General features: G+C 44.2%; 1 protein-coding gene across 1 annotated transcript; it reads right to left on the bottom strand.

The window, feature by feature from the left end:
* Nucleotides 1–42,503: 42,503 nt before the first annotated feature.
* Nucleotides 42,504–125,404, bottom strand: ADTRP (androgen dependent TFPI regulating protein). Its single transcript, XM_088471764.1, has 6 exons — nucleotides 125,252–125,404; nucleotides 124,346–124,480; nucleotides 121,096–121,197; nucleotides 111,750–111,865; nucleotides 74,085–74,236; nucleotides 42,504–42,548 (listed from the first exon to the last, which is right to left on the bottom strand). The coding sequence occupies exons 1-6, from the start codon at nucleotides 125,402–125,404 to the stop codon at nucleotides 42,520–42,522; spliced, it is 687 nt and encodes a 228-aa protein (XP_088327890.1). The 3' UTR covers nucleotides 42,504–42,519.
* Nucleotides 125,405–132,362: the final 6,958 nt, after the last annotated feature.

Genomic DNA, 132,362 nt, shown 5'->3' with positions numbered 1-132,362 from the left:
TTTCTACTAATTCAGCAATATTTAAGGTCAAGAACAACTCACTACATGACCAGCACATATTAAACAACAAAATCTACGAACAAGATATTCTGTTCTACAAACAAGAACATTCTGAAAGCTTATACAGCATATGAATATGGGACAAGAGTCCTATCAGATGGCCTCAGATAAGTCCAAGTTGTCTGTCATGGAGGTTAGACTCCAACTAAATAATCTAAATTTGTGGGTCTCCTGGAGAGGATGGAGGGCTCTAGTCCACAGAAATTCCTCGAGGACTGGCTCATTCAAGCCTTTGCCAAAGATGCAAATACCCCCAATTTGTCGGCTCATCGCCTTCCCTCCCAGTTGCCTCTTCCAGGGGCACCATCTTGCCTTCTATATTTCATGGATTGGGATGCTATCCTGTGATTTGCTCCTCTCAAGTATGACAACTGTATGACAACTAAAGTATGACAACTGTTTACCTTGACTTTGCACTTGACATTCAGAAAAGTTCACAATTTTGCAAGTTAAGAAGAAGCTCCAGGATGTGCAAATACAGTATTCAATGCTTTTCCCAGCTTGTCTATAGCTGGTCTATGATGGAACTACTCACTTCTACAATATTCCACAGAACGCAGAAGAGTGTACATCGTTGAGCATGCTTTTTTGGATTCTTTGCACCTCTTCAATTGCCTCTAACTATTCTGTTTTGTACAGTTTGCAATTATTCAGTATTCTACTTGCTCTGCTAAGTATAGTTATAGTTTTTAGAGTTCTCTTTTATAGTGCCTAGTTTGTTTTCTTAGATCTTAGTTATTCTACTCTCTCTGGGTGCTGTTATAGACCCTGCAACTTGTTCTGTCAGCCTCAAACTGCCCGGTTAGTGTTATCTGTTGTATTTTTATTGCTCATTTAGGGCAGTGTTGGCTAACCTTGACACTCCAGCTGTTATGGAACTACATAACCCAGCATGCACTGCTACAGTTTTGCTATTAGGGCATGCTAAAACTGTGGCAGGGCATGCTGGGATATATAGTTCCACAACAGCTGGAGTGTCAAGGTTAGCCAACACTGATTTAGGGCTTTAGGTATACCATAGTGCTAGATGGTTATAATGGGTGGGATGGGGTTGGAACAGTTTGTTTTCCTTTCATATACAGCTTTGTCATCTTCTAGCTTCTGTCATATGTGTTTCTCTCGGCCATATTTGCATATTCTTTGTGTCTTTTTGTTCCCATAACTCATGTGTATTGTTGCTGTGTGGGGCCAACTGCATGGTGTATCTCCCAGATTATCTCCTTCTCCTACTTTCCTTTATTGTTTCTGTTAGATAGGGTTGAATTCTGATGGTGTGGGACTTCGTCTGCTGAGTTTTAACATGGCCTCAACATTAGAATTAAGAGCTCCCTCGTTCTGTCCCAGGAGGTATGGCAATGATATCCTGTGTATCTTGGAGACCCATCTGGTTAGAGAGAGGTAAGATGCTGGCTCTGAACTATTTTTTGGAAACGCAATCCTTATTGGCTTAATTTGAAAGGAGAAAAAGGAGGGGGGTTTAACCCCCTATTGTTCCTCAGCACACTGAATAGTACCTGCAACAATATATGAAAACTATATGGTCTTAGAAATCAGAGATATTAGTTGCATGCATTTGCAAATACATGGGAAGCTGCTGGGCCATGTCACGGCTTCTCTGTCACTAGCAGTCCGTAACACTAAGGGGTTCACATCCGGGGCGCAGTGCACCCCGAAAAACGTCCAGCCCAGGACCCCCCCAGGGCATCACACGAAAAATGGAAAAAGAGTGACAGTGCAGTGTAAAGTATAGGTGTGTAAGACTAATTAATGAGTGTTGGAAAAAGGGGTTAAAATATATGTGAATTATTACATGAAAAAAATACAAACATAATATGTGATGTAAAAAGCAACTATGTGTATTAAGTGGTGATGCCATGAGGGGGCCCAGCCAGACCAGCCCCGGGGGCCCTACGCCCCCTCCTTTTTCTACTTAGTATGACCCCTCCCTTTCATGCACCTGATTAGTGCTGCTAGATTGATTGAGCAGCTGCCATTTTTTGTTTGTTTGGTATGAGTGGCATGAAGGAGCCAGCATTAGTAGGGCATGCTGGTTCTAGTAGTGCTAGTTGGAGTTCCCAGGGGTGACTCCCAGGTAAGCTGGCTCTCAATGTGGATGCATTTATGTATGTGCCTTTATCAGGAGGCCTTACATTTGACAAAATTTATATGTGCCTTTATCATGAGGCCTTATAATTGGTATATTTTACATTTGGGGTGAGCGTTCGGGGGTAGGGCCCCCGGGGCTGGTCTGGCTGGGCCCCCTCATGGCATCACCACTTAATACACATAGTTGCTTTTTACATCACATATTATGTTTGTATTTTTTTCATGTAATAATTCACATATATTTTAACCCCTTTTTCCAACACTCATTAATTAGTCTTACACAGCTATACTTTACACTGCACTGTCACTCTTTTTCCGTTTTTCATGTGATGCTCTGGGGGGTCCTAGGCTGGATGTTTTTCGGGGTGCACTGCGCCCCGGATGTGAACCCCTTAGTGTTAGGGACTATTAGTGACAGAGAAGCCGTGACGTGGCCCAGCAGCTTCCCATGTATTTGCAAATGCATGCAACTAATATCTCTGATTTCTATGACCATATAGTTTTCATATAATGTTGCAGGTACTATTCAGTGTGCTGAGGAACAATAGGGTTTAAACTCCCCTCCTTTTTCTACTTAGTATGACCCCTCCCTTTCATGCACCTGATTAGTGCTGCTGGATTGATTGAGCAGCTGCCATTTTTTGTTTGTTTAATTTGAAAGGAGCTGGCTCTGAGCTAATGCTGCTTGGGAGGCTTTTCTCCTAGATAACACATCCTGTCAGGATACTTGTATTCTGTGTGACAATTTCAAATCTCATCATTAAAAGATAAGATTGAACAAATGCTACTCGAGCAGCTATGTTATCAGTTGGAGTCCCAGTACTTGCTTTCCTGTGCTGTCTCTGATTGGACACAATGTCTTAGGGCAGAGTGGGAGTGGTCCGATTATCTCTATGGCAAATCTGTGGCAAATCTAAATGTAGACTGTTGTTCTCTAAACATTTACAGTACTCACAGGCAGAAGTAGGAGGCAGCTATTTGGCCTTCTTAGCTAAGATGACTCTACTTTTTGACCCCCACCTTCTGAAGACTTTTAATGCTTTTTATGAGGCAGCAGGGCCGGATTAAGGGGGGGAAACAGGGGCGGTCGTCCCTGGGCCCCCACACATGGAGGGGCACCCACTAGCAGTGGTGTGCTGTCTGCACCTGCTGCTAATGTCCCCTTTGCTAGTATAGTGTAGACCGCGCAGTGAGCACGGCCACACTACACAGTGACATACACACAGCTGCCGGCAGAAGCTGTGAGTATGTTACAGCAGCCGATGAGAGTCACACAGACTCTCATTGGCTGCTGCACAATGGAGGGAGCAGGCTGGAGCTCATTCATGAGCTCTGCCTTCCAGCTCCCCTCGCAGCGTGTGATGGGAGAGACGTCATGATGCTGACGTCTCTCCCATACTGAAGGAGAAGAGCCAGGACCCGGAGCTGACTGTGGCGGTCGCGTCAGGAGCGGCGATTCAGGTAAGTTGTGATTTAATTTTTTTTTGTGTGTGTGTTAGGGGACCGCTACAGAGGGCACTGCATTGGGGTGGGCCGCTACAGAGGGCACTGCATAGGGGGGTGGCCGCTACAGAGGGCACTGCATAGGGGGGACACTACAGAGGGCACTGCATGGGGAGGGGGGCACGCTTCATGGGGGCACTGGGGGGGTGCTACTAGGGTCAGTGCATAGGGGGACATACTACTGGGGGCACTACTACTGGGGACAATGCATGGGGGGGACTACTACTTGGGGCACTATATAAGGAGCACTGCATTGGGGGGGACCACTACTGTGTCTGGGGGCACTATATAAGGGACACTACTGGGGGATTGTATAGGGGACCACTACTGGGGGCATTACATAAGGGGCACTGCATAGGGGGGAGCACTATTGGGTCTGGGGCACTATATAAGGACCACTACTGGGGAACTCTATAGGGGGACCACTACTGGGGCATTATATAAGGGGCACTGCATTGGGAACCACTACAGTGTCTGGGGGCACTATATAAGGGACACTACTGGGGGCTCTATAGGGGGACCACTACTGGGGCATTATATAAGGGGAACGGCATAGGGGGGACCACTACTGGCTGCACCGCATAAGGGGCATTACTACAGGTGGCACTGCATAGGGGGGACTACTACAGTGGGAACTGCATATGGGGAACTATTACTGGGGGAACTGCATAAGGGGCACTGTTACTGGGGACATTGCATAAGGGGCACTACTGCAGTGGGAATTGCAAGAGGGACACTACTACTGAGGTGAATAAAAAGAAAAAAATGTTCCTAGGGTGACGAGAGACTGTTGTATATAGGGGCCCCCACAAGTTTGTTGCCCAGGGGCCCCCACAGACCTTAATCAGGCCCTGTGAGGCAGGGACCCTCTCTCCGTCTATGTCTGAGGTCCTTATTGTTGTAATTGCTATGCCGAGTAAGGATCACATACTGGCGGAATCCTATATGCCTATCTCCTTGTTGTCAGCCGATATAAAGGTCCTTGCCAAAATGCTTGCTATTAGGTTAAGCTCTGTGATCACCAATAAAGTGCACCCTGATCAGACTGGTTCAATACCTAAGAAGTCTACTACACAGAATCTTTGTCGCCTGTTCTACCACCTCCAGATGGCCACATATCCAGAGTCTCTCTTGATGGTAATCTCTCTTGATGTCACCAAGGTCTTCGACTCTGTTGAATGTGGCATAGGACCTCAGTTTCTCTGTTGGATTCAGTTGTTGCATTCTTCCCGACAACCCTTTTATTAGTTAACGGTTGCACTACTGCTCCTTTTAATCTGGCCAGGGGTACTTGCCAAGGCTGCCCTCTCTCTCCTACTCTCTTCACATTGGCTATTGAACAGTTGGCATGCCTGTTTTGATCCGCTCCTGACATTTTGGCTTACGGGCTGGAGCTGTGGTGGACATTGCACTATACGCTGATGACATGCTTTTGTTCAAGGCTGAAGTGAATGATTCTTTACATATTTACATACTGTAATCTTTTGTGGGTTGTTGACTCTTTTGGAAGTTTTTCTAGACTTCTCATTAACTGAGATAAATCTAGTATTTTTCTGGTACTATCTCACCATCTCTTCCCTCTGATTGACACTTGCAGTGAACTCTACAATTTTGTTACTTGGTGGTATGAATAACTCCCCATCTTAAAGACTTTGTTCTCCATAATATTGTCCCTGTGACTTCCCAATTCAAACTTCAGGAAATGTTTGGAAGAAACTTTCCCTTATTGTTTCAGAAAGAATAAATCTTTTCAAGATGATCATCCAGCTTTGTATGGTGGTACAGGTGTATATCCCAATGCACCCCTGTGGTTTAATGTGTCATACTCAGAGTTGTGCATGCTAAATTCTGAAACTATTTGGATTTTATATGGCAGATTTATTCTGAAGGCATTTTTAAATGAATTGCTATATTGCATGAGGATTTTGGCCTCCCTCACACAGCCTTTTAAAAATACTTGCAACTCTGCCTTGCTATCTACGCGCAACTTTGTGTCACCTCCCTGCATGTGCCTCACTCCCTGATAAAGTCTCTGTATCCATAGACTTGGTTCTCGGGAATAGATCTCCTTCTTGTACACTGATCTCAGTGCCCGCGCTCTACCTGACATTTTTACTCCTCTACAGTTAAAGTGGGAGGTTGACTTTGGTCTTCTTTTCAATGATCAGTGGGAGCAGATGCTTTCCTCTACTAGGAACACCACTCCATGCGTACGGTACCAACCAGTCCATTATTATGTATTGCATAGAGTGCATCTCTCCTTATTTAAAATAGGTGCTTGTGCTCATTGCTCTAAATGTAGTTCTGCTGCTACTGGATTCTGTGGGGTGCTCTGGGGTTTGCGTTTTGGAGCCATATCTGAGTGATATTTGTCTGATTGTCCCTCCCCCCTTAGATCCTAGGATTTGTTTGTTTGCCCTTGATCTCCAGAAGACACACAATTAGGTTCTTTACAAATACATCTTATGTCTTACCACCCTTGCCAAGGTTATAGTGCTAGAGTTTGTTTTTTCCAGGATTTCCCTGATATTTTTAAAATGGAGAGCCGTTGTTAATGAGAATTCCAACCATGAACGTTACTTGTATACGAGCAGAAATGGTCTTTCTATATATCACAAACTAGGGATAGTGGCAATTTGGTGTCCACGTGGAGTCTTTCTCTGTTCAGTAGTGCTTTTGATAATGTACTGTGCCGTGCCCCACACACTCTGTTACTTGTATGCAACATGGCATGCCCCTGCTTCCCTACTGGTTCTTTGTTACCTCCCCCATGTTTCATCTGCAATTAAGCTCATTGCCTCTCCTTTATATGTTACACTGTTTTTTGTATACGATTTTGTTGTTTATAATGACAACTTTGTTTCTTTTATTGTTAGTTTCTCTATTTGTTTTCAATTGCTTTTGGTACTTTTGTATAATTACAAACTTTCAATAAAAATAACTAGATTTAAAAATGATGATGATGATGATGATGAATGTACACTGTACAAATAAAAGCTAAGTTTCCCAACACACTAGCCTGGTAGAACACATTTCTAATAAAAATAGAACAGAATAGTGATCCAATGACATTAAAGTTTACAGTACTTGAACAAAAATTTATACCTACAGTGGAAAAGTTGAGATTATTATTGAAAAGAGAAGTTTATTGGATTCTTATAAGCCATCAAAATACCAGATGGTTTCTCATGATGAAATAATAAATAAATAAATAACAAACATTATAATCCTAAAAAAAAACATTTATTTATAGTTATTTAACTCCTTGGCTAGTAATGTAAACTTATTCAAGAAATGTCTTGTGTATATTTTTGTTCACCCATGTGAGTCACTTTACTGAGTCACAGTCTCAAAATATTTTCCTAAAATACATTTTCTATGAGTTACATTCTCGGTTTCATGAATCGTTACTTATATACTGTATTTGTACATATATGGAAATGTTTTTTTACTCTAAACTCTCATCTTCTTGTGTTCCTACTGAAATACAGGTTGAGTTTCCCATATCCAAATATTCTGAAATATGGAATATTCTGAAATACGGACTGAGGGTTTGATTCAGCAGTGCACGCATTCAGCAGTGCATGATTATCGGGAATCTGCGCGTTCGCAGGACCCATTCTGCGAGAGTGCAGAATAGATCTTGCTTTATCGCACACAAGCTGTTGAATGCCTCTGCCTGATTGAGTGAGGGGCGGGGTCGGCCTGCATTCCATGAAATGGGGCTTGTCCGCCCCATTTTCCTGGACTGGCCAGCCCAGGGACTGCGTGGACGTACTCAGTGTGGACGTACTCAGTCTTTGGGCTCGGACGCTGGCCAGCCTAAGTAAGCTGAGGCTTACTCAGCTGTCCGGCCACCCGGCGCCATCCACCATCGCGACCATCGACCACCGATGGTCGCGATGGTGATCTCCGTCGCAGTGCTGATATCGCAAATGCAGCAGGGGGTGTCATACATCTCCTGCTGCATTTGCATTATTGCAAGGATCACATTGCAAAGCTGCCTGCATGCAACTTTGCAATTGCGATCCTTGCTGAATCACCCCCTAAGATAGTGAAAACTTTGCTTTCTGATGGTATAATGTACATAAACTTTGTTTAATGCATAAAATTATTAGAAATATTGTATAAAATTATCTTCAGGCTATGTGTATAAGGTGTATATGAAACATAAATTAATTTTGGGTATGTACACAAACTTTGATGAACAAAATAATTAAAAAATATTGTATAAAATTACCTTCAGTCTGTATGTATAAGGTGTATATGAAACATAACTCCATTCTGTGTCTAGACTTGGATCCCATCCCCAATATATCTCATTATGGTATGCAAATATTCCAAAATACGGAAAAGTCTTATATCCAAATTACTTCTGGTCTCAAGCATTTTGGATATGGGAGACTCAACCTGTATTCTGATGGTTTGACTCCTTTAGAGGTTTATTATGAAACATTTCCCTTTAAAATGGGATATATACATTTGCCGATAAATACTGTACATATGAAAATATACGTATAGAGCTTTTAAAATGAAAGTATCCCATCGTAGAGTACTCTAGAATTCTTATGCTCATGTAGAAGAGAAATATGGACAACAGGTACTTCAGAATTATTAATTATAAATTTGTCACTAGGTGGTTATGGTGCCATACAAATTACTTGAAGAGCGGTCACCAGGGTGGCCAAGATATCTAATAATAGAGGCTGGCCTGTTCTTCAGTAAGGTGCTGCCGTAGCAATTGCAGAGCTCTCCATGTGATATATATATATATATATATATATATATAGTCTTTGGTCAGATCTGCACTCCCACATATTTATATTCCAATTGCTAGGGTGCTCCACAGCGATCACCCCAACAAGGGGTGCTACCAGTGGTGTAAATCCCAGAGACAATGAGGTCATTTGCCGCCGGGCACCAGCCCTAAAGGGGGCACCCCCTGCACCCTCCATTTGCCGGGCGCACGCTGAGTGTGTTACCAGTGGGCACCCGGCTCCTTCTCTCACTCCGGCAGTAGCTGGAGGACGGAGTTCACTCCTGAGCTCCGGCTTCCGGGTCCCGCAGTGCACTATGGGAGTGATGTCATGACTCCCATAGTCCCGAGGAGCGGGCACCGGGGACGGACAGCTGCAGGCACTGAAGCAGGGTTTAAGGTAAGGTGTTTTTTTTTTAATGTGTGTGCGGGGGGGGCCTTATTACTGGGGCATCATATGGGGGCACTACAGCAGCATTACTACTAGGGGCATCATATGGGGGCACTACAGGGGCCTTACTATTGGGGGCACTACAGGGGCCTTACTATTGGGGGCACTACAGGGGCCTCACTACTGGGGGCACAGCATAGAGGGACCACTACTGGAGGAACTGCATATGGGGACCACTACTGGAGGTACTGCATAGGGGGACCACTACTGGAGGCACTGCATAGGGGGAGCATTACTGGGGGGCACTACATAGGCAGGCACTGCATAGGTGGACCTCTACTGAGGGAACTGCATAGGAGGACTACTACTGGGAGCATTGTATAAAAGGAACAGAACAGGGGGGCGGCGGCAGCTGGGGCTGGCATAGGTGCTGGGGGGTGGTACATTTTAATTGGGGGGTGGGGGTGGGCACCAACATTTATCTTGCCTCCTGGCACCTGGGATGAAGTTACGCCACTGGGTGCCACAAATACAAACTTTTGAAAAAAGGAGAGCACTCACCAGAGCTTGTAAAAAGAAAAGGAGGGATTTATTCCAATAGTTACATCATATGAAGATAGAAAGATGCAATGTTTCGGTCTAGATAAGACCTTCTTCAGGCTAAAACAACCAGTCCACTGACTGAATAACCACCACGGTGACAATCCATTGCTATATATACCCTAACCACTTGCCAGGAGTACCCACAACTGATTGCATAGGAAGTGACATCATCACAAGCCTGTCAATTTCAAGGGAAGGGGAGCTGGATATACGTCACACTGGCAAAAAATTAAATATGAATAATTATAACCACTATTCCTTAGACAAATAATTACATGTATAATTTCAATAAGATATTGGGTAGTGGAGGTGCTCACTAGAGTTAATAATATGTTTACAATTAGAAAAGGGGAAAAAAGAACTCTATTTTGTGAGCACTCTAAACACTCTGTTTAGAGTGCTCACAAAATAGAGTTCTTTTTTTTCCCCTTTTCTAATTGTAATCATCACAAGCCTGTCTCAATGTTCCACTGATCAAACATCTCCATAGTGTCACTTCCTGTTACATGCACTCGTGGCTGGCAATGTAGGAAACCTGAGTCTGTCACCAAGGTAACAAAGCTAACAAGTAATCAGGGCCAGCTGGCCTTGTGGGAATCATGGTGACCAGGTGAGCAGCACTGTGACTCAGAAGTGCACATACCACTTCCTGACCATAGTTTATCAGCATCACATCATCATGGCAATAAATAGGTACCATGGTTTACAAAAAATATGGCAACATGTTTGCAAAAATAACAGCATAAATAGGGAAAAAAGGATAGCTGCAAAAATCTTCGAGTGGAGGTTCCATCCTAATACTAGTCCAGATACAATTAATCAAAATACTGACATAACAAGATCAAATTAAATTAATAAAAGATTACTAAGAGCAACCTATGATGAATTGACACTGGCAAGTGGCAGCAGTATATAGCTATATTGTGCACCCTTCACCAATAGGAGTATACACATAGAAGGAAAAATTACACATCTAAACAGTAATACTAAAAAAGAGGGAAAAATGTATACATTTAAATACATTTAAATAAAAATCTATGCCTAATGCAAAAACACAATGTTAGTATGTAGGGTAGGTGTAACCACATGGTGCATTCAGATATTATATGGTACTCGTACAAAAAACATCAAAGCACTCACAAAAGAAACATACACAAAACAATAATGGTCAAACACATACGAAAAAGATAAAATCACCTATTCGACATAGGTTGAACAGACTTTTAAATGAAAATTGATCAATCCACCGCACTGCTATTAATTCCTCAATGCACAAAGATACTCATGGAGTTGTATTCATTAAGCCCCTTTGGAGATACAGGTCCTGATTCAGAGCCGGACGCTCTTTTAGAGCGCTCGCTCTGAATCAGGGCAGCATTTTTTTTTATATGAGCCGGCCTCCTGGCTGCTCACTAAGCTGTGGGTGACCACCCACAGCTTTTGCGAGCGGCCAGGTGATGGTCGCGACAGTCGTGACCATCGCGACCATCGGGCGTGTGACGAGACCCTTGTGGTAGGGTCTTGTCCATCGCAAGCCCCAGTGAGCTTCCGGCTCGTATAGAGCCGGAAGCTCACTACTGAGGCCACCCCCAAACGACAGGCGTTCCTTCAGCCACCCCCCCTGCCACCTCCAAAATGGGGCAAGCTGTTAATCAAAATCAACAGCCGCCCCCTTTTGGTGCAAGACCCGTAGCGACAGAGCACCCATCGCTGGCCGGGTCTCGCGCATGCGCACGCCGGAGCTGGCTCCAGCATGCGCATGTGCAGTGAGGGGCCATCGACCCACTTGCGAGCGCTGTGCACTCGCGAGCGGGTCTGAGTCAGGCCCAGAGTATCTAACTTAAGAATCCACCATGCCTCTTTCTTGAGGAGCATGGCACCACGGTCACCCCCTCTTCGTGGCGGTGGAATCCAATCAATGACCATACATGGCATAGTGGAGATCTGGTGGCCCTCAAGAAAATGAGTTGGCACAGGTTTATAGGAAGTCCCCGAATTGAATGCCAACCGAATCGAAGATTGGTGCTGATTCATGCGATCTCTAAAGGCCCTAATGGTCTTACCAATATACATAAGCCCACATGAGCAAGTCAAATAGTATATCACATGGTCCAATAAGCAAGACAAGTGTTGTCGAAGATAAATCTTCTTGCCACTGTGTGGATGACAAAAGAAACTCCCATGGACAAGTGACCTGCAGGTAGTACACCCCAAGAATTTGAAGCACCTGGCCTTCTTTTGACGACAACTATCCGCGGAGCTGCCACTTGGTTGAATGTTTGGTCTAAATAAGAGATCCTTCAGTTTTGGATCATGTCTGATGCTAAGAAGCGGGGGTTTCTTGCCAAGCTTCTTGAAGGCAGGTTCCATATTGACCAAATGCCAATTCCTCCTGATGGATTTCTGTACAGTATGGAAGTTTGTGTCACAACAAGTCCCAAGGATAATCCTATCCTGTTTTTCTTGGGTTTTCAGAGCATTATCTTCATTAAAGATCTTTTTAGCTCTGGTGAGGCATTTATTGATCACCGACTGCTGGTAACCCCGTGCTACATAATGTTCTCCACAGTCCTGTAGCTGTGACTCCACCAATGCATTGGTGGAATTGTTACGGAGAACCCAGAGGAATTGAGACACTAACAAATTAGATTTAAGAGCCTCTGGATGGTGACTGGTAGACCATAGAAGAGTGTTGCAGTCTGTATCCTTGTGATATAAGGTGTAACCAAGTCCAGAACCCTCCTTAAAGACAGTAGCATCCAAAAAGTTGATATGGACATTATCGGCCAAGGCTGTAATTCTAATTGGATTGTCAAGAGCATTAAGCTGTTCAACCATGTGAAAAAATTACTCTGCTTCTCCCCTCCAAATAAAAAAAAATTCATAAATAAACCGCTTGTAATGGATAATGCAATCAGAGTAGGCCCTAAAGATATTCTCTTGCTCGTAAGCATGCATATATATATATATATTGGTGTAAGCCGGGGCTAAATTGGATCCCATAGCCGTGCCCACAATTTGCATATAGAGTTCTAATACCTTTTGAAAGAGTTCAAGTATGAACTCAATGGGCGGACCATTGTATGGACCTTGTAATAATGCACTCCTCACTGCTTCTAGGGTTGTTAAAACACAATCCTCAGATAGATCCTCAATACGTGTTAAGCCTATGAGGAAGTCACCCGTGTCCTTAATGTAGCTATCCATTTTTTGTACAAAGGGTTGAAGCCAGAAGTCATGGTACAGTGCTATTGGCTGTAACACTGACCCTCTGGCAGATAATATTGGCCTGCCAGGGGGATCATCCAGGGTTTTGTGGACCTTGGGGAGGGTGTATAGTATGGGGCAGATGGGGTGGTCTACCGTGAAAAACTTAATCAACACTTCATTTAGCCACAAGTTAGAAAAAGCCAAGGAAATAGAGTCATCAATTTTTTTTTTAATCCGAGGTATTGGATTGAATTCAAGTAGTTGGTATGTGTTGGTATCTCCTAACTGCCTCCCGATTTCCTTGTCATGATCCCCAAAGTCTTGGATGAATACAGCACCTCCCTTATCTGCTGACCTAATAACAAGATCATCATTACTCATTAATAATTTCAGGGCCACTCTCTCCTGTGGTGACAAATTGTCAAAGCCACTGGTGTTATCACATGCACCAGCCCTGACTTCACCATTGATTACTCTTAGAAATGTCTTAAGGCTGGGGTTAACCGTGGTAGGGTCAAATGTCCCTGGTTTTTTGAAAATTTCTTTGTGACCCCAGGCATAGCCTGTGATTTATTGTTAAAGAACTCTCTGAGCCTTAATTTGTGGCCCATTTTGTAATGGTCTATAGACAAATGAAAAGAATCAAATCTGCAGGTAGGGATAAATGTGAGGCCTTTACTGAGCAAGGGATGTTCTGCCGTAGTAAGATGGCATTGGGAAAGGTTAAAGATCAAATCCTCCCTCTCCATTTTCACCCTCCTGGGCATCTCCTTGAAACCACCCCTCCTCAGGTGTGGCCTCTTGCTTCTAGGCCTGGGGTGTCCCCCTGTGTGGCCGTGGCCACCCCTAAAAAATTACCAGATGGCGGTAATCTCTCAGAATGTTCAGAATCTGATGAGGTCTGGGAGGAAAAGGTATCAAAGGTATTACCACATGGCTGGCGCATAATCCTGTGTCCCTGCTGTGGTCTTATGCATGTACTGTCCCCAGAGAGCCACCTATAGACAGTGTGTTGCTGATAGTCATGTTCCACTATTTCTAGCTTTTTTCTTTTAAAAGATACAAGATGAGTTCTATATTTGTCAACCTGTATTCTGATCTTTTCAAGCCAGGGCTCAGTTTTATCTAGTGTAAATTGTGGTGTAAAATCATTATTGAAAATTTCAATCTCACTTCTCACTTTCTTAAATTCAGTGCCCACTTCCTCAATAACTAAAAGGATGAGGTCTAGTGAGCACTTATTCAGTACACCACACCACTTACTCCAGAACACTGGGTTCCTCTTCCCCAACATAGGTATATTATTCACCCTAAATCCTTTCGGTATGCGTTTGTTCCTATAATATTCTAATAAGAACTGCCCATGCAGGGTTAGGTCGATCTCCCTTCTACGTAATCTATGGAGATTGTGAAATAAATCAAGTGGGGTCTGTGATGGTAATTTTTTGAACTCAGTTAAGTTAAATAATACGCGTTCAGCGTCGTCAGTCAGACTCATCTGAACCATTTCAGCATCGCTCAGCAGTGCATTATCCAAGAACCTCTGTCCCTGAGACATATTAAATACAGGGAAACTCTGATCATAAATCCCAATAGTTACATCATATGAAGATACGAAGATGCAACGTTTTGGTCAATATAAGACCTTCTTCAAGCAATAACAACCAGTCCACTGACTGTATAACCACCACAGTGACAATACACTGCTATATAATACCCTAACCAATTGCCAGAAGTACCCACAGCTGATTGTACAGGAAGTGACATCATCTCAAGTCTGTCTCAATGTTCCACTGATTAAACATCTCCATAGCGTCACTTCCTGTATCCCCAAAGGGGCTTAATGAATACAACTCCATGATTATCTTTTTGCATTGAGGAATTAATAGCAGTGTGGTGGCTTGATCAATTCTCGTTTAAAAGTCTGTTCAACCTATGTCGAATAGGTGATTTTTTTTCTTTTTCGCATGTTTTTGACCATTATTGTTTCATGTATGTTTCTTTTGTGAGTGTTTTGATGTTCTTTGTACGAGTACCATATAATACCCTACATACTAATATTGTGTTTTTGCATTAGGCATAGTTTTTTATTTAAATGTATTTAAATTTATAAATTTTTCCATTTTTTTCATTATTAATGTTTAGATGTGTAATTTTTTCTTCTATGTGTATACTCCTATTGGTGAAGGGTGCACAATATAGCTATATACTGCTGCCACTTGCCAGTGTCAATTCATCATGGGTTGCTCTTAGTAATCTTTTACTAATTTAATTTGATCTTGTTATGTCAGTATTTTGATTAATTGTATCTTGACTAGTATTAAGATGGAACCTCCACTCGAAGATTTTTGCAGCTATCCTTTTTCCCTATTTATGCTGTTATTTTTGCAAACATGTTGCCATATTTTTTGTAAACCATGGCACCTATTTATTGCCATGATGATGTGATGCTGATAAACTATGGTCAGGAAGTGGTATGTGCACTTCTGAGTCACAGTGCTGCTCACCTGGTCACCATGATTCCCACAAGGCCAGCTGGCCCTGATTGCTTGTTAGCTTTGTTGCATTGGTGACAGACTCAGGTTTCCTACATCGCCAGCCACGAGTGCATGTAAACAGGAAGTGACAGTATGGAAATGTTTATTCAGTGGAACACTGAGACAGGCTTGTGATGATGTCACTTCCTATGCAATCAGTTGTGGGTACTCCTGGCAAGTGGTTAGGGTATATTAGCAGTGGATTGTCACTGTGGTGGTTATTCAGTCAGTGGACTGGTTGTTTTTGCCTGAAGAAGGTCTTATCTAGACCGAAACGTTACATCTTTGTATCACATTATCTGTCCAGAGGAAGGAGATTTGATCCCCGAAACATAGACTACTTAATAAAGCCCCCCATTATGGGGTATGTTATTCACCTTTGAACAGTCTCCGAGTGCCGACCATCAGTTGGATTGTGGGGGTGCTGTCCCCGAGCCCATACATTCCAACAAAGTAACTGATGGGCGGTACTCGGAGATTGTTCAAAGGTGAATAACATACCCCATAATGGGGGGCTTTATTAAAGGGCACCGGAGCAGGATACTCTGTGGAGCACTGGAGTGCCGGGGTCCATGTATATATATATATATATATAATGTACAGGTACAGAACTTCCCATATCCGAAATGCTCGGGACCAGCAGCATTTCGGATATGGGATTTTTTCAGTATTTAGAATATCTGTGGATCCGATGGCATAGGTGGTGGTCTAGCATGGGTGCGTGGCGTCCGGCGTCAGCGGGGGGTCCGGCTTGTGTTTCTGGGGTCCAGCAGCATCCGGGCAAGTAGGTTGGTGGCAGGTTGCATTGGGGTCTGGCAGGGGTGCAGGAGGGTCCAGTGGCATCTCCAGGGGGCTCCGACACTGTGGAGGAGAAGTAGCCAGTGAGAGAATGGCTGCAAAGCCACTCCCACGTCGACAGTCACTGGATACAGTATATATATAGTATGCTATATACAGAATACTAGGAATGGCCACCGACCATCGATGGTTTGCCCCCCAACTAATGTTAAGCAAACATCAGTGGCTGTGGTATCAAAATATTGATGGTTTCTATTGATAGTTGACCCATCGGCTATCGATGCTACAGCTGTCAACGGCCATCATTACAGTATACCATAAAAATTGCTATTTTTATGGTATACGCCTACAGTGTTTAAAAAAAAAAATTCTATAAAATCGTGTTGGAAAAGTTTTAAAAAGATGTTCTTAACATAATTCAGTCATAAAAAATAATGATAATTTTGGAGCGTTTTTTGGAAAAAATATTAGCCAATTAAGTGGAGAAAACATAATAGTAATAAAAATGTTTTATATATTTGGTAGGGATATGGATTGTTATGTAGTATACTGTAGGTGTTATAGACAGTAAAAGTTATTCATTTTGCCAATCTATTTCTTTTAAATAACACACCATTAGTAGGAAAGTGATTGAAAGCACTCTTTTAGCTTTGCTCATATTTTCACATCATACAGTGACCAATTTCATGCATGATAATCTGCATGTTCCGACTTTCTAACTGTCCCATGTGACTGTTATCCTTGCTCTGAACCCAGGACGGACAGTCTCTAGGCGTATTTTCTGGAAGTTAAGATACAGAAATTTAATTCTGTTAAGATGAAGAAACTTAATTCCAAATATGGCAATCAGAAGCTGTGCCACATTTTGTCATATGAAATCAAGAAGTGCTTTTGTTTCCAGGATAACAGAAATGTGCTTTGTATTACTGTTATGTTTTTCTTATGTTCTCCAGGCCTGGGTGGTGACATGGAGTAACTAGAACTACAAATAACCCTGTAGTATGGAAGTTCTGTAAACTGGTCTCTATGTGGCTACTACTGTGATCTGTAGACCATTCCAAAATTTTAATGTGTCACAATGAATAAAGAGCTACACAGGCTTATCTGTGGTCTATTGTGTCTGGTTTGGCTAATGATGATAGCAATAATTAAATCCTGATACCTATTACATCACCAACGGAACTTTTATAGACTTTCTTGTAAGATTGTGCAAACACTCTTTATGGTCGGAGAATCTATAAACATTGATCGCTCTAGACACAATTAACTTGAACAAATTATTGTTGCTAAACTTCTTTATACAAAAGACAAAAATAAAAAACTAATTAAAACTGTTTAATACTTTTGATGTTCAATTAAAATTGTAGGACAAAACAGTGAGTGTCAATGGAAATTATGACCCGAAACACCATTAGAGAAACAGACTTTTCCACAATTTTATTACTCTTCTGCTAACGAACCCTCTATACAGTATATGTCAAAATAAAACTTATTCCATCCAATCTCAACAATTGTTCTCTTGTCCCTTATGAAGCCTCTTTCATAAATGCCTGCATATAGATCTCAAGATAATTAATCTTCTCAGTAGAAGCCGGGTTGCTTATAATTTACAGCAATTCCCCTATGCCTTCCAATTTGGAGCTCTCATTCCTATCATAATTTATTTTGACAGCTAAGTATAATACACCAGTCAATTAAACTGGTATTAAGTAAAATGTACAATAATTTCGTTAAGTGATGACCAGTTCTCTACCTAAATTACTAAAATACCTAGGCCTTGTACACATTGGCGTCCTGCTAAGGTTTTATATAGAAATGTTTTCAACAAACAGAAAAGTAGGGTTCTTTAATTCCTTTGATGAAAAATCTCTCTGTGCACACAGGCACTTGCTGTGAGAGTGGGTGTTTTACTTAACATGAAATTATTACTTCACCGAAGATGTATTACTCAAGCAAGATCTGTGTAACAAACTTTTAGGGGAAGAAATCTAGGCATAAAATTAACCATTCAGTACACTAACAGTGCATAATATTCCAGGAGATCACAACGATATTTTGCAATCTTCAATTGATTGATTGTATTACAGTTATGCTGTAAAATCAGAGGGATTTATCCATACACGGTACAGTGTAGAGACAAATCACTTCAATCACCTTACATATGCTGTGCCTTTGCTAGCAATCTGCAATATGGCACCATTTGTGTTTGTTTTGCTGAAACTTACTCTATTGTTTACATTTCTGACTCCATCCATGTGATTTTCTAAAAGCATTGGTTTGCAAGTATATTAATGTTTAATACTAATATACGTACAATGACAAGCACTTGTGTTTCATGCATTGAGTTTTACCTGTGGTTTGCTGCTTGGAGGAATTTATTATTAATGTGCCTTAGTGAATGTGTGCTGAACATATGCAGCAGTGATGTACAGTAGATTGCAGTCATAAGAAAACCCTCATATGGCTATAGAATAAGGGCCTGATTTAGCAAGGATAGCGATTGCAATAGCAATTACGCACGCAGTCTCACTGACATGATATGCTAATCCTCTGCGATTGCTATGATGTCACAGCACAACATAAGGAAGCCTACCTTACCTTACACACATCTGTAATACTTAGCAAGACTGAGAAACCATCGATAACATCGAGTACCATCGCAGCCTCACACACTTGCACAAGGTCAGACCTTGCTCAGAAATTGCTAACCTTCCGGTACACAGTGAGAGCTCAGGCTGCGTATAGCATTGCAGTGGATAATTTATACACGCCCCTGCAACGGCGTTCAAACGCACTGGCACAACTGCGTTTCCCGACCACCCCCCGTCACCACCCCAAATGGTACTTCCTGTCAATCATTCTGCGATGGTTCTGTGTAGCCACTGCGATCGCAGTGGAGTGTTTGCGCACGCACACTGCGATGCATACGCATGTGCAGTACGCAACAATCATCCGATTGCGTGCGTAATCGCAGTTGCGATCCTTGCTGAATCAGGCCCTAAGTTGGAAAAACCTGAATGCTACAGCCATGTAAAGTAATGCAAGAACATTTCTTTCCCCAACGAGTCATTTTGTGCTGAGAATTTCTGCATCTTTATTGATTTTATGCTAAAACTCTCACCAAAAGCATGATGGACCACGATAACATGAGATTGCTGGCAAGATGTCTATGAATAGAAGAATAAAACATGTATGTTGCGCCTCTTTTGCTGCACATTACTCATTATTGTATCAAATACTGACATCCTGTATTTTCTATGCTCATTTTGAAACATTTCACATATCAATGCTTATGTACTGTAATAACACTCTCCCCTAGAGCAATAATCTGGGTTATTCCATAGCAACCTATGAAGTATCACTTTGCTGTGTTATGTAGTCATACTAAATAAAGCTAATTTCTCATTGGTTGCTTCGAATTGCAACATGTTTTTTTTTAAATTTAGAGGCAACACAGTACATGGCCAATGTACCAGTGCTAAAATATATTTGCCCCTCTTACTAAAATGTTAATATTGTACTGTGGGGCTGATTTAGACCCGCTCGCAAGCGCTATGCGCTCGAAAGCGGGTCGATGTTTGCCCCCTGCGCATGTGCCACCTCGGGCGTGCGCATTCGCGAGACCCGGCCAGCGACGGGCGCTACGTCGCTATGGGTCTCGTGATTGACAGCTCGCCCCGTTTCGGAGGCAGGCAGGGGGGTGGCTACACAAACGGAGGCGTTCCCGAAGGAACGCCTGCCATTTGTGGGAGGCACCACTGACATCACCAGTGATGTCAGTGGTGAGCTTCCTGCTCTATTTATAGCAGGAAGCTCACTGGGGCTTGCAGGAATGAGACCCTACTACAAGGGTCTCGTCGCAAGCCCCGATGGTCGCGACCATCGCGACCATCACCTGGCTGCTCGCAAAAGCTGTGGGTGGTCACCCACAGCTTAGCGAGCGGCCAAGAGGCCGGCTCCATTAAAAAAAAAAAACACCCTGATTCAGAGCGAGTGCTCTGAAAGAGCGTCCGGCTCTGAATCAGGGCCTGTGTCTTTGAACAGGCTTCAGCAATGCAGGTAAAAGTAAGAAAGAAAAGTGGCCCATTAACCATGCGGAAACGCTAGTTAAATTACCGGACCATTCATCATCAGGGGTCCAAATAGATCCACCTGATATTCAGCAAACTCCAAAATTGAAAGTTTTTGGAGTTTGCCTGTGAGGACAAGCGCCATCTTCAGATTAATGATTCTACCAAATTTATATAATGATCTCTGAAGGTCTGTCTTGTCTCCAACATGCATGCGTAGTAGGAACCGAGACACGCGGCACCCTTTAAACAACTCCTACAGCTGCAAGTGATAGGACAGATCTCGACAGGGAAGGGGTAGGTATGTACAGCTGGAAGGGGACAGGAAAGATTGGGGGGTGGGATGGTCCAGAGCAGTGCGCATAGTGCCCGCCACTGGGACAAGGTGGAGCAGCAGCCAGAGTGGGGTGCACAGATGGACAGAGCAGAGGGTGGGACAACAGGTGTACTGGGATGGTGCGGCATATTCAGGGTTCCCATAATAGTAAAAAATTTTTACAAATAGTCAGTGTTCTCCTCCCTCCATTACAAATTCCCTATATCCAGTTAGGTAGTCAGCGAGGTCTAATTATTATTATAATGTGTAAACCAGCAGTTTGGGGTACCCAGCTATAATGACAGCAAACTGTCCAGTGCAGTTTAGGATATTTCTAGCAAGTGTTGTGTGTGGAGGGGGGATATGACTAAAATTCCTTCTAAAGGTAACACTGGGGAGCAGTCACTCTGTTGCCAGGGTTTTAAGAGTCGATTTCGATTAATTTTGTGCTCCTGGAGCGGGATGCAGTAATACTTACCGCCGGACATCGCCATTGTACAGATCGCATATGCACTAACATATGCGATCAGTACAGCAAAGGACAGCTCTTCCGATAAGAGCTCTCCTTTGCGATCTCTCCTGCACAGTGGACTTCTGGGTTTATGACCCGGGAGACCATCTGCGCATGCGCAGTGACGGGACGGCCGCGGGGCATCCTGGGAGGGATCCGATCGGGTCCCTCATACCACTGCGATGCGGTAGAAGCCCATAGGCTTCTATAGGGTAACGCCAGCAATAGCTGGCGTTACCCTCCACATCGCAGCCCGGCTAGCTGATTGCTGCATACGGAAAATGCGGTAAACAGGGGTTTTACCGCATTTTCCGTTTGGTGCATCCCGCCCATGATCATGAATATGCCATGCGTATTTTTCAAGTGGCTCTAGTTTTTGAGATATGCATATGCCTTTAAAATTTATGACAAATGAAATTAAACAATGTTAAAAATAGTTAAAAAGATGTTATTTAATTTGTAAAATGTTATAAAAAGACACAGGATAATTACATACATAAGTGTTAGGAAGCTTTGAGAACCGTTTTTTGTAGGATTTTCTTTTGTATTCTTGTTGCCCAAGAAGAAAGTTTACCATTTTTAAATCGACACAAACAGACCACTGAAGCTGAGAATACGCAATTTCTTTTATGACTAACTTGATATTTTTATACTGTTCTTTAAGTTTTGTTGAATGACCGATAGCAATCTACGCAAATTTATTCCCATTGTGCAGTAATACGCATTTTAAGCTCCTTTTAGAACTATCCAAAAAGAGCCGCCAGTCTTCTGTTCAATTTTCTGGTAAACCCATCATCTGGAGAAGTTCCGGAATATTGTTGCAATACACAAGATTGCTATTTTGGCTAAAGAACGGCAGTATGGTTTGCTCTCTATTTTGATATGACATTATAGAAACATCCAGCTCAAGACAGTGCTTTTCTTGAAGACTGGATGATACAAGCTCAGCTCCTTTTTTCGATAAATTCAAGTCAGAAATTAAATCGTTTAGTTCCTTTTGAGAAAATTTTTTGGAGTAGAGGAACTTTCTTCAAACTCACTTTCATCTGTGTTGTCACTTGCACTGGATGAAATTAACATTTTCACATCATCACATTCAACTTCGCACAAAGAACTGAATGATGGTACAGGTAAATCTTCGCTATGTGGTATCGGTTATTTTGCAGAATTCATATTTGGGTATTCCCATTTGCCTTACTAAAATTGATTCATTCCCTTCACATTTACAGCACAAAAATAGCAATCACTCAAGTGATCTTTTGGTGTGCCAAAATTAAGTCCTTTTCGATCACCTTTAGTCCAATTGCGGACTGATTCCACGCAGGTTTTACAAACTTTGTGAGGTATCCAAATCTTGTCTTGCTGGCTTATGTGATGTCCAAAATAAGCCTGATATGCTTGTTTTACGAATAGTTGTATTTTTTCTTTCTTTTGCGACACTATATTTGCCACAAATATAACAAAAAACATCAGGGTAGTTAGTACACCGTCTCCGAGAAGAATTAATTTTTACGGTGAAAACATTTTGTGTCAGACATTCAGTGCTAACTCCCAACAAAAACTGAACAAAACAAGCCGAAACGGTGGGAAATTGGTTGTGGTGGGACAGTGAGAGGGCCGAACAAAGGAACAGGAGGTGTGCTAACTGCGTCACTCAGTCCTCTCCATTGCTCCTCTCTGTATGCTGGGAAGAGGCGTGGCTGTGGTCTGAGGATGTCCCAGCAGGCTCAGCAGTGCACTGCCACGCCTCCTCCCAGCGTTAGTGAGGAGATATGAATGTGTTATGTGTCTCAAACGTGATTACAAGCTACATTATCACAAATAAAACAAATTCTTGTTATTGTTGAAAGAGGGTAGTTGTTAAAAAAACAAAACTAAGTTGATTCTGTTAAGTAAAGCAGCCTAGTCTAGTAAGGTACTTCAAATGGAGAAAATAATACAATTTTTCATTAGTTTGAAAACTGGAGCCAATTCAGCTATAGCGAAGATCTAATGCAAAAATAGGACCTGCAAGTACTCTCAAACCGATCTTAAATCCTTGGCAAGAAAATAAAAATATTTTTTTGCTGCCCAGTGTAATTAGCCCTATGAAAATCTGTATAATTAGTATCCTTACTTTCCATTATACCTAAAATAGTGCCCATTGCCAATGTAATATTATACCCAGACCGACCAACGGGATGCTGGTGCTCGGGCAGGGCCGGCTCCAGAGGTCTGAGCACCCTGTCCCAGCCCGGTACATAGCGCACTGTAATCACGCGCTTCGTGACTGAAATTAGGGGCGTGGCCTCATTTCCATATACGACGCCCCTGCGTAACATTATTTGGAGGCGTGCCCGCATGGCACGCCACCAAATAAACATCAGGCTGGGGGTAAAGCCCAGCCCTCTGTCACTGGCTGGACTTCCCCCAGCCCTCTGCCATCAGTGAATAGATGCCATGCGGCATCCATTCACACTCCGGGGGTCCCCAACCTCCCAATTTGACCACCCGCGGGCCACTTCAGCCCACGGGTGGAACAGCAGGACAGTACTGTCCCGCTGAAATCGGGATGTTGGGGAGAGGTGCGCCCTCTATGGGTGGCACCCCTGTGCGACCGCACTGGTCGAACACCCCTAGAGCCGGCCCTGCGCTCGGGATTCCGACCAGTTTTCAATCCCGACACCTAGAAGTAAGCCTAACCTAACCCCTGTCCCTACCACTAAGCCTCCCTACCCGCAGCCAAAATCTAACCTCTCCCCTGGTGCCTAAACCTTACCCTCCCTCCCCACAGCCTAACCCTAACCCTCCCCCTAGTGCAGGGGCATTTTAAGAGAGGAGGGGGCCCGTGTGCACCCCTCGTGCGGGGCCCCCTCTTCTCTCCATGGTGGCTGGCAGCCAACTGATGCAGCTGGCCAGCCACCGGAGCATTAGTAGACTTCGGACACTAGAGTGTGCCCAGAGTCTACTGCGCATGCGCAGAATGCCGGAAAAAATGGCCATGGCGGACATTTTCCGGTGTTCTGTGCATGCGCAGTAGACTCCAGGCACACTTTAGTGCCCGGAGTCTACTGCACATGCGCAGAACACCGGAAAATGGCCGCGGCTGCCTTTTCTCCGGTGTGCTGAGCAGCAGTAACACCCGACGCCAGACCTCGGACAGGTAAGTTTAAAAAAAATATGGGTGCAGTGTGTGCGGTGCGGGGTCCCCCTGGATCCGAGGGCCCGTGTGCCCCGCACACACTGCACCCATTATAGATACGCCACTGCCCTAGTGCCTAACCCTAACCCTCCCCCTAACCCCAGTACTTACCTTCGGGATCCCGGTGGTCGGGATGCCAGCATCGGTATTCTGATAAGTGTTGGAATTCCTGCATCGGCATTCTGAACGCCGCAATCCCAGTCATCTGGATTCTGACCACATCCCCCTCCAACATCCCCTTCCACAATGTACAAAATGCTCTGCTCCTGGACTTCCAATCTAATTTATGATTGCAGTCACCTGTGTTAAAGTAGTTAATTTATGAAGAAGGTGTTTCAACACAGGTGGTTACTATAATAAATTAAGAGGGAATCCAGGAGCCAAGCATTTTGTATATGGTGGAAGGGGTCATGTCGGAGGGACTGTGATACCCTGCTATGCTAGCTATTGTGCTTGATGCTACACATCGCCAGGGGCTGGCTGGCAACTTTCAGCCTGGGGGGCAAATAAGAGCAAGTGGCCCAGTTTTTCCACAAGCAAATGAAATTTTAAAGTGGGCGTGACAATGTTGGGGGTGTGGTTTGCGTAATGTGGGTGTGATTTAAATAGCAAATTAAATATGAAAAATTGTTACGACAAAGAGCTATGAACAAATATATCACATACCAGCCCCATATGACTAATGCTGGGTGCACACTGACAGATATATTGCCTGTTCCATTGAACGGGCAATATATTTGTAGAGCATGATCGGTGAGTGTGTACAAATGATATGTCTATTAACTACATAATTTACAGACATATCGCATCTGCCCTGCAGCACAGCTGATGGCGATATATCTTACAGATATATCGGCACGTCTGGCTGTGTACAGGTGACCCGCCGAACGTCCTTAAGGTGCCTACACACATGGCAATATTTTACCCGATCTGGCCGATTCCAACGCATTGGAACGTCAGATCGTGTAAAATATGCCCCACTCATGATCACGATGCAATGCGGGTCCCCCCAGGTCGCACATCGCATCTTCAGATCTGCCGTGCTATAGGGCAGATCTGACAATCTCAAGTCACGATGCACTGGATAGTTTAGGAGGCACGATAGATCGTGTGTCAAATTGGCAGCTTTTTCAGACCAAATCGTGCTCGCGACTGCCAGGGAGCTCCCGGGGAGAGTTCAGGGGGAAATCGTACACATCGTGGGATTGTGAGTACAGCGCTATGTGTGTAGGCACCTTTACACTTGCTGCAGGGGTCCGCCAGTGACTGACATCTCAACTGGGTGGGCAAATTTAAATACCCACCCAGTTGTGATGCCAGCGCAGACACATCGGCCTGAACAATTGGTAAGGTTGTATGCACTTACCAATCATTAGATATATATGGGATGTAGTTAAAAAACCTACGATCGGGATGCCAACTGCTGAAATCCCGGCACCAGAATACTGAACTGGGGACAGAAGACCGGTGCCGGAATCCCGACATGAGTGGAGAAACCGATGCCAGGATCTCGACAGCTGACATTCATATTGTATGTACAACGGGCACCCTTAGCTGTAAGTTGCGGGGGAGGGGTAGGTTTAGGCACCGCGGGGGAGAGGTCAGGGTTAGGCACTAAGGGGGGAGGGTTAGGTTTGGAGTGCGGGGAAGGGAGGGTTAGGGTGCGGGGTAGAGAGGGTTAGGGTGCGGGGTAGTGTGGGTTATGATCAAGTAGAGAAAAGGAGGGTTATGTTTATGGGGTGAAGGGGGCAGGTATAGCATACTTATCCCATCGGGATCCTCAGCATCGGTATGCTGCTGTCGGTCTTTTGACAGCCGGCATTCCTGACTGCCGGGATTACATACCCAACGATATATATATATATATATCTATATATATATATTGTAGAATCCTTTCCAAAAGCTCCATCAGGGGTCCAGGTGCAGACAAGAACAGCACTCTCTTATGTTAGAATCAAAAAATGTCTTTATCTCCAGTGTATTTTCTTCCACATAATGGAACAAAATGTAGCATCCAGCAGCATACAAATAATCTTCAGCATATCATACATTACATGAGTAACCTGAGTGATTCTCCCTGGGGTTTCACCATCTTACCCAGTTACTGATCCCAACAGCTGTTTCCGTTGTTAAACAGTCTTCGGGGAATATCAACCATAGAATGCTAGTATAGTCTATATATGCCATCCTAATTGTCCCAACAACACTTACCTGTCTGGTCATCAGGGGACCGATCGCGCCCACCGGAACAAGCCGACACTTGCAGCTGAACCCAGGCACTCGGCAGCACACTGAAGTCATCCGCCGGAAGTGACGCCAGCGGTACAGCAGCAGTGTCTGCGTTGCCCGGCAACCAGGACACGCGGCACCGCTGGAGACATCCGCCGAATGTAACCCCGGCGGCCCATCAACAGCGTCCACGTTACCCTGGCAACTGCATCAGCATACCACAAGCCCGGAGGTAACGCGATCTATCACCCTGGCAACCAGCATATACATCAATGCAAAGATGTAAACAACCACAGTATAAAGGAATAAATATTATTAATTAGATATCGGAGCAACGATTAATAATAGACCAAGCATTCTAGTGCATAGAGATGTATGGGTGTGCACTAGTTTCTAAAGGGCTAATCCTACAAATATGGAAAAACCTTAATTAATACACTTTATATAGAGTAAAGGGCATAAAGATAAAGCCACAAAATATCTAAAGCTCCGATATTAGAAAATATACATATCAAAATATTACATATAACATATACACATGGAACTAGACATCAGGGAAAAACATCCATTAGCCCACATAGAAATCAGTCAGCATAAAACATAGTCAAATTATATTATGGCGGTATAGTGTCAACCCACTACAAAAAACAAGAAAATCAGAGCTCTTCATTTAATCCATCAGGCACCATTGATGGATTAGATCGCGTTACCTCCGGGCTTGTGGTATGCGGTTGCCAGGGTAACATGGACGCTGTTGATGGGCCACCGGGGTTACATCCGGCGGACATCTTCAGCGGTGCCGCGTGTCCTGGTTGCTGGGTAACTCTGACGCTGCTGTTGTACCGCCAGCGTCACTTCCGGCGGATGACTTCAGTGCCTGGGTTCAGCTGCACATGTCCACTTGTTCCGGTGGGTCCGATCGGTCCCGATGACCAGACAGGTGAGTGTTGTTGGGACAATTAGGATGGTATATATAGACTATACCAGCATTCTATGATTGATATTCCCCTGAAGACTGTTTAACAAAGGAAACAGCTGTTGGGATCAGTAACTGGGTAGGATGGTGAAACCCCAGGGAGAATCACTCAGGTTACTCATTTTGTTCCATTATGTGAAAAAATACAAGGAGATAAAGAAATTTTCTGATTCCAACATACGAGAGTGCTGGTCTTGTCTGCACCAGGGCCCCTGATGGAGCTTTTGGAAAGGATTCTACAATATTGATTAACTGGACCCTGCACCACCCAATTTTTTTTTTTGCCAAATATATATGTATATATATATATATATATATATATATATATACATATACACACACACATGCACACACATAATACAGACACATGTAATGAGCACACACATATTTTAAATAACAAAAAAACATCCCCCTGCAAAGTTTATGCAACTGTGCCCCACTCTAACCTCCAGTTACCTGGCATGGCTGGAGAAGACAGGAAGCAGGATCTCCTCCTTTCTGAGTCACTCCTCATCTCTGCCCTCTCTGAGTCCTCCATAGGTGCGGTGCCATAAACTTAATTTTTTCAGCTCCTCTACACACTCTCCCCGATAAGCCATGCCCCCTTTTCTCATTCTTCAGCCTCTTGGGCTTCTGGGTAGGGAACCCTGGCTCCCCATTGGCTGACAGCGGCCATCTTTTTGTAGCCTGATAAGGGGGCAGCCATTTTCTTTTAGCCCCTGCTACTCGGATGAAGGATCTCTCTTTAGCTGGGGCAGGAGCAGGAGCATCCTCTGCCTGCCGCAGCCTGGCGGCCCTGGAATGCTAAAATTGTACCGGCCCGGGGGGCAGGAGGCACCCTGCCCCCCGGCCCAGCCCGCCCCTGCACATCGCACTACAGCACTACTGCGCATGTCACTACATTGGCATGCCACAGAATGCAATTCCCAGCAGCCTCTGTAGCAGCTCAAGAAACCAGGTAGATGTCATATGAATAGTGTCAGGCTGCAGAGGCACGTTAGGAGAGATCAGTTAGAGGAAAAGTGAGGAGAAGGAAAGAGAGAGATAGAGGGTGTCGGGGACAGCCCTAGGCTGTGGCTTTACACCCCCGCTAGAAAAAGTCCAATGCTGGTTTTGGAAAATACGAGGGGACCCCTATGTTTTTTTGTCCCCATATTTCCAAAACCAGAACTGGCTTGCTGAACCCAGTCCTGGTTGTGCAAAATACAGGAGACCCCTACGTCTTTTGACTCCCATATTTTCACAAACAGGACTGGCTCAGAAAAGCCTGGTGCTGGTTGTGCTTCTAGGGGGGGACCCCAAGTCATTTTTTTTTATTTGAACACTTTACACATGTTTTACACACAGAAGCATGCACAGATCTCACTGATATGTGCATGCATTTGTGTAATTCATACCTGCTCATGCTAAAGATTCCAGCATGAAGCAGGTCTATTATTTTGTGGATTCAAAGTTCGATTTGAAGTTTGACTTGCACATGGCATGCAAAATTGAAGAAGAAATCACTATTCAAAATCGAACCAAATCGAATTTTAGTAAATGTGGGATTTTGATAGGGATTTCTACATTTGATATGTTTCGATTTCAGGTGAACTAAAGAGAACATAAAATCGAATGCACAATTGAACTTTGATAAATATACTCCTAAGTCTACTATATATTTAATTTCGAGGTACATTTGCTGTTAGCTGGATCACAATATATTGTGATGGTGTTGAGAACTTGTTAGTAAAGCAGTGAGCCCACTGCTCAAATAAGAGGCTTAAGCAACATGGTTTTACTAATAATTTATCACAAATAAGAATCCATACACCTAGTTTAAAAATCTATTAATCTATTTAGGTAAAATTATTTGTAGATAATAGGTAAGTATTAATAGATTATTGATTCAGAATAGCTCGAGAATATTAAACAAGCAAAACAGCGAAAAATAAAGGCTTCAATCACTTATGCTAGAACTGGAAGGTTCACACCCTTGACAATCCACACAATATCCTTCTTTACACCTGTCTACCTAATAATCACTCAGGGTAACACAACAGAATACCTTTTTTATATAACGTTTTTGTCCATCTTCTGTAATTCAAAGCATACTGTATATCACACAACTACAGTACTTATCCCCAGCTATCAGAGTCAAACAGTTGCAACTAACAATAGCAGCACTATAGCTATTTAATAAAAGGACACAATTTGTACATTGCTATAGATAAACTGTCCAATTATATTAATACTATGCTATTTAAAGGCTTGTTGTACTTTTCTGTGTACGGTCCCCTTTGAAACCAATCTGTAAGTAATATACAATTCCATTTAAGCTCCATATAATATTTATTAATTAGATTGTCTCATGTTTTCTTTATATACCTTGACATTACAAAACAGTTTCTAATAGTATTTATTTTCTTTTGAGTGTATATATTGCATATGAAGAAAATATAATTATGTGTTACCATACTGCTGTACTTTAGGGTACAATTTTCATATTCCCCCTGCTAATGTGCATTACTGAAGCTGTGCAAATCAGTTTCCTATCCAGAAGCTCACAGTCTGTGGGCGGGAAATTCATTCAGTAATGAATTCTATTTTATGAAACATGTACGACTCATCGCTAAAAATACACATTGTGCATGCTTGTGCGAAGAATAAAAATCAATGACATTATCAGTTCAGAATAGTCTTAGTAAATATGGATTCTTAATAGTTATGCATGTACTTTTGACCACAAAAGACCCAATGGATGAACAGTGACATCTCAGAAAACTTCTATCCATCTTTCTTCGCTTTGTTAATGCTGGTCATAGGATTGGTATTGATGGCAATGCAACAAATCCTCAAAAAAGCACAATAATTATACTGCTGCTTAGAAGATTCACCATGGTAGAAAAATGTAATTTAAAAGCATGTGTGTAATAATATTCATAGATTTAGTCTTTTTTTTTTTTTTTTGAGGTCCAAGCTCAGGCAATTACTAGAATTCCATAGATGAAGATATGAAGAACAAACTCAATGTTAATTACATCATAGACTGCATCTAACTCCTTGACACAGGTTATATGTTCACAATTCTCATTAGACATAATATGGCAAAGCAAGGTCGTTATATAGCTAGTTACTTTAGAAATATTAGCTTGCAATGCCTCATTACATTACATCTAACACTGTTGTTGCATACAGCACTATAATAAATCACAATAAATGCATCCCAGAAAATATAAACCATTTCTAAAATTGTTGATGTTAGCTATATTTATTTTACAGTCACAAATTTTGGAAACATTAAAATTTTATTTTGCCTTTTACAAACCTCATCTCTTGAATGATGTGCAAAAAGACACAACATTTTTTAGGATCAGCTGTATTATAGATCTCATAATAATAATGTAATTTAATATATTCATTACTGTAATCAAGCATGTTCAGTGGCTCTCAAACCTGAAAATGAAAACTTGCACTGTTTGTGAGTCTTGGGAACCAGTGACTGACAACTGATGTACTGTATTGGAATTCTTCATATACTGTAAATTATCTGATAAGCCCATTGATGTCTCACTTTTTATAATATGACACATACTCCTTAAAATAGCCTTTTTTCTTGCACAATTAGTGGAAAGAAGTATATATAAAGAATACTAAATCATATTTCTGAAGATTACTCATGCCACCCATTGCATGTCTTTACCACGTATGTAACACCTACTTTCAGCAAAACAAACCTTCACTTCTATTATATTGGTATAAATAACTTGATTTAAGACAGAAGGCATTTTTATATGCTTGATGAGGATTTAAACTCCGAGGGTGTATCATTCATCACTTGGCAAAACAGGGGTTAGGTTGCTGTGTTAGGGATGGCCATTGACCATCGATGGTTTATGGCCAATGTCAAATACTTTTACCATCGATGGCAGAGAACCAAGGGTTATCTGTCATTGATGGACAAGTGGGAGATGATATTTTTATTTCTGGACGGGACAGAGCTTATCCCCATTCCTGTTTTTGATTGGCCCATGGCCCGCCATTCCCCATCGCAGTGGTGGCCATCGAGGGGTGCAAATCATTGCTGGTTCACCATTGATGGTTTGTGTGCCATCGATGGTAACCATCTATGGACACCCCTCCGATGGCCATCCGTATGCTGTGTGTAAGTTTAGAGGTGTGTCCTTAATATCCGGTGAGCAGAGCAGTGGGAGTAGAGTTTGGGGGGTGGTTACTTTCCTGATGTGTGTTTCCAGATTCCTCCAGCCATCTTTGAGCTGTGTTTTACAGGGAAGTACTGTGCCTGTTTTACTCTGCTTCTATCTTAATTATCTGCTTTCTGTTCCTTTATCTTAATCCTCCATTTTTCTTAATTCTTTACTTTTTATTGAATTTCTTCTTCTCCGGTTTTTCTTTGTTAATTTTTCCTTGATCATTCTGTTCTTTGCTCCCTGCTCTCCCTCCATTCTTTCCCTCCTTTCTTCACCTGTTTTTTCCTTACCTGTATTCTCATTCTGTTTTCATGGCTCATCCTCACCACCCCGTGCACCTGCCTGCTTCTATGAGAACATTAGGATGGTACAGCAAGAGTATATGTGACCAAGTGGGGCCGCCCCATCAACCGGGTGTCCGTTTGCAGTTCCACTGGATTCCCGCCACTGCTGGCTGTCTCCTGGATGGTGGTGGGTCTCCCTGCAGTGTCTGGGTCGGGTGCGAATATGCGTGCGTATTGTGTTGGTCGGTGGCAGCTCTGATGTGAGATAGAGGGCTCTTTTTATCCACCCTTTGTTGCTAATAAAGTAGCGGGGGGAGCAGCAATTAGGGATTTGGCTGCTGCCTGACTGGTGAACTCCAGGCCGTTGCCTGCCGTCAAATATTTTGGTGTGCCATCACCTGCACTCCCTGATTGGCACAGTGCTGAGATTACTCAGCATGGGGCTGACCAGGTTCCTCACCTAAACCTGGCCAATTGCACGCTGGGATTTCTCACCTAGGGACTGGCCAGCTGCATGCTTCTAGCTGCGAGGTGGTCTTTCCCCCTACTGGTGATTCTGGTTTGTCAGTGCTTGCCGGATAACCAGTCTGTTACAGCATTATCAGCGGTCAGACATGTATATGTTTGCATTGTGTTAACTGGAGACTATTCCAGACGGGCACATCAATGATCAGGTATCTTCACCCGATTCATTCTCTTTACTCCTCAGCCAAGGAACCAGAATGTCAGGCCAATGATGAGAAGTTTAGACAGAAGCAGCGTGGCCGAGTGCTTATGGCTTTAGGATGAAAGGACGCTGAAGTGTGATTGGATTTTACACAACCTCATCAGGAGTGTCCCATCATGCCTGGTGACTGTTTATTGTCCAGTCCGGCAAAAGGCAAATGTTTTTCCTTCAACAATGCATTGCACAATGCACCTTCGGTACAAGGTGTTGTTTTTGACACTTCTGCATCTGATGTGGAGGTTCCCTCCCCCTTAAGGATTGTGGACATATGGATGACGACGTTAGTGCAACCACAGGTTGCCCCACCGGGACCATCAGGCCTAAATAGGGCATATATGTCGATTTATGTGGGAGCTATGGACAAATGGTTGCCCTGGTATCCTCAAGTGGATGTGGCAAAATTTTTGCACAGCGGTTTTGTTGATGGTTTTGTTATTCCTGTTTATGTAGAGGTGAATGTTAATTGGTATAGGAATTTGCACTTTGCTAAGAATCTCACTGACATTCTGAGAGAGCAGGTGCTGAGGAGGTTCAGGCCAGACGCATGGTCGGCCCTTTTAGTGTAGTGCCGAAGGAGACCCCAGGAGAATATCAGCAGATTCAATATCTATCTTACTCTGATGCCTCGTCAGACAATGATGACATTCCAATGGCCTTCTGCTGGGTTCTATATCAGTCTATTGAGGATACCTTGTCCTTGGTTAGATCATTTAGCCCAGGGACTCTTTTGGCTAAGCTTGATATTGAGTCTGCTTTTCGGCTGTTACCCTTGCATACGGATTCCTTCTGATTCATGGGTTTCCAGCTAGAGGATGGTTTTTACATTGACAGATGCCTGCCCATGGGTTGTTCCATCTCTTGTGTGTTTTTCAAGAAGTTTAGCTCATTTTTGCATTGGTGCAATAGCGGGTGTACAGGTGAATATGGCCTCAGCTCACTACCTGGAAGATTTCCTGTTAAACTGTCTGGCTGGAGTACTAGTTTGCTGTTTGCGGTGCAAGCTTTGTTCATGGAGTTCCGTATTCCCATCACTCATGATAAAACCGAGGGTCCTACGACTCATCTGTCCTATTTGGGCATCAAAATCGATACCATGAAAGGTTGCAGTTGTCTCCATGCTGACAAAGTGTTGAAATTGCAGGATGCAATTTCTATGGTAGTAATGATTGCATAGTGCATCTGCATCATTTTTTTATGCATAGTACTATAAATCTTAGCAAGATAGCACCTCTCATTACATTAGGGCAGTGATTTTCAATCTTTTTCAACTCACAGCACACTGAACAAGATTTTAAAATTGTAATGGCACACCATACATTTTTTTAATCAAATATAATATATAATAATAACAATAATAATAATAATAATAAATATCAACATATATTTAATATATGTCCATGTTTTTTCTGCAATATACATGAATGTGTTACTCAGAATATCACCCAGCATGTGGTAATGACATACAGTAGATCATGTGATAGCACAGAGATGCAGTTTTCACCACTTTTCTGACAAGTAATCCAACAACCAAAATAGGATTTTTTCAAGAACTAAATTTCAGATAAAATCATCCAGGATCATATAGCATAGGTGCCATTTTATTTAATAGAAGAACTATAAGGCAAATAATACAGCCCACTGACACATTTAGCCAATAACACTAGTGATTATCAACAGACATATATGAGAGATGCAGACTGTTCCATACTAACCAATGAAGCTATAACATCATTCATTCTTACTATGTATACCCATTACACACTATTATGTCACACAACGCACAGCCTGTGCAGAGAAACACAGAGAGAAACAATGTCCTGACACATGAGGGAAAGCCTGAAGTTCTTAACAGCAAACTAGTAACCATCATTGATGTGACAGACAGTGATAGATAGGTCCACACTACTGTATAGTCAGATGTGCACCACACAAGTCAGCAAGAGTACACATAGCCTACCCCCTGGGCCCTTCACATGCCGCCTCTCACCTTGCTAGATGTCCCCATTTCTGCTACTGGGTAGCAGGAAGCTGAGCTGCCACTCAGGCTCTGGAAGACAGTAGTGGCAGAAGGAGTGCAGGCAGAGAAGCAGCTATGGCTCAGACTCCCAGCAAACTGCAGACTCTGCTTGTACACCATACACGCATCCAGCAGTGAGGTAGGATTTCCTTTACTTATCGCCCTTGTTCCTCCATCGGCTTCTGTTGTCAGCATCCAGCATTGGCGGGCGGTTCTGCTTCTCCGGCGGCACACCTGAAGAGTGCTCGCAGCACACTAGTGTGCCGTGGCACAGGGGTTGAAAAACACTGCATTAGGGTGTGAAGACTAGAGCCACTCTCCTTGTATATTCCATGTTATGTGTATATATGTATGTATATATATATATATATATATATTGAAGCTTGTGATTACTTCAGTCTAGATTGGCACCCCTCCCCTACCTCCCCATAACTGTTTTAAGCATGAAACTAGCATCTGATTGCACTTTGGATTAGGCATAATCAAAGGTAAGTCCTATTTATATAGTGTCAGTTATTTGGGGGGTGAGCATTGGGGCGTGAGGCCTCCTGAGCTGTTCTGGCTCGGCCACTTTAGGGCATCACCACTTAACACTTAGGGGGGCAGTCCAATTAGGAGCGAGGGATGTGAATCGGATGCGTTTTGCCGTTGCCATGGCGTTGAAATGGCACCAATGGCACCTTATCCCGCACACCTCGCGGCCCTCTTGTATGCTGAATTCGCTCAACTTGTACGCAGCCCTATGGGGCTGCGAACAGTTTTCAGCGAGTTCAGGCTGCCATCAAGTGCGGCTGTTGTCGTGATGACTCGCACCGGCGAGTGCATCGCGCATAAATGGATTGTCCCCTTATATTCACATTTTGTATCACTTTCCTTATTTGTTTTTTATCTATGTATTTTTTCACACATTTTATACTTGTAACACTCTTAACGCTGAGTAGCTGCCTTCACACACCTGATAATCTGTAACACTCCACTGCTATTTTAACCAGTGTGATGCCCTGGGGTGTTTGGCTGGGCTGGTTTGTGGGTGCCCTGCATCCCAGATGTGAAGTGTTAGGGACTTGCCCGACAAGAGGTGACCTGGACGGTGGTGATCAGGCCCATATTTTTGGCCACATATATGCTAACAACCTCTTATATGATATTCAATTGTAATATATATTTTAATTTGAGTAGTAATGATGTAATAGTAATAGTGCATCTGCATCCATTTTTTCTATGTGTAGTGCTGTAAATCTCAGCAAGATAGTACCTCTCATTACATTAGGGTGTGCAGTCTAAAGGGGCGTTTTTGGGTGTTGGCCCCTTATGCGAACATATATGGTGAGTTATGCCCTGCTTATATCTGGCAGGTTATCAAGCCAGCATGGAGGGCATAGCATATCAAGCTTTGGCCCCTGGGAAGCTAAAGAACCTCAATTTAAAACCATGTTTATTGATAGTTTATTATATACTGTACATTGTGATATTCAGTGTTCTTAGTGCTTAGAATGTGCATCTGCTTTCCCCCCCCTTCTATTTCTGCTGTAGAACTACAGATCTCAGCAAGTTAGCACCTCTTATTGTGTTTAAATTAGGATGTGCAGCCCAATCCCCACCCCCCTTTTTTTCCTGTGTATGCATGTATTTAAGGTACACTTGTTGGTGCTAGCACTCTTCCTAACTGCCACAGGTGATTTTAATAAGTATGGGTCCTGTGCATTGCAGTACACACATGTAATGGGCGCTATTACAGGTAAATTTATACAATGTGTCAGTGTTAGGGATGTTAGGGACCCACCTGATGAGGTCACCATGATGTGGTAGGTGGGCAAACATCTTTGGCCAAATATGTACTAAGAACCTCAATTTAAAACCATGTTTATTGATAGTTTATTATATATTTTGTGATATTCAGTGTTCTTAGTGCTTACAGTGTGCATCTGCTTCCCCCCCCAAGCTAAATACTTATCAGTCTACTTGGACAGAGTGGCAGCTGTTCCATAAATAATGCATCCTGTTCCTTGGTTTATCCCGTTCTGATTTTGATACCCATTCCTTCAGAATAGGTGCTGCCACATCGGCTGCTGTGGCGGATCTTTCTGTTCAATCTGAAGATGGAAATCTAATGTATATAAAGTTTACATTAGATTTCAATCATTTCATTGTGTCCTAATTTGAGGAGTAGCCATTAGGTGGGGGTTCATGGGGAATTTTGTTTTTCAAACTGAGTTAATTAACTTTCAGCTTCACACCTCCCGACTGGCAGTTTCTCTGTGATTCACCTCTGGTCAAGTTAAGACTAGGGATCTGCGCTCACCCCCATGTTTTGGTTTTGGATCTGAATCTCCTTCGTGTTTTGGATCTGGATCTGGTTTTGCCAAAATCGCCCTTGCGTGTTTTGGTTTTGGATCTCTATTTTCTTTTAATTGATAAAAACTGCTAAAATCACAGAAATCATCACACAATCACATTTTGTTCCTACGGTATTATTAACCTCAATAGCATTAATTTTCACTCGTTTCCATGCAATTTTGATAAGCTCACAGCTGCTATATTGTTTTAATCCGGTTTAGGCCCAAAATTTGCACCAAGCTAGCTGGCTGACTAAGCTAAGCGGCAGCAGTGGGTGGCACAAACATGTGGCAGTTCAACTTCCAACATGGCACATAAGGAAACATATGTTTTCATTAATCAAGAGGCCTGAGGAAGATGTAGTATGTATGTAGTTGAAGGCAGGGAAATGAAGGGTTGATTGGTAGTAAATTGAATAAAATTTTTTTATTCCAAAGCAATTTTATAAGGGAGGAGGGGAGAGCATGGGTGAACAGTATGTCCCATGTTTTGCTCACAAAATCAACTTGGTGGTTCAGAATATTTTTTTAAATTAAAGAGGCATGCAGGAGATGCTGTCTGTGGCCATAAACATTTCTGGACATTTTTGGCATTCAGAAACTGTATATCAAAGATTGCAGAAGCTGTGGCAGCTCAACTTCCAACATGGCACATCAGGAAACAATTTTTTTAATTATTCAAGAGGCCTGAGGGAGATGGAGTATGCATGTAGTTGAAGGTGGGGAAAGAAAGATTTGATTAGTGGTAAATTTAATTTCATTCCGAAGCAAATTTATGAGGGAGGAGGGGAGGGGAGGCATTTACAAAAAATATTTAATTCATTTACATCAGTCCTTGCACTGGAAGAAATTTTGAGTGCTATGCCTGCTGCTGCTGCTGGGAGTAGATTTTCATCCAAGAAGGGGACCAGGAAGACTACTAATAGTACTTTAAAAAACAATTGACTATTAAACAATCCTTTGCAAGGGGGAGCAAGTATGACAGCAATCACCCAGTTGCACAGCAGATCACTGACGCCATAACTTCTATGCTGGTATTAGATGCGTGTCCAATATCCGCCAATAATGCAGTGGGTTTTAGACAGTTAATTGAGGTCCTGTGTCCCTTTCAATAGAAAAGCAAGTCCCAACCTGGCAGCAGCCCCTTGATGAACAACACGGCACCCCTTTATGGACAACAAAGCACCCCTGCGAAGTGCGGATGGACAACCTGCAGAGTCACAAATACGTGGATGATAAACTGCAGTCTGGCTGGCAGTGTCACTGAACAATAATACCGTAGCTAACACACACACACAAAAAAACCTGTAAAAAAATATTTTTATTTTTTGTGGAATGATAATTTTATTTCACTTTTATTTTTGTACACTGGGGAAGAGCACCCCTGGATTGAAAGAGCACCCCCCCTGGACAACACAACACCTCTTTATGAACTGCAGCTCTAGCCCCTTGATGGACAGGACAAAACAGCTGAACCCCCTTATGGACAACACAGCAGCAGCCCTTTATGTACTGCAGCCACTTGATTGATAGGACAACAGCGACACAGCAGCACCCCTTTATGTACTGATTACTGAAGCCCCCCTTTATGTACTGCAGCACCATCCCCTTTATGGACAACACAGCAGCAGCCCTTTATGTATTGCAACCCCAGACCCTTGATTGACAGGACAACAGTGACACAGCAGTACCCCTTTATGTAATGATTACTGAAGCCACCTTTATGTACTGCAGCCCCAGGCTCTTTATGGACAACACAGCAGCAGCCTGCAGCCCCAGCCCCTGACAGGACAACACAGTGACACAGCAGCACGGGCACAGACAGAGCAGCACATCTGTTCTGTACTCTCCACAGCCGGAGTGAAAATGGCACCAATCACAGGGACCTTTATACAATCCAAAACCCGCGAGAATCTAACAGTGGGAGGATGATGCGTTTTACCACATTTTTGGATCCGAGTCCGGCAGGAAAACCAGAGCTGGACTCGGATCTCGGCTCAGATACATGAAGTTCGGGTGGGTCCGGTTCCCGGAGCACTGGACCTGCTCATCTCTAGTTAGGACACTCCCACCCCCACCCCTTTTTTCCCTCTTCTTTCACTTCATTTTGGTCTTTTTGCTTTTGGTGTATTGGTTTGGTGTTGGGGCATGCGTTGGCATGCATGCTAGGGTATTTGTTCCAGATAGTTGAGGTTCATGGTTATCTAACCTCCCTTCTCATCCATTTTGGTAGTAATGACATAGCGGATCGTACCTCCGTAGATTTACATTCGGGCATTGCTCATGATTTAGAGCAGCTGTCGGAAATGTGCCATTTTTGTCATCTTACTTGGTCCCATCTTGTTCTGCACAGCATGTGGCACTGTAGATGTAGTGTGATGGAGCTGAATACTGCTTGTTGGCGTTTCAATGCTGTGGTGGCTTGGTGTGGTTGCTCTTGGGGGTAGTGTAGTAAATTGTCACTCGTTGATTCGTTTGCAAGACTGTAATCTCTATAGACATGATGGGCCAAATGTAATAGGGTGAGAGTTTAGAAAATGTGAGAGTTTTGCAGCAAAACCCTCACACTAATACATTGGTTGAGTTGTATTTTCAAAACAGTAAAGACCTGGATGAGAGTTTAAATCTTGAGAGTTTTTTGAGTCTGAAAAACATGTGAGTTTGTATGTTCTGTGATTTTTTATTACATTGGCTGAGTTTAAAAATGTGACAGTTTTCTCTCACATTTTCTAAACTTTCACCCTATTACATTTGGCCCGACATGTTCACTTGAATGATTAAGGTTTTTTTTTTAGTAAAAGTTTAATTCTAGGAATTAGAAGAGTTGTAGTTTAGTGGTACAGTATGGTGGCAATTGTGGTTCTTTGAACCTGTTTGCGGAAAGAACGGTAAAAGAAAGAAAGTGGCTGATTCTATCCTACTGAGGTCAGCTCCACTTCTGTTCCAGGAGGGCCTTTATTTGTGTCATTGAGAGGAGAGTTTGAATACCTTGACTGGTGTGTGATGGGCTCGGCCGTTGGCCTCCCATCCTAGGCCTTTTGATAATACTGGTGGATGGCGATACTATGAGTACGACTGTTCTTTTTTCTCCACCATACTGTTCTCTTTTTAAGTCTATATTTGCTTTACTTATAATAAATAAAGCTGACCCTTTTCCTCCTACAGATAAGTCTCATTGTTTTTATTCTTAGTTAAGTTATGTTGGTAAATATATGACTTTTGCTGGTTTATATGAGTGTGGGTTGGTGTCACCTGTTAGGGAGTTTATAGGTTTCCTGAGTGATTTTTATCTGACCTTTCGTCAGATGTAAATAACCACATTTTGGGCCATGTAACAACTGTTGCATACTGTACAAGCCTTTGTCTTTGTTTTCCTTTTGCTCATTCCCATGCATCTCTTCTTATTTCACTTTATGAGAATGAAGCAAATATACTTTTTTGTCCATATTCAGTGATGTTACAGCTCAGACACTGGTTCTCCACTGCTCTTTCTCTGTGACCTTGCTTGAACTCTATAATCTATTTATCTATGCTTAATTTAATATACTGTGTACAAGGTTAGGGAAAGCTGCATTTAGCCCTCATTATTATATATTGTGAATAATTAGAAGAAAGAGACACTCACAATTTCAATGTATCATAGTAATTCACTTTACAGATTTCAGGCATCTGCATGTTGCTAAGATATACATTATAGAACCATAAACATTTTCTAAAACGGATGTAATAAGGTGTATTTTGTAGCCTCTGTACTTGCAGATACTGGAGCAGGGGCAAACGCAGGATTTGTAAGGGGGGGTTTCTGCATATGTATGTATGTATGTGTATGCAATTGTATATATATATATATATATATATATATACTGTACATTCCACCCACATGCCTCTCACACATGGACAGTTACATTTTTACAATGTATTGTGTAAGTATAGTTGTATTCCCAATTTGAACTGCCCCCTCCTCCCCTCCCATACACAGACACTCAGAGCAGATTACACAGACACTTAATCTGCAGATTACACACACTACACATTACACACACTGCACATTACAGACACTTACACTGCACATTACGCACACTGCACATTACAGACACTTACACTGCACATTACACACACAGACACTTACACTGCACATTACACAAACAGACACTTACACTGCACATTACACACAGACACTTACACTGCACATTACACACACAGACACTTACACTGCACATTACACACATAAAAACACTGCACATTACACACTGCACATTACACATACACACTGCCCATTACACACACAGACACACTGCACATTACACACCCATACACACACTGTACATTACACACAGTCACACTGCAGATTACACACACTACACATTACACACACTGCACATTACAGACACTGCACATTACAGACACTTACACTGCACATTACGCACACTGCACATTACAGACACTTACACTGCACATTACACACACAGACACTTACACTGCACATTACACAAACAGACACTTACACTGCACATTACACACAGACACTTACACTGCACATTACACACACAGACACTTACACTGCACATTACACACATAAAAACACTGCACATTACACACTGCACATTACACATACACACTGCCCATTACACACACAGACACACTGCACATTACACACCCATACACACACTGTACATTACACACAGTCACACTGCAGATTACACACAGACACACTGCACATTACACACGCTGCACACTACACACACTGCACATTACACACAGACACTTACACATTACACACAGACACCTTGCACTGCACATTACACACACTCGGACTACAGACCATCTCCCCCCACACCCATGGTATAAAAAGAGCAGGCAGGTACCTGTGACGATGTTTGTGGCGGTCCTAATTACATGCTGATCAGCAAGTCCGGACTTGAGCAGGTGAGGAGAGCAGTGAGTGACATCACTGGCACATGGGAGCTGTCAGGGAGGAGCTGCAGCCACAGCAGCTCCCCAGTACTGCAGTGCTTAGCCATCTCCAGAGCTACGCGGAAGCTGCCCAGTCGGAGCTCACAGACCGGCCTGATGAGACAGAGACAAAGCTCTCTGTCTCACTTTAAAAAGACAAATAATACTTATGCTCTGCGGGGATTGATTGGCCTGGCAGGGGGGGTTTCTAGGTACTCAGAACCCCCCTGTGTGCGCTACTGCTGGAGTGCTTTGCTTCCAAATTCTATAAACCCAGACTTTAGTAAATATTCCCCTAAGCTTCTTCCTCTTTTGCCTGAAAGTCTAAAATAGAGGATGATGGACTCATCACCTAATTTGTTCACAGAATAATACAGGCTGAGTACAATATTGTGCAGCATAACACCCTGTAGATAGCTTAAATTATTAATACTAGTAATCTGTTTAGAACTTCAGCCATGAATCTTAAATAAATATATTCTAGTGTAGATAACTAGAGACACTTTTGACCTTTTTCCTTGTAAAGTACATTAGTAGATCATAATAATGAGTTTGCAAAGAACAAAACATGTAGTTTTCCTTTTGATAAGTAGACTAGGTTTAGGCTCTAGATATTTCTTTATATTTCTTCTTTATTCTTTAATAGACTAATTCCACATGCTGCAGGTGAATACTGATTGGTACTGGACTCTGCATTATAGACAAGGGATATGTTAGTATCTCCAATATCCTTTCTTCCAATAGGACTTGCTATGCGAAGGAGGTTTATATTTTCTTTTTGTTCATTTGTACATCTGCAAGAGTGAGGAAGATAATAGATGTGATTAGAAATAAAAAAAAGTAACTTTTTAACATTGTGTTATCTTCTAATTATCTTTACCTTTTTAAAAAAAAAAATTTAATTAAAATCTTACCTTTCATTTTTTTTCATAATTTTTTTTTTAGCTGCTAATATATATATATTTGGTTCATACTACAATATTGCTGTCAATATATAAGATTTTAATGGCACACCAATGAGGAAATGGTGCTGGTATTCTGTACAGTATGTAACGCCTGATTGCTAATCATTACCACCTCTCTTTCTTATTCCCTCAACCCACGGCTGGGACCCCTGAAATCCGGTCCTGACCATTACAAAGACAGGACTCTCTTGTTCATGTAATATTTGTCACAACCCTTGTCAGAGAACCCAGTATCAGACCCCACCACTTGCCTGTTACTAGCATGTGCTGACATGCCAGGGGATCTTGGCATCCCCATTCATCATCCACGAGCCACAGCGGGTCCCATTGACTCACTGGCCGGCAGTTTGTGTGGTGGCAGGTTAGAGCGCTGCTCACTTCTCTCCCACTGACAGTGCCCTGCTTCACTCCATGGGCAGTCATGTCACAGTGTCCCTGATGTCCCTCGTGGGATCTTTCCCGTCGGCTCCACTTCATAGGCGCAGACATGTTTCCAATCTGGTGACTCACAGCCAATGGAATCCCAATCTGCCATCACCTGAGTCTACTACCCAATCCCTGACTAGCCTAGGGTATTTAAGGAAGTTCCCAGCACTGAGCAAGTTGCCAGTGCAATGTTGTCTTCAGCCTAGCTGTGAGATACCGTTTAAGCTCCAGCAGAAATTTCTGTTACTCAGTGCAGATTCCCAACTTGCTGCACCATTGGCTCCAGTTACTATCTGGTTCCATCCCGGTGTATCCTGCCCGGTCCTATTCTGGTAATCTTATTTGGTCCCATTCCAGTGTATCCTGTCTGCTCCCATTCCAGTGTATCCTATCCAGTCCCATTCCAGTGAATCCTATCCAGTCCCATTCTGGTGAATCCTGTCCGGTTCCATTCCGCTGTATCCTGTCTGGTCCCATTTCAGTGTAACCTATACGGTCCAATTCCGGTGAATCCTGTCTGGTTCCACTCTGGTGAATCCTATCCAGTCCCATTCCGGTGGGTCCATGAGTTGGAATTATATCAGACCTCCTAGTTTCACTGTCCGAACTCCTGAACCCTCGCCTTCCAGAGTCTACAGCTCGGGTAAACAAACAAATCACATGAGTGTGACAGTTTGCACTGGTCAAATGGATTTGACGAGCAGCCCTGGTAGTGGGACAGATATCCTGCAAAACATTGTAGGTCACATTGAAGGGTTTGAGTCATCTCATCAACAATTGGTGCAGGTTCTACAAGATATTTCGGCTCACCAAGATAGTTTTCAACGTCTTAGATGTATAGGTTCCTATCACAACTGAACCATCTAGCTCCAGGAATTCAGCTCCTGCTCTGTTCACTTCAGTCTCTAACCTCCGATTGTCCACTCCAAATAAATTTTATGGAAGTCCTAAGTTATGTGGTAATTTCACCCTGCAACCAGCAAATTTTCACACTGACAAGACAAAATTGACATACATTGTGTCATTGCTTACTGGTTCAGCACTTGAATGGGCATCACCTCTCTGGGGGGCCTATTCAACAAAACATAATTATCACTTGTGATAATTATGGTTTGAACTCGCTGCGAGTTTAAACACAGGTTAGGAGGCATTCATCATGCCTCCTGCCCTAAACTATCACTTCCGAAAAACTGCTGTTTCTACGAGAGACTTTACTACTGCACCTGGTCAGTTTTCACTGCCTGTCTTCAAGGAATATTGCTGCAGCCACCGCCGGAGACTTGGATCACCCACTTTCCCCACGGTCAGTCCTGCAGCCCCGTGCTGCAACTGCTGTGCCCTCTTCTGGCCCCGGCGTACAGGAAGACTGCTCTGGGAGCTGGGAGGGAGCTGCTGCAGGTAAGAGGAGACAGCAGGGAGGTATCTTTTCAGATCTCTGCTGTATTGGATACTGTATGCCTTCTCAGAGTGGCATACAGTATCACTGTCAAGTTCCAAAAAAAATACCTTTTCATAATTTCCATATCGGGGACTGTGGAAATCATCGGGGGACAATTATAACCAAGAGATATCAGTGATATCTTCTGCATTACATGTTTGATGAATAACACTGACATTTAATTTCTACAAAAATACGTGAAAATCTTAATTTTCACCTACTTTTGTAGAAATTAAGTGATGATGAATAGACCCCTGGAAGAGATCTGACCTGTTACTTTCCAACTACACTATCTTTGTGACAACCTTCCACCATATATTCAATGAGCCAGGTAGACCCACCTCTGCCTCCATAAAAATCATGAGACTTCAGCAAGGGCTCCAGATCGGTGGGGCAGTATGTGGTCCAGTTTCAAACCTTGACTTCAGAGTTACATTGGAATAACAAGGCTCTTGTAGCCACCTTCTGGAATGCAAAGAGATGGAGGAAGTTTAAGTTAACTAGTCAAAGAAGTTAACTACCCATGACCAGCCTGACAACCTTAATGACCTGACTTTGCAATAAAATTGATCTGCGATTCCAAGAATGTTCCTGTGAAAAGAATAGGAGTGAGTGATACAGAGTTCGTCCTCCTCTTTGTCCAAGTTTTCCTCCTTCTACGGAAGAACCTATGCAAGTGAATACAGAGAAACGTGGGGACCAGATGCTGCGCACAACCTATTTCCTGAACTCTGTATATTCTAAATATATTCTAAAGTAGTAGAACCCAAAATGATGAGAGGGTACCAACTAAGAAACAAATGTTGCTTTTACTGATAAAAGTTTCACAATAATAGTCACTACAATTGTAATGCAATATAATATGGTGCCTGTAAACCATTGGTTATACACCAACAGATTAAACAAACAAATAAACACAATGGACAATGCTGCAATATGTCAAAATTGTCAGAAGGAAAAGTAAACAAATATAAACAAAAATAAACAAAATATAGACAAATGTAGACAAAATATAAATAGCAAATGTGCCGATCTATTTGTGAATAGGCACTGGTACTGGTCTCAACCTTAGATGCCGCCAACTGAATAGTCAATATGATAGATGGTTAAAGTATAGTGTTTAGTCAGGGAGATCTAGCGGCGTCCCGCTAGTTCCAAAGGGGTACCTCGGTGGTATGCTGTAAGTCCTGTGGATGTCTGTACGTTGCCCGGGTTATTCTCCGTGTAGTGTGGGGGAGGCTGGCTGTGGCGAGCGCCGGGGATCACTCTGCGTCACGGGCGCCCTGAGTGCCGAGATCACGGACACTGTCCCTGTTGCCAGGGGGCAGGTCCGTGCGCGTGCACCAGGTGCCGGACAGGGGAGAGGGGTGCCTACGGTCCTGGCTTGCGCAAGCCGGGGGCCGCGGACGACTCTGCACCAGAGGATACTTACCCGGATGCCAAGCTGAATTGCTTCTGGCTCTCCACTAAGAAACACCTTAGACACCACCAAGAGAACCTCTGTCTCAACTGTGGTGCTGCTGACCACACCTTGAATTCTTGTCCTGAGTGCCCGTGAAACAGTTTCTCCTAGTCTGCAAAGAAGAGGCCAGATTAGAAGTTTTGTCCCACTTTCCTCAAAGATCTGACTCTATTATTTTAAATTCCTTGGGGAATTCTGATTCTAAATCAGTACCAGGCTTACTGGATTCTGTAGCCGCAGAGAATTTTATTTCTTCTGACTATGTCCATCAACTCCAGATACCTACTGTGGATCTATCCCAATCCATTTCTCTTGCACCCTGATACCTCAAGGTATAGTGTCCACCAGAATTTAAATCTTGAAGATATTTATTGGAGCCCTGCACTTAGAAGAAATTTCCTTCCTGGTCATTCACAAGCCAACTCATTCAGTTGTCCTGGAACTCCCATGGTTATAAAAACATAATCCCCAAATCGAATGGTCCACCATGAAAATTGTATGCTGAGGCAAGTATTGCCATCATTGCCTTCAAAATGTAATTCCTATTTGCAACATGGAGAAGTCCAGAAGGAAACACTTCCACCTCCATACCATTCCTTTTTGGATGTGTTTAGTAAGCAAGGGGCAGATCAGTTTTCCTCTCATTGAGAGTGGGATTGCCCCATCAACTTGATTCCCGGGAAGATGTCACCATGAGGTCGTACCTATCCTCTTTCCGTACCTGAAACTGCAGCTATGTCTGCATACATAAAGAAGAACTTGGACAAAAAATGTATCCGACCATCCACTTCGCCACCAGGGGTAAGCTTCTTCTTTGTGAAAAAGGATGGTGGACTCCATCCTTGTATCAATTATAGGAGCCTAAATGATATTACAGTAAAGAATAAATATCTGTTGCCCTTCATCACTGAGCTCTTTGATCGCATCAAGGGTTCAGGCATCTTTTCGAAATTGGATCTCTGAGGAACTTATAATTTAATCTGGATAGAGAAGGTGACAAATGGAAAGCAGCATTCAACACAAGGGATGGGCATTATGAATATCTGGTGATGCCCTTCGGGTTGAGTAACGCCCCTGCTGTATTTCAACACTTAGTGAACAAAATCTTCTGAGACCTTCTTTACCAATCAGTTGTCGTCTATCTAGATGATATTCTTATTTTCTCCCCAGATCAAATCAAGGAAGTCCTCAGTTGTTTGCACAACAATCACCTCTTAAACTGGAAAAGTGCATCTTTGAGGTTCCATCAATTGTCTTTTTGGGATACATAATCTCAGGCTCCAACCTCAAAATGGACCCTGAAAAGGTCCAAGCCATTCTGTCCTGGACTGACCCTAAATCCCTCAAAGCCACTCAAAGATTTCTTGGCTTCGCCAACTACTATTGCAAGTTTATTAGTGCATTCTCCACTTTGGTGGCACCCATCACAGCTTTCACCCATAAGGAATCCTGCTCAATGGTCGCCCGAGGCCAAGTCAACTTTTCACTTGCTAAAACAATCCTTCATCTCATCCCCTATCTTGAAGCAACAAGAGATTGATCATTCATTAATTATTGAAAGTAGATGCGTCCTCAGAAGGAGTTGAAGCAGTCCTTTCCCAAAAATCTAGTGACAACAAAATCCAACCATACAGGTTCTTCTCCAAAAAATTCTCTCCAGCTGAGAAAAACTACCCTATTGGAGAAAAGGAGCTGCTCGCCATTAAGCTGGTCTTTGAGAAATGGTGCTATTTACTGGAAGGAGCAAACTTTCCCATTTGCAGTTTATACCGATCTTTGGAACCTGCTATTCTTAAAGACTGATCAGTGTCAATCTCCTTGTCAAGCTTGTTGGACATCGTACTTCTCTCGCTTCCACTTCAAGTTGATCTTCAGCTGTGATTCTCAACACAGGAAAGCTGATGCTTTGTATCGCTCAATGCACTCTGAAGAGGATCCAACCAAGACAGAATCTTATTCATTGTTGAATCCTACTGTGTTCACTTCTACTCGACTTTCCAAGGATCCCCCACCAGGGAAAACTGTGAATCCTGACCTACAACAAAAACTCCTTTCTTGGGCCCATGCTTCTTGATTTTTAGGTCACTCAGTAGTAACCCTCAAGTTTATCAAAAGGTAAACCCTCAAGTTTATCAAAAGGTCATACTGGTGGCCATCCATGAAATCAGATATTCAGGCATATATTGCCCCTATGTGAAATGTACACAACGTAACATTTCTCGTCGACCTCCTGCAGGTTTGCTCCATCCCTTGTCCATTCCAACCCATCCATGGACGCACATATCGATGGACTTTGTGACCGGCCTCCCACCTTTCAAATTATACAACATGAGCTGGGTAGTTACTGATTGTTTTTCCAAGATGGTCCATTTTGCACCCTTGGTAAACTTACCTTCTGCTTCACAACTGGCTCAACTGTTCATCTCGAAGATATTCCGGCTTCATGGCCTTCCTTCTGAAATAAGCTATGACAGAGGGGTTCAATTTGTGGCTAAATTTTGGTGGTCCCTTAAATCAAATGAAAGTTCTCCACAGCTTACCACCCCAGACCAATGGACAAACAGAATGTGTCAACCAAGATTTGGAAGGATTCCTATGATTATATATCTTCTCATCTCAAGATGATTGGCTTGAGCTACTAAAGTGGGCAGAGGGCCTGATTTAGACCCGGTCACTATGCTGCGCTCTCTCGCTGCAAAAAAGAGGCCGGGTATGCAAATATGTGATTGCACTGTCTGGCTGAAGGACACCCTCTGTCTTACAGTGCGACGGCAGAGAGAACGCACGCTGTAGTATAAAGCCACCCACCTTTTACTTGTAGCACACGTCATCTCCAGGAAGTGAGTGATTAATCGAGGACATTGAATTGTAGACTTTACCCCACCGCAACAGTGCGATCAGATCAGCCTGAAATAACACCCAAGTCACGTGTACAATGATGTTGCTGTGCTAATTATGCACTCTCATTAAACTCCGTTTTGACTGTCAGACATGCCTGCGTTCGCAGCACCACTCCCCCGTTCCCAAGTACCTTCCCCTGTTACCACCCACAAACAGCACATTCTGTCACTCAAAGTAGCAGCCCGTCTGCAGTCTACGAGCAATTGCTTCCCCATCGCAGTGACTGGTACACGCACTGCGATGCATATGCATGCGCAGATGGGCAACCATTGCTCAAAGTGAGCGAGCGCAACTTAGCAACCGGGTCTGAATCAGCCCCAGAGTTCGCTCAGAATAACATGTACCACTCCTTCTCTGGTTCTACAATATTCTTCACAGTCTTTGGTCTTCATCCTCAGATACCAGAATTCCAATCCTTACCAGTATTCCATGTCCCAGCTGCTAATACATCCTCTCAGGATTTTTCAAAGAATTGGAGGGGGTGCATTCCACTTTAAAGAAGTCTTCTGTGGGTTATAAAATCTTTGCAGACAAAAAAAGAAAAGCTATTCCTAATCTCCAAGCTGGAGACAACGTTTGGCTGTCTACATTAAATCTCAGGTTGTGGGTCCCCTCTATGAAATTTGCACCCCACTTCATTGGACCCTTCTTGATTTCCAAAGTCATTAACCTATTGGCATATTGGCTTCAACTTCCTCCATCTCTTTGCATCCCAAAAGCCTTCCATATTTCCTTGCTGAAACTGCTCATCCTCAACCAGTTTGACGCTTCTCTTCTCAGAAGTCCCAAGGCACAAACCCAAAGGGGTGTGGAGTTTGAGATAGAGAAGATCCTGGTCTCCCGTTTATACTATGGTCACCACCAGTACCTCATAGACTGGAGAGGATATCCTGAGGAGAGGTCTTGGGTCTTCTCCGAAAATGTTCATGCTCCTCAGCTGGTGAAAATATCAAGAATCCTCATAAAGCCAAGAAGAGTTCAGAGGCCTCTTGTAAGAGGGGAAGTACTGTCACAACCCTTGTCAAAGACTCCAGTATCAGACCCCACCACTTGCCTATTAGGAGGATGTGATGGCATGCTGGTGAGATTTCTTGTTTTCCCCTGTTCTGACTAACTGGCGGTCGGCAGCTTGTGCAGTGGCAGGTCAGAATGATGCTCACTGCCCTCCCACTGACAGCGTCCTGCTTCACTCACCAAGTTTTAAGCCTCCTACACAGCTGTTTCTGTTTCATTTAATTACTATGTTTTCAAACTGCATATGAAAATGATGATCATTATCACCTGTTTGGTATGATTGGTTGATCATACACTTGACTATAATCTTACAAAATCCGTGACTTTGTGCAAGTGTACCTAGAAGAATTGATGCTGTTTTTAAGGCAAAGGGTGGTCACACCAAATATTGATTTGATTAAGATTTTTCTTCTGTTCATTTTAAATCATTCTTACTTTGCAACATTTTTCCCCACCTGCCTAAAACTTTTGCACAGTACTCTCTCTATCTCTCTCTCTCTATATTGTGATATCTTGGGGGTAATTAGCTCGACAGAGGGTGGATTAGTGCAGTGTTTAGGTGCTTAATAAGGGTCCACACACAGCTTTCAAGTAAATAAATTATGCTTTACATTCCAGCATGGAAAATCAGGAAACAAACAGAAAATAATAAACAACCTAGCCCCTATTTAGGGCATCTAACTCACTTCTAGAACCCTCTCTGTAAGGGTGCAGCTAATCTGCCAATAAAGTCTCAGACTGCTTCTCTGCAGTTCTATCACTGGCTCCAGCCTGGCTTGGCTGCCACAGCTATACAAACACAGTAAGTCTCTATACCTGTATCCTCCAGGTATACAGTAGGCCCTGGCTTCCTCAGCCTGCAGCCCAGCTGCTTCAATGTCACACAGTCTGAGAATGTTTGGGTCCACCCTGCCTCCTGCGGGTACAGACCCAGGCCTTCTGTCCCCCACTGGCTTCCTCAGCTTCACTGGGATCTCTGGCTTCCACAGTCCCACATAGACTGTCTCCAACAGCAGCCTGACTGGTCTGCCTCCTCATCAGCCCACACCTGAGCTCTCTCCACAAGGCAGCAATTAGGCATCTTCCCACAATGCTTTACTACTCTGTGTGTTTGGATCTGTCCTGCACCACACAGAATCTGCTGCTCACCAGCACCACCTCTGGTGATACTGCCACATATCCCCCTCCCCAGCTTAAAACCCCTGAGTTCAGCTACATGGGACGAGGCATTCGCATTGCGAAGTCCCTCTTCATTACTCTCAGAACCATCCACCGGATCAAAGATCATCCAGACTATGGTAATTTCTGGGGGTCGCATCCTCCAAGTTCCAGAGTTAATTTATCTCCTCACTTTTTTTCTGACTTTATGGTACCCATGGTGGTACTTGCTTTCTTTATGCAGTACTTGAGGCTCACCCTTGGGTACTGCAACAGGCATTAAGAACTTGAAGTAACTTTTTCCAAAGTGACATACTTCATCTTGAGTCTTGCCACTTAAACCTATTAAAGGCACATTTTTTGGCCAACTTCTACTTGTCACATGTTTAATCTTTAACCTTAAAGCCCTGTATTGGTTACTGGCATACTTCACTGATGGCCCTTTAAAAAAAGAGAAGCTATCAGTATCTTGAGAGTCATCAGCATCACAAATTCTGGACCTTGGCTTTATGTCAACAGACCATGTACTGGCAGTGTCACACTGTATTTACTCCATTGATCCACAGAATTTATCTCACGGCTCTGATGGCTATCTGCCACTTCATTAAGGCATAGAGCTCTTGGATCTTCCTGTGCTCCTGATTTTTGAGCCTTGAAAATATAATGAACTTCCATATGTTCCACCAGCACAGGTTGAAGTTCACTTTCCACAGAGGTCTTTATTTTCCAATTCACTTTAGCTGGACATTTTTCTTCAAGCTTTGTAATTTGAGACCACTTCACTTCCTCACAGATAAATTCAGCTGTATTGCAAGTTTTATCCTGGTTGCATGATGGCATTACTTCACATACAGGAGAATTACACTTCACAAGACTGTTACCATTAACTGCCTGTAAGGTTCTGTTTTCCACTGCAAAAATGCATGACTTGGGCACATTCACATCACTGTGATCATATAGTGACATCAGAGTCTCATCTTTGGAAGCCATCAACATATCTGTAGACTTTTGTACATCTTGTACCTTTGCCTCACGGGTTATGCGGTCACCAACTGTATACGTTATTTCTTTATCGCCAATTTCGGACATGGTTTTGCCACCTGGAAATGTGTCCCTTTGGGAGGACTTCACACCCTCAGCTATTACTGTAAGATGAAAGTCACTGCAAGGAATCTCATCCACTCTTACAAGACGGACCTTTAGAGAATTTCCCAACTCCGACACTTCTGTCCCTTCTTGTACACTGGTATCGTTAATGAGGACATCTCTATGGTCCCACTGCTCATCACTCAAGACACTCTGTATGCCAGGCTTTTCAGGATCAACCTGTAACAATTTCTGCTTATGTTTATGTACTTCTGCCACACTATGTTCAGCGAAAACATAGGATGCCATTTTGGGTCCCGAATCCAACTTCAGAATGTTATTTAACTTATTTCCCTCTTCTGATTTTCCCACTACCATGTGGAACTTTTTTTGAGCCATAGACAGCTGCTCTTCCAGCTGGGCAATTTTCACCATGGTGCTTTCCAACTTGCTCTTAGCTTGTAGCAGATTGCTGTCCACAACTTCCAGTTCAGCAACTCTCAACTTTTGTACAATTATTTCAGACTCTGCCATGTTTAATTCACATTGCAACTCCATTTCTTTGGTATTCCTCTCCACTTGGAATCTTTACACCTGGTCCTGTGTACTTAGCAGACACTTCTCAAGGTTCTCACTCTGTTCTTGCAACTTCCAAGCCCTGCCATGGGCAAGGTTAAGCTCTCTCTCAAAGATTAATTTTGCTTTGCGGCTTTATGCAGACTTTCCTTCAGGAATACATTTCTTTCCGTCAGACATTCTGAAACTGCTTTATCTGCAACTAAATTGGAGTGGAGAGTCTGTACTTGCATGCAGACATAGGCCCTCATGCAGAGCCGTTCGCTATTTGCGTTCGTTCGTTCAAAAACAAGGGGTGGCTATGCAAATGATCCGTTAGCACATTGCAGTCTGTTCACACCTCTAAGTCTGAACGAGCGAGCAAAACATACGCTCATTTATTTGATAAAAACGCCCCCTGGCCGCTCGCACCATACGTCATGTCCGCTATTTATTAGATTAATCGAGTACATCGAACAGGATATGAACTGCTCGCTATTCTTGTGGTTGGTTTTTTCAACCGCTATTTTGCGAGCAGTTCTGAGTTAAGAAAAACCAAGTGACGTGGTCATTGATGCTGCTGTATTAATTATGCACACCCATAAAACGCCCGTTTTGACCTTTAAGCACGCCTGCGATCGGATCTCCACTCCCCGTTTTCAAGCACCTTCCCCTGTTACCACCCACATACGCCTCATTCTGTCACTCAAAATAGCAGGCACTCGCTATATTGCGTACAAATGATTTTCGGCCGCACTGACTGGTTCGCGCATGCGTACTAAAAACCGTACGCATGCGCAGATGTGCGAACATCGCTAGGAACGAGCGTACTGCCGCTAGCGAGTGGCTCTGAATGAGGGCCATAGTCCGCTCTTAGTGGACCTTGCACCATACACTGACCACACACACTGACATCTTTATTCTGCTTTTGAAATGTCTCTTTGAATGGAATAACACTGTTTACCCCATCAATTTGAAAGGATTCACCACAGAGGATTTCAAACAGCTTTAAATCCCTTGCATGTAACCGACTTTCTACACATTCAGACTGTAAACTTCAGCCCGGGTTTTCCACTTCTCTAGACTGAGAATTAAACTTTATAACAAGAATTCTGCCTTTAGAATTTTTCTTTTTATTTCCCATGATTCTTGGCACAAAATAACACAGGAACAATTTGTTTTTGTTTTCACTGTATCACACTTTGTCTTCAAAAGTATTTTCAACACAGCAAAACATTTTTCTGCATGTGGCACTACAATTACCAGCATGTATCAAACAGTCTCAATAGCCTTTCAATAGGAACCTCTGCTCCCTCAGTACCGCACCTTGACTTAATGAGCATGAGCAATTCACCAGGATAAACCACACAATTTTTTTTAACCCTTCCAATGCTGAGGAAGTGCACATTTCTCTTCACAGACAATATACTTGCACTTTTCACTTTTGCAAAACACTTGAATACTGTACTTCTGTTTCTGGCAAACTTTGCCTCTCCCATAAGCAAACAATTCTCCAGCAACTTGTGTAACACTTATTTCTCTTCCTTTCCAAGGAAAAGATGTACACTGCAGCAATAGTGCATACTTGCAAAAAAATTTTGTTTAAACAACACTTCACAACAGACTTATCTTCACTCACTACCGTGACGAACATTCCACGATGCAGGTGCCGTGAGCCTCCTTATGTCCATTTAATTGCTGTAATCCACTATTTTTTTGCAGATCTGCCTTGTGTAGACCTTTATGCTCGCATTCCCCACCATATGTGATATCTTGGGGGTAATTAGCTCAGCAGAGGGTGAATTGGTGCAGTGTTTAGGTGCTTAATGAGGGTCCACACACAGCTTTCAAGTAAATAAATGATGCTTTACTTTCCAGCATGGAAAGTCAGGAAACAAACAGAAAATAATAAACAACCTAGCCCCTATTTAAGGCATCTAACTCACCTCTTGAACCCTCTCTATAAGGGTGCAGCTAATCTGCCAATAAAGTCTCAGCTTGCTTCTCAGCAGGTCTATCACTGGCTCCAGCCTGGCTTGGCTGCCACAGCTATACAAACACAGTTAGTCTCTATGACTTCCCTGTAACCTCCAGGTATACAGTAGGCCCTGGCTTCCTCAGCTGCTTCAATGTCACACAGTCTGAGAGTCTTTGGGTCCACCCTGCCTCCTGCAGGTATAGACCCAGGCCTCCTGGCCCCCAATGGCTTCCTCAGATTCACTGGGCTCTCTGGCTGCCACAGTCCCACATATAATCTGTCCTGCCCCACAAAGAATCTGCTGCTCACCAGCACCACCTCTGGTGATACTGCCACTATATATATATAAATATATATATATATATAGTGTGTGTGTATGTATCTTGCACCAGCAACACCTATTGTAATGTATGCACAGTTATTACATACATATTATATATATATATATATATATATGTATATACATATTTATTAATATGTGTATATAATATGGAAAGTGTGCACAGTTATTACAGTCAGGGGTGCCGAGAGGGGGGGGGAGTGGGTACTATTTACCTGGGCCCAGGCTTCCTACAGGGGCATGGGTCCAGCGTCACCCCTCTCCCTCCTCCTCCCTTACAGCAGCCCAGCACACAGCGTGTGCAAGGCTGCAGCGGGAGACTGCTTGCAGCTGCTGAGCAGCAGCGGCAGCAGTCTATATGCCTGTGGGGGGGAGAAATAACACTTATCGTGCCCCCTCTGCTTTGTGCCAGGCTGAGGGGCTCACAGCGCCCCCCTCCCCAGCATGCAGCACCAATGCAAAAGTGTTGTTTTTTTCCTCTCAAAGGGGCATTGACACACCACCCATGATTAGGCCATGTCCCCTTTTCACCTGGGCTTGGCAGTGCTCTCTACCCCCCTGATTACAGTAGGTGCCACTATATCACATTATATATATAAACTAAGTTTGACCACACCTAGAGGCTGCCCAGTGGATTCAGTCCAGAGAGGACTGAGGCAGACCAGTCAGGCTGCATGTGGAATCAGTCCAAGGAGAAGTAGGAGTAGTGAAGAAAGTAAACTAGCTAAACAGAAGCTGAGATTAAAGACCTCTGTGGAGGGTGCATCTGAATCTGTGCTGATGAAATATGTTGAAGTTGTTCATCATATTTGCAATACCAAATAACTGGATGCCCAAGTAGATCCGAGAGAGATGAGCATTATTAAAGTGACAGATAGCCATCAAACCCATGAGATGAAGTTTGTGGATCTATGGAATAAACATTTGAGTATAACCTGAGAGTGGCAGTCCCAGTGCATCCTCTGTTGATATAAAGTTAGAGTCTGAAAATCATGATGCTGGTGGTTCTCAGGATGATGGTGGCTCCTTGAAAGAGGATGAGTTACCAGTGAAGCATGCTAGTAGCCAATACAGTGAATCAAGGCTGAAGGTTAGAGAAGTTTAAAGCAGAAGTTGTCCAATTGGTGTGCCAGTAAGAGGTTTAAGCAAGAGAAACCTTTATTCAGTTAAGAAGAAACCAAATATAAGCCGTACTTTGTCTGAACCAGAAGAGTCTAAGAAAAGGTCTGCTTCTGACAATAGTGTCTTGGTTGACACTGTACCATGTTGTAGTTGTTCAAAGCTCATTGCGCCTTTCACTGAATTAACGTGCCCTGTTGATCAGTGTAGTGATAATAAAGTGAAATTGAGAAAATTTGACCTCCAGGGGATAGCTGTGGTCTCTGAGGCTGCTTCCTTGATTCCAGACATTGCATAAAGTGTACAGGATGAAGGTCCTGACTTCCTGTTGTCTGATGTGAGGAAATACAGCCAAAAATAGATGAATATGGCTATAGAGAATGTCAGGCTTCAAGAGGAATTTGTTGCAGAATTTAAATGTATTAAGCAATTTCTGAACAATTTACAGAAACTGACAAAGTGCCATAAAGTCAGAAAAAAAGAAGAGACCCAGGAACCTGGATGATGAGACCACCAGAACACAGACAAGTCTGGATGATACTCGTGGATGTGGTGAAGGGCCCTGATTTGAAAAGTGAAAAGGGACTTCACCATAAAAATGCCTCATCCCAAATCGCTCAACCCAGCGGTTGTGAGCTGGGAAGGGGGATGTGTGGCAATATCACACTAGGTGGGGATGGTGAGCCATGTATTTTGTGTGGGGCTGGAGGAATCTGCCTACATGGGGTAGAAAAACTAAGTTTGACCGCACCTAGAGGCTGCCCAGTGGATTCAGTTCCAGGAGAACTGAGGCAGACCAGTCAGGTTGCATGTGGAATCAGTCCAAGGAGGACGTAAACAGCCAAAAAGCCCAGTGTGGCTGGAGGCCAGTTGGGACTAGAAAGCTGTGTCCAGACCTATGGGGCAAGGAGGACCACCAATCTCTAAGACTGTTTGTCTGACTTTGTGGAAATCAGGCCAGGAGGCCAGTGTCCAGACCTGCAAGCCAGGCAGGGAGGACCACAAGAGAGACTTTCTGTGAAGGCTAGGAGGCTGTGTTTATACCTGTAGGAAACAGAACTGGTACTAAAAGAGACTGTGTTACAGTTGCAGACTAGCTGGCAAGTACAGTCAGAGTTCAAGCAGTTGTCTATTACTTTGTTCCTGAAAAGTAAAGCACCATTTATTTTATTTATATAATAGGCAAATTAGAGGAAAAAGGGCTTCCAAGAAGAGGAATCTACAGGACCATCTGAGGTAAAGGGTATATTTAATATATCTAAGGTCCCACTGTCCTCAGATTAATTAAATCTTCTAAAACAAGGCTTATCTTATGAACCAACAAGTAGTGCAAACAAATTCAATCTTTATATAGATCTAACTTTGTATATTAGAAAACTAACATTAAAATGACACTTTATGAAAAAAGACAATGCCCTTATAAAAAATTGGGAGGAAAAAATGAAAATCTAACACCAAAATTAAACATCAAGTCAACATTTTACCCTCTAGAGTCGAAGGGCCCATTTATAGAGATGTTTTCACAATTAGTTAAATAAATTTAGAACATCAAAAGAGTGATTAGAACAAATTAAATTTAATTAAAAAGGAAACACAGGCTTTAAAAAAGACTGGCTAATAATACCAATATGTGTCTCAGTTAGATTCTTATATTAGGGATATGACACATGTTTTACAAACTTTAAAAGAAATCACATTGGAATCAGAATACAAGTGGTGTACCATAGATGTGCAGTCGCTTTTTACTGCAATCCCTCATGATAAAGCAATTGAGGTTAAAATCAAATTAAATGAGGATCCTCAGATAGGTCAGAAAAAGATGGAATTTATCTGTGACTGTCTAAAATTTGTCTTGAAGTATAACTATTTTCTTTTCTTGGATGAGTTCTGCAAGTGTGCAGAACTGCTATGGGCACAATTTGTGCGCAAGTCTAGCGAACCTATACATGGGTGAATGTGAGAGAGATCTCATGTTTATGAACAAACACATTGTTCTATATAAGTGGTTTATAGATGATAAATTGTTAATCTGGAAAGGGAAAACAGCAGAGCTAATTGAATTCATAGATGAGATAAATATCAACTATTATAATTTAAAATTCACCTCTAATATCAATGAAAAGAAAACAGAGTTTCTAGATATAGTATTGAGTAGTGAGAAATTTCCTGAAGTAACTAATGTGGAGACCTATACTTATTTTAAAAGTGTCGATAGCAACAGCTATTTACAGTTCAGTAGCTGTCATTTTCACCGTTGGAAGGAAAATATCCCCTTTTCCCAATTTCATCATCTGAGACATAACTGTACAGACATCATTAAATATGATGAACAAGCTACAATATATGTCAATAGATTTATGGAAAGAGGTTATCCCAAACAATTAGTTCAAAACTCAATGATTAGAGCAAGAGATATTGAAAGGCAGAAACTATTGCAATATAAGGAAAAAAATACTTCTACTGACAGATGGTTCAACTACCCATTTATTACACAGTATAGCAGTTCAGAAAAACAAATAAATAAGATTCTAAGTAAAAATTGGCAAATATTAAAATTAGACTAAATTATTTCAGAGTATTTGCCAATCGCCCAAATATAGTATATAAAAAAGCAAAAAATCTCAAATCAATTATATTCAAAAGTTATTTAGAACCTTCAAAAGAATAAAAATCCTCGGTGTGGTTTTTTTTATCAGTAATAAAGGGATTTTAGCCATGTGGAAAATGCAAAATCTGCCCACTAGGGGAAAAGTGTTCTCAAATTGTGAAGGGTCCCAATCTAAGTACATCTAATAGTATTCATACCTTTATTAATTGTAACTCTATGTTTGTAGTCTATCAGCTGACATGTCCTTGTGGACAGGGCCGCCATCAGGGGGGGACTGCCGGGACTGGAGTCCCAGGCCTGGACCCTGGCTGAACGGAGGGGGGCCCGGCCACTGCAGAGCCTGCAGCCCGAACTACCCCCTTGAAAAGAAGAAGGGGGCCTGACCGCCGCTGCTATCGCCCGGCGACCCGGTCCCCATGGATGGAGCTGGAGGAAGAAGCTGCTCTGGCCGCTCCTCCACCAGTTTCCATGACAATCGGCGCGTGCCGCTGGAGGGAGAGACCCCCGGCAGGGCCGCCATCAGACTCCGGTCCAGGCCCTTACAGGCAGAGAGAGGGGTGCCCGGCAGCAGATCACATGCCGACGCGGGCCAATTACAGCTCGCGGACCGACAGCCACTCATGATTGGCTGCTGGTCCGCAAGCTATGATTGGCCTGCGGCTGCGCGCAGAAGGAGGCGGAGCCTAGGAGGCCTGGAGCAATAAAGTTTTTATTGATGCAGTGCCGCGCGTGACGTCCCGCTGCTGGATGCAGAGAGGAGCCAGGACCGAGCCGTCATAGAAGAGGAACAGCACAGGAGGCAGCTGGTGAGGAGAGCCACGGTATGGGCAGTGGTTGCGGAGGGGGGGGAGCTGGAGATAAAGACGCTGGGGGGGCTGGAGATGAAGACGCTGTGAGACTCAGAGGCTGGGGGCTCAGAGGCACGGGCTGGGGGCTGTGAGACGTAGAGTCTGGGGGCTGTGAGACACAGAGTTGGGTGGTGAGGCACAAAGGCTGAGGGTTGTGAGGCACAAATGCTGAGGGTTGTGAGGCACAAAGGCTAAGGGTTGTGAGCAGCACATCTGGGGTTTGTGTGGTACAGGGGCTGAGGGATGTGAGACACGGGCAGAGTTTGGGGCTGAGAGACGCAGGGGCAGGGTTTGGGGCTGAGAGACGCAGGGGCAGGGTTTGGGGGGTTTGGGGCCGAGAGACGCAGGGGCTGGGTTTGGGGCCGAGAGATGCAGGGGCTGGGTTTGGGGCCGAGATGCAGGGGCTGGGTTTAGGGCTGAGAGACGCAGAGGCTGGGTTTTGGATTGAGAGACGCAGGGGCTGGGTTTGGGGCTGAGAGACGCAGGGGCAGGGTTTGGGGCTGAGAGACGCAGGGGCAGGGTTTGGGGCTGAGAGACGCAGGGGCAGGGTTTGGGGCTGGGAGACGCAGGGGCAGGGTTTGGGACTGAGAGACGCAGGGGCAGGGTTTGGGTCTGGGAGATGCAGGGGCAGGGTTTGGGACTGAGAGACGCAGGGGCAGGGTTTGGGGCTGGGAGATGCAGGGGCTGGGTTTGGAACTGAGAGACGCAGGGGCAGGGTTTGGTGCTGAGAGACGCAGGTCAGGGTTTGAGGCTGAGAGACGCAGGGCAGGGTTTGGGGCAGAGAGACGCAGGGCAGGGTTTGGGGCCGAGAGACACAGGGACTGCGTTAGGGACTGAGAGATGCAGGGGCTGGGTTTGGGACTGAGAGATGCAGGGGCTGGGTTTGGGACTGAGAGATGCAGGGGAAGTCTTACCAATCTGAACTGCACATGTGTAATGGTGGAAGTGGCTATTTCAATGTATTTTATGTAAATTATACTATTTTAATGTATTTAATTTACATCCGGCTTTTCCAACGTATTTTATATGGACATAATGTAATTGTGTATATATAGGTGGCACATTTTCAACATTTCGGGGGTTACATCCCCTTCATCAGGACACACGCATGGGGAAGGGGGAGGGCCCAAAGCATATTCTTGCACCTGGGCCCACCACGCTCTAGTTCTGCCACTGGAGAGATCGTCAATGTCGGTGGAGCCGAGGATCAAGAGGAGCAGCTTCTGCAGTGCTGGTGGAAGAAGCCTGATTCTTCCTTCTTCCCGAAAGTAAGGTAAGTGGGAAAAAATTTGGGGGAAGAGGGCTGATCAGGAGTAGGGTGTTAAAAAATAAGCTGGCCAGATAACCAGTAGTGAGGCGGTAAAAAAAAAAAAGACTGGGCAGAGACTGGACTCAATAACAGGATGGAGGGGGATTGAGGTGTTAGAAAAAAAACAAAAAACTGTGCGGAGACTGGATTTAATAACTTGGGGGGGGTATGAATAAGGTAGGGAGGGGGGCCTGGGGCCCTGCCTATTTTGGCAGTCCTGGGCCCCACAATTTCTGATGGCAGCCCTGCTTGTGGACTTAAATATATTGGTAAAACCAAACGTTCTTTGAAAATAAGAATTCTAGAATACTGTACCAACGTAATTTTAAAAATGGAGTTACAAATCACAGTATACCCAGATATTTTTGAAAGATCCATAAGAAAAACATGCAGGGTTTGAGATTTAAAGGTACAGAGTAGGTACCCCAAAATAAAAGGGGAGGAGATGAGATAAGTACCTTATTAGAAGAGAAACATACTGGATAATCACATTAAATACTCTTTTGCCTCATGCACTCAATGAAGGTTTCGAGATTACTCCTTTTATTGAGAATAGTTAATATTTTCTTTAGTAAACCACGAACTTTAGGGTTACAATATTGTGAAAAAGTTGTATTGCCGGATAATTGTGAATGTTGTGAAGAATTATCCTGATTAAATTTTATATATGTGACTAAGTCAGGTAAAGGATACAACATCAATATGGTGCTACTTGATATTGGGCTATTTTGGATTGGTTTTGCTGTAAGTTGTAGAACCTAAGTGGATTAATATTATATAGTATTCTTCAATCTTGTTATAATTGTTTATGTGAAGATGTCAGTGTATGGATGATGTCCTTTTATATATAATTGTTAATCATGGGAGGTATGACAATTAATGGTTTGGAAGTGATTTATTTTATTGTGTATATTTTAGTGTATATTTTATAGAGTGATTTATATACAGAAGAACCATATGTATGTAGCAGACTATTGGTCAAAATAACGACCATTGTACTAGTCGGTTGTCTCTTATGGGTAAAAGATCTGTTAGGACAACTAATTCCGATCCACTTAAACTATGGATTGTTCTTCATAGGTGAAAGACATGATGAATATTTTGATTGTTTATTTGTTTTAGTAATGCATGAGAGATTTTATTTCAGGGGGGGGAAATAAATATATATATATTTTTTTTATTAAAACGAAATTACTAATCGATGGTACCTCTGAGAGTGATGAAAAATCATCGATGTTGTATTTGGGTCGATTAGCAGGTCTAATTTACTATAACAGTTCCAATATAGCTCTTAGTATATAGGTTTTCTGTATAGGAATTGTATATCTTATTTTATTTAATATTTAATATCTGGCTATTAAAAGTGTATTGTTTATTGTCTGCATGAAGGACATATTACCCTATTACTACAGAAATCACTGTGTCTAGTATTCAATCAGTAAGCTCATCGTGTATAACATTATGTAAAGGTCTTAAAGTTGATTGGCTATGAGCCTGGTTTTATACACCCCATCAGCGTCATGCAAACCAGCCCTCTGATGAAGTTGATTACGAAACGCATTAGGGCGTGGCTTGCTGACGCTACGATCATGTCCCGGCTTTCCGATGTCCGTGTCCGGCCTAAGGTGGTGAGACATGCTGCAGCTTCTAACACCAGTGGGCGGCACGTGGCTTATCCCCAGAGGACCAGGAACGGATGACGGGGATTGCCGGGACTATCTCTGTTGAACCAAGTGGTAACCAGCCCTCTCTGTGAGATACTTGGTACGAATGTACATGTTCATAAGCACTGGCTTGGAACTGCATGTTTTGTGATTAAACTTTTAAGCACTATGGAGCGCCCCCTTTGTCTTATATTTTAACAGGTACTACACCCTGTGGAATTCCAGGAGATCATCGTAAGGGGAGCAGCGGCTCTAATTAAAGGAGCCTAGTGCTATTTCACACCCCATAGTGAGACAAAGTGCACTGGATGTAATTTTGGAACATTTTTACAGCGAGCAGTAATATGAGCACCTGCTTATATTAAATGTATTATATATTAGTAGTTATGGACCTGCATCTCATGCCCCCTTCTCACCTGCAGCTTCCCAGAGCCCCCTCCCTTCAACTATCTGTACCACTCCCTCCTGCTGATCCTCTTCTGGTAGAATAACACTACCACTCATTGCAATTGCTATCTGCAATTAGATGCTTCAACAGTGAGAGTAGTGGCAATACTCTCACAAAAGTCTCACATGGGTAAGTTCCATCCATGCAGGTTACCCTCATAAAATTAATGCTGCAGATAAAATTAAACTATAGGTGATAAGGAGCTACAAGCAATTAAACACACCTTCCTTCTTCTGGAAGGGAATTATGTTGGAAATATGTGTGTAGATTTAGCAGAGTTCTTGTACAAATCAGCAGTTGCCTTAAAACAGGGGTCTTCAACCTTTGACCATCCAGCTGCTGTGGAACTACACATCCCAGCATGCCCTGCCACCATTTTGATATACAGATGTGTCCTCTTGCATCTTTGCTGCATACTTGGCAAATCGTGCATGGCGCTTGTGTGTGGATACTCGCACTGTGTTTGAACCCTTGTGCGATCACAGTGCGCACCATATCGTACCATAGTGTATGCTGCTGCGGGTAATTGAAAGGCACAATGCGTGCGCATTTTTGTAGTGTGATTGGTAAGGATGTAAGAGGACATATCTGTAACGGCATGCTAAAACTGTGGCAGGGCATCCTGGGATCTGTAGTTCCACAGCAGCTGGAGGGCCAAAGGTTGAAGACCACTGCCTTAAAACTATGAACAGCCCAGTTACTTAACCAGTAAAGTGGATTATTGATGTTCCACAGCGTACAGCTGTACTCACTGTTATACACAGTGATCCTGATAGAGCGGAACTTGTGTGGGGCGGGGTGTCAGACAGCTCACCAGCCAGTCAGTGTATGCTGGATGCAGATAGCGGTACAGGAGCACTGGACAGCATCTAGGAAAATGGGTAATACAGGGTCCCTCTGGAGCTAGGTGGTACACAGCCATGTACCACTGTGACACTCTTACACAGTGACAAGATGGCATCATGCATGCACAGTACTTGGCATGGAGTCTCCGCAGTAATGCATTCCAGTGGCGTCACAAGGGGGGTGCGGGCCGCACCAAGTGTCTCCCTCCAAGGGGGTGACACCAAAATCCGACTCATCCCCGCCCCCCGCTCAGTAGAGCCTGCACTGCAGGGAGACGCCAGGCTGGAGAGGTGCTCTCCCTGCAGCAGCTGCTGAGACAGTTTTTACTTCTGCCGGCTGCCGCTGCGCCTGTCACACTGAGACAGCCAGCGGCAGCCTACTATACAGCAAGTGCGGCTGAGCTCTTTATACAGTCCCCTCCATGGGGGGGGAGGAGTGCTAGAGGCAGGGGGCTGATTACCTACTGTCAGTGTAACGATCAGCCTGACTGAAGCCGCTGGGGTGGATCATGGCAGCTGAGCTCCTGTTCCTCCTCTCTTCAGTGAATCAGCTCCCTCCCTGCCTTACAGATAGTCACGCTGGGAGCAGGCAGGGACAGTCTACAAAACATATGCTAGTTTACAAGTGTATTCAAATACTGTTGATTACACTTGAATACTGACAAGTAGTTTGTACACTGTCCCTGCTTCTTCCCAGCATGACCCTCTGACCTCCCAGTCAGAGAGGATGAGAAGGAGCTGGGAGACAGCAGCAGCAGCAGTGACTATGGTCTAATGTATACAGTAGGTGTAATGTTAAGTAAATAATTCATTGAGGAGAGAGTGTCTATGCTGGGGATGGTGTATTAATGTATATGTGTGGGTATACTAATTGTGTTTCTGTGTGTATAAGGGGTGTATTCATGTTATGTGTTATATGTGGGTCAAGGATGCTCTCTGCATTATCTGGCGGTTACTACGACACTCTGCATTATCTGGTGGTTACCATGACGCTCTCTGCATTATCTGGCGGTTACCATGAAGCTCTCTGCATTATCTGGCGGGTGCTACGATGCTCTCTGCATTATCTGGCGGTTACCATGACGTTCTCTGCATTATCTGGCTGTTACTACAATGCTCTCTGCATTATCTGGCAGTTACCATGACGCTCTCTGCATTATCTGGCGGTTACTACAATGCTCTCTGCATTATCTGGCGGGTACTACGATGCTCTCTGCATTATCTGGCGGTTACCATGATGCTCTCTGCATTATCTGGAGGTTACTACGATGCTCTCTGCATTATCTGGCGGTTACTACAATGCTCTCTGCATTATCTGGCGGTTACTACAATGCTCTCTGTATTATCTGGCGGTTACTACAATGCTCTCTGTATTATCTGGTGGTTACTACAATGCTCTCTGCATTATCTGGCGGTTACTACGATGCTCTGCATTATCAGGCGGTTAGTACGATGCTCTCTGTATTATCTGGCGGTTACTACGATGCTCTCTGTATTATCTGGCGGTTACTACGATGCTCTCTGCATTATCTGGCGGTTACTACGATGCTCTCTGCATTATCTGGCGGTTACTACGATGCTCTCTGTATTATCTGGCGGTTACTACGATGCTCTCTGTATTAACTGGCGGTTACTACGATGCTCTCTGCATTATCTGGCAGTCACTGTTACACTCTATGCAATACAATAGGGGGGATTACTTCTGGGGGCAATATTATAGGAGGCATTACCACTGCCATTGTGGGCACTATTAGGGGCATTACTAATGGGGGCACTACTACAGGGAGCATTACTTTTGATGGCACTACTACAGGGGGCATTACTACTGAAGGCCTTACTACTAGGGGCACTACTACTAGGGGCATTTCTACTGAGGGCACTACTATAGGGGGCACTAATACTATAGAGGGCACTACTATAAGGGGCATTACCACTACCGCTGGGGGCACTATTAGGGGGCATTACCACTGGGGACATTGCATAGGGGCACTGCATAAGGGGCACCACTACTGTGGGCATTGTGTAAATGTGTCTGCTGGACTGGTATTTGGGGAGAGTTTGCGGAGCTGCGCATCAATTTATTTTATTGTTTTGGTGTGGGGGGGTGTCACCATGAGTTATAGCACCGGGTGACACCAACACTAGTGACACCTCTGATGCATTCCAATTTCCACAAAAATTATCCTGTAACAGTCTATACCAACCATAAGTATGTTCTTCAATTAAATCCATTGTTTAAACCAAGGACATGATCTTTATTTTTGGCCTGCTATACTCTTCTAAGAGAGAGGATTTAAGAGCCTTTAATCAAAATGAAACCAATCTGGAATCCAGTCTGTTTCTTTTCTGTTACTCTGAAAGTGCCAGCGGGCAAAATATTTGTTGCTCACAAACTGTGTGTATTCTGCAGTGCATCCCAATTTTCAGGCCACTATGGAATCAAGAAAACTTACGAGTTTATCCTTCAGATATATAGTTTTCCACTGGAATAACAACTGACCGAGGAGTACAATTCATCTCGAAATTTTGAAGAGCTTTGTGTAGGTATTTCATCATTAAGTTTAATCTCTCTTCAGGTTTGCCACCGTCAGTCAAATGGCCAAACAGAGCGGATTTGGAGAAATTTCATAGAGTTTATTTCTCTGCATCACAAAACAACTGGGTAGAACTTCTGCCATGGACTGAATTCACTAACAATAATTTGTTCCATGAAGCAACCTACTACTCTTCATATTTTTTTAATATGTCTACATGCAATTCTTCCCGAAATTTGGGTTGTTTGTCTGTACCTGCTGCTAATAGTGTTGGCTGAGACTCTCATTGTATATGGAATCAAGTAAAGTAGAATCTCTTGAACATTTGCAATAAAAAAATTTTCAGACCGTAAAAGGAAAATTGTTACAAACTGTTTGCCTGAAGATCATGTCTGGTTATCTACAAGTAATCAACACTAAGGGGGAAATTTACTAAGAATCGTGTTGGTCTGAGATTGCAATCTCGGGTGTGTTTTGCTATTTTTTACAATACGGAAATGTGCTAAAGGCAAACTCAGAAACTGAAAATTCATGAAAATCTATTCAAAACACGGGTGAGAACACAAATAGAAATAAGTACACCATCAACAAAACTCTCAAGTACTTTTCATAGCCAGGAATACAACTCGGCAATTTAACAAGAATCGTGATTATAATCACGGGTGTAATTTGAGCAAACTCGGTCCTAAATAGAAGTTTTAAATAGACTACCCCATGAACTGCGAGTTTGGCAGAAACATACACAGATCAGTGTGATCTGTATATGTTTTTGCCTGTAATTACTGTCTAAAGGATTAATGTTAAAAAAAAAAATACGTAGGGTTCCCCCCCATAACCAATCCCCAATTTCTGAGGCAGTCCTTGTTCTAAAAATACTGGGATAAAATTGAGTAGGGCTCTCCCGTATTTTATGAACCCACATTGGGCTCCCAGAGCCAGTCCTGGTTTTAAAGATAGGGGAAAAAACTGGCATTGGGCTCCCCCTATTTTTAAAACCAGCACCGGACTGAAATCTAGCCGAGGTGTAATGAGACAGCCATGGGACCCTTTCACCGGGTCTCCCCTGCCAAAGCATTAACACCCAAAGCTAGTTAGCACAAGCTGGGGATCTCGGGGGAGATAAATGGGTTCCTCCTCTCCCAAGCACCCAAGGCAGATGCTATAGCCAGAATAAACAGAATCTTCGCAGTGAGCCATTTGCTATCCACCTATTCCAGAGTTTTAAATAGAGGTTCCTGAAATGCTTTGAGCACCACTGATAAATCCCATGGAGCCACAGGAGGGACAAAGGGAGGTTGTATCTGTAGAACACCTTGCATGAAGATGTGGACATCCAGTATAGAAACAACCTTGCACTGAAACCAGATAGACAAAGCAGAAACTTGCTCTTTGAGAGATGCTAGGTGGAGGCCTAGATCAAGTCCAGCCTGAAGAAAGTCAAGAATTCGAGAAACTTTAAAAGACCTGAGGGTCATAGTTTTGTTGAGCACACCATTGGAAAAATAAATGCCAAATTCTGTGGTAAATCCTGGCTGAGGCCAGTTTACATGCTCTGAGCATGGTCTGGATCACAGAGCTGGAGAATCCCTTAGCCATTAGGAGGGATGTCTCAAGAGCCAAGCTGTTAAAGACAGATGGGCTAGGCCCGGATGTAGACATGGACCCTGAGACAAAAGGTCTACTCATAGAGGAAGTTGAAGAACATCTATTGAGAGTCTTAGAAGATCCGAGTTCCAATGATGTCTGGGCCATGCCAGAGCTATTAACAGGGCTATGCCCTCCTGTCTGAATTTCTGAAGCACTCGAGGAAGCAGAGATATTGGAGGGAAGATATATGCCTACTGGAAGGCACATGTCATCGACAAGGCATCTATGATGGCCGCGTTGGGGTCCTTTGTTCTTGCTCCATAAACTGGAAGTTTGTTGTTGTGTCTTGAGGCGTTGAGATCCTCTACTAGAAGACCCCATTTGTCCACCAGAAGCTGAAAGATTTCTGGATGTAGAGACCATTCTCCTGCATGCATGTCATGATGGCTGAGGAAATCCGCTTCCCAATTGAGAACCCCCAGGATGAACACTGCGGAGATGGCTGGGAGATTGCGTTCGGCCCAAGTGAGAATGTGGGACACTTCTGTCATTGCTTATTGACTTCGAGTGCTCCATAGATGATTGAGGTAGGCCACAGCTTTGGTGTTATCAGACTGTACTTGTACTGGTCTATTTTTCTGAATATTCTGAGCTAGAGTGAGAGCTCTGTAGATGGCTTGAAGTTCCAGGATGTTGACTGGCAGCATTGCCTTGATTGGAGACAATTGGCCCTGGAAGGAGTGTTGGCTGGTTACTGCGCCCCACCCTCGGATGCTTGCATTGGTGGTGAGGAGAACCCAGTCTGGGATCCAAAAGGGATGACCCTTGTTAAAATGGGGAGTCTGTAGCCACCAGGCTAGGGACAGACAAACCTCTGGGAGGAGGCTCATCATCTGGGATTTGAGCAGATGGGGTAGCCCATTCCACCTGGAGAGGATCTGGAGTTGTAGGGGCCTGGAGTGAAAGTGGGCGAACTCCACCATATCAAAGGTGGATACCAATGATCCCAAGGCCTGCATTGCAGAATGAATTGACACTCTGCGATTGTGAAGCAGTCTGCGTAGTCTGTACTGTAGTGCTGAAATCTTGTCTGCCATCAGGAAGATTATCTGAACTTGAGAGTCCAGGAGGGCTCCAAAATGTACCATTCTTTGAAAAGGTGGTAGGGGAGACTTTTTCCAGTTGATCAGGCAACCATGTATTTGTAGAAAGGTAATGGTTACCTGCAGATGGTGTTGAAGAGTCTCTGGGGAGCTTGCCAACAGCTAAAGATCGTCCAAGTATGGGAGCAGTCTGATCCCTTGACAACTAAGAGAAGCCGCCATAACTGCCATTATCTTTGGTAAAGACCCAAGGGGCCGTTGAGCGGCCAAGCGGCAGAGCCTGAAATTGGTAATGTTGCTGTCGTTTAGCAAACTAGAGATATTGTTGATGAGAAGATGCTATAGGTAAATGTAAGTAAAGGTCCTTGATGTCCAGGGATACCATAAAATCTCCTGGCTCCATAGCTAGGATAATAGAATGGAGAGTTTCCATACAAAACTTGGGCACCCTAATAAACTCCTGAATTCAGTAAGGACTGAATGGCTTTGTGAAGCTGCATGGCCTTGGTTGAGTCCAATGGTGGTCCTCTGCAAAAGAACTGTTCGGGGGGTCGCCTCAGGATGGAGAGAGCATTTCCATGGGAGACCACTTCTCTTACCCAGGTATCTGACGTGGTTTGATGCCAAACCTTGGCGAAATTAAGAAGTCGGCCTCCCACCCTGGGAGAGGCCCGCCCCATCAGGCTGCAGGCTTGTCCACAAACTTGTCAGGTGGACATCTAGTAGCCCAGGCCTGTTTGGCCCTAGGCTTGGAGGCCTTGGCTGATGTCTGTTGCCATGTAAAGGACTGACCCTTGGCTTTACCTTGAGGGTGAAAGGATGACGTCCTAGGTTTTGTATTATAGGAAGAGGGCAGGAACACCATCTTGGAAGCTGCCAAAGTAAGCCAAATGTTATCTAGCTCTGGACCACTTAGGATGTCTCCCGAATAAGGGAGAAACTCCAGAGCCCATTTTGAGTCTGAATCTGTTTTCCAGGAATGGAGCCAAATGATACGGCGGGCCACTACCAAAGTGGCACATATCCTGGAGGCCAGGAGAACCATATCTATAGCTGCCTCACCTAAGTAGGAGGCTGCATCCCTAATGTGAGATACATCGGAGAGTTGCTCCCTTGAAGCATCAGGGGAAGTGTTTCTTCTAGGGCCTCTGCCCAACTCTCAATGGCTTTCGTCACCCAGGCCATAGCCCTAGCAGGACGAGTAATAGCTCCTGTAAGAGAGTAAATAGATTTATGACAAGCTTCTATACATCAATCTGTAGTCTCCTTCAAGGAGGTAGCAGTATGAATATGACATTTTTAACCAAAAGAGTTACATGAGAACCCACCGCCGGGGGAACTTCCCATTTAGTGCAATCAATAGCTGGAAGAGGATAAAAGGAAATGAACCATTTTGGAATTTGAACCTTTTACCAGGCATATTCCATGCTTCACTCATGTGATCAGATAGCTGGTCTGATTGAGGGAACTCTGGTAAAACTACCTTTTGTCGTTTAAAAATTGCATTCTTTTTCTTAGGAGCGGGTTCATCCTCGTCTATTTGTAAAATAGATTTTACAGCTCTGACAAGAGCAGGTATATCTAGTTTAGAGGGTGGCTCCTCTTCTCCGGAGACGTCAGAGTGAGAGAGGTCTGCGTCTTCTGCCTCCCCAGATGATATGTCAGAATCAGATAACTGAGTGGACTGGGAGGATAATAGAGCATATTTAGAGGGTTTAGTAGGTAAAGTATTTTTCCTTTGTAGCATTTGCTGCAAGGCTGTAGAGTAGCCAAACTCTGTACTGAGGTAGACAGCATGGCTACCCATGGGGGAGGCAAAGGATTTGCAGGAAGTACCTGCTGTGGCCATCCCACAGGGGGAGCCACTACGAGGACCACTCTCTGGGCCTGATTCAGCAAGGAACGCATAGATGCAGGTCGATGGTTTTGCTCTGCGCATGCGTATGCATCATAGTGCGTGAACCGGCCAGTACGATGGAGTATGCATAAGCAGGGAGTCCGCAGCCCCAGGGACAAGTGATTGACAGGAAGTGCTGTTTGTGGGTGTTGATGGGGGTGTGGTCGGACAAGCGCAGGCGTGCCTGTGACGGTATTTCATACCGATTCCTCCGCTGACTTGCCAGGTATAGAGGACGCAAGTAAAGGGAAGTGGGTAGGCGTCTGCTTATTCTGCTGCGATTGCCTTGTGTATGCATTCATTAGTATATTCTCATAGCAGCTGGGTGCATGCATCGGAATCCGTGCATTCCTTGCTAAATCAGGCCCTCCCTGAGGGAGAGACACCGGGGCTGAGGGACCTGGGGCTGTGTAACAATTAGTGCAAAGCCCATCCTGAATGAAGACCGCTGAGCAGGAGTTACAGGACAACAGAATAGGGGCAGAATCCTGACGCGGTTTGTTATTCTTTCCTCTGCCAGCCATAGTAATGATACAGTGCAGTGAACACCCTGCAGTATGTGAAATATGGCACAATGTATTGTGCAGTTGAGCTATATATGACCCAATATAATATGCAACAGTGCTTTATATGGCACCATGTAGTATGCAACAGTGCTTTATATGGCACCATGTGTATGCAACAGCGCTATATATGGCACAACATAGTGTGGCCCCCCTGGAGTGACAGTGCTATATATGGCACAAAGTAGTGTGCAACAGCGCTACATATGACATCAGGGAGCTTGCAACCGCATTAGATATGGCACAATGTAGTGTGCAATGCGGTATGAAGTATGTGATAGCCCTCACAAGTGTGAGGTACAATGACCCTCTATACCTTAGTATGACAGGATATAGCGGAAGAAAGTTATAACTGACAGTACAGAAAAATGGAGATTAGTGCTAGCACAAGGCACATACAAATCAGAAAAGAATATTGCATGTCTGCAATTGGCACTATTATCAACTACACAGACCGCAGTGGCTGGTAGAATATAGCGCTGTATAACCTGGTCCTTGGGAAAGGTATAAAGGGAGACTGGACCCAGTGATTCCCGGAGACTGCTTGCTTGCATCTCTGAGGGGGTGGAGGGTGAGGGAGGAGCAGCTCAGGGATCACCAAGACCGCAGTGGAATGGCGCCCAGAGCTGGGGGAGGAGCTGCAGGGAGAGCACCTTATCTCCTGGCTGACATTAACCACCGGGTCTCCTGGCCTTAATAATATGCCTCTGCGCCAGTATGTTAATGTCCCGGTGGCCTAGTGAAGTAGTGGGCGAGCCAGTGTCCACATCAGCGCCTCCGGTCTGTCTCTGAGACCGGAGGCAAAACTGCACTAATACGTGGGTCCCCGCAAACGAGGTTCTGCCTTACCTGTTCCCTGGATTCCGGACTGCAGTCTGGGGGTCCAGGGAGCTTGCTAGCTAGTCCCCACTTGGATCCCCACCGGGAGCACCTAGCGCAGGCTTGGTGTCATGGTGCCACGGAGGGGTGATGGGGTGGCAGCACAGACGTCCGGAGGACAGTGCGGTGCTGCTAACCCTTTTGGTAGAAATATAAATTAAATAAAATCAAAAAAATAAAAGCTTGGGCTGCATAAGGCGGCCCCCTGTTATAATGGTGGTCCAGCTCCTTGCCGGACACCAACAAAACTGGAGTGCCCTCAGGCTGTGGGCAGGATATAGGTCCTACCTACACCCCAATGTTTCCCTGTGGAGCCCAATGGACCCTGAAGAAGAAACAATCAATATTAACCTTAAGGTAAAAAGTGCAATAAAAAGTAGGAATCCACATCTTAGTTCTACAATTGTGACAGGATATATACAGTATTCCCTGGTATATGTACCAGACAGAAGAAATTACCAGGTTGTTCTGCCACAGATTTAGCATGCCCTAATAACAAACCTGTGGCAGTGCATACTGGGATGTGTAGTTTCACAGCAGCTAGAGGGCTATATGTTGAATAACCAAAGTCTTTTGCCTATAACCTAATGTTTGTTATTCAAGGCCAGATAACTTACAGTAATGCACCCTTCTGGCAAATTCCAAAATGCAGGTATAAAACAGGTCACAGGCACAAAACAGGTAACATGCACAAAATAGGTCACAGGCAAATAACAGGTCAAGTTAAAAATAAGATTGCAGCTCTGAGCTCTGCAAAATGAAAATCTTTTTGTCAAATGCCGCTCTGCACAGCAAGGAACACTCCCAAAAGTGCTCCCTTTTCAACACTTTTCAATAATATTACTCTTTAAACTGAAATCTGCCGCCCACCCCTCCTATCCCCCCCGCAATTACCTTTGAAACCCCCCGCAGCAGGGGGGGCGGTGACGTGATTCACGCTCAATCGTATAATTTTGGTCCCTCTAACTGCTTCACAATGCCTGTAATATCGGCATTGTGTAGCGGGGCGGGGCCAAAATGACACAATCACGTGGCCCTGCCCCGATCACAAATACTCGTAGTCTGGCCGGCCCCGCCTCCTTGGGCTGGCCACGCCCCCTGTCATGCCGATCTGACTGCTCCCTCCCAGAAGGGGCAGAGAGAAAGTCGGCAAGCCTGATCTTATCTGATGATTGGTAAGTGCATACACACTTACCAATCATCAAGTGATGTGTCGTGCCTGACGTTACAACTGTCCGGGCACTTACATGTGCCTGCCCAGTTCTGATGTCAGACACCAGCGGCCTCTGCAGCAAGGGTACCGCCCGTACACACAGCAGGATGCACCAATAGAGCTGCATTGGCAGTGATGTACAGCAGACGCAATACTGCATGTCTGTGAATGACATCGTTCACAGATATATCTTCTGTACACACTGACCGACACACACACGATATATTGGCCGTTCATTTAAACGGCCGATGTGTTGGCCAGTGTGTACCCAGCATTACAAGCAGATTGGTTGGTACTTATTTTTCACAATTTTATCTCTCTCCAAGCTTTCATGAATACCCTCCTTTATTACTCACTTAACTTAAATATTTTCTTTATTATTCAACTTACCCCAAAGTAGATTGTTAAGAGTTTCTCCAACAATATAAACACATGATACTAATATATGACTGCTTAAAAAAAATATTGTAAATTCAAAAGGTGTAAGTAATCCAAGGAAAGGATAAACCCAGTTTCCATCAGCAAAGTAAATCCATATTACCCTAGAGAAGAGAACATAAAAATCTTCATTAGCAAATCAAATCATTTTAGAGTAAACTTAATTTACACAAGTAAAAGCAAGTAAACTGTATTATTAAAAAAATGATGCATATTTTATTCAATGTGGCGCTAACATCTCCAAGATGATGTTCACAGTGCATTTAATTTTTTTACATTTTTCATTGGCTATCCATATCTTTAATCCACAGGTTCTTAAACTCGGTCCTCAGGACTCCAAATAGTGCATGTTTTCCAGGTCTCCTCACAGGTGAAATAATTATCTCCACCTGTGGATCTTTTAAAATGTCAGTAAGTAATGAATATACCTGTGCACCTGCTAGATGACATGGAAAACGTGACCTGTGTGGGGTCCTGAGGACTGAGTTTGAGAACCCATTGCTCTAATCCATAGGTTCTCAAACTCGGTCTTCAGGACCCCAAACAGTGCATGTTTTCCATGTCTCCTCACAGAATCACAAGTGAATTTATTAGCTCCACCTGTGGATCTTTAAAATGTGTCAATGAGTAATGAATACACCTGTGCACCTGCTAGGTGACCTGGAAAACGTGACCTGTGTGGGGTCCTGAGGACAAGTTTGAGAAGGACTGCTCTAATCTAACAGAATTTACCTCACTACAGGTATTCTGTTTGAATGCAGCCCCACCCTGAAATATGCCAGCACAGAAACTCTTCCAAATTAATGTGGTAATTAACTTTGTTACATTAGGTATAAATAAAATACAGAACACTACACACCAAATGTTGCAAGTTATACACTAAGGGGTATTTTTTACAAAAATGCAGGTTTTTAGAAATGGAGATGTTGCCCATAGCAACCAATCAAATTCTAGCTATTATCTTCTAAAATATGCTAGATAAATGTTAAATAGAATCTGATTGGTTGCTATGGGCAACATCTCCACTTCTAAAAAATCGTACTTTAGTAAATATACCCCTAAGAGACAAAGGACCTCATTCAGAGGCGGTCGTTAGTTGCAAGCGGTCGCACTGAATCAGGGCGGCCGCTTGCATCCTGAACAACCGCCTCCTTGTCGATCGCTAAGTGTGGGTTAACATCGGGGCTTACGACCAGATCCTAAGGTTGGGTCTGGGCACTCGTAAGCCCCAGGGAGCTTCCTGCTCTGATCGAGCAGGAAGCTTCCCCCTGACATCAGCAATGATGTCAGTGGGGCCGCCCCCAAACGGCCAAGCGTTCTGGCGGGAATGCCTCCATTTGGGCAGGCACACCCCCTGCCCGCCTCCCAAATGGGGCGAGCTGTCACTCACCATCGACAGCTAGCCCCGTCTGCTGCGAGACCCCTAGCAACGGAGCGTCCGTCCCTAGCGGGGTCTCGCGCATGCGCACGATGGAGCCGGCTCCATCGTACGCATGCCCAGTGGGGCAACATCGAGTCGGTTGCGAGCGCTCAGCACTTGCGACCGACTCTGAATGACCCCCAAAATCTACTGTTTGGGATAAACCAGGCTTCTGCCAACAAATAGTCACTGAACATACTTCAATGTTGCAAATATATATATTGCTGTGAATGTAGAATAAAATCTGTTAAGGTGTCTACACACATAGCAATGTGCACACGATCCGACCCGAGCACGATCCGACCTGAGGCACGATTTCCTCTGAACTCTCCCCAGGCAGCTCCCAGGCAGTCGTGGTCACGATTTGGAGTAAAAAATGTCCAATCTGACTTAAGATCTATCGTGCATCCAGTGCATTGTGTCCCAGATTGGCAAATCTGGGATGTGGTATGATTTACCGCTGGACCCCTGCCCGGCGGTTGGAATCCCAACACCATTAGGCTGGCAGGGGAGGAAATCCCGATTGTCGAAGGTAAGTATTAGCTAACCTATTTCTAACCCCCCTAACCCTCCTCTAGGGTGCCTAACCCTAACTTTCCCCCCCAGTGCCTAACCCTTGTCGAAGTCAAATAATTGAGTATGATCGTTTGCAATTATTATCTGACGATCTAGTTGTCTGTTATCTGATAAAGGGTAAATCGGACGCTACTTTGCGTCGGCGCAATCCAATGCGCACAACTGCGAACCCACCACACATACACTGATTCACATAACGTGCACATATAGACTTATATGCTTACACATAGATGCTATTTTGTGTATCCACATGCGCACACATAGACGCCCACGTGCGTCCTCACATACATACGAACAGATGCACATATGCGAACGCACATGTATATAATGGTTCCTATTTTACAATAAGTTAATAAAAAGTTATTAAAGGTCTTTTTAACAAGTAATTATGATGTAATATGTACTTTAATAAGATCTAAGGTTTAGAACATAGTAGACATGTCATGTTTGGTATTATATTAAATCACTGTTTATTTGCAGATCTCCGGTTCTATCGGCAAGGAGATAGGGAGTTATTGGTTAGCATGTTAACATTTTGTATGTAGTGTCTGTAGCCAGTTTAACCAGTTCTTTGGCGGGAAACTACACAAAGCAACTGTTGGAGAACTAGGACATACCCCTGATGACACCGTATGAACTAACCAATGACCAGGATGACCAGGAGCAAGGAGCAATGGAATTATGCCAGCTTGTCTCTGTTGTTCTATCTGTGACCTGTAAGGTATATAGGCTAGTGCTCTGGACACCATAAGGGAGTCATTTTCCCTTCTTTGATGACCGCAGGCTTCAGGATTGATGACTGAGAACTGGATCCAGAGTGGTAGTGTATGTATTGGCTGTACCTTGTATTTTACTTGCTTTTTGCGCTAATTGTTTAGATCACAGCGCGCTATACCTTTTCTTGCAAAATATTACTTTTTGTGCTTTGGAACCTCAATTGGATTGGAAAGCAATTATTTAAATTTAGCGACCTGTAGCGCTAAATAGCGATTAAGGGGTAGCATACCCTAATCCCCCCTCTAAGTGCCTAAACCTTACCCCCCCTTCCCCGCCGCCTAAACCTATGTCCTCCCCGGGGGTGCCTAACCCTAACCCTCCCTCCCCCTAGCCTAACCCTAACCTCCCGGGCTGGGTGCCTAACCCTGTCCCCCCCGGGAGCCCTAAACCTAACCCTCTCCCCCCCCATGGCTGTCCAAAACGACACCTGGCATCACTTCAATCGGGATGCCGGGCGCCGATCTCCCGGCATCGGTAAAATGGCAGGCGTCTATATTTAAACGCCTGTCATTTAACCCTCGCCGGGATAAAGCAGTAGGGAAGCCGGCTGTCGGGATTAGGTCTGCTGGCTTCCCGACTGCATACCCAAATCTGCCCTATAGCATGGCAGATCTGAAGATGCGATGTACGACAAGCAGGGACACGCATCGGCATTGTGATCATGAGTAGAAACTCACGATTTGGGCGCATATTTTACACGATTTCTTGTCACGATTCGTGGAAATCAGGAAAATCGTGTATAAAATCGCCATGTGTGTAGGCACCTTTAGACAGTTGTTATGAATTTGTGGAATTAAAATGTGCCCTTCATTTAATGTAGTCTAGACAACTATCAAAAAAGTTTAATGTTAAAGAAATACAGTGTATACAGCCTATGAGAGATGTTGGGCAGAGACAGGGCATTTCTCGTGAAGTAAGAGGGGGGGCTTGGACTGCACACCCTAATTTTAAACATAATAGGAGGTGCTGCCATGCTGAGACTTGTATAACAATGCGAGGGATATAGAATGCAGGCGCACACTCTAGGTACTAAGAACAATGATAGAAAAAATAATCCTGATAAACTCTACAATTAACATGGAGTATAAGTGAGGTTCTTAGTACATGTTTGGCCAAAAATGTTTGCCCATCCACCGCGTCAAGGTGAACCCCATAAGATGGGTCCCTAACATCCCTAATGCTAACACATTATGTTAAATGTATCCAGGACTTACCTGTAATAGTGCCCATTCTAATAAGTAGACAGGAATGCAGGAACCTGGGCTGGTGATTAAAAACACCTAAGGGCAGAATGGTAGGGTGCAAATACCAAATAGAAGAAGTCTCATCCTTCAAATGTTCAAAATATACACTTGGACTCGTGAAGGACAGAGTAGCTGCCCCACTGCAAGTAGTTTTGCAAAGCAGAACATTCCTGTGCAAGATTATTAAAATAAGTTAAAACATTGCAAAGGGCAGTGCTAATATTTTTTAATTTCCAGTTTCACTTAGCAAGGAAGTGTATTTATAAATGTACTTTGCCCTGTGTAAAAATAGGTTTCAATATTTAACGCAAAAAAGTGTCACGTGTAATAAAGACTTACAATTTTACTGTCAAGATTAACTTCAGCCATAAATGAGGCTCTACCGAGAAGTATTTTAGGATAGAAATAGCATTTTTAACTTCATGAAAGTGGTGGGAGATAGGATTTTGATGTGACATGTACATTTTTCAAACATGTAGGTGTAATTATTAGAGATGAGCGCAGACACCTGTGTTTTGGTTTTGGTAAAATCACCCTCAAAGGTTTTGCAAAAGTACCCTCAAGTGTATTGTTTCTGTTTAAGTTTTGGATCATGTTATTTGTGCCTGTTTTTGTTCCTACAATATTAGTAACATTAATATAATTAATTTCCCGTCAATTTTGACCACCTCAAAGCTCACAATTTTTCACCAATATTGGCCAAAGACTACAGTGAGCTGGCTGGCCAAAGTAGAAGAGAGCGACAGAGCAGCAGCACAAACACATGGCATTTTAAAACAATATAGCATATCTAGTAAACGGGATGAAGTCAGCATCCCGGAGTGCAGGATGCCGATGGTCTAAACACCGGCACCGCAATCCCGGGATCCCGGCTCCAGTATCCCGACCGCCGGCATCTCAAAGGTAAGTATAAGGGCTTATGGGAGGGTTAGGTTTAGGGTTAGAGGTTAGGCACTAGGGTTAAGGTTAGGGTTAGTCAGGGCTTAAAGTGGTCCTGGAGAGGTGGTGGAACTCATCTCTCCCACCAAATGTTATATATCAGTGTTATTTTTCTGCTGTGCCTCTGAGGTTTTTTTATGTGGTCCCCACAAACTAGTCTATGTCACTTGGATGCCCAATATTTTTTGCAACCCCTATGTATTGCCTTCGCTTGATTCTTTCCTTACCTATATGCTGGTTTCTCTGAAGAAATTGAGCCTCCCTAGGCAGACAGTGAGTGGCTCTCTGTCTGTGGGACTTCTGTGCATGGACTTGGTGGAGGTGGAACTAGTTCCACCTACCATTAGAGGTGACAGAACTCAGTTCCAGGCCATTCCTGCCCACTTTAACCCCTGGGGTTAGGCACTAAGGGGGGAGGGTTAGGTTTAAGGTGCGGGGAGGGGGAGGTTAGGTTTAGACACTATGGGGGATGTTAGGTTTAGGCACCGGGGAGGGTGGGTTTGGGTTAGTGGTAGTCAGTGGCGTAACTAAGGGGGGTTGAGCAGGGCGTGTTATCTGGCCGCCATCGGACAGGCGGCGAGGGGGGAGCCGCCGGCCGCGGTCCAGGGCACTGAGGTCAGTGTAGTGCTGACCGAACGGAGTTCGGTCAGCACTACACACAGTACAAACATGCAGCTGCCGGCTGTGTGTTTAATCAGCAGCAGGACCGGCACTAGGCTTCCATGCGCCCAGCACCATCCTGAGCTGCATGGCCGCACCCCTTCCTTCCCCTTGAGCGCTTACCCAATAGCTCTAGCGGGAGGGTAGAGGGCAGGCTCAGGCACGGAGCAGGGCTGAGCTGCGGGCGATGGACCTCCTAGTCCGTGCTTCCGATGCCCGCCACTGATTAGCAGGCAGTGAGAGTCAGACAGATCTCATTGACTACTGTGCCGCCCACTGCTGGAGCCGGGCTGGAGCTCACTCATGAGCTCCATCTTCTGGCTCCTGCAGTGGGTCATGACGTCTCTCCCATAATACAGAGCTGGCCAGCGGGGATTCAGGTAAGTGTTTTTATTTTTTTGTGTGTGTGTCTGCTGTGGGGGGAGGCACCACTACTGGCTACTGGGGCACTGCATCGGGGGGGGGGACTACTACTAAGGAGGGGACTACTACTGGTGGCACTGCTTCGGGGGGACCACTACTGGGGACTACTACTGGGGGGGAATACTACTGGGAGTACTGCATTGGGGGGACCACTACTGGGGGAACTGCATCAGGGGGGACCACTACTGCATCAAGGGGAACCCCTACTGGGGGTACTATATAAAGGGCACTGTATAGGGTGGACTACTACTGGGGGTACTGCATTGGTGGGAACCACTACTGGGGGAACTGCATCAGGGGAGGACTACTACTGGGGGCACCGCATCGAGGGGGACTCCTACTGGGGGCACTATATAAAGGGTACTAGATAGGGGGACTACTACTGGGGGCACTATATAAGAGGCTTACTACTGGGGGCACTGCACAGGGGGGACCACTACAGGGGGCACTGAAAAGGGAGCACCACTACAGGGGGCACTGCATAGGGGGATAACTACTGGGGGCCTGCATAAGGGGGACAACTACTGGGGGCCTGCATTAGGGGGATCACTCCCGGGGGCACTGTATAAAGGGCGCTGCATATGGGGGATCAATACTGAGGGCACTGTATAAGGGGAACTAAAGGGGGCTGCATAAGGGGGACCACTACAGGGGGCACTGTGTAAGGGGTACTGCATATGGTGGATTACTACTGAGGGCACTGTAAAAGTGGCACTACTGGGGGCCTGCATAAGGTGGATCACTCCTGGGGGTACTGATTAAGGGGCACTGCATATGGGGGATCACTACTGGGGGTCTGCATATGGGGGATCATTACTGGGAACACTGTATTAGGGGAACTAATGGTGGGCTGCATAAGGGGGACCACTACAGGGGTTCACTACTGGGAGCACTGTAAAAGGGGCACTACTGGGGGCCTGCATAAGGGGGATCACTCCTGGGGGCACTGCATATGGGGGATCACTACTGGAGTCCTGCATATGGGGATCACTACTGGGGGCACTGTATAAGGGGAACAAATGGTGGGCTGCATATGGTGGGCTCACTACTGGGGGCACTGCATATGGGGATCACTACTGGGGGCCTGCATAAGGGGGACCATTACAGGGAGCACTGTGTAAGGGGCACTGCATATGGGGGAATCACTACTGGGGGCCTGTATAAGGGGGACCACTACTGGGGGCACTTTATAAGGGGAACTAATGGGGTGCTGCATAAAGGGGACCACTACTGGGGGTACTGTATAAGGGGCACCTGGGGGCCTGCATAAGAGGGACCACTACTGGGGGCACTGCATAGGGGGGACTGTATAAGGGGCACTGCATTAAGGTGCATATGGAAAGAAATGTTTCCAGTGACAAGAAAGGGGCATGTGTCATGTTGACATGCTCCATTTTTCAGTGGCCATGCCTCTTGTGACCACACCCACACCCGGCGCGCACATAGTTGGGGGGCTCCATTTTGAAATTTGCCTTGGGCTCCAAATACCCTAGTTACGCCACTGGTGGTACTGTACTTAACTACCACTGTCAGGATTTTTACTGTCGGGATGCCGCTGTCAGTATTCTGACCAGCGGTATCCCGACTCCCGGGAACTCATATCCAACCCCTGATAATCATAGTGGCACTATCAGTGGCAGACAGAATAGCAGTTTAATATAAACTATAAGATGCTATAGTGTTTTCTTTAATCAAGAACTAGATTATAAGCCCAAGGCCAGCACGTGTAAATGGAGGTGGAATACTTTGTGGAAGCCAGGTAACGAATGAATTTGAATTTGTAGTTCATTGTTATGAACATCAGTTTTTCCACATTTTTAAGAAGTAGTCTCCACTGACAACCACTCTCTAGGTTCCCAGCTGTGCTAAACACTGTTTCTGAGTACACACTGGAAGATACTCTTTCTGAGTACACATTGGAGCTTAAGTAAAGCAAAGCTAGTTTGTACAAGGGGCTCCAAATTGCCTTGGTCTTCTCTCAGTAATCAAATTGGACTGTGTAACATGCTAATTTGTACATTGGCATTAAAATAATCCTCCACCATTCTATTGACGCTTACTGTATCAGACTGAGCCATGGTATAAATGTCAATAATTGTTGGAAATTCTTTTAAGCCTTACCAGATGTCATAATGTTTTTTCACTCTGGTGCGTTGAGTTGACTCATCCTCATCACCAGTTAGATTTTTTGGAAAAGGTCAGTTTTCTCCACGCAGCAGTGTTTGCAGGAGAAACTGAAGTTGAAGATGTCGTCATATTTGCTATTTGAGCTGACAACTTGCTTATATCTCTTAAGATCTGTGGGCCAGATTCAGTAAGGAATACATTTGCTTATACACATGCAATCGGTTGATTTGTTGCATTCTGCGCATGCATTGCAATGCGCATGTGCAAACTAGCCACTGTGATCGGGACTACAATTGCAGAGGCTATACAGACCCATGGACGACTGATTGACAGGAAGTGACATTTGTGGGAGGTTACGGGGGGGGTGGTCAGGCAAATGCTGCTTACACGTAGGTCCCAGTCAATGAGCGGCAGCTACATGTAAAGCAGCCGCTGATTGTCTAGCGGTCTGTGGGAAATACAGATGACAAGGGTCATCTATCATTTTGCGTAGTGTAAGTATATGTGACGACATATACTTACACCTGTCTGCCATGGATCAGGTTACTCGTTTTGTTATTTTGCCAAGTACAGGGATGCTATGGATAGTGATGCCAGGATGATGGTGAGTATGGGATCTTTATTCCAGGTACTCCCACTGGATTCTACATGGAGAAGTGGACATGAACAGCTGGCAGCAGGTAAGTATATGTGAGTGGAATAGGTGTATGTCTTAAAGTTATACTGTATACGGTGTGTGCGTCCTGTGGTTGCTTAACTATTTATTTTACAGTGTGGGTATGGATGCCGGCTGCCTGCTGGCACTTGTAGTTCTACAAGTGCCAAAGGGCAGGCATGCTGGCACCTGTAGTTCCGCTATAAAATACAATAGTTTTTAACTATTTTTACACCATTATTACCCTGTACCCACAGCCCAGGGGTGCGGGGAAGAGCCGTGGGCTTCAGCCTAAGCCTGGGGTTTCGGGAGAGGGGGGACCCCTTTGGGGGGTCTCCACCTCCCCTGAGATCCCTGCTTGGGCTGACCGGCTTGGGGTCTTAATGCTGTGGCTTGGGGAGACCCGGTGATAGGGTCTCCTGGCTGTGGCATTACACCCCGGTGGGTTTGGGTTCGGTGCTGGTTTTAAATACAGAGGGACCCCTATGCAATCCCCCCCTATATTTTAAATCAGGACTGGACCTGCAGCCAGGTGCTGGTAACTAAATTATGGGGGAACCCTACATGTTTTTTTTCCCCGTAAGGTGAGGAACCAGGATTGGCTGAGCAGCCCGGGGCTGGTTATGCTTTTGGGGGGGACCCCATGTCATTTATTTTAAACATTTAACCATTTGTTTTACAGTTACAACACAAGCAGCCTTCACATATCTCACTTACAGTTAGGCAGAGAGTAGACACTGCAATCTTGGGTGAGTAATCTTCAAAACTTTCTACTCGGATAAGAAATCTCGATCTGCTTCACAAACTCACTCTCAGCTAAACTCACTTCTTAGTAAATTTGTCAGTTTCAGAAGCCTCAAATCACCTGAGTTTCGGCGATGCTAATCAAGTTGAAAAAAAAAAAACTTGAACAGACTCGATTTTCAGTAAATTTACCCCCTAGTATTCTTGGTCCCCTTCTGTGATGAAGATGCAGCCCCCGCAGCAGCAGCCCTAGCTCACAAACATTCTTCTGGGGAATCCTGGATAGGGGAGGAGTCAATTAGCCTTTGCAAATTGAATGCAGGAGGACTACCTCCAATCACTAATGAGGAGGTTGCTAATGTAGGTGTTGGCGGTGGTGATTGCATGTGTTAGTATCTATCCATGTTGCTGGTAGCTGATGCTGGACTGCTTGTTATTCTTTTACAGGATTTTATCAGATTTTGCTAATAATTTGCAGAAACGCGCAGGGAGAAGATGTCTAGATGGTTAACATCCCTACCTCTACTTACTTTGGCCTCACAAATAGTATTATTCCGTACGAAAGAGGTGGCTTTTTGGTCTTATACTCAGGCTGTCACTCTATGGACACTTAAAACAACCTTTTTACCTATCTGGTGCCTGTACAGGCTAGCGCTGTGGTCTGCTCATGCTGCAGATTGCTCCTGGCTGGTGCTGAGGTCTACTCCTGCCCCGTCTGCTCAGTGTCTTGTCACTGAGCATGGAGATGGCTCTCTGCAGTCACTTGCTCACAGCGTGTCTCCCCAGCCTGTTTGTATACAAACTGCATGCCAGAGTTCCCACCAGAATATCAGTATGGGCCAGTACAATATCACTTCTTGCTGAAGATGCAACTCAGTACTGAGCTCCCAGGTACTCTGTATCTGAATGGTCCCAGTCCATTATATTCAGTTCCTAGATCTGGTAAACAAGTCTCCTATACCATCTTGCACACCAGTTTGGTTTTTACCACTGAGACTTGTTCTTACAGCCACCATCAGTTCCAGCCAATACCTCCAACCATCGGTCTCAACCAATGCTTCCAACATTGGACTCATATTAGTTGAGTTCAACAGTTCATCAACATCAGTTCCAACTTATCAAGTTCATCAATTCATCAACATTGGAATCTTAATAATTAAGTTCCTCAATTCATCAACATCCCAACCGATCAAGTTCATCAATTCATTTTGGACTCATATCAATTATATCATATCATAACATATCAAGTTCTTCAAATCATCAACATCGGTTTCAAACCAATCCAGCTCTCAATGCAGCATCATAGGTCCCAATCTGATTCTGCTCATTCATTCAGTATTATATATCCAGTTCCATTCCAACCTGCAGTGCAATAGACATTCTCTTCTTGTTCTCACCTTCGGCCCATCATCCTCTGCAGCTACTACCACAGCAATACATAAGGAAGTCCTGGCTCAAGCCACCCAGGTTTATTCACACCTCCTAAGTCTTCTCTTCAGCCTCCCATGCCTGTTCCAGCCCAAACCATCCCTCAGGCATGACAGTTTGTACTGACCCATGGATCTAGCCAAGAATCAGGCACAAGCTGATGTGTTTACACCTGATCTTGTTGCTTGTCTAGGACAATAAGAGTTGGTACAGGGTCAGGTGGTACAGTTCCTCCAAGAACTGACTAACTAGCTGTATAACAACCAATCCACTTCGAGAGACTCTGGAGCTGCCACTTCATCAAATTCTGTAGGCCAATATCTGCGAGTCGAGATTGGTGCTCTGCACTCTGGTCATACCCAGGGCATCGCATTCCATAGTTCTGGGTTTGCCCTGGCTCCATCTGCATAATCCTCAAATTGACTGGAGAACCTCACAAATCACCACTTCGGGACCTACCTGCTTTGGTTCTTGCCTCCAAAAAGATCTTCAAGTATGCTCTGCAGTACTGTCTCATCCGCATATTATCAAGAATTTCCTGATGTTTTCAGTAAAGCTGATGCTGACATTCTTCCTCTTCACCATAAATGGGATTGTCCAATTGAATAAATTCCTGGAAAATCTCCTCCCAGAGGGCAAATTTATCCACTATAGCTCCCAGAAACAAAGGCCATGACTGACTATGTCCAAGAGAATTTGGAAAAAGGGATCATCCGCCCTTCCACCTCTCCAGCTGGTGCGGGCTTCTTTTTTATACAAAAAAGGATGGAGGTTTGTGCCCCTGCATCGACTACAGGGGACTGAATGACATCACCATTAAAAACCACTATCCTCTCCCTCTGATCACAGAGCCTTTTGACCAAATCAGTGGAGCCACCATTTTCAACAAAATGGACTTGTGAGGAGCAATAATCTCATATGAATTCAGGAAGGAGATGAGTGGAAGAGCACATTTAACGCCTACGACAGTCACTACGAGTACCTTGTTATGCTCTTCGGTCTCAGCAATGCTCCTGCAGTATTCCAGCACTATGTCAATGAGTACTTCTGCGATCTGTTGTCTATCTTGATGATATTCTTATATTTGCTAATGATCTGGAAAAACATCACCGGCAAGTAAAGGAGGTTCTGACACGTCTCCATTCCAATCATCTCTACTGCCAACTGGAGAAGTGTGTCTTCAAGGTCAAGCCTATTCCTTTCCTGGGATACAGCATTTCAGGTTCTGGTCTCAAAATGGACCCAGAAAAACTTCAAGCAATTCAGGAATGGCTGCTCCTTAATAATCTCAGAACTGTACAGCACTGCCCTGAGTTTACGAACTACTATAACAAATTTATAAAGAACTTTTCCACCATTATTGCTCATATCACCGCTCTCACCCAGAAAGGTGCAATCCATCCCGATGGTCAGAGGAATTAAAGGAAGCCTTCCAAAAAATCAAACTGAAGTTCATTTCAGCTCCTGTTCTTCGTCAACCTGGTGTCCCACGGCAAGTTGACGCTTCTTCCATAGGAGTTGGAGCTGTGCAGAAAATTCACTCTGGCTAAGTTTAACTACTCTATTGGAGATCAAGAATTTATCATTATTAAGTTAGCCTTAGAGGAGTGGTGCTATTGGAAGGAGCTTTGCATCCTATTTCCCTTCTCGCAAACCATAAAAACCCCTTATATCTTAAGACAGCCCATTGACTGAATCCGAGGCAAGCCAGTGGGCTTTCATTTTCTCACAATTTAACTCACATTGTCATTTCATCCAGGGGTCCAGAACCAAATGGCAGATGCCCTCTTTCGCTCCATGGAACAAGAAAATGAGACTACATCCACTGAGAAGGATCTCATCATTGTTCCAGTTGCTTTCTGTACAATCAGAGTAGAATCCTCATCACCTATTGGGAAAACTCTTGTCAAGCCTGCATTACACAAGAACAGTTACATTGCGCTCATGCTTCCCACTTCGCAGGTAATGCAGATATACAAAAGACCTTCAAAGTTAATTTCCAGTTCTTACTGGTGGCCCTCTCTCAGAAAAGACGTCCAAGACTTCATTGCCTCTTGTAACTAGTGCACCAAGCATAAAGTGCTTTGACATTCTCCAGCTGGGCAGTGACTTTCCCTCTCTGTTCTACATTAGCTGTGGACACACCTGTCAATGGACTTCATTACCGATCTTCCAGTTTCAAACAAGTTAAACACCATCTGGATGGTAGTTGACCGGTTCAGCAAGATGGCTCACTTCATACCCCTTACCGGTCTTTCTGTCAGCTCCCATTTGGATCAACCATTCATACAAATAATCATCAGCTTCCATGGACTACCTCAGGAAATCATCTCTGACCGGGGAGTGCAGTTTGTCATCAAGTTTTGGCATTCCTTGTGATCTTCACTTCAAGTCAAACTCAATTTCTCCACTGCCTATCACCCCCAGTCCAATGGTTAGATGAAAAGAGTCAACCTGGAGTCATTTCTTCATTTATTTGTATCCTCCTCTCAAGAGAACTGGGGTGAACTGCTTCCTTGAGTGGAATTTTGTCACAACAATCAATACCATTCTTCATCTGGTTCCATGTCCTTTTATGCCACCTATGGTCTTCACCCTCAAGTTCCTGAGTTTCAGTCTCACAGGTTCCAGCTGCTGACTGCACCTTGCAGCATTTCTCCAAGATTTGGAAAGAGACCGCTCCTCCTTTATGAAGGCTTCTGAGCAGTGCAATAAGTTTTCTGACAGGAAGAGGAGAGCAGTTTCCATTCTCAAGAAATGTGATTGAGTATGGCTCTCTACACGAAATCTGTGGTTAAGAGTTAATGAACTTTGCACCCCGTTACAGTTGGCCATTCGCCATTGAGCATGTAATCAACCCAGTTTAATTTAAACTGAAGCTCTGAGGAAACCAAATTCCTTCCATATTTCTTTATTTAAACCACTCATACTCAACAGGTTTCATCCAACACTTCTAAAGGCACCCATGTCCAGACTCATCGTGGAGTTGAATATGAAGTGGCAAAGATTCTGGACTCTAGAATCCTTTATAGATGTCTCCAATACTTAATCGACTGGAAGGGTTATGGCCCAGAAGAACATTCCTGGACTGTTACATCTGACATCCATGCTCCTTAGTTGATCCAAGCATTCCATGCCAAGTTTTAATGAAAGCCTAAGAGGTGTTCTGCGGCCACCCTTCAAAGGGGTGTGGGGGTACTGTCACACTCTGGACACTTAAAACTACCTTTTTACCTCTCTGGTGCATGTCCAGGCTAGTGCTGAGGTCTGCTAATGCTGCACATTGCTCCTAGCTGGTGCTGAGGTCTACTCCTGCCCCGTCTGCTCGGTGTCTTGTCTCTGAGCATGCAGATGGCTCTCTGCAGTCCCTTGCTCACAGCGTGTCTCCTAAGCCTGATTTTATACAAACTGCACGCCAGAGTTCCCTCCAGAACAACAGTATGGGTGCAGCCATGTTGGACGCTCTTCCTCTACTCAGAGTGCTGCTCCCATATCAGGTAATTGCTGCATCCAATCCCGGGGTATCCACCCCTATAAATTCCATTACCTGACTGGCCCTCATTGCCAGTTCAATGTCGTTTCTTGTTGAAGTTACAGCTTAGTACTGAGCTTCCAGGTACTCTGTATCTGGACGGTCCCAGGGCCTGATTCAGCACTGATCACAAGATTGCACACGCATGCACCTGGCCACTGCAAAATTATGCAAATGAACTGTGATCGCAGCACTATACCAAGATGCCCACCACTGTATAAAGCCACCCACTTCCCATTACTTACATCCGCAATACCTTTGCAAGTCTGCCAAAACATCAGTGTCATCTCGTAACATTGGACCCATATGCACAGTTGTGGTTGAGCTGACCTCACTCACAAACTGCTAAACTTCCTGTCTGTATCTAGAGCTCAGGCTGCATATGCCATCGCAGGGGCTTAATTATGCACACCCCTATAATGGCGTTCAAACGCACTGGCATGCCTGAATTTTTCTGAAAACCCCCCGTCACCACCCACAAACGGTACTTCCTTTGAATCAATCTGTGATGGGTCTGCGTAGCCACTGCGATAGCCACCATAGGTTCCAGCCGATACTTTCCATCATCGGTCAATACCGATGCTTCCAACATTGGACTCAAATTAAGTTCTTCAATTCATCAACATAGGTACCAATTCATCAACATTGGACTCTTATTAAGTAAGTTCTGCTATTAATCAACATTGGTCCCAACTGATAAAGTTCATCAATTCATCAACACTGGACTCATCAATTAAGTTCCTCAAGTCAGCAAATCGGTCCCAACCAATCAAGTACATCAATTCATCAATATCGGACTCTAATCAATTAAGTTCCTCAATTCAACAACATGGGTCCCAACCGATCAAGTGCATCAATTCATCAACATCGGACTCATCAATTAAGCTCTTCAATTCAGCAACATAGGTCCTAACCAATCAAGTTCAACAATTCATTTTGGACTCAAATCAATTAAGTTGTTTAATTCTTTAACATCGGATTCAAATCCTTCAAGTTCTTCAAATCATCAACATCAGTCTCAAACCAATCCAGTTCTCAATCCAGCATCATCGGTCCTAATCCAATTCTTCTCATTCCATCTGTATTATATATCCATTCATATATTATATATCCTCTGCACCTCCTCTACCTCCTCACAGCAATACATGAGGAAGTCCTGGCTCAACCCACCCAAGTTTACTTATACCTCAAGTCTCTTCTTTAGCCTCCCATGCCTGTTCTAGCCCAAACCATCCCTCAGACATGACACAGGCTTGACAAAAGCATTTTTCTTCTTATCACTGGCAAGAATTGCTTCTGACTTACTTTGCCACAAACTACATCTTCCTCCTGGATATTATTAACTTGTTCTAGTCCAATGCATTCATCATCGACAACCTCATTAGTTTCAGATAAACAAATATCCCCCTCATCCTGTTGCACTTCCATAGTAGCATTTTCCATTTCTATCATTATCATTACTTTTACTACTACTCATTCTTACATTTGCAGAGGAGCGGGAAATGGTGGAAGGATGCTTCTCTACAATTAGTGTCAGAGATGTGAGACTCATAAATAGCACTCATGGACACCCTTAGACTCTCCTCAGGAATCTGGGAAGTTTGTGAAAACACAAAGACAAATAGGCGCTAGTCAAAAAATATACATTAGTAGATTGATTGTCCAAATGTTATAATTTTTTGGGTATATCATTATATGTTCTCTTTGACTTACAAGTTTTTGACAAATTCTTAAAGCCCAGTCTATATATTTCGTTATAAAGAGTGAGTGTATTAATATGTACTAACCTATATTATGTATAGATATAGAACTATGAGTCAAACATATAATAATGAGATGGCTAATTATTCACATATTTCCCGTTGGTGTCGATGTTATGTTCCCTGAGATTTAGATATGTTGGGCAATATTAATCCCTGTCTAATCTACATGTATTTGTATCTGATTATAATTTTTTTTTACATGATATCTGAAAGTATTCGTGAGTGTACTGAGATTTTTGCCTATTTATGCATGGTTTATAGATTCCCTCCGGAGAAATCTGGGTGCAATAAGCAATAATAGGCAGTAGCATATATGTATAGTTAAAGGGTAATGAAGTAAAGCTAAGCAGGTACTTAGGTGGCTAGTTACTGGATGGGGGACCAAACAAACTCCAGCTACATAGCTTTATTGGTCTCTATGACCAATAAATGAGGCACTGACTAGGTTTCTTTTCTTTTATTTTTACTTTTCCTTTTCTTTCCTAATCATTAATGGTTATATATCTTATTATTTTTTTACCTTCAAAATTTCTGTTGATTGAGATTGATGCTGATTTGTACGGTGGAAATATTAAGACCACTATACGATTATGACTGCTTCAGGAGTTCAGCTCTATAGATATACTTTAGTATTATGATTCCATTTTTAAGGTATACCGATTCAGTATATTGTATAGAAGATCAGGTGTTTCTCATCAAATGGTATGATACCTGATATGTCAAGAATATATAAGATTAAATGATGGACAAGGAGTATTGATGCTCAAAAGCAGACAATAGAAATGAAAATATTTTTTGTTTTTTAATACAGCTATGTCGCAAGATGCTTTGTAGTTTGTACCAACAAAGATATATTAACAAAATTGAATTAATACTTGTATATATGTTTGTTTAAAGGTTTTGAATACCATTGCATATCCACATAACAGCTGACTATAAACAGCTAATGACAATTCAGCACTAATGCATATGGAGGCATTTGATGAGTTAATGAAACAGCTGCCGCTGTTTTAAATCAATACAGCAGGACTTTTAAAGAGTTACTGAGAGAGCAGTATACACATTGTTCTGAGGAAGCCGCCGAGTATTTTGAGGAGGCGGAGAAACGCGTTAACCAGTATTGGGGTAGAGAGCCTATAATCCGGGAGGAGAAACATTGCGTGGTTTACCTGCTTTATACTGCATAACTTTAGAATCAATATCGCGGCCCAGGATGAGGAACACGGAAGGAGGCTGACTCTCAGCCAGCAATTATCACATGTGGAGTGGGGTATTTACACCTACACACCATCACCCACGTGTACCTGAAGCGGCCAGCCGAGAGCAGCAGTATTTGAGCCGGGGATAAGGATACAAAATACACGCATTGACAGTGGATATTTGGGTGATCACGTAAGCCATCAAAGATAATAACCGCAAAATTATAGGTTATATAACCTTTTTTTCTGCATGCATGCTTATCATCATTTTTTCTCCAAATCTGTTGATAATTGAATATCCTCCGCCATACTGATATCCCAAGAAACGAAGGGGTTTAATCTATCCATGTGCTTTTTGAATGATAACTTTTATCAAGACAAATGCCTGTATTACCACTATCTGTATGAGTACTAACCATACATTTATTTGGCTCTGGACATTATATCTATTCAAAGCAATCTCTGAAATTCTAGACAAAGAAGATATAATTGGTGTTTCCTTTTAACAAACGATACACTAACCACATGGGTTATATGAGTTATAGCTGGATCGTGTGATTTCGATTCATTTGTCATTTATCATATGTATTCTATGTTTTTTACCCATTCTAACACCATTTAACATATCTGTAGTGGGAATCTCCTTGTAAAGATACTATATCTAGTTCTGTTACAATTTATACTGGTAAACATTTTTACTACATTGTATTTTAATCGGTTTGGTATTTATCCTCCATGTCTTCAGCAGATTGCTGATCTATTAGTTTTATCATGTTGTACAAACTATCCAGGAATTAATTGTAATCCCACAAATGAGCTTAATTTTTATAGACTTTAAAATGTCTTTTTATCTATACATTTAAGCTTAAAAATAGTTTTTCTTGTCTTTTATTGTTTTTGTTTTAGACTGTGTAATAAAATTGATATATTTGCTTTTTTTTTACTAGCGCCTATTTGTCTTTGTGTTGTATAGTGTATGGGAATCCAGCAATTTTCCCATTTTCAATAAGGCTGCTGTCAATTGATGGTTATATCACAGATTGTGACTGTTTAAGACTGGTACCCCTCATATAGGTTAGCGCCCATACGTTTTTTCTTTTGTTAAGTTTGTGAAAACAGTTTGTTCTTCAACCTTAGTGTTCTTTTGGTGCACTGATTTGTCTGTTTTAAATGTGACAACTCTAGACTGAGGGGTATATTTACTAAGATTTGAGTTTGGTTGAGATGACAATCTCGGGTGAGTTTAGGCATGTTATTCATCTCGCAGATTTACTAAAAAGTAAAAACAAACTCGTGTGAGTTTGGGAGAGAGTTTTCATTTTTCACTGAAAAACTTGGGTGAGATTGCAAACTCAAATCAACTCACCATCGGCCAAACTCTGAAGTACTTTTCATGTAAAAGATGCAACTTGTGAATTTACTAAGAATCGAGATTACAATCTCGGGGGAGAATGTAGCAAACTCACAGAGAATTTTAAGTTTCAAATAGATCACCTCCTGAGCTGCGAGTTATGCAGAAACATACACAGATCAGTGTGATTTGTGTATGTTTCTGCATGTGTACCTAGTTTAAAGTGTTTTTATTTTTATAAAATGATGTAGGGTCCCCCCCAAAAGCATAACTAGCCCCGGACTGGTCAGCCAGTCCTGGTTCCAAAAATGAAGGGGAACAAAACGAGTAGGGTTCCCCCATCATTTAGGAACCAGCACCTGGCTGCAGGGTCAGTGCTGGTTTTAAATATGGGGGGCAAAAATTGAGTAGGGGTTCCCCTATATTTAAAACCAGCAACGGACCCAAACTGACCGAGGTGTAATGCCACAGCCAGGAGACCCAATTACCGGGTCTCCATGGCTAAAGCATTCTCAACCAAAGCTGGTCAGCCCAAGCCAGGAGTCTCAGGGGACCTGGGGACCCCAAAAAAGGGGTCCTCCCTCTCCCGAAACCCAAGGTTTGGTCTGAAGCCTGGGGCTCTTCCCCGCACCCCTGGGCTGTGGTTACGGATTTAATAAAGTGTTAAATAGTATTAAACTATTGTATTTTACAGTAGAACTACAGGTGCCTGCATGCCTGCCCTTTGGCACTTGTGGAACTATAAGTGAAAGCAGGTGGCCGGCACCCGTACCCCACTGTAAAATAAATAGTTAAAAAAACACAGAACACACACACCGTATATAGTAGAGCTTTATTACATACCTACCTCACTCACACATACTTACCTACTGTCAGATGTTTACGTCCACTTCTCCCCGTAGATCCCATTTGGAGCACCTGAAAAAAAGTTCCTATACTCACCTCCATCCTTGCGCTGGTCTCCGTAGCATCCAGGAGTCTTGACAGACAAACAAACCAGCACCCGAACCATATACTTACATTAGCAGTGTATGTGTGTGACCACATACACCGCTATCCGCTTCCTGAGTGATCAGTGTGAACTGTCAGGAGCCACCAGCCAATTAGCGGCCGCTGATTGGCTCCAGCTCCTGACTCACTGATCAGCCCACGTGGGAACAGTCAGGAGCCGGAGATAATCACCAGACGCTCTAAAGTTAGCGGCCGCTGATTTGCTGGAGGCTCCTGACAGTTCACACTCATCAGTCAGGAGCCAGGTAGCGGCCGAGGTACTAAGTAAGTCAGCTGTGCTCAAGCATGAATATCCTTAAAACGTGGACTGTAATGGCAGAGTTTAGGAACCTCTGTTCTAGAGAACAGTTGCAGAGCCATCACACACAAATAAAGGCCATGGTCTGAGACTTTCCTTGCGACTGATGGTCTGACTTAGCAAGGTTTGCAGTTGCTAATACGCATGCCATTGGGTGATTGTTGGAATCTGCGCATGCATATGCATTGCAGTGCGCAAGCCAGCCACTGCAATCGGGCAGACCCATCGCAGAGTGATTGACAGGAAGTGCCATTTGTGGGTGGTCCATTTTGGTCGGCGAAATGCAGGTGAGCCAGGCCGTTTGAACGCTGTTGCATAGGCATGCATAAATTGTCCACTGCAATGTCCAACACAGCCTGAGGTCTCATAGTGTGCACTGAAGTTAGCAATTTCTGAGTAAGGTAAGCACTTGTACAAATGTGCGTGAGGCTGCGATGGTACTCGGTTATACCAATGTTTTCTCAGTCTTGCTAAACATTACAGATGTGTGTAAGGTAAAGTGAGCGTCCTTGTGCAGTGCTGCAGTGGCAAAGCGATCGAAGTGAATTAGCATATTATAGCAGTTGAACTGCATCTGTAATCGCCATTACATTCGCAGTTGCGATCCATAATGAATCTGGCCCTGAGTGTGGTGTATTGCATGTTGGCAATTTTACCTTTTTCGGCAGTAATTTTCCCTTTATTGTTAGAGGTAATGTTTTCTTTACGATTGTGAAATCCCCTTGACCACCTTTAATAGCTGTTGAAGAAGTGCTATGACTGGCAGGACTAGTTCTGAATTGCTCCTGCTCTTCTATTGACAGATTCATGATTGGTTTTATTTTTGACACCAGGGGGTATATTTACTAAAGTGCGGGATTTTAGAAGTAGAGATGTTGCCCATAGCAACCAATCTACAAACAAAGCTACACAAGTATTATTTTAACCTCTGCCTCTGTATTTGCATGCCACGGCTTAACAATAGCTTTGTGGGCCACATGGCAAGTTGGTAAAAGCCCCCTCCCCCCAGAGGTATAAAATATACATACATTTGCCCCCACAGAGAGCTCATTCATGTTATGTCACACAGAGCCCATTCATGTTATGTCACACAGAGCCCATTCAGGATATGCCACACAGTAGTACCTCTTATACAGATTATGCCATGCCATAGTAGTGCCCCTTTTATATCATAAAGCTACAAAGTAATGCCCCTTACACTACACAGTAATGCCCTTTACAGATTATGCCACATTGTAGTAGTGCACATATAACATACTATTCCACACAATAGTAGTGCCCCTTACACATTATGCCCCCCCCCAACAAAATCACCTCCCAATGTCCCTCCAGCAGCCTCTCACCTCTCCGTGTGCCATCTAATCCCAGCTTGTGCACCGGCAGGCCATGGCAGACATAGACAGACAGTGCTGGTGCAACTTGAATCTGGCGCCGGTCGCGAGCCATTTGGAGCTTATGAACCGACAGCCAATCAGGAGCCTCTACTGCTGATTGTCTGCCAGTCTGCAAGCTCTGATTGCCTCGCGACCAGAGGCACCATGACTGCCTGTCTGTGCACCAGCTATAATCAGCTGGTGGGCCGGTACCAAATCAACATTGCTGACACCCGGGCCCCCCTCGACGGGCCTGACTGGACCGGCCCCCCTTGTGTGCATGACTGGGTGCAGGAGGAGTGGCGCGCAGCATAGGCAGCTCAGACATGATAGCAGCCTCACCCCTTGCACCCACAGTAGTTAGTTATGCCACTGTTTGCATGCATGTTAGCAAACAGTGGGTCCTTTTCAGGATCAATGGAATGGGGTTATAAGCGAGGACAAGGTAAACAAATAAAGGCTGCAGGAATACTTTAGGGTCCAGTCTTTCACCTGGGCAATGCCGGGTATCTCTGCTAGTATCACAATAAACAACTAGTTGGAGAAAGTATAAATTATGTAACTGGACATCTCCTATGTTTTGTTTTTTTAAATAACATATAATTTAGATACAATTACTATATTTATAAATGTTAATTTCCTGAGTGTAAACAGTATGAAACTAATTTGCACAATGGGATTAGTGGTAGCACGAATGATGCACAGTAAACAGATATTGTTACTTTTTGTAGTTCATAGCACTGTTCTCAGGCCCTGATTCAGAGCCGGACGCTCTGACAGAGCGCTCGCTCTGAATCAGGGCCGTCCCTCTTACCTTTTGGAGCGGCCTCCTGGCCGCTCGCATAGCTGTGGATGACCACCCACAGCTATAGCGACCGGCCAAAATGATGGTCGCGATGGTCAAGACCATCGCGACCATCAGGCTTGCGACGAGACCCCTGTGGTAGGGTCTCGTCTGCCGTAAAGCCCTGGAGTGCTTTTGGCTCTATCAGAGCCAAAAGCACTCCCACTGACATAACTAGTGATGTCAGTGGGGCCGGCCCTAGACGGTAGGCGTTCCCATGGGAATGCCTCCCTCTGGGCTGCCACGCCCCCGGCACGCCCACCATTGACAGCACGCCCCCTTTGGTGCGAGACCCATAACGATGGCTTGGCCGTCGTTATTCGGGTCTCGCGCATGCGCATGACAGAGCCGCCTCCGTCGTGCGCATGCGCACTTGGGCAACATCGACCCGCTTGCGAGCGCTCGCGAGCGGGGCTGAATCAGGCCCTCAGTACCAAGTGGTAGGTGTTTATGACTGATTGTACTTTTGACAAGAGTGTAATTTATTTAAACAGATAACCAGTATTTGAGTTGTACAAGTTGAAATCTATTTTCCATTCTATTTCATTTCCACCTATAATTAGCAGGGACACCAGTAAATAGACTGACTTGTCTGCACTCTTTGGTTTATTGACTTCTTAGTCATCCATAATTCAAAGCAAACCTACAAAAAAGTCCCATGTGGTTTCTTTAATATAGTCAATACTGGCTTTTGTTTTCTAAAATAAATATAATGTAACGTTGTATAAAAAAAAAATCTAAAAATAGTAAACAAATTAACTTACTGCTGACTAGAATGTAGACTGGTCATGGTGTATGCGTTTTTATAATGTATTTCTATAACAAAGCTGTCATTATCTTCTATAACATTAACTAAAATAAAATAACATTTATACTTAATGTAGCATGCACAAGTGTGTTTGCACGGTTATGGGCCACTTGGGCATTTGTATGGGATTACAGGAGAACTGCGTTCAGACAGACCAAACTTGTTTACAATTGTGTATCTTTCATGTACAGTAGTAGAGTGCACACAAGCCCATGCAGCACAACCCTGCAGCCAGAATATACAACACTGTTCAGAGCACATAGCAAAAGTCTCGGCAGTTTTCTTTGCATGCCCAATATTTATGAAAATAGCACCCATAGAGTGTATGTAGAAGGTATATTGGGGTGGGGGGGGTGCTGCACGGAGAGGTAATATGCCTCTGCTTGTTGAATAACATTTTTAAACAAACAAAAACTTGCTCTGCCATTTCTAGAGCACAATGCATACATGGGGTCAAATGTAGTAGGGTGAGAGTTTAGAAAATGTGAGAGTTTAGTAGTAAACTCACATTGGTCGAGTTTTATCTTCAAAATGGAAAAAGTTTATTGAGTCTAGAAACATGTGAGTTTGCATGTTCTTGGACTCTATACATTGGGCAAGTTTAAAAAATGTGACAGTTTACTGTTAAACTCTCACATTTTCTAAACTCTCACCCTATTACATTTGGCCCATAATGTTTACTGTTACTATGGATTTATTATTGCCCAGCTATTGAATATGTACACTGATGTGCTTAGTATCGTGTAGGACCCACTCTAGCCCAGCGAAGTACAGCAACTCAGCGTGGCACTTATTCCACAAGTGGACAGAAGACCTTTGTAGAGATGTTGCCCATGCCGCCTGCATAGCTCCACAGCTTCCTGATATTTGTAGGTGCAGGATCTTGAGTGGGAATGGATCTCTCTTCTCAGACAATTTGGGATTGATTATATACTGCATTATCCTGCTAAATTAGTCCATCGTTGTGGGGGTACATGAAGTCCATGAAGGTTTGAAAAGGGACGTTGTCAGGATGCGGCTTGGGATCAGCCGCTACTCACCTCCGTGCTGGCATCCTTGCGCTTAGGTGTTCAGTCACAGGGAGTGGAGGTGAGTGGTGTCTGAGTATTCTCCCCGGGGTCTGCTAGGGCTTCCATGCGTGCGTCCTGGTTTCCGTAGGTGCCAGACATGGGCGCAGCCATGTTGGTCCATATCACCTGACTAGTCTCTCCTAATTATAGTCCCGTGGTCACTCAGCTGATCCTCTGATCCAATGACCTGCTACCCATGGGTATTAAAGTCTGACTCCAGGATCAGGAAACTGCTGTTCAACTTCACTGTTCCAGTGTCTTTGTTACTCACCAGTGCGTCTCTGTGATATTTCCTTCAGAGTGTTGTTTCAGCCTACTCAGAGTTCTCCAGTGTTATTTATATTTGCTTCCATGCTAATTCTCTGTGTGTGACTTTAACTCTCTCTCAGAACTTAGTGTTTCATGTTACTATTCCTGTGTGTCTTTTAGTGTGCACCAGTCCCTGTGTGACTGTGGTGTCAGCTTTCATGCTAATTACTAATTCGCTCTCAGCTGGACCTCTAGCAAGTATTCAGTTCAACTCTTGTGTTCAAGTTTTCAGTTCAACTCCTGTGTTCCAGTATTCAGTTCATCTCCTCTGTTCAAGTATTCAGTTCAACTCCTGTGTTCCAGTATTCAGTTCATCTCCTCTGTTCAAGTATCCAGTTCATCTCCTGTATTCAAGTATTCAGTTCATCTCCTGTGTTCAAGTATTCAGTTCAACTCCTGTGTTCAAGTATTCAGTTCAACTCCTGTGTTCAAGTATTCAGTTCATCTCCTGTGTTCAAGTATTCAGTTCATCTCCTGTGTTCAAGTACTCAGTTCATCTCCTGTGTTCAAGTATTCATTCTAATATAGCTTTGGTCTTCCTGCCACTTCCAGGTACCTGTACAGAGGGCCCCAACCTGCTCACTTGGTGCACCAAATTCCATATCCCAACTGGGGTGGGTCACTGGTGAAGACCACAAAGTGAGTTAGACTCCGTGCCTCTAGGCAGGTCTAGCGAAACCTGGGTTTGGCTGCAATAGGGAGACCTATCTGTCACTCACCTGCTTATTCCCTAGCCACCCTACCCCCTGTTTTTTCCCATACGGTTCGTGACAGTCATAAAGCAATGCAACATAGCGGTTACCAGTCAGTGATGTGTTCAGGACCAGCGGACCCAACCCATGACACCTGAAAACACCCCACACCATTATGGAACCATCACTAAACCTGCATAGTGCTTTGTTGATCACTGTGGTCCAGGATCTCATGGGGTCTACTACACACCCAAACACTACCATCAGCCAAATCAACTGGAACCATGACTCATCAGACCATGCCACATGTTGCCAGTCCTCCAGGGTTCAATTATCGCCCACATGAGGCGATGTGTCCGGTATCGTAGTGTCAACTGGGGTATTCTGGTGGGTCTTCTTCTCTCATATCCTATGGAAGCTAAAAAACAATGCATATGCATCTGGTATCTCCTACATACTTGCCTGCAGGGGGTTTTCTGAGTACCCAGAAACCCCCCCTGCCCGTCGATCAGGAAGTGTAGTGCGGATCACAGAGGGTGTGGTCCACACTACACAGTAGCAAACACCAACGCCGGCGACGGGTAGTACACTCGTACTACGCGGCGGCAGTGTGTTTTAGGAGCCAATGAGAGTCAGACAGACTGTCATTGGCTGCTGCGTCCACTGCCGGAGCCAGCCTGGAGCTCACTTATGAGCTCCACCTCCTGGCTTCCACAGTGGGTGATGGGAGAGATGTCATGACATCTCTCCCATAGTGCAGAGCGGGCCTGGAGGATGGAGAAGCGGACAGCGGCAGGCCCAGGGATTCAGGTAATGGAGTTTTTTTGTTTTTTAGGGGGGACTACTACTGGAGGCATTATATAAGGGGCACTACTGGGGGCACTGCATAGGGTGGACCACTACTGGGAGCACTATATAAGGGGCACTTCTGGGGGGCACTACATACGAGATACCACTACTGGGGGCACTGCATAGGGGGGACTACTACTGGGCACACTGTATAGGGGAAACCACTACTGGGAGCACTGTATAAGGGGCACTACTGAGGGCACTGTGTAAGGGGCACTACTGGGGAAACTGCATAGGGGACCATTACTGGGGGAACTACATAGGGGGGACCACTACTGGGGGCACTGCATAGGGGGGACTACTACTGGGGGCACTGTATAAGGGGCACTGCATAGGGGGACCACTACTGGGGGCCCTGTATAAGGGGCACTGCATAGAGGGGACCACTACTGGGGGTACTGTATAAGGGGCACTACTGAGGGCACTTTGTAAGGGGCATTACTGGGGGCACTGCACTGGGGGACCACTACTGGGGGCACTACATAGTGGGGCACTGTATATGGGCACTACTGGGAGCACTGCATAAGCGGCATTACTGGGGGCACTGTATAAGGGGCACTACTGGGGGCACTGTATAGGGGGACCACTACTGGGGACAATGTATAAGAGGCACTACTGAGGGCACTGTATAAGAGGCACTACTGGGGGCACTGCATAGGGGGACCACTACTGGGGGCACTGTGTATGGGTCACTACTGGGGTACTGCATAAGGGGCACTACTGGGGGCACTGTATGAGAGGCACTACTAGGGGCACTGTATAATGGGTACTACTGGTGGCACTGCATAGGGGGACCACTACTGGGGGCACTGTATAAGGGGCACTACTGAGGGCAGGGGTATCTTTAATAAATCGTGCTGGCTGTATTTATTTGCCTGCTGGTGACGTTGCTGGTCACGATCATTAAGCACCAGTGGTCGGCCACTGTACTGTACATGGTGGGTGGTAACGCCTTACGTGAGTTATTCCCATTACACATGTGACACCGTAGATAGAGGAATAATGTATGTCCACACAACTTCGGAAATGGAATGTCCCATCCTTCAGGCACCCGCTATATTGCCCCATTCAAATTCTGATAATTCACATTGTCTTGCCATGATCAGCCTGGCCAGTGTTCAAACTGACTCATGAGATGTCAGATTACCAACTGGGCATTTACAAGATGTCACAGTACAGTGATACCACCTACCATTACCTTTACATCCCATGACTTTTGGCACTTCTGTGTATTATTATTGTGGGATGTTTATGGCATGAGCAAAAGTCAAGTCACATGATAATCATGGCACTTCAGTAAAGAAAATGATGGAAACCCTACATATAAGAGGGAGGTTGGATGCTTCTTATCCATATCTGTTAACTTTATTTTCGCTGTCATTTCCTAGCACACATCTAATTCAGTTTCTATATGACAGCATATCTGTAACATTGTGTGCGACTAAACATAGGGCCTGATTCCGATGTGGACAGTATTGCAGTGCTGCAGGGAAGCAGGGAAGTGACTGTGCAATACCATCCAACTAAATGCAAATGCAGCAGGAGGTGTCTGTAGGAAATAGACGCCTCCTGATTGCACCTAATCCAACGATGCAAACCCTGGGCTTGGCACACCTACAAAACGGGGGCAACAGGCTTCCATTTTGTGCAATGGTCCTGGTCACCACCCCCGCTCTGCACCCCAAATGCTGCAGCATCTCCTTATGCTGCGGCTAAGGGGGGGCTGCGAGCGATCACGCAGGCTGCATTCTGCACATGCACACACTCACAATGATAGGATAAGTACATAAACCATTGAGTTTACGGACAAACAGATGTGTCCACATACATCTATCCTCCGTACGATACAAGTTGCGTTACATATAACACATGAACGATGTGAGACTCAGTAGTGCTGAAGGTCTTTTTGTGCAACATTTTCCCTTAAAATGCGTATTATTCGCCAAGCAATGAAAATAGGATGCACAAGCAGCTTCTGCTGATTTAAATAATATATTCTGTGTGCGACTGTGGCTATATCTGCATGAGAAACGCTACGTTACAGTGTCAGTGGCTGTGATAGTGTAACATCCCATTTTGCATGCAGATGCAGCCGCACTCGCACACAGAATCACATAATATAGGCTCGGCATGGCGCAACTAGAAGGGCTGTTTAACAGGCAAAGAGGCTTGATGGGTGGGGACACATCTGTATCTTAATCAGGTTAGTGGCCATTGCACATAAAGTAGGGATATGCAGATGAAAACCTTGTTTCTGCAGTCAAAGTATGTTAATGGCTAATACCATGGTAGGAATACCCATGTCAATTTAGAGATGTGCGGTTCGGTTCTCCAGAAATCCGGATCCACCCGAATTTCGTGAATCCGGGTAAATCTGGGTCGTGGTTCTGAACTTTTTTGTGGTTTGGAATTCGCATTTTAAATCCGAATTTCGGGTTTTGGATTGCATAAATTCAATGATTTTAGCTGTTTTTAAGACTTTTTATCTATTTTTTATTTAAAAAATTCAGATACTAAACCAAAACACTTGAGGGTAGATTGCAAAACCATATCAAGATCCAAAACCTTGAAGGAGATACAGATCCAAAACCAAAACACGGAGATCGGCGCACATGCCTATGTCAATCCTACAGTAGTTACCAGTCAGCTATAAACTATATGTGGGCAAAAAATGAAAGAATAGTAGACTTCTTTCTCCTTGGTGACAGTGGGTTCTAGGATCACCAGAATATCTTTTTTTCAAGATTTCATGAATATAGATGGGGTAGAGGTAGGGCCGGATTACCCATTAGGTGATGCAGGCGGCTGCCTAGGTTCCAGTCACTGCAGGGGCCCATCTATACTGCTTTAAGTATGACATTTTTTTAAATTAAGAAACTGAAAGTGGCTGTGACACTGTAACGTAGCCCTGCAGAATCCAGAATCTGGGGTGGGCATTGAGTGTACCCTGGGACTGGCACCTCAGGAGTTACTGATGCATGCAGGAGGGCCTGTCCGTCACGTACAGCTGCTCATTTCCTAAGTTTGCAGTCTGTCCAATCAGAGGTGGGGGGCAGTCAGTGAGGTTATATATCTGGGGTAAGTTCCTGGAGTTCCCAGGCAGGTCTGTTATTCACAGAGAATCACTGAGCTAATCAGTGTAGGAGGAGGTCTTGCATCTTTTTATGGAACACCGCAGAGAAGCTCCCATGACCACAGTCTGTGGGGGATGCACTGTGCAGCTGAAAGTTCTATCATTCCCTGTAATGCAAGGGAATATGTGGTCTATTCACTAAGCCTTGGAGAGAGATAAAGTAAAGAAAGCTAAGTATCAACCAATAAGCTCCTAACTGTCATCTTTCAAACACAGCATGTAACAAGACAGGAGCTAATTGGTTGGTACTTACCTTTCTCTACTTTCTCTCTCTCCAAGGCTTAGTGAATAGACCGCTATGTGAGAATGTATAGGCAGGGTCGGCGCTTCCTTTAGGCAAGCTTAGACAGCTACCTAGGGGTGCCGACCATTAGAGGGCGCTTTTAAGTTTGCCCAGATGCTATGGGTCCCTCCGGCCCAGCGATCGCACCCCCTACACCCTCCATTTGCCGGGTGCCCACTGAGACTGTGTTACCAGCGTGCGCCCGGATCCTTCTCTCCTCTCTCTCCCCCGGCGTCAGTGGCAGCCGGAGGACGGAGCTCATTCCTGAGCTCTGGCTTGCGGTTCCCACAGTGCACTATGGGAGTGATGTCATGACATCACTCCCATTGTTCCAAGGAGCGGGCGCCAGGTACGGATGGCAGCAGGCACTGGAGCAGGGTTTAAGGTAAGTATTGTTTTTTTTTTGTGTATGTGTGTGTGCGGGGGGGGGGGCTTACTTCTGGGGGCACTACAGGGGCCTTACTACTGGGGGCATCATATGAGGGCACTACAGCAGCCTTACTACTGGGGGCAGTGCCGTAGCAGGACTGCAGTGCGCTCTGTGCTGCACTGCCATCCCTCTCGCTCCCCCCCGCCCCCGCCTCCTCATAGGCTCTTTCCTTTTCACCCGCCCAACGGGTGGAGGGCGGGGATTCCTTTAGCGTTACTCTGTGAGAGCCTCGTTGAACTCCAGGAGGTCTCTTCCTGCAGACCTCCGGAGCCGGGCAGGTAGCGGCCGGTGACCTTGCAGGATTCCACCCTGTGTGGAGGCACTGGCCGCACCACCTGCCCTACGGCCCTGACTGGGGGCATCATATGGGGGCACTACAGGGGCCTTACTATTGGTGGCACTACAGGGGCCTTACTACTGGGGGCACTATTGGGAGCACTACAACTGGGGACACTACAGGGGCCCTTACTACTGGGGGCACTTCAAGGGTCATTACTACTGGGGCACTGCAGGAAGCATTACTACTGGGGGCACTACCACAGGGGGCATTCATTTTAGGGGCATTATTACCAGGGGATTTGTTACCAGGGGCACTACTACAGGGGGCATTATTACTACTGGGGGCATTGTGTAAGGGGCACCATTACAGTGGGCATTGCATAAGAGGCACCATTACAGTGGGCATTTAGTATTTTAGGGGAACTACTACTGTGGGCATTGTATAAGACCTAAGTTGGGGGAGCCCCTTAAAAATGTTGCTATGGGGCCCAAAAAGTTCTAGTTATGCCCCTGATACTATATATATATATATATATATATATATATATATACAGTAATATATATTGTGTGTGTGTATATATATATATATATATATGTGTGTGTGTATATATTCATACTTCTGCCTGCGCCCTCTCTTCATACTCATTTAGCCCTTCAGGTGAAAATGACTTTGCACAGGTGGAATGGCGGATAAGTTTTGTGTACAGGGGAGCAGGGGGGGGCGCTTGCAGAAGTTTTGCCTAGGGTGCCTAGAAGTCTAGCACCGGCCCCGTGTATAGGTGAGTCATGTTAGAGCTTCCTGCCTTAGCAGTCTGGAGTATTAGGGTCACAATACTGCTCATAATCCAAACATATACATTTTTTCAGCATATTTTTTACAAGGACAAATGTGACTCACTAGGCAGCACTGGATATATGACTGAGGATTTGTGATAAGTGCTTACATGCATTCTGACATCACTACCTATAATAATCAGCAATCATCTTCAGTCCTAAATTCTACTGTTGCCTCTCTCTTATTTCTATGGGCCTAATTCAGCACGGATCGCAATACTACCTTCGCACGCACCCACGAGCTGCAAAAATATGCTAATGAATGCAATCGCACGGCAACTACAGCACTATACCAAGGCACCCATCACTGTATAAAGCCGCCCACAAGTCAGCGAAAACTTCAGTAACATCAAGTAACATCTGAACCATTTGCACAATTGTGGCTGACATGACCCTACCTCACAAACTGCTAAACTTCCTGTCTCCATCTAGACCTCTGCCAGCGTATACAATTGCAGGGGCTTAATTATGCACGTCCCTGTAACGGCGTTCAAATGCAAATACACGCCTGCGTTCCGTCGACCATCCCCCACTCCACCCCCAAACGGTCACTTCATGTCAATCACTCTGTGAAGACTCTGCGTGCTTACTGCGATTGCTTCACTATCGCATCGGCTGGTTCGCGCACTGCAATGCATACGCATGTGCAGAATGCAAACATCGGCCAGGTACGTGTGAACACAGCCGTGCGATCCATGCTGAATCAGGCCCTCTGTGCACAAGGTGTTCTGGCTTTAGCAAGTGTGTATCCTAATATTCAAGCATCAATAGGCAAAGGCAGAAACCAGTCAGGTTCAATCTGAGGTCTGGTAACAGATTTCCAAGTATAAGCACTACTGACAAGCACAAAAGTTACGAGTCAAATGTTTGTGAGGAGACTAATACCCTAACAATAACTGTTAGGTGAGGCACCCTTAAGTACCTTCAACCAGCTGCCCTTTTCCTCCAGTCTGAGCTCACTCCACTTCGTAGAAACAATGACGCCTCTCCACACATCAGAGCCACTCTGACGGAGATAAAATGACAGTACAGTAGCACGGAATAGCAACCTGCTCATGTAGTAGAGACTACTGAAGCTGACAGAAAGAGAACCAACAGCTTCCATGTTTGAAATGTGAATCATTATTCTATCCAATTTGTTTTTCTGCTGGCTAACCTTCCTTCCCAGAGAGCAAAACCCAGTGGCATAACTAGGGTATTTGGAGCCCAGGGAAAATGTAAAAATGGAGCCCCCCCTCCTATGAGCGTGCGCCAAAGGCGTGTGTGGCAAAAAATGGGCGTGGTCACTTAAAGATGGAGCGTGTCAACATGACACACCCCTTTATTGTCACTCTGAACATTCCTTTCCATATGCACCTTAATCCCAGTAGTGCCCCTTATACAGTACCCCCAGTATGCAATGTACCCAGTTGTGGTCCCTCTTATGCAGGCCCATAGTAGTGCCCTTTATACAGTACCCCCAGTAGTGATCCCCCTTATGCAGGCCCCCATTAGTTCCCCTTATACAGTACCCCAGTATACAATGCCCCGTAGTAGTCCTCCTTATGCAGCCCCTTATTAGTTCCCCTTATTTAGTGCCCCCAGTAGTGGTCCCCCTTATGCAGTGCCCCATGTAGTGATCCCCCTTATGCAGTGCCTATTATATAGTGCCCCCAGTAGCAGTCCCCCCAATGCAGTGACCCCAGTAGTGGTACTCCCTTATGCAGTGCCCTTTAAATAGTTGCCTCAGTAGTAGTCCCCACTATGCAGTGCCCCCAGTAGTGGTCCCCCTTATGCAGGCCCCCAGCAGTGATCCCCACTATCCAGTGCCCCTTATACAGTGCCCCCTGTAGTGGTCCTCCCTATTTAGTGCCCCCAGTAGTGGTCCCCCCAGTGCAGTGCCCCTTGTGCCCCTAGAAGTAAGCCCCTTATATAGTGCCCCCAGCAGTAGTCCCCCCATGCAGTGCCCCTAGTAGTGGTGTCCCATATACAGATCCCAGTAGTGATCCCCCCTTTCCAGTGCCCTTATACAGTGCCACCTGTAGTGGTCCTCCCTATTTGGTGCCCCCAGTAGTAGTCCACTAGTAGTAAGCCCCTTATATAGTGTCCCCAGTAGTAATGTCCTTTGTGCCCCTAGTAGTAAGCCCCTTATATAGTGCCACCAGTAGTAGTATCCCCCCAGTAGTAGTCCCTAGTAGAGGTTCCCCCTCCCGATGCAGTGCCCCCAGTAGTAGCCCCCCAGTTGTAGTCCCCAGTAGTGCCCCAACCCCAGTAGAGGTCCCCCCCAGTAATGGTGCCCCACAAGCTAAAAAAAATACACTTACCTGAATCCACACTCCAACTCCGGCCACTGCTTCCACGTCAGTCCTCCCGGGCTGCCACCCTCTGCATTATGGGAGAGACATCATGACGTCTCTCCCATTACCCACTGCAGGAGCCGAAAGGCGGAGCTCATGAGTGAGCTCCAGCCTGGCTCATGCAGTGGGCGCAGCAGCAGTGAATGAGAATCTGTCTGACTCTCATTGGCTGCTGGTTAACACACACATCGCCGCCGCGCCGGCGGCGATGTGTGAGTTAAACTGCACAGCCTGAGCCCGCCTCCCACCCTCCTCCTGGCTCTATTGGGTAAGCGCTCAGGGGGAGAAAAGGGGCTCGGCTGTGCAGCACAGGACTGGCGCTGGGTGCAGGGAAGCCTAGCGCCAGTCCTGTGTAAATGTGTAGCACTGACCACACACTGCGGTCGGAGCTACACTGCCTAACTAGGATGGACCAGGCCGGACAATGGCCGGCAGTGCCCAGGGCACGTGCCCCGCTCGCCTTGCCCTAGTTACGCCACTGCTTATACCCCTTTCAGACAGAAATCCAAATTACTGGGTTAAACATTTCAACCTGGTAATTTGGTGATTTACACAGGACCTTTTTCTGTCTGAAGGGGACGTCCCGGGTCTAAATTCCCAGGACTTCGACCCAGGAATTTACCAGGGTGGGAGACACAGGAATTTAGTCCCGGGATGACCCTTTTAGACAGAAGAAATACACGTGTAAATCAGCAAATTACTGGGTTGAATTTTTTGACCCGGTAATTTGCTCTACTGTCTAAAGGGGGGTACAGACAGAGAATGGCAATAAAACCCAGTACGCAAAAGTCTGGAAAAATCTGGGTGTTTTTACATTTTCTGTCTGAAAGTGATATATTATATTATTTATTTGCTCACTAGGCATGCTTTGGCTTTATACACAGCAGAGAGAATTGTTGTGAAACATATCACGACTTCAAAAAACTAGATTTAAAGATCTGGCGCTCTTATTTAAGTACAGGCATCAAAGCCAAAATGACACATATCTGTTTTACTTATTAGTTAGCCAATGGGGAAAAGGAAATCGTGCAATATGACCAAAGTAAGGATCACGTTGGCTGGTGTGTAAAAGCAAGAAGATTGGTTTTTCATGGTATACAAAGGTCATGACCTCAATAAAATTTATTAACTCAAATCTACAATTTAAAGTATGTCAAGAAAAACCAACCCAACTACAATTTAAAGTTCTACATCCGAATAACATGAACTATCAAGGTCCATTTCTACCCAGTGTAATGCCAATAGGAGTTGCGATTGTCCCTACAGGACAAATATATTGCTTAAGATAAGTGAGCAGTTCAAATTGTCCTAAAGAAAAAAGTAGTAAAAAAGAGTTTGTGTAGTGATGGTAATATTAATATGGCACCTAGGGGCCCATTCATCATTGTAGGCCGTATGGCCTCCTATGATGAAGTTTTGAACTCACTGCGAGGGATACTTTAGTATCCAACTCGCAGCGGGGGAAGCCTGACACTGGAGCAATTCATCATTGCTCCGGTGAGGGGACAACTGCTCCGAAAAGTAGTTGGCCCCGTGGAAAGTATCGCAGCTACTTCTGTAGCTGTGTTACTTACCTGCTCCCCGTCGTCCCGGCAAAACACATTTTCAGAGCTGCCGGGAGGGAGTGACGAGGTGGTGGAGGGATCCGCTTGGATCTCTCTTCGCATCCCCGGGATCCGAGAACAAGCGCCGTCTGAAAATGGCGTTTGTTCTCGGCACCAAACTCCAAAAACTTTCAGTTTTCAGAGTTTACTGAATACCGGGGGGGTTCTATCGGACCCCTAATGATGATTGGCCTGGTAACTTAAAAATGTGGAAACTAGAGTTTCCGCATGATTACTGGACCATTGATCGATTGATGAATAGGCCCCCTAGTCTTAATATTATGTAGTATTTCTGGTTCTACAGGAGAAATTCCCACTGGCACACATGCCATGGGTCCAGTTGGGTTCTGGGACTATGGCCACAACTATATTGCACATCAGTGTAGTAAGTGTCTAGGGTCTGCTTAGCAACAGTGTTAGTATTTCAAATCATTCATATCACAACAAATATGGTTAAAGCGTCATTGATTTATTTGCCAAACAGTCTACACTGGAGCCGCAGAAGTGCATAGCAAGAAACATGACATCAAATAGTGACACAATCCAAGAGATCGGACAAGAGAAAAAGTTGGCAGACAATTATCCACGAGTCATTGGTAACAATCAAAATGTCAGATTCATAGCTATTGAACCTGATAAAATATAGAGATGTGCGCCTTCCTCCGTGTTTTGGTTTTTAATCTGTATCTCCTCTTGTTTAGGATCTGGATTGGTTTTGCCAAAACCACCCTTGTGTGTTTTGATTTGGTTTTGGATCTGTATTTTTTTTTTTTTAAATTATAAAAACAGCTAAAATCACATAATTTGGGCCTGTTTTTGTTCCTACAGTATTAACCCCAATAACATTTAATTTTCAATCAATTTTGACCACCTCACAATATGGATTTTTTCATCCAATATAGGGCCAAAAGGTTGCATAGAGCTAGCTGGCTGACTAAGCTAAGCGACAGCAGTGGGTTGGATACACCAATAGTGCACTTACTGTGACAGCAGTGTCGGCAGTGCAGGGTGCTGGCGGTGTCCCCAATGCGAGAGTGCCAGTGGTGTTCTCAATGCCGAAGTGCCATCGGTGTTGGCAGAGTGGGGGTCCTGGCAGTGTCCTGAGTGCATAGTGCCAGCAGTGTCAGCAGAGCAGGGGGGCCAGCGGTGTCCTCAGTGCAGGAGAACTGACAGTGTCGGTTGTGCAGGGATGCCCTCAGTGTGGGAGTAGCGGCAGTGCGAGGTTGCTGTCAGCGTCCTCAATACGTGGGGCAGTAGTGCTGGGGTGCTGGCAGTGTCCTTAGTAGGGTGCCAGTGGTGTCGACAAAGCAGGGGTGCCAGCGGTGTCCTCAGTGCATGTGTGCTGACAGTGTCGGCAGTGCAGGGGTGCCACTGGTGTCCTTTGTGTGGGAGTGTCGGGTTGCTGATGGTGTCCTCAGTACGTGGGGAGTGCGGAGGTGCTGGCAGTATCCTCAGTGCAGGGTGTCGACAAAGCAGGGGGTGCTAGCGGTGTCCTCAGTGTACGTGTGCTGACAGTGTCGGCAATGCAGGGGTGCTGGTGGTGTCCTCAGTGTGGGAGTGCTGGCAGTGTCAGCAGTGTGGGGTCCCTGACGGTGTCCTCAGTATGTGGGGCAGCAGTGCAGGGGTGCTGGCAGTGTCCTCAGTGAAAGGTGCCGGCGGTGTTGGCAGAGCATGGGTGCAAGCGGTGTCCTCAGTGTGGGGGTCCTCATGGTGTCAGCAGTGCATGGGTGCCGGTGGTGTCCTCAATGCAGGGTGCCAGCAGAGTCGGCAGCAGGGGTGTCGGCAGCAAGGGATGCTTCCAGTGGAGGTTGGCAACGGGGGGTGCAAGCAGTGTCAGGCAAGGGCGGCATCTTCCTAAAACCTAACTTCCTGTGTGTTTAATGCTGATTGGCTGAGAGCTGTGAAAGACGGCTCTCTCAGCCAATAAGCGTTAAGCCCGCTCAATGCAAAACCTTGCGATCCAACAGTGGGATCACAAGGTTTTGCCTCGGAGAGGGATCCAGGGCAGGCAGGGAGATCTGAGCTGTGGCTCGGATCGCCCCGGATCCCCGAAATTCGGATGGGTCCGGTTCTCTGAGAAACGGACCCGCTCATCTCTAATAAAATACCACATTGTGGCTCCTGACATAATTATACTGATAAACATACATGCAAACAATAAGCAGAATCATAACTGCATGGATGCAGTTATCAAATTATGCAGGCAGAGCAGCAGCAGTCTCCTCTGCCTGCATGATGGCCCCCTGTTTTCCAGATCTGCCCATGGTTGAGGGGCGCACAATGCCACCCTGTGCAGTGCAGTGCCTTGCATACTGATTTTTTTAATATTTTTTGTAGGGTGCGTGGTCACACCTCCACGGTCAGGCCACACACCCACAGTACCCGGGCCCGGCCCCACTCTCTATGGCCCTGGAGACATTATAGATGACCCTGCACAAGAGAGCTTATATGCTAGATTTAGGTTTTACTAGCATTAGCATAAAGTCTCAAAAACGTAGTGACAGCAACAAGCAAATTTGAATCAGCCCAATATCATGTCTAACAATATTTCCGTCATGCCCCCTGATGCTAATAAGGCTATAATATTTTGTAGATTATTCCCATGAAACATGTCTTGTTTACGTACCAGCTTATATAGCATACTGAGCAAATCCCCAAGAGGAGGAGTCCCTTTTTCTTTGGGGGATAGCGATGTGGAGTGGTTACAATTTCCAAGACGGCAATAGGGAAAACAGCTGTGTGCTGCAAAACAAACAATACTTTATTATTGCATCAGATATATTGTAGCGCTCTGGTTACTTTGTTTGTAACTGAAAAATGTAAAAATCTTTTTCTAGAAAATGTGTAATGGAAATATAAAGCTGTGTTACTACTCAAAACAGCAGTATAAAATTAAGTGATGGATTAATTAAACAGTTACATTGCAAACATTTCAGAACATTTCTGTATGACATGCAAGAGATGACAAAGTACAGTAGTCTTCAAAAATATGTATTCAATGCCGTATCATTGGCAAGGCAACTTAGGGAACTGCCTTGAGACCAAACGTACTATGTAAATCATCAGCAATTGGCAATAAACAAGAAGAATTATTGCCATGCTAGTACAGAATGATACAAAGGGGCACCTGCGTTTCTCCCATAGGGATGTCAGTGTAGCATGAGTGCTGTACGTGTCTGCGGATTGTAGCATTAGGAACTCTGTGCTGAGTTACTTTCACATAAGCAAAGATACTGTAACAGTCTATGAATTCTGAAAACCAATGTTTGTAGTATAAACACTGATATTCCACACAGTGTAGAGACAAATTGTCAATATAAACTCCAAGGGCCTCATCTACACATACTGGCCTTCTTTTTGGACCCACCTTGTGAGAGATCACACCAGTGGGTGTGTGATTACGCAAATTGCATCATCGCACAGCAGAGGCAGAGCCTAATAATGCAAATTGCAGAAAGAAATTGCAGAAAGAAAGAGAAGCAGGGACAGTCTCATCTCCCAAATTCAGGGAAGGGTATTATTATTATTTAGATTTTGGAACAGACGCAGCTAGAGATGCACTTTTTCCATCGTGATAAAGATATGTGTTAAATATTTAGTTAGATAGATAGATAGATATAGTATATATATATATATATATATATATATACAGTATTATGAAATATCTTATATTAAAATTGATTTTGTGAAAAGATTAAACCGCTGGCTTTGTGACACTATAGTGAAATGTAACTTCATCTCATACTGAGAACGGAAGTTACCAAATATAAATCTGTCCAGCTGTAGAGAAATATATGAGTCAAACAATGTCAAATTTCAGAGTTACAGAATTAATTGTTTCAGTAAAGCACCATGTTTATTTTTTGCATTTGGGGGAGAGAGCACCCCTGAACGAGGCAGCAGCCCCTTGATAAATGACACATGCAGCATCCCTGCACAGCTACTTTGCTGATAAGAGTAACTAACGCGCACACACACACAGGAAAAAAAACATTTTCTTTTTTTTTTTTCCCACTGGGGGTGAAGAGCACCTCTGATGGACAGAGCACCCCCTGGACAACACAGCAGCACCCCTTATGGACTGCAGTGACACAGGAGCCACTGAAGCCCCCTCTTCTGTCTGCAGCACAGCTCCTAGTATAGAGTAACACAGCCCTTATGGACAACAGGCACAGCACAGCCCAGCACAGCAGCCAGCCTTAGTCTGGACTAGTGGACAACAGCCAGCCAGCCCCTAGGCAGTATGGACATTAAGCAGCCAGCCCCTGACAAGTGACAACAGTAGCCAGCCCCCCGAGTCAGGTGGGAAAACCCGAGCCAACTTGGATCTTGGCTCGGATCGCTAAGTTCGGGTGGGTTCGGATGTCTGATATCTGAACCTGCTCATCTCTACTTAATACTGGCTGTATGCACTGTATATAGTAGAGAAAATATATGCATATTATCAGCATGTACTTATGGCAGTGTAGCACAATCAGGTATAGGATATCTAAATGAGACAATCCATGCTGCCAATTTACATTCTCATTGTAAACTAGCTGGGATACCCAGTGTTGCCTGGACCCCGAAGTACCCATCGTTGCCTGGAGCCTGAAGTACACCTGCAGCCTTTATTTGTTTACATTGTCGTTGCCTATAACCTCATACCATTGATCCTGAAAAGGACCCCACTGTTTGCTAACATGCATGCAAACAGTGGCATAACTAATGGGTGTAAGGGGTGTGGCTGCTATGGTGCCCAAGCTACCTCTGTGGCCCGCCACTCCCCCTACACCCAGTAATACACACAAGGTGGGCCAGTCCAGTCAGGGTCGCTGAGGGGGACCCAGGTGTTAGCAGTGTTGATTTGGTGCCGGCACACCAGCTGATTACAGCTGGTGCACCAGCAGGCAGACATGGTAGGCAGCCCCGGCGGTCGCTAGGCAATCAGAGCCAGCTCCTGATTGGCTGCCAGCCCACAAGCTCCAATTGGCTTGCGACCAGCACCAGATTCAAATTGCAGCAGCTCTGTCTGTCCATGTTTGCTGCTGCCTGCCAGTGTGCCAACTGTAATTAGATGGTGACCCAGCCACAAATCTACACCTGCTGGCTGCTGATGGCACACAGGGGGAGGCGAGAGGCTGCTGGAGGGACACTGGGAGGTTAGTTGCTGGGGGGACATAATGTGTAAGGGGCATTACTGTGTAGCATAATGTTATAAGGGGCATCACTGTGTGGTATAATGTGTAAGGGGAACTACTTTTGTGTGGAATAATGTGTTATATGGACTACTACTACTAAGTGGCATAATCTATAAAGAGCATTACTGTGTGGTATAATGTGTAAGAGGCATTACTGTGTAGTGTAAGGGGCATTACTATGTGTAGGCATAATGTATAAGGGGCACTACTACTATTGTGTATTATGGGTACTGCTGTGTGGAATAACCTTAATGGGCTCTGTGTGGGGGCAAATGTATGTGTTTATTTACCTCTGGGGGGGTCTTTTAAGATCTTGCTATGTGGCCCACACAGTTCTAGTTTTGCCCTTGCATGCAAACACAGATATGAAAAATAGCCAGAGGCTGCACACAACCCTTATACTCTATTGATGTATGTTAATGTAATGTCAATAAACATAGGGAAATTCGTAAAAAGAATTGTGTTTTTTACGAATTTCCCTATGTTTATTGACATCTCATTAACATACATCTATATAGTATAAGGGTTGTGCGCAGCCTCTGGCTATTTTTCATATTGCTTTTCATTGGATGAGGTCAGACATCCTCCAGGGCAGTAACACACTTTTCCATTGAAGTCCACGTCATTTGCATAAGGTACGCTGGACCACCACCCCACTTACTAATGCAAACACAGATGGCTGACTAATATATATGGTCACTTTAAAAAGAATTAACTCTGGATTTAATGAACTTGCATGAGTCAAAGTTTGACACTTGCTCAGACTGTGAGGTTAAGATTATACTTTTGTAGCTTTCACATGTTTTTGGCAAACTACCAATTTCCACTTGAGCCAGTCCCAGAACTTGTGTAATTTAGGAGTGTCCCCATTTTTAGGGATTGTGTGACAGTGTGTGGCCCTGACGAAGTTTAAGCGGTATGCAGTCAGGATGCTGATGTTCAAAATGCTGACCGCCAACTTCCCGACTGTGCAATCCCAACAGGGGACTAATGATAGGCATTGAAATCCTGGCATCTATCATTATCCCTACACCGGGAGCCAATAACGAATGAAGGTAAGCCGGGCGGCGGCCGTGGACAACAGCGGGAAGGGATTAGGTTAGGGGCTCCCAGTGGGGACTTAGGGTTAGGAACCCCCCACAAGGGTTAGGGTTAGGCTAGGGGAAGGGGGGGTTAAGTTTTGGCACCCCTGGGGGGAGGTTAGGGTTAGGCTCCCCCCCAGGAGAGTTAGGTTTAGGCTGCGGGGACAGGGGGGGTTAGGTTTAGGCACTTACAGGAGGGGGTTAGGGTTAGGCACTAGGGGGGGAAGTTAGGGTTAGGGACCCCGAAGGGAGGGTTAGGGGGGAGAAAGGGTCAGGATTTTCACTGCTTCCGGTCTTCCGGCGTCAGGATCATTCATACCATTCCCATTTAAACCAAGGCAAAAACCTAATCCTGGTCAAACTACACCACCATTACAAATTTTGTGGAGCTAGGTCCAAAATTCTGGCCGTGGCTAATGTATAAACAGACAGACTTACTTTCTTCCTTATTATATACAGTAGATTAACAGTATTTAAATGTAAAGAAAATACCAATGATAATTGATATTTCTCTACTTGATTGTATACATCCTCATTTAATTGTTCTGTGTCAGTCTTTTGCAGTGTAGCACTTAAGGAGATATAGCTGTGGAAAATGCATTCCCACTTGTCTAAAGTAATAGATATTTATATAAAAATTAAACTCAAGCACACTGCATTAAAAATACATTGAAAATTTTCAATCTGAGGAAGACTGTGGGCCTGATTCAGCAGTGCACGCCAGTGGACTGCTGAAAGCAGATTCCCGATGTTCGTGAATCTGCGCAGGCACAAGACCCATTCTGCGAGTGTGCAGAATGGGTCCTGCTAACACGCTAGCAGACTGGCAGCGGACTGGCAGTGATTGATATTCTGCTGCCGTCTGCGGGTGGGGAGGGGGCGGCGATGGCCTCCGCTTCCTGTAATGGAGGCGTGTCGCCACCGTAGAGGGGGAGGGAAGAAGCTAGGATCTCTATTGGCTGACAGAGATTTTCTGGCCTCTTCCTCTAAACTGCGGTAGCCAGCTGCGGGACCCCATGGGTCACCGCAACCGGCCTATGTTACACGGATTATCCGATGCTGCGTTGGACAACGCAGCTCAGAGAAGTAATGCACAGGAGGCATTATGGCTCCTGCTGCTTAATCATATCTGCAAGGATCGCAATTGCAAAGCTGCCTGCGTGCATACATCATATATCTATAGCCTGCATGCAGCTTTGCAATTACGATCCTTGCAGAATCAGGCCCTGAGTACCTCAGGCCCAGCCCACCCACCCCGCTCCTGCGCTTTTGCCCAGCGTATCTGCAGACACTGCACCTTGGTTCCTGAGGCTGAGCACTGGGTGGACGCAGAGGCCTGGACAATGCGATGAGGGCGTCCGTGCGGAGGAGAGACGGTAAGTGAATGCATCACCTAGGGCTCAGGCTGGCTGCTGGCACTGGCAGGTCAGGCTGTGTGTGTGACTATGTGCCGGCGTGCCTCACTCCACCACATACAGCCTGCCTGTCAGTGCCAGCAGCCAGCCCATGAGTAAAAAACAGTGCCGGAGTCTGAATGGATGTCCATTCAGTGACAGGAGAGGGCTGGGGGAAGCACAGCTAGAGAGGCTCCCCCCAGCCTGATGTTAGTTGGAGGCGTGCCATTTGGGGCACGCCTCCAAATAACGTACATAGGGGGCATGGCTTATGGCAATTAGGCCACGCCCCCATTTTTGGTCACGCGTGGTGAAACCCTCTAAGGAACCGGCACAGGGTGCTCCGACCCCTGGAGCCGGCCCTGATCAGGACAACGCACCAGCCCACACAGCTCTTTCAGAAGGGGTGTACATAGAAGGAGAACAAAGATAAGATGTACTTGCTATAATTTATGTTTAATTATATTATCAGTATTGTTATTTAATAGCCACACCTCATATGTGTGGCAATCAAACAAGTAAACAATATCAATTACCAGTTTCAATTACATCAACCATTTACCAACATGAACACTTTCTTTTGTACCTCTGCAGTCAATTCCACTTTAACTCATATAAACTGACATATAAGGAAATTGATTTCACAAAACGGCACATGTGCGGCAAATTTTTACCATGTTTGTGCATTTTTGTAATCAACCTTTAATGAACACAAATATTAAAAAAGTGTGAGGCAGCACAACCATATCACGCTATAGCAAAAAATAAATACATTATCAAAAAAATAATAGTAAAACAGAAAGCTTCCACTAGCTGGTATATACTAAAAACAAAAAATGTACAGTCAGGTCCATAAATATTGGGACATTGACAGAATTTTCATATTTTGGCCTCTATTCACCACCACAATGGCTTTGAAATGAAACAAACAAGATGTGATTTAACTGCAGACTTTCAGATTTAATTTGAGGGTAAGTACATCCAAATCAGGTGAACGGTGTAGGAATTTACAACTGTGGTACAGTCAATGGCTATTACTACTATATTCCATAAAAATTGCTATATTTATGGTATACAGTGTTTAAAAAATATATTTTTTTTACAAAATTGTGTTGGATAAGTTATAAAAAGATGTTCTTGACCCAATTTAAATAATAAAAAAAACGACAATTTCTGAATGTATTTTGGAAAAAATATTAGCCAGTTAAAGTAACAATAGATTAAATACACCCAAATCATAAGTAATAGAGCATAACAAACAGTAGATATGGAAGTTGTGTGGCAGGAAAGGTTGCAGGACCAGATTACAATAAGAGTACAATGACCCCATTTATCAATGATGCATAACCCAGTTAGCACTCACTAAAGAGGTGATGTCATCCTTTCTGTATTTCGCTGTTTGTCTAAGATTACCGCTGTTTGTCACTGCATCACCACTGACCCCCCCCACCACAACTGTTCCCCTCTCCCCTCACAAACCTCCTATTTGTGGCAACACTGACCCCCCCCTGTCCTCTCTACCCTCACTCAGCCCCAACCCCCCCCCCTCTCATTCACGCCCCCCTTCCCCCACACAGATTTCCCTTTCCTGGTCTCTTTCCCCTGACAGCTCCAAACTACCTAAGCCATCCACAGCACCCCCTCCCCAACACAGGGTCGGCAACAGAAATTTCGGGGCCTGGTACACTGATGTCTCTGGTGGCCCTACCTTCTCACCACCACCCCCGATCCCGCACATCCTTCTCCTGCATGTGTTATATGTGAAGTGTGATATATATATATAATATGACAAAAGGACCGGAGTGTCCTGAAACGTTGGCTAGATGGATGCATATTGCGTTATTTTCACCTGCATATATTTTCTATATATAGCGTGCAGAGGGTCCAGCACTCTCAACAACTTAAATGACTTATAGATGTGCCCTCACAAAATAATATAAAGGCATACAAAGGTGCAGCACTCTCAGTAAATAATACAGATGACACAGCAGTGTATAATTGACGTTTCAGTACTTTATCTGTACTATCTAATCCTGAAGATAGTACAGATAAAATACTGAAACGTCGATTATAGACTGCTGTGTCATCTGTATTATTTAGAGTGCTGCACCTTTGTATGCCTTTATACATATATATAGGCTCTTTTATCAAGACAATATCAAAAGATGAACAAACACATAACATATAAATACATACCAATATCTGACACCCGAGTGCTGCAATCACGCTAACCCGTCTGAGTCCCGATGACGTCATGGGCGTGCTAGGATCGTTACAGTGATGGAATGTACTTATTCTGTCAGTTCTCTTTGTTTACCTAGCTTCCCTTTGTTGCCCTGGTGAAGGTACACGTCATGTTCACACCCCCCAGTGAGTCGGCGCCTAGCACGCCCATGACGTCATCGGGACTCAGATGGGTTAGCGTGATTGCAGCACTCGGGTGTCAGATATTGGTATGTATTTATATGTTATGTGTTTGATATTGTTTTGATAAAAGAGCCGCCGAGCTCTGAAACGTTGACTACTATATGTGCAGCTTGCTGTAATTTTTTTATGCTGTTTGTCCTGGAGTTCTGTCCGTTTTGTTGTGCTTCATCTACGAGTTTTCCTCTGGAGAGGAACCTGGGCTAGTTGCTGTTTTCAGTCGGAGTGCCGGACTACAATTGTTATATATATATAGTTTCTTTTTACCGAATCTTATTGGGTATCAGCTGTCACGAGTTTGGGATAGCCAATAAGATTCGGTAAACAAACCCGAACAGAACCGAGCCTGCACATCCCTAAAATATATCTCTATCTCTAATCTCTATCTACACACACTTAAAGACAATGGACCCAGTGTCTTTATTTAATATATTTACATTTGGTTAAAAAAAAATCTGTTCAATACTGTCTCTTACTCTTTTTTCCTTTTATGATCAGATGCTGACAGCCAGACTTGTCCTCAACAGCTGAACTGCTGCATGTTCCACCCGCACGCACCCCTCTGCCTACGTCCATATGCGGCTGTGGCTGCACGGCTCCCGCACCTCCCTTTCAAGTCCTGCCTTCCCCTTCCCTGCAGCCTGCACGCGGCGCCAGCCAGTCACGGTCACCGGGAGGCACAGGCTGCAGGCTTGTCATTGGACCACCGCCGGTCTGGCAACCCAGCACTGCTCTGCGGTGCCAGCGGGGGCTGTTCAAAGAGAGAATGGCTGGCTGCTACTGGGCTGGCCTTGCTGCCGCTGCACCTGTGCTGTGGATCGCAGTGGTGGGGGCCCGACAAAATCAATTGGATCTGATTTGCGGTGGGTGGTGGGGGGAGGAGGTCTGAGGGTACTTGCCCCCCCTTAATCCAGCCCTGGTTGGGTGGTGGCTATTGGTCCCGGTGGCTGTGGCCCCGTTTTGTGCCAGTCCGGTTCTCGGGGCCCCTCAGGGCCCGGTACGGGTGTACCCTTAGTCCCTCCCTGTCGTCGGGCCTGCCCCCACACAGGATCCCCTTTCTTGTTCTCTCTCCCCTCCTAGCTCCAAACTCCCCCTCCCTTCTACAGCACTGCATTCCATAGTGCCTAGAGCGCAATGGAGCTGTTGAGTAGTGGATGCAGTAGGGCAGCATCTGGTTTTGCAGGCAGGGAAGGCAGATGACCAGGACCAGCAGTCAGTGAGTGAGAGAGATTGGCAACCAGGTGAGTGCTGTCACTGTGACTCACCCTATAGAAGTGGGCATTACTGTGTGGCATAATGTGTAAGCAGTATTACTGTGTGGAATCATATGTAAGGGGCACTACTGTGTGGAATAATTTGTAAGGGGCATTACTGTGTGGGATAATGTGTATAAGGGACACTAATGTGTGGCATAATGTGTAAGGGTCACTACTGTGTGGCATAATGTGTATAAGGGACACTAATGTGTGGCATAATGTGTATAAGGGACACTAATGTGTGGCATACCATTAATAAGTGACACTACTGTGCAGTGTAATGTGAATAATGGGCACTACTGTGCTGTGTAAATAAGGTTGCACTATTCTATGGCACCATTTGAATTGGGGGTACTATCCCCACAAGACCATGCCCCTTTCTTGGTTTCACGCTGCTCCTATTTAAAATATAAGGGGGGGGGATCAATGCTCTTTCTGGCACAGGGCACCCAATTTTCTAGTTATGGCGCTGACAATACTATTGGTTAATGTTGTTTGTACAGTCATTACTTACTGCAACTAGGACATCTGTTCATTCCACTATGATTAATTCATACAGTATGTTTCTATTGGTAGAGAATGAAGAAAATAGCATGTTAAACAATCCATTACAATTTAGGGTTCCAGCTTACTTACCATACCATGATTAAGCCATTGTGGTATTATTGTATCAAGGCCTTCAGGGTAAACCAGATGCCTGTCATATGAATACAATGCCCAGAAGGATAAAAACACAAACTGCAATAAAAGAAAAATGTTGATGGAATTTGTCACAGTAAACACACATTTACATTTTCAGGCAGTTTATGATTATGAGCTTTGGAGTTCAATTAATCTGAGTATTCCAATGTCTTGGACTCACAGCTAAAGACACTACCACTTATCATGCAATCAAAATATTACTATGGTATGGAAAGAGAACTGACACAGGAGGACCCCCCAAAATAAAAATAAATAAAATGTATGAATCATTAAAATAGAGTGAAAATGATTAATTATTAAATATATATGTTATCACCAAAGTGCTGCTTCATGTGGATCTTGGGATCTAATATTTCCTTCTACCTGTGTCAATTCTTAGGTGATTACAATAAAACAAAAACTAAATAGTATACACTGGCTAAAATATCTGTGGTGCCTAATGAAGGGCACAGTTTTCTACAAGTGTGCACACTTTACGTTGGTGAGTTCGTTATATAGTCAGTAATAAATTTCACTTATATAAACAGGACCCATTATTTGTCCTTTCTTGGTCCCTCTTGAGTCAAATCTCTTTCCATACTGATTTCAAAGCTAGACTTGGAAGCTTCATCATTCTAGGCAGTTATTTATGGGACTTCATTTTATTGGCCTTTTTATGGTACATTAGGATTGTCCAATTCAGTCATTGAAGCTGATTACTATCTTTTAAATCATTCAAGTATTACTACAGTCTTGTTTCAGATAGCAGTTTATCCAAACACCAAACTGAATTATGTTACTCAAACATAACTGATGACTAGTGAAGATACTGATTGCAATTATCCTGGGTTAAATAATATTGCTGAAAGGGAAGAGAAACAGGCCTCAGATCTCACGGGAATAATCTCGATCTTCTACCCTCTATGCATTTATCAAATGGAGGTCAAGCATTATTTTCATATTTCTACATGATTTTTATAATTCAGCAATATAATTTTGGTACAATCGAAAAATAAAAGAAAAAATACATAGTGTAATATTTGTTATCATTTTAATTATAAAAACAATCAATTTTACTGCTCACCTTTTTCATGTGAGTCAAAGGTATCATGTGTACTTTATGAATATATAGGTTGGGTCCCAAAAACAATGACACCCAATTACGGTAACAGGTAGTGAGCAACCACAGTATATAATTGAACAAGGTGTGTTGCTCAACTGTATGGAAGAAGCAGTATAGTGAATCTCATGGTCAGGCACTCGGGGGTCTGGTACATTGGAGGTCAGATTAGAGCAGGTAAGGGTGAGACAAGGCAAGTCAAGTTAAATGGGGTTGTGTCGGTACACAGAAATAAAGTAGCAGTGAAGCAGAAAAACAGGGAGCCTAGATTCAGTAACAGGGTATCGGGTACAAGAGTGAGGTAAGCACGTTTTAGGGCATAGGAGGCAATCACCTAGCACTGATTGTTAAGTAAGATCCCAAATATGGTAATAGCGGGCATTGACCCAAGTTCAGAAAGCTGCCAACATGCTGCATATGCTTACATTAGGGAGCATCAACGTTGGGAACTGCCTCTCTTTCTACAATCCTGAGTAATGGCCTGAATGCCCACTACAGGGGATGTAGTTATGTGACCGGCAGCCGCAAGGGCGTCCGTCCTGTTAGACGCGGAGTGGGGAGGGTTAGATTTAGGGCAGTTAGCGGGGTTAGCGTTAGGTTTTGGGGGGGGAGGTTAGGGTTAGGCACCCCTTGATGGGAGGGTTAGTGCTAAGCACCCCCAGGGAGAGGTGTGGGCTAGGCACCCCCAGGGAGAGGTTAGGGTTAGGCACCCCCCTGTGAGGGTTAGATTTAGGGAGCGGTAAGGGGGGGGTTAGGGTTAGGCACCCCTGGGGGGCAATTCAATCCCATTTATAGCATCTGGCCAACTTCATAAAGTTAGTAGCCTGGACCTTAAAGGAGCATTTGGCCATCACAGAACATAGCACAGAATGTGGTAGTAGGTACATAATATATGAGCTCTGCTAACTTCATAGCTTCCTTTCAGGGATTAGCACCAACAAATCAAGTGATGAATAATTACAATATTTATTTAGTGTCTAAAAAGTTAATTCTCACATGACATAGTACATTTCAAACAGATAAATGTAAAATAACCACACACCTAGGTCATGATTATTCATCTCACGATTTGTTGGTGCTAATCCCTGAACGGAAGCTGTGGAGACAGTTAGCAGAGGTCACATGTTATGTGCCTACAACTAAGTGAAAAAAATGAGATATTGATGGTTTCTAGTAATAACTGAATTCATAAAATGCATGACACTATATATTTCGTCTTTTATTCTCAGGTAGCACCCTGAGAACACTTGCTGAATGCTGAATCTGAAAAGATTGGGAACTCTTGCTCTCCCTCAAGGCTGTATTGATGCTACATTTTCTCTTGTGACACCAGATTCTCATCCCCATTTTTTCTGCCACATAATATTTATATTAGGGAGACACTGGTAGCCCTGAATATTGGAGCCTTCATATAATCAGCACCGTTTCATTGAGGTTTCTTGTACTCCACCAATGAGACATGCTAATTACCTTGTACCTCAACAACACATTAAAATCTCTCATGATCTGTTTGGGGGTACGTGTAGTGTGTCTAAGAGTTTGGTTTAGTGAAACAAAAAAGGGTATGTACAGTGGGGATGAAACTCTGCATCTGAGACTCTGTGTAATGGGATTGAAGAGGTTTGTGCAATGGGCTGTGCCATAGTGCTACATATCAGCAGGCTAAAGCTGCTCTCCCAGTGGATCTGAATCTAGCTCTTAAAGCGCAATGTTTTATGATACACAAAGTTTCTATACAAGGCCACTTTAAATGAAAAACTGCTACTTAGATATCATACATCAATGATGATTTAAAGAATCACAATCTTTATGCACTGGTTTTTTTTTTAAATCTCAACAAGGAATAAAAATAATTATGAACTGATTTAGACATGAAAATAAAAATATAAATAAATGGCACAATCACAGGTTAATAAAGGAATCAAACTGCAGGTTTCTCAGGAATAATAATTGGTATTGAAAACGAAGCATTAAATAATAAAGTAAAATAATAATACAAAAGCATTGTTGGCAACATTTTTTTGATTGACACTAATACTAATCCCAAGAGGAGACCACTTTATATTTTCTGTGATTTAAACTTACAGTTGCTGCTGGAAACGCCAGAACAGAGAAGAGAAGGTCTCTGCAATAGATAACACACTTTACTAACTTAATCCCTCTTATTGGAAGCAGTAGATCCGTCAGAAAAGTGACAGCATAGAACGAAGTCTGTAAAACCTAGGAAAAATAAATACAGCATAGACATAACTAGAGGAACTCAAGGCAATTCTATATATTTTATTTGTTTCATTTTCTGTGCCAAGTATTGGCAACCTTTAGCGCTCAGCTGATAAAACAATATACTGTATCTAATATTATATAAAATTGAGGCCTTACTGTAATTTGCCAATATATGGAGGGCGACTGAGAGGTAACACAAGGAAAATATTTTTGCATAAAGGTATGTAGATACATTGAGCAGTCTCCTAGTTGATTTGGACTCATAGGGGTGAATTTACTAAAGTGAGAGTTTTAAGAAGTGAGTTTTAAAAGTGATGTTGCCCATAACAACCAATCAGATTCTAGCTATTATCTTCTAGAATGTGCTATTTAAATGTTAAATAGAATCTGATTGGTTGCTATGGGCAACATCACTTTTAAAACTCACTTCTAAAAACTCTCACTTTAGTAAATTTACCCCATAAAGTTAAGAATTTAAATATTGACAGGACTAGCATTAGGTTATTGGAAAAGCCCATCAGTCTCCCAGCCCATAAAAAAATCACTCAAAGTACAAAAATGAATGGAACAACAAATAATATATTTTATATATCCGGGCATCTTATGGGAAGATATTGCTATAAACTACATCCCATTGCTACATAGTCTATTAGATCATCAACAGAATACTTGCCCATGGTTGCAAATCCCTGTATTATAGACTGAAAGGCCCATTAGATGCATATCGATTTTGACAACACAGGTAATTTAATGGAACGTAATCCTTACCACATTAAGTACTGTCAAGTATTTCCACTGTCCACCGTACAAGAAAATTCCAACTGGCGTCTCCTTTGTACTGACTGTAAAAAGGGAATATGTGAGAAAAAAGTACCAGAAGAAAACAGAGCAGTGGTACATTAGGAGAGCAGCAGTGGCCATGATCCAGCAATCTGATAAAGAAGCCTAGTGATTGTTTTACAGAGCTGTCCTCGCTGTGCTCGTTCCATGGAAAGCACTGAGAGCATTAAGCTTTGTTCTGATTAATGAATCGGATTTGAAACAAATCACTTTGCCTGTGTTGGTTAACAGCACTCAAGAAACTTTAGTTTGGTCTCAGGATTCCACAGCTTTTCTTGAGATCAGAGAAGATTAAACTTATGTAATGTCATCTGGAACAAAGGTGATCTTTGTTTCTTAGAGAGTCTTATGGGAAAGAAACAAGATCATTCTTACATATTTCACTCTGAGCATTCTCTTGTTTATTCAGTCCAGTGCTATTTAAAATTATCAATTTAATAATTAATGAACAGTCCAATATAAATTTAATATAGATACATGGTTTAGAACACTTATAAGGTACCCAGAATGATGCATAATGTGTTTTATTACAATTATTTCCATGACTTTATTACTTTCATCCATTGATTGGCTTATGGTAAAAAGACAATGAAAGTGTTACATTGTTATTTGACTTTTATTCAGTTTATTTATAACCTGTACAAATCTGAGAAGGAATGGAGTTCACTTAAGAAATTCAGATGTTCTTGATCTAATACATTATAATAAATTCTATTTGATTTCTCTTTGTATCGGCATGCCTGGAGTACTGAGGTCCCCCGCATCTACCAGTTCACTGCAATCGCTCATTCAGACAACAAACTGAATTTGAATTGAAGTCACTGAATTGACAGTAGATGTTCTGAGGTCTGGACATAGTCAAGCTGCTCTAATCACAAGCATTACCTCCTATGTTTATGTGCTACTGCGCTAATGTGCATCGTCCCCTCTGAATCCAGTGACTAAATCCCATGTACCTACTTCTGTCTTAATGGTGCATACACACTTGAACAGTCCCACAGTATATTAGATTGTTTCCTTGATGCAAAGGTGAGGTTTGCAGATATATATTTTTGAACACATACTTTTTTGAAAGGTTCTTGATAAAAGTCGCCAGACTGAAACGTTGAACTTTGACGTCGTGAGTCTTCTTTACAACAGTCCTGTGAGTGCCGCTGTTACTTGTGTATATTTTTGGCTATTTTAACCATTTGATGGCACTCGAGCAAGTATTTCAATATTGTGGAGTGCCAGCTTTTCTTGTATTTTATATATGTATAGATATACATAAAAATACATACATTATATATATATATATACACATATACATATACACACACACATATATATATATATATATACACACATATATATGTATATATATATATATATATATATACATACACACACACTACATTTATAGATATATGCACACACAGTGTGTATACAGGTTGAGTCTCCCATATCCAAAATGCTTGGGACCAAGGGTATTTTGGATATCGGAATATTCCGTATTTTGGAATATCTGTATACCATATTTAAATGTCTTAGGAATAGGACCCAAATTTAAACACAGGATGCATTTATGATTCATATACACCTTACACACACAGCCTTAAGGTAGTTTTATTCAATATTTTCAATAATTTGTGGCTCAAACAAAGTTTGTGTACATACATGAAATTCATATTTGTTTCATATACATCTTATACACACAGCCTATAGGTCATTTTATACTTTATTTGTAATAATTTTGTGCCTTAAACAAAGTTTGTGTACATTAAAACATCAAAAAGCAGAGGTTTCACTATCTCAGTCATGCTAAAAATATTCCGTATTTCGGAATATTTGGATATGGGAGACTCAACCTGTATATATATACATAAATATACATACACAGCGTGTGTATATATATATATATATATATATATATATGCACAGTATTTAAATACAGTTTATATATAGTATAAATATGTGTATGTATATATATATATATATGTATGTGTGTGTATATATATATATATTAGGGGTGTGCACCGGCCACTTTTCGTGTTTTGGTTTTGGATCTGGATCTTTCTTCATGTTTTGGATCTGGATTGGTTTTGCCAAAACCACCGTTCCGTGTTTTGGGTTTTGTGTTTTGGATCTGTATTTTTTTTTAAAAAAAGCATAAAAACAGCTAAAATCACAGAATTTGTGGGTTTTTCTGCTCCTATGCTATTATTAACCTCAATAGCCTTAATTTCCACTCATTTCCAGTCTATTCTGAACACCTCACACCTCACAATAGTGTTTTTATGTCCAAAAGGTTGCACCGAGGTGGCTGGATGACTATGCTAAGCGATACGAGTGGGCGGCACAAACACGTGGCCCATCTAGGAGTGGCACTGCAGTGGCAGACAGGATGGCAGTTTGAAAAACTAGGCCCCAAACTGTACATAATACAAATGCAAAGAAAAAAGAGGTGCAAGATGGAATTGTCCTTGGGCCCTCCCACCCACCCTTATGTTGTATAAACAGGACATGCACACTTTAACAAACCAATCATTTCAGCGCCAGGGTCTGCCACACGGCTGTGGCTGAAATGATTGGTTCGTTTGGGCCCCCACAAAACAAGCTGGCAATTAATCTGTCCCTGCACAAACTGGCTCTACGGAGGCAAGATGTCGCCCTCATCCTCCTCATCCACCAATTCCTCACCCTCTTCAGTGTTGTGTACATCCTCATCCTCACAGAGTATTAACTCGTCCCCACTGGAATCCACCACCACAGGTCTCTCTGTACGTTCTGGAGGCTGGTCTCCCTGGAAGAGTTGATAATTCATTTTTATGAACATCATCTTCTCCACATTTTGTGGAAGCAACCTCCTAAGCCTTTCGCTGACAAGGTTCCCGGCTGCACTAAACACTCTTTCGGAGTACACACTGGAGGGGGGACAACTCAGGTAAAATAGAGCCAGTTTGTACAGGGGCCTCCAAATTGCCTCTTTTTCCTGCCAGTACAGGTACGGACTGTCTGACATGCCTACTTGGATGCTGTCACTGATGTAATCCTCCACCATTCTGTCAATGGTGACAGTATCATATGCAGTGACAGTAGACATGTCAGAAATTGTTGCCAGGTCCTTCAGTCCGGATCAGATGTCCAAACCGGCCAGATCACCGCCAGCGGGTTGCTTAGGATACCTAAGTTTTTTCCTGGCAGCCCCAGTTGCGGGAGAAAATGAAGAAGGAGCTGTTGACGTGTCACGTTCCGCTTCAGCTGACAGTGTTTTCACCAGCAGGTCTTTGCACCTCTGCAGGCTTGAGTCTGCCGGAAAGAGAGACACCACTTAGGCTTTAAACCTAGGATCGATCATGGTGGCCAAAATGTAGTGGTCTGATTTCAACAGATTGACCACCCTGGAATCCTGGCAAAGCGAATGAAGGGCTTCATCCACAAGTCCCACATGCCAAGTGGAATCACTCCGTCTTAGCTCCTCCTTCACTTTCTCCAGCTGCTTCTGCAAAAGCCTGATGAGGGGAATGACCTGACTCAAGCTGGCAGTGTCTGAACTGACTTCACGTGTGGCAAGTTCAAAGGGCTGGAGAACCTTGCACAACACGGAAATCATTCTCCACTGCGCTTGAGTCAGGTGCATACCCCCTCCTTTGCCTATGTCATAGGTGGATGTATAGGCTTGAATGGCCTTTTGCTGCTCCTCCATCCTCTGATGCATATAGAGGGTTGAGTTCCACCGCGTCACAACCTCTTGCTTGTGGTGATGGTGGGGCAGGTTCAAGAGTGTTTGCTGGTGCTCCAGTCTTCGGCACGCAGTCGCTGAATGGCGAAAGTGGCCAGAAATTTTTCGGGCCACCCAAAGCGTGTCCTGCACACCCCTGTCGCTTTTCAGAAAATTCTGCACCACCAAGTTTATTGTGTGAGCAAAACATGGGACGTGCTGGAATTTGCCCAGATGTAATGCCAGCACAATATTGGTGGTGTCAGATATCACAAATCCCCAGGAGAGTCTAAGTGGGGTAAGCCACTGGGTGATGATTTCCCTCAGTTTCTCTAAGAGGTTGTCGGTGGTGTGCCTCTTACTGAAACCGGTGATACACAGCGTAGCCTGCCTTGGAACGAGCTGGCGTTTCTGAGATGCTGCTACTGGTGACGCTGCTGCTGTTGCTGCGTAAGGTGATACATCTACCCAGTGGGCTGTCACAGTCATATAGTCCTTAGTCTGCCCTGTTCCACTTGTCCACATGTCCGTGGTTAAGTGGACATTGGGTACAACGGCATTTTTCAGAACACTGAGGACACTTTCTGACGTTTCTGTACAGTCTCGGTATCGCCTGCCTAGTGAAATGGAATCTAGACGGGATTTGGAACCGGGGACACACTACCTCCATCAATTGTCTAAATCCCACTGCACTAATGGCAGATACCGGACGCACGTCTAACACCAACATAGCAGTCAAGGCCTCAGTTATACATTTTGCTTCAGGATGACTGCTGTCGTACTTCTTCCTCCTCACTAAGGACTGTTGGAGGGTCAATTGTTTAGTAAAAGTAGTGGTGTTCCTACTTCCTCTCTGGGATGATGAACGACTCCCAGCAGCAGCAGCGGCAGCAGGAGGCATAGCAATGCACTATCCTCCAGAGGAATCCCGGATAGGAGAGTCAGTCATGCCAGTGACATGGCCTGCAGGACTACTTCCGATCCTGACTAAGGAGGAAATTGACGAGGAGGGAGTTGACGGTGTGGTTTGCAGGCGCTTGGATACAACGGGATTTAGGTGTCCCTGGACTGCTTACGGTCTTAGCCAAAGTTTCTGAACTTGACAGTAACTTTTTATGAATGCGCTGCAGGTGCCGTATAAGGGAGGATGTTCCTAGGTGGTTAACGTCCCTACCCCTACTTATTTCACCTTTACATATGGTACATATGGCAAGACAGTTGGTGTCCGGATTTGGATAGAAATATTGCCAGACCAAAGAGGTGGAATGTTTTGGTCTTCTGCCCAGGCATGACCGTGATGGGCTTTTTCATCCCACAGACAACAACTGTCTCCCCCGGAGCCTGATTTAAACAAACCACATCACCATCAGAATCCTCCTCGCCAACTTCCTCCTCAGCGCCAACTACACCAGTATCCTCATCCTGTTGTACTTCAACAGTGACATCTTCAATTTGCATATCAGCAAGTGGATTGTGGGTGCTCCTTTCAGCACTTGCAGGGGGTGTGCAAATGGTGGAAAGAGCCACCTCTTCCTATCCAGTGCTGGGAAGGTCAGGCATCGCAACCACCACCACACTTGGACTCTCCTTGGGGATTTGTGATATCTTCTTAGAACGCACAGTTCTTCGCTGTGCTTTTGCCAGCTTAACTCATTTGATTATTTTAGTGGGAGGAGGGCTTCCATCGTCATGTGAAGCTGAACCACTAGTCATGAACATAGGGAAAGACCTTAGCCATTCCTTGCCACTCCGTGTCATAATTGGCATATTGGCAAGTTTACGTTTCTCTTCAGATGATTTAAATGTTTTTTTCAAGGTCATTTTCCTGAACTTTGTCATTTGGGATTGTATGTGCCCTCTACTATGACATTGGGCATCGGCCTTGGCAGACGACGTTGATGGCATGTTATCGTCTATGTCATGACTAGTGGCAGCAGCTTCAGCACTAGGAGGAAGTGGTTCTTGATCTTTCCCTATTTTATTTTTATCTGAGAAAGTTTGGTCCTCCATTTATGTTATATTGATATATACGTGCGGCTAAGGTGCACACAAACACAGAAAATAATTTTTTCTTTTTGTTGGAGACTAGTGCACTTTGTGGGTTACACCACCCTTTAAGAAATGAGCCAGCCGGCCCTTTACTTATGGGACACAGGCGCACGCTTGGCGCTGCTCCTTTGTTGATGCACGTGCAGCTACTGCCCACACAATTCTCAAACATAAAATATTTTTTTATTTTGTTTGGAGTGCCCTTTGGGGGTTACAGCACCCTTTAATGGACAAGCCAGCTGGCCTTTTACTTATGGGACACAGGCGCACGCTTGGCGCTGCTCCTTTGTTGATGCACGTGCAGCCACAGTGCACACAATTCACAAACGCGGGTGGGGGAATGGGGGGAGGGGGTGCGTGGCCTGGGGCCCGGGGCCTCAGACAGCCTCTGGCAGGCTGCAGAAGGGGGGGGGGGGGAAATCCTCTCTAGCGCTCACAGCACAGATCTTTCTGTGTGGGCCTATTGTGATTGTGGGCCTGGAGCTGTGGCTCCATCAGCCCTATTATTAATCCGGCCCTGTTCCCACAGACCCGTGATTTGCAGCATTTTGCAGTGACAGGGCTAATGATGCAAAGAGCTCTGCCCCGCCCCCAGAGTGGTCAGCTGAATCTCCTCTCCAGGCTTCTCCCGGACAGGAGAATGCAAAACTAGGTACTGTATTAGTTATAATATTAATAATAATTATTATTATAATTATTATCATTTTTTATCATCAATAATTTTTATAAAATTTTGTTCCATTAACAACAACATGGAAAGGGAAAGGAAAAAATACAAAAAAAAGGGATATGTGGGGGAGGTGGAGGGGGAGGAATCAGACATTGCTGTCAATATAATAAACATCTTAATTACAATAAATTGAGACAAAAATACAAAAGAAGCCACAAATCATAAACACAATATTACATAAGTATACATATATAAGTACATATAATAATAATAATTATTATTATTATTATTACTATTATTTGTGTTTATCACAGGGTCAGAGTTTATGAGCCTCTTGTGAATCAGTCTTACATGCAATTGCGTAAAAGCCAGGTCTGTAAAAACTATATCTCTACATGTGTCTTTGAATGAGCCATAAAGCAACTGTGAATTAACAGTGAAATGGATTACCGTATATACTCGAGTATAAGTCGACCCGAATATAAGCCGAGGTAACTAATTTTACCACAAAAAACTGGGAAAACTTATTGACTCGAGTATAAGCCTAGGGTGGGAAATGCAGCAGCTACTGGTAGTAATCCCCCCTCTGGTACTGTCCCCAGTAGTAATCCCCCCTTGGT

This window comes from Taudactylus pleione, unplaced genomic scaffold (assembly GCF_031769625.1).
Source record: "Taudactylus pleione unplaced genomic scaffold, aTauple2 ptg000116l, whole genome shotgun sequence".
NCBI classification, from domain to species: domain Eukaryota; kingdom Metazoa; phylum Chordata; class Amphibia; order Anura; family Myobatrachidae; genus Taudactylus; species Taudactylus pleione.
Note: the sequence above shows the minus strand (reverse complement) of the source record. Positions and strands in the feature narration are given on the sequence as shown.

Coding starts and splice junctions, on each gene's coding strand:
- ADTRP (XM_088471764.1), bottom strand. CDS start 125,404: ATGGCCACTGCTGCTCTCCTAATGTACCACTGCTCTGTTTTCTTCTGG. Junction 111,866..121,095: donor AATGGCTTAATCATGGTATG/GTAAGTAAGCTG, acceptor TTTGTTTTGCAG/CACACAGCTGTTTTCCCTAT. Junction 42,549..74,084: donor TCTTAACAATCTACTTTGGG/GTAAGTTGAATA, acceptor TCACTCTTGCAG/ATGTACAAATGAACAAAAAG.